The sequence below is a fragment of the Xenopus tropicalis genome, chromosome 3 (assembly GCF_000004195.4).
Source record: "Xenopus tropicalis strain Nigerian chromosome 3, UCB_Xtro_10.0, whole genome shotgun sequence".
Lineage (NCBI taxonomy): Eukaryota > Metazoa > Chordata > Amphibia > Anura > Pipidae > Xenopus > Xenopus tropicalis.
Window position 1 is genome coordinate 140,212,789 of NC_030679.2, and position 144,179 is coordinate 140,356,967.

General features: G+C 47.3%; 5 protein-coding genes across 12 annotated transcripts in view; 3 read left to right on the top strand and 2 right to left on the bottom strand.

Moving 5' to 3' along the window:
* Window positions 1–4,966, top strand: part of LOC100486093 — a 12,921-nt gene extending 7,955 nt beyond the window's left edge. For both annotated transcript variants that reach the window (XM_031899442.1, XM_012953190.3), the window contains exon 2: window positions 3,371–4,966. In XM_031899442.1, coding sequence (XP_031755302.1) covers window positions 3,712–4,752 — 1,041 coding nt within the window. In that variant the 5' untranslated portion in view covers window positions 3,371–3,711 and the 3' untranslated portion in view covers window positions 4,753–4,966. The remainder of the gene's footprint in view (window positions 1–3,370) is intronic.
* A 20,774-nt stretch (window positions 4,967–25,740) lies between these two features.
* Window positions 25,741–82,781, bottom strand: mast1 (microtubule associated serine/threonine kinase 1). 7 transcript variants are annotated; one of them, XM_031899447.1, is made up of 27 exons: window positions 82,677–82,781; window positions 70,786–70,814; window positions 59,923–60,014; window positions 59,768–59,843; window positions 53,451–53,529; window positions 53,192–53,352; window positions 52,829–52,904; window positions 52,483–52,692; window positions 51,731–51,835; window positions 50,850–50,979; window positions 50,699–50,766; window positions 50,514–50,602; window positions 49,742–49,950; window positions 48,470–48,608; window positions 47,021–47,153; window positions 36,444–36,609; window positions 36,077–36,178; window positions 35,218–35,340; window positions 34,748–34,857; window positions 33,867–34,027; window positions 32,044–32,231; window positions 31,748–31,930; window positions 31,429–31,658; window positions 30,536–30,658; window positions 30,293–30,429; window positions 29,878–30,062; window positions 25,741–29,097 (listed from the first exon to the last, which is right to left on the bottom strand). In XM_031899447.1, exons 1-27 carry the CDS (start codon window positions 82,713–82,715, stop codon window positions 26,759–26,761), a joined length of 5,682 nt encoding a protein of 1,893 aa, XP_031755307.1. In that variant the 5' UTR covers window positions 82,716–82,781; the 3' UTR covers window positions 25,741–26,758. The 7 variants fall into 7 exon arrangements, with proteins under 7 accessions (XP_031755307.1, XP_031755305.1, XP_031755306.1 ...); XM_031899445.1 differs by having other exon boundaries at window positions 53,451–53,532; XM_031899446.1 differs by having other exon boundaries at window positions 31,748–31,927; window positions 53,451–53,532; window positions 70,786–70,817; window positions 82,677–82,779.
* An 11,091-nt stretch (window positions 82,782–93,872) lies between these two features.
* Window positions 93,873–99,792, top strand: rtbdn (retbindin). Its single transcript, XM_004915462.1, has 6 exons — window positions 93,873–93,998; window positions 96,421–96,574; window positions 96,946–97,027; window positions 97,135–97,263; window positions 98,824–98,911; window positions 99,080–99,792. Exons 2-6 carry the CDS (start codon window positions 96,421–96,423, stop codon window positions 99,329–99,331), a joined length of 705 nt encoding a protein of 234 aa, XP_004915519.1. The 5' UTR covers window positions 93,873–93,998; the 3' UTR covers window positions 99,332–99,792.
* A 598-nt stretch (window positions 99,793–100,390) lies between these two features.
* On the bottom strand, window positions 100,391–115,228 carry rnaseh2a (ribonuclease H2 subunit A). The gene is given in 8 exon segments (NM_203815.1): window positions 100,391–100,838; window positions 103,408–103,531; window positions 110,875–110,962; window positions 111,171–111,308; window positions 112,223–112,310; window positions 113,910–114,036; window positions 114,850–114,921; window positions 115,098–115,228. Coding segments are annotated over 8 exon segments (906 nt in total). The 5' UTR covers window positions 115,225–115,228; the 3' UTR covers window positions 100,391–100,696.
* Window positions 115,229–122,402: 7,174 nt separating this feature from the next.
* prdx2 (peroxiredoxin 2) lies at window positions 122,403–129,672 on the top strand. The gene is given in 7 exon segments (NM_203670.1): window positions 122,403–122,411; window positions 124,912–124,980; window positions 126,070–126,165; window positions 126,359–126,512; window positions 128,709–128,831; window positions 128,911–129,041; window positions 129,437–129,672. Coding segments are annotated over 6 exon segments (621 nt in total). The 5' UTR covers window positions 122,403–122,411; window positions 124,912–124,949; the 3' UTR covers window positions 129,523–129,672.
* The last annotated feature ends 14,507 nt before the right edge of the window (window positions 129,673–144,179 follow it).

The window sequence follows — 144,179 nt, forward strand, 5'->3', positions numbered from 1 at the left end:
CTTCATAGTATGCCAGTATAATACCCCTGAACCCACAGCAGGATAAATACAGTGCCAATTCCATGTATAATACCCCTGAACCCACAGCAGGATAAATACAGTGCCAATTCCATGTATAATACCCCAGAACACACAGCAGGATAAATACAGTGCCAATTCCATGTATAATACCCCAGAACACACAGCAGGATAAATACAGTGCCAATTCCATGTATAATACCCCTGAACCCACAGCAAGATAAATACAGTGCCAATTCCATGTATAATACCCCCAGAACCCACAGCAGGATAAATACAGTGCCAATTCCATGTATAATACCCCAGAACACACAGCAGGATAAATACAGGGCCAATTCCATGTATAATACCCCAGAACACACAGCAGGATAAATACAGTGCCAATTCCATGTATAATACCCCTGAACCCACAGCAAGATAAATACAGTGCCAATTCCATGTATAATACCCCAGAACTCACAGCAGGATAAATACACTGCCAATTCCATGTATAATACCCCAGAACCCACAGCAGGATAAATACAGTGCCAATTCCATGTATAATACCCCTGAACCCACAGCAGGATAAATACAGTGCCAATTCCATGTATAATACCCCAGAACACACAGCAGGATAAATACAGTGCCAATTCCATGTATAATACCCCAGAACCCACAGCAGGATAAATACAGTGCCAATTCCATGTATAATACCCCAGAACCCACAGCAAGATAAATACAGTGCCATTTCCATGTATAATACCCCAGAACCCACAGCAGGATAAATACAGTGCCAATTCCATGTATAATACCCCTGAACCCACAGCAGGATAAATACAGTGCCAATTCCATGTATAATACCCCAGAACCCACAGCAAGATAAATACAGTGCCATTTCCATGTATAATACCCCAGAACCCACGGCAGGATAAATACAGTGTCAATTCCATGTATAATACCCCTGAACCCACAGCAGGATAAATACAGTGCCAATTCCATGTATAATACCCCAGAACACACAGCAGGATAAATACAGGGCCAATTCCATGTATAATACCCCTGAACCCACAGCTGGATAAATACAGTGCCAATTCCATGTATAATACCCCTGAACCCACAGCAGGATAAATACAGTGCCAATTCCATGTATAATACCCCAGAACCCACAGCAGGATAAATACAGTGCCAATTCCATGTATAATACCCCAGAACCCACAGCAAGATAAATACAGTGCCATTTCCATGTATAATACCCTAGAACCCACAGCAGGATAAATACAGTGCCATTTCCATGTATAATACCCCAGAACCCACGGCAGGATAAATACAGTGTCAATTCCATGTATAATACCCCAGAACCCACGGCAGGATAAATACAGTGTCAATTCCATGTATAATACCCCAGAACCCACGGCAGGATAAATACAGTGTCAATTCCATGTATAATACCCCAGAACCCACAGCAGGATAAATACAGTGCCATTTCCATGTATAATACCCCAGAACCCACGGCAGGATAAATACAGTGTCAATTCCATGTATAATACCCCTGAACCCACAGCAGGATAAATACAGTGCCAATTCCATGTATAATACCCCAGAACACACAGCAGGATAAATACAGGGCCAATTCCATGTATAATACCCCTGAACCCACAGCTGGATAAATACAGTGCCAATTCCATGTATAATACCCCTGAACCCACAGCAGGATAAATACAGTGCCAATTCCATGTATAATACCCCAGAACCCACAGCAAGATAAATACAGTGCCATTTCCATGTATAATACCCCAGAACCCACAGCAGGATAAATACAGTGCCAATTCCATGTATAATACCCCAGAACACACAGCAGGATAAATACAGGGCCAATTCCATGTATAATACCCCAGAACCCACAGCAGGATAAATACAGTGCCAATTCCATGTATAATACCCCAGAACACACAGCAGGATAAATACAGTGCCAATTCCATGTATAATACCCCTGAACCCACAGCTGGATAAATACAGTGCCACTTCCATGTATAATACCCCTGAACCCACAGCAGGATAAATACAGTGCCAATTCCATGTATAATACCCCAGAACACACAGCAGGATAAATACAGTGCCAATTCCATGTATAATACCCCAGAACCCACAGCAGGATAAATACAGTGCCAATTCCATGTATAATACCCCAGAACACACAGCAGGATAAATACAGTGCCAATTCCATGTATAACACCCCAGAACACACAGCAGGATAAATACAGGGCCAATTCCATGTATAATACCCCAGAACACACAGCAGGATAAATACAGTGCCAATTCCATGTGTAATACCCCAAGAACACACAACAGAATTATTACAGTGCCAAATTCACTGTCCCATATGCCATGTATCATTTAAACATATGTATGGAAGCTGGGAATTATTATATGTTCCCAGTGCATCAGGGTACTAGGACCCTGGCAGGGAATATGTGCCCAGTATATTAGGACACTTGGTCTCTGGCAGGTTATATGTGCCCAGTGCATTAGGGTGCTGGGTGTCAGGCAGGGAATATTTTTCCAGTGCATCAGGGCACTGGGTCTCTGGCAGGATGCCCGCAGGTCTGTTTACTAAACGCTGACCTAGTTTCTGAGCCGTGAGAGGGCTGCTCACATGTCTGGGAGAAGAGGCACGTGGATTCATGGAGAGGGAGGGAGGAGAGGGCAGGGTGTGTGCTCACATAGTAACACACTGACACATATATTTCTATACAGCTAGGGGCAGCTCTGTATCTGGGGGCAAGTAATATATGCCCCGGAAAGGGGGGGTTGGTAGTTACACAAACTCTGTTCTGAAGAGACAAAGCTGCTAATATGCCTGTGTAGGTGTCAGGGGAGGTTAGACTGGGCATCCTCCATAAAGATACTATAAAATAGATCATTCCATCTCTGATTGGCTGTTGTTCTTCTGTAGGGACCCCCAAAACACTTCAATATCAGAGCTATATATTATATTATAATGTCAACTGTGTCCAGCTAAACACCGACAACTGGGCCTCTAATGAGGCCGGATTAGGGGCCCAACCTTCAAAAAAAAGCAGCTTAGGTGTGAGCATTATAACTCAAAAACATTGTATGTTTATGGTTCTGTTTGGCGGTGGGGATCCAGGCCTAGACGTTGGGGGGGCCCAGCTCTGTTTGTACACGTGAGGGATTACACTCATGTAACAGTGCGAGAGATTACCAAACTAATTAGCGCAATTTGCCTCTAAAATAAACCAGGTCAAACGTGAGATGGCTGGGCGCCAGGGTGACATTATGTAAGAGGGCGGAGGAGCAGAACAGGACATATTTCCAGAGTCTAAATGTTTTTTGTTTCTCTCTCTCCCTGTAGGTGTGTCTAGGTGTGAGAGTAAAACTTGCTGGAGACGGAGCCAGGAGCTCAGTACCTGAAAGGAGAGAAAGAGAGAGACGGCACTTGGCTTAACATTGGGAGAGGCTTCCAGCAAGTGTGGCTATTCCTACAGACACATCTACTGCAGAGGGCTAAAGACTTATCTACCCAGAGAGCCCATATTGGTCCCACCTCTGTAGAGGCCTCAATACAATGCTCACACCACCTGGTGGGATTCAACAAGTGAGAAAATCTTCTAACTACTCTCTCAAGAGACTGTGCTGCACCTGAGTCTTCTTTTCCAAAAGGTTTCAAGTCTACCACTGAGGCTACAGGACACGATGGAGTCTCCACTTCTTGCTTATCCACAGGACGAGGAGGAGCAGAGGGAAAGGTTCTGCTCCAGCTCCGGCGGTGGTCGTCGGAAAAGGGAGTTTATCTCAGACGAAAAGAAAGACGCCTGTTACTGGGAGAAAAGAAGGAAAAACAACGAGGCAGCCAAAAGGTCCCGCGAGAAGAGACGCTTCCATGACCTAGTGCTGGAGGGAAGGGTACAGGCCCTGGATGAGGAGAACGGCAGGCTCCGGAGTGAGCTGCTTCAGCTCAAGTTACGCTTTGGACTTATATCTGCAACCTCCTTTTTGGAGACTGGGCAAGGTCTTGGGAGTCGTTCAAACTCTGATAGTGAGACATGTGGTGGTGGGAATGGATCCTTCTCCGCGTACCTAGGTATGAACTCTGACTCTTCTGAAGCAGACAGTGGAGGGGGTGCTGCACTTGATGGTTACTCTCCCCGCGGTTCCATCTCCGACCTTTCTGATCATTCCTCAAGGGACAGTCCAGGGCCGGTCACTTATGGTGACGAAAGGTCCACAGACACTGAGTTTGCCCACCTGTGCCCTTCCAAGAACCCCAGTGCAGAGATACTGGCGGCACAACGAAGTGGGGTGATCCTCTACAGGGTAGGAGGTCTCACTGTGGATCCGCAGCAAAGACAAAGGAAGGACTCTGAGCTTCCAAGCTTTGCCACGCTAACTTCCATGGAGGGTAAATGCAGCCCCTCACAAATACGACCCCCTATATTTGCACATACAGACCCCACACCTTCTCACCATCTGGTGAAGGCAGGAGAAGTTGGCATCACAGAGGGACTCCATTCTCCTAAGTCTGTTGCATCTGAATATCAGAGCGAGGAGAGTGGCAGCGAGGAGGGAGTGATTGCATATTGCCCCCCAGAATGCCCACCTCATCAGGATTCATCACCTGGAGTCAAATTGCCCCACAAGCTGAGGCTTAAGTGCAGACCCCATGGACAAGAGACTTGGGGGGTGGAGAGGGGTCATGCACTGGAGGGGATGGAAGCTCTGGCTGTAGATGCATAAGGACATCATAACAAGCATATAAGCCAAAGAGACAGTGAGAGCAGAGCACTCTGGCTTCTGTGCTGTCACATGAACTAAAGAGACATAACCCATCACTGTGACAATGTGGCATGCCAGTTGGTACCCTGTGCTGGGCAAGGGGCAGAGGAGGGTAGAGCAGAATTGTTACTGTAAATAACCGGTGTAAATAGTAAAATAAAATATCATGGAAATATCCTATGTTCTGTTATTGTGTTATAGAGCAGTTATAAGGGGGTGCTGTGTGTGGTACAATAGGAGCAGTTATAAGGGGGGCTGTGTGTGGTACAGTAGGAGCAGTTATAAATCTGGTGGTGTGTGTGTGTGTGTGGTACTATAGGAGCAATTATAAAGGGGTGCTGTTTGTGTGGTACTATAGGAGCAATTATAAAGGGGTGCTGTGTGTGTGTGGTACAATAAGAGCAGTTATAAGGGGGTGCTGTGTGTGTGTGTGTGTGTGTGTGTGGTACAGTTGGAGCAGTTAAAAGGGGGTGCTGTGTGTGTGTGTGGTACAGTTGGAGCAGTTATAAGGGGGGTGCTGTGTGTGTGTGGTACAGTTGGAGCAGTTAAAAGGGGGTGCTGTGTGTGTGTGTGGTACAGTTGGAGCAGTTATAAGGGGGGTGCTGTGTGTGTGTGGTACAGTTGGAGCAGTTATAAGGGGGGTGCTGTGTGTGTGTGGTACAGTTGGAGCAGTTATAAGGGGGGTGCTGTGTGTGTGTGGTACAGTTGGAGCAGTTATAAGGGGGGTGCTGTGTGTGTGTGTGTGTGTGTGGTACAGTTGGAGCAGTTATAAGGGGGGTGCTGTGTGTGTGTGGTACAATAGGAGCAGTTATAAAGGGGGTGCTGTGTGTGTGTGAGTGAGTGGTACAGTAGGAGCAGTTATAAAGGGGTGCTGTGTGTGTGTGTGGTACAATAAAAGCAGTTATAAAGGGGTGCTGTGTGTGTGTGTGGTACAGTAGGAGCAGTTATAAAGGGGTGCTGTGTGTGTGTGTGGTACAATAAAAGCAGTTATAAAGGGGTGCTGTGTGTGTGGTACAGTAGGAGCAGTTATAAAGGGGTGCTGTGTGTGTGTGTGGTACAATAAAAGCAGTTATAAAGGGGTGCTGTGTGTGTGGTACAATAAAAGCAGTTATAAAAGGGTGCTGTGTGTGTGTGTGGTACAATAAAAGCAGTTATAAAGGGGTGCTGTGTGTGTGGTACAATAAAAGCAGTTATAAAGGGGTGCTGTGTGTGTGGTACAATAAAAGCAGTTATAAAGGGGTGCTGTGTGTGTGGTACAATAAAAGCAGTTATAAAGGGGTGCTGTGTGTGTGGTACAGTAGGAGCAGTTATAAAGGGGGTGCTGTGTGTGTGTGTGGTACAATAAGGAGAGTAGTAGTCAGCACCAAGTCTTGTGATTAGTTAGAAGTAGTGCAGGTTCCCCAATGGCCACTTTCCATTGGCATATCCTGGTACAGAAGAACAGGAACAGCACCTCTTGTCTTTGTAGATTAAAATGCCTTTATTGCAAAGTTTTTTGGGGCAAACAACAGCAGCAACGTTTCAGGTCACATAAGACCTTTTATATGTGTGGTACAATAAGAGCAGTTATAAAGGGGGTGCTGTGTGTGTGGTACAATAAGAGCAGTTATAAAAGGGGTGCTGTGTGTGTGGTACAATAAGAGCAGTTATAAAGGGGGGTGCTGTGTGTGTGGTACAATAAGAGCAGTTATAAAGGGGGTGCTGTGTGTGTGGTACAATACATGGTAACATAGTAAGTTGGGTTGAAAAAAGACATACGTCCATCAAGTTCAACCATAATGCCTATATATAACCTGCCTAACTGCTAGTTGATCCAGAGGAAGGCAAAAACCCCCATCTGAAGCCTCTCTAATTTGCCACAGAGGGGAAAAAATTCCTTCCTGACTCCAAGATGGCAATCAGACCAGTCCCTGGATCAACTAGTACTAAGAGCTATCTCCCATAACCCCTGTATTCCCTCACTTGTACTGAGAGCTATCCCCCTACCCCTGTATTCCCTCACTTGTACTGAGAGCTATCTCCCCTACCCCTGTATTCCCTCACTTGTACTGAGAGCTATCCCCCCTACCCCTGTATTCCCTCACTTGTACTGAGAGCTATCTCCCCTACCCCTGTATTCCCTCACTTGTACTGAGAGCTATCTCCCCTACCCCTGTATTCCCTCACTTGTACTGAGAGCTATCTCCCCTACCCCTGTATTCCCTCACTTGTACTGAGAGCTATCTCCCCTACCCCTGTATTCCCTCACTTGTACTGAGAGCTATCTCCCATACCCCTGTATTCCCTCACTTGTACTGAGAGCTATCTCCCATAACCCTGTATTCCCTCACTTGTACTGAGAGCTATCTCCCCTACCCCTGTATTCCCTCACTTGTACTGATAGCTATCTCCCCGACCCCTGTATTCCCTCACTTGTACTGAGAGCTATCTCCCCTACCCCTGTATTCCCTCACTTGTACTGAGAGCTATCTCCCCTACCCCTGTATTCCCTCACTTGTACTGAGAGCTATCCCCCCTACCCCTGTATTCCCTCACTTGTACTGAGAGCTATCCCCCCTACCCCTGTATTCCCTCACTTGTACTGAGAGCTATCTCCCATAACCCTGTATTCCCTCACTTGTACTGAGAGCTATCCCCCCTACCCCTGTATTCCCTCACTTGTACTGAGAGCTATCTCCCCTACCCCTGTATTCCCTCACTTGTACTGAGAGCTATCTCCCATAACCCTGTATTCCCTCACTTGTACTGAGAGCTATCCCCCCTACCCCTGTATTCCCTCACTTGTACTGAGAGCTATCCCCCTACCCCAAATTTAAAGAAAGACTGCACAAAACTATAAAGAGTTAAACTAATAACCAAGTGGATACATAGTAAGTACTAAGTACTAAGTTTGATAAACATGTGTTATAGTGAGTGAGGATCAGAAAATCGTACCGAAGTACAGCTGAGACCCAGGTGTAGAAACCCCGGGTCAATCATACAATCCAAAAATTTACAGAAGTATCTGTGTGCATAAGACAAAGCTCACCGTAGTCCTGTGGTGGTCCGGGTGCTCAGGGCCCCGAACCCGCAGCCAAGGGGAGATTTCAAAATTCCAAAAGTAGCGCCAAACACTCCGGACGCCAGGATATACTTTAAAGTTCAATCTTTATTCATCCATTTAAAAGCAAAAAACGCCTGACGCGTTTCGTACTCGAATGTACTTAATCATAGGCCTATGATTAAGTACATTCATGTACGAAACGCGTCAGGCGTTTTTTGCTTTTAAATGGATGAATAAAGATTGAACTTTAAAGTATATCCTGGCGTCCGGAGTGTTTGGCGCTACTTTTGGAATTTTGAAATATCCCCCTACCCCTGTATTCCCTCACTTGTACTGAGAGCTATCTCCCCTACCCCAGTATTCCCTCACTTGTACTGAGAGCTATCCCCCCTACACCTGTATTCCCTCACTTGTACTGAGAGCTATCTCCCCTACCCCTGTATTCCCTCACTTGTACTGAGAGCTATCTCCCCTACCCCTGTATTCCCTCACTTGTACTGAGAGCTATCTCCCATACCCCTGTATTCCCTCACTTGTACTGAGAGCTATCTCCCCTACCCCTGTATTCCCTCACTTGTACTGAGAGCTATCTCCCATACCCCTGTATTCCCTCACTTGTACTGAGAGCTATCTCCCATATCCCTGTATTCACTCACTTGTACTGAGAGCTATCCCCCCTACCCCTGTATTCCCTCACTTGTACTGAGAGCTATCTCCCCTACCCCTGTATTCCCTCACTTGTACTGAGAGCTATCTCCCATATCCCTGTATTCACTCACTTGTACTGAGAGCTATCCCCCCTACCCCTGTATTCCCTCACTTGTACTGAGAGCTATCCCCCCTACCCCTGTATTCCCTCACTTGTACTGAGAGCTATCCCCCCTACCCCTGTATTCCCTCACTTGTACTGAGAGCTATCTCCCATATCCCTGTATTCCCTCACTTGTACTGAGAGCTATCCCCCCTACCCCTGTATTCCCTCACTTGTACTGAGAGCTATCTCCCCTACCCCTGTATTTCCGAATGTTTAAATGGAACCTCCCTTCTTCTAAACGGAGTGGGTGCCCTCGTGTCGGTTGGAAGGACCTACTGGTAAATAAAACATTAGAAAGGTTATTATATGATCCCTTTATATATTTGTAACCCTTTCTTGGCTGTAACAAGCCAACAGCACGGCTAGATAGGCCTTGAGCATGGGGTACACGTGACTCAATCCTTCAGGATGGGCCTTCGCTATGTGGAAGTAACCAAACGGAGCTATGGTGTAGTGCAACTACAACCCACTGTAGCTGTGTGCAGTGCAGAATAACAAATGGGCGCCAGAAGGTTCTTGCAGTTTAACAGTAGAACAGTAGCAACAAGCAACTTGCAGGGTTATGCAATATACTCACACATCAGTTAGCATAGCAGTCACTGAGGACAGCACAGAGAGGGGGCACACCCGCTCCTCCCAACTCCCCTTGAGCCCGGGCAGGATCAGTGCCACCGGTTCAGTTGCTCACTCTGTGGAACAGCTAGCTGGATACCACACTCCTCAGGCCCCACGGCAACTTTGGATCAGGGTTCAATCTACCTGCCTCCTAGGTCTAAACCGTGGCCCTACACTAAGGCAACAGTGCCTGTCTGGAAGGGTACTCCCACAGCTACTTTCCTCTGAGCCAAACTGCTCGTGCTCTCTTCCCTCACTATCTCACTTTACTAGAAAGTGCTCCACAAAACTTGCTATCTAACTGGTCCTCATTCACGGGGTCCCTGTCCCCGACTTCACCAGAGTGGCTGACACACTCTGGGGCACATGGCTTTACTGGAGGCCTAGTCTTCTCCCTCCAGGCTCAAGGCTCCTCTCTCTCAGGACACAGGCAGCCAAAGAGACAGACCCACCCCCTGCTAAGCACTATATCAGAGTGCCAAGGGAGTGGTCTCCCTGTGAACCAATAATCACACATCTGAACTCAAAACTGATACAGGGGGCTTTGCCCAGTAACAGCACAAAACCAGGAAGCTGCAGGGTTTAAAGCCATAGGGACTAGTTAATCCTATGGATCCCTACATATTTATACATAGTTATCATGTCACCCTTAAGCGCCTCTTCTCCAGTGTAAACAGACCCAACTTGGCCAGTCTTTCCCCATAACTGAGACTTTCCATACCCTTTACCAGCTTAGTTGCCCTTCTCTGGACCCTCTCTAACTCAGTAATGTCCCGTTTGAGCACTGGAGACCAAAACTGAACAGCATATTCTAGATGGGGCCTTACCAGCGCTCTGTAAAGGGGAAGAATAACCCCCTCCTCCCGTGAATCTATACCCCTTTTAATACAGCTCAAAACCTTGTTTGCCCTTGCAGCTGCTGCCTGGCATTGCTTGCTACAGCCAAGTTTATTATCTACAAGGACTCCAAGGTCCTTCTCCATTATGGATTTGCCCAGTGCAGTCCCATTAAGGGTATAAGTGGCTGCATATTTGTACATCCCAGGTGCATGACCTTACATTTATCCACATTAAATCTCATCTGCCACTTAGCTGCCCAGATTGCCAGTTGGTCAAGATCCTGCTGCAGGGATGTCACAATAGGAGCAGTTATAAGGGGGTTGCTGTGTGTGTGTGTGTGTGTGGTACAGTAGGAGAAGTTATAAAGGGGGTGCTGTGTGTGTGTGGTACAGTAGGAGCAGTTATAAGGGGGTTGCTGTGTGTGTGTGTGTGTGTGTGTGTGGTACAGTAGGAGCAGTTATAAAGGGGTGCTGTGTGTGTGGTACAGTAGGAGCAGTTATAAGGGGGTGCTGTGTGTGTGGTACAGTAGGAGCAGTTATAAGGGGGTGCTGTGTGTGTGTGGTACAGTAGGAGCAGTTATAAGGGGGGTGCTGTGTGTGTGGTACAATAGGAGCAGTTATAAGGGGGTGCTGTGTGTGTGTGTGTGGTACAGTAGGAGCAGTTATAAGGGGGGTGCTGTGTGTGTGTGGTACAAAAGGAGCAGTTATAAGGGGGTGCTGTGTGTGTGTGTGGTACAGTAGGAGCAGTTATAAGGGGGGTGCTGTGTGTGTGTGTGGTACAATAGGAGCAGTTATAAGGGGGTGCTGTGTGTGTGGTACAATATAAGCAGTTATAAGGGGGTGCTGTGTGTGTGGTACAATATAAGCAGTTATAACGGGGGTGCTGTGTGTGTGTGTGGTACAGTAGGAGCAGTTATAAAGGGGTGCTGTGTGTGTGTGTGTGTGGTACAGTAGGAGAAGTTATAAAGGGGGTGCTGTGTGTGTGTGGTACAGTAGGAGAAGTTATAAAGGGGGTGCTGTGTGTGTGGTACAGTAGGAACAGTTATAAGGGGGGTGCTGTGTGTGTGGTACAGTAGGAGCAGTTATAAGGGGGTGCTGTGTGTGTGTGTGGTACAGTAGGAGCAGTTATAAGGGGGGTGCTGTGTGTGTGGTACAATAGGAGCAGTTATAAGGGGGTGCTGTGTGTGTGGTACAATAGCAGTTATAAGGGGGTGCTGTGTGTGTGTGGTAACAGTAGGAGCAGTTATAAGGGGGGTGCTGTGTGTGTGGTACAATAGGAGCAGTTATAAGGGGGGTGCTGTGTGTGTGGTACAATGGGAGCAGTTATAAGGGGGTGCTGTGTGTGTGGTACAATAGGAGCAGTTATAAGGGGGTGCTGTGTGTGTGGTACAATAGGAGCAGTTATAAGGGGGGGCTGTGTGTGTGGTACAATAGGAGCAGTTATAAGGGGGTGCTGTGTGTGTGGTAAAATAGGAGCAGTTATAAGGGGGTGCTGTGTGTGTGGTAAAATAGGAGCGGTTATAAGGGGGGGCTGTGTATGTGGTACAATAGGAGCAGTTATAAGGGGGTGCTGTGTGTGTGGTACAATAGGAGCAGTTATAAGGGGGGTGCTGTGTGTGTGGTACAATAGGAGCAGTTATAAGGGGGTGCTGTGTGTGTGGTAAAATAGGAGCGGTTATAAGGGGGTGCTGTGTGTGTGTGGTACAATAGGAGCAGTTATAAGGGGGTGCTGTATGGTAGAATAGGACGAGTTATATTTAGAAGCAGTTAGAGTGGGGCACTGTATGTTGCAATAGGAGCAGTTATATAGGGGTGCTGTGTGTGGATATGTTATAAAGGGCTGCTATATGCTAAAATAGGAGCAGTTATAAGGGGCTGCTGTATGGTACAACAGGAGGAGTTATAACAAGGTACTATATGGTACAATAGGAGGTGTTATAGGAAGGAGGAGTTATATTGAGGGGTTATATGGAGCAATGGGAGGAGTTATGGATCAGTGAGATAACAGGGTGAGTTAAAGACTTATATAAAGTATTATATGGGTTCTGGGAGATGTTCCTGGAACAAGTACAGACTTAATGTTCTATACATGGAGTTCTCTCTCAATAATACTGTGTGTCTCACCCGTCTGCTTCCACCAACAGAATCAGGTCAGGTACAACTGGGTCAGATTCCTGCCAGCCTGGCGCCGTGCCCAGTACATACTCATGTGGCAACGCCCACAGGCTCCATTTGGGTTACAGGCGGGCAAATCCAACTGGGAGGGTTGTGGGATTCACACGGAGAGAGTGTCGTACTGATATTCCCTATAGGCTGTTCCATATGGGTATAGTGTGTGTCCTACAGGGGGATACAGATACTATACAGGGAGAAGGGAATCCTGCCCTGCAGAGCTTACACTCTAATATACAGAGGGACACAGATACAATACAGGGAGAGGGAACCATTGGGAGAAGGGAATCCTGCCCTGCAGAGCTTACACTCTAATATACAGAGGGACACAGATACAATACAGGGAGAGGGAACCATTGGGAGAAGGGAATCCTGCCCTGCAGAGCTTACACTCTAATATACAGAGGGACACAGATACAATACAGGGAGAGGGAACCATTGGGAGAAGGGAATCCTGCCCTGCAGAGCTTACACTCTAATATACAGAGGGGCACAGATACAATACAGGGAGAGGGAACCATTGGGGGAAGGGAACCCTGCCCTGCAGAGCTTACACTCTAATATACAGAGGGACACAGATAGAATGCATTGTCAGTACCCGGTATAATTACACACGTGCAGTAGATATGGAAGGGGAAGCTCTGGGCACTGGGAATGTGGGAAAAGGAAACAAAAGCTGTTGGTTCAGTCCGGCCCAGAATGAATGGTTTGGTTATTCACTCAGATCATTAACAGGATATTAATAAACTCCTCTCTCTCTCTCTCTCGCTCGCTCGCTGCCAGGGGAGGATAAACTGAGACACAGGCACGTGAATCCGTCTCCCGTGAGCCGAGGCACCTTGACGCCTACTTACTGTCTGACCTGCTTCTTATATTGTGTGGGGGGGGGAGAGAGGGGCTGGGGGGGAAGCAGGTATAGTAGGGAGAGATGGTGCCTATAGTAGCAGTGGGGGGATAATAGCCTCTGGGAAGGGACTGGGGCTGTGGGATAGCAGGTATAGTAGGGAGAGATGGTGCCTATAGTAGCAGTGGGGGGATAATAGCCTCTGGGAAGGGACTGGGGCTGTGGGATAGCAGGTATAGTAGGGAGAGATGGTGCCTATAGTAGCAGTGGGGGGATAATAGCCTCTGGGAAGGGACTGGGGCTGTGGGATAGCAGGTATAGTAGGGAGAAATGGTGCCTATAGTAGCAGTGGGGGGGATAATAGCCTCTGGGAAGGGACTGGGGCTGTGGGATAGCAGGTATAGTAGGGAGAGATGGTGCCTATAGTAGCAGTGGGGGGATAATATCCTCTGGGAAGGGACTGGGGCTGTGGGATAGCAGGTATAGTAGGGAGAAATGGTGCCTATAGTAGCAGTGGGGGGATAATAGCCTCTGGGAAGGGACTGGGGCTGTGGGATAGCAGGTATAGTAGGGAGAAATGGTGCCTATAGTAGCAGTGGGGGGGATAATAGCCTCTGGGAAGGGACTGGGGCTGTGGGATAGCAGGTATAGTTGGGAGAGATGGTGCCTATAGTAGCAGTGGGGGGATAATAGCCTCTGGGAAGGGACTGGGGCTGTGGGATAGCAGGTATAGTAGGGAGAGATGGTGCCTATAGTAGCAGTGGGGGGATAATAGCCTCTGGGAAGGGACTGGGGCTGTGGGATAGCAGGTATAGTAGGGAGAGATGGTGCCTATAGTAGCAGTGGGGGGATAATAGCCTCTGGGAAGGGACTGGGGCTTTGGGATAGCAGGTATAGTAGGGAGAGATGGTGCCTATAGTAGCAGTGGGGGATAATAGCCTCTGGGAAGGGACTGGGGCTGTGGGATAGCAGGTATAGTAGGGAGAGATGGTGCCTATAGTAGCAGTGGGGGGATAATAGCCTCTGGGAAGGGACTGGGGCTTTGGGATAGCAGGTATAGTAGGGAGAGATGGTGCCTATAGTAGCAGTGGGGGGATAATAGCCTCTGGGAAGGGACTGGGGCTGTGGGATAGCAGGTATAGTAGGGAGAGATGGTGCCTATAGTAGCAGTGGGGGGATAATAGCCTCTGGGAAGGGACTGGGGCTGTGGGATAGCAGGTATAGTAGGGAGAGATGGTGCCTATAGTAGCAGTGGGGGGATAATAGCCTCTGGGAAGGGACTGGGGCTGTGGGATAGCAGGTATAGTAGGGAGAGATGGTGCCTATAGTAGCAGTGGGGGGATAATAGCCTCTGGGAAGGGACTGTGGCTGTGGGATAGCAGGTATAGTAGGGAGAGATGGTGCCTATAGTAGCAGTGGGGGGATAATAGCCTCTGGGAAGGGACTGTGGCTGTGGGATAGCAGGTATAGTAGGGAGAGATGGTGCCTATAGTAGCAGTGGGAATTTTCCCCAAACTTATCCCTTATCTTTACAGTCTGCATGTGGAATTGTAGATACAATGTAGGTTTTAGTGAAGGGATTCTAATAAAAAGAGCAAATAAGCAGGGTGTGCAGGGAATCGTGCCAGAGGGAGGGGAAGGATATATACCCATGCCCTACTTCTTTTTAATAAGCTCCGCCAGTGACTATTATAATTCCATAGGAAGACAGAGGCACGGCCCAGTCACACTATGAAATTTGTTCCAAGTATAAACTGTTATGCAACAGACCTGCATTCGCCGGAGACTTGAAATAACTCCCTCCGTGAGATAACAAACTGGTTCCTGCTCCTGATTCCAAAATGGCAGCGAGTAAAACAAAATGGCTTGGCAGAACCAATCACTGACTCATTTGTGACCTGTAGCTGCTCGACATTTTCTGGCGGCATTTCGTCTGTTCCTTGACAGTAAATACACACTCCAAACACCAAATTATTTGCTAAAAAAACAAAAAGCACTGACAGACTGGAATCTCTTCACATTGGTTGTGGCTGAATTAGGCCCCACCATTTTGTGTAAATACAGGGAAGGACAGCATGGGATATCCCAGAATGCAATTCAAGTTATAGAGGAGGCAACCATTTTATACAAATCCCATTACCTCATCAATATAGGCCGCAAAAGTGAATTTAAGCATTGAGGCCCAGAATGTACTGCGCACAGAGGGAAATCCATTTTAGAGATACAGTCCCAGAATGCAATGCACACAGACTCAAAAGTGACAGGTTTGCCAAATAAACCCCACTCTGGTAACCCATAGCAACAAATTAGCAGTATGTGTGGATGGCTTTGTCCAGTTAGAATCATAAATGGAAATATCATGTGTTAGCGAACTGGGGGCAACTGTTGTCTGTCATAGAGCAATAAATATTTTCCATTTTGTGTCCTTTGAATTGGATTCTATCACATGGGACCAGGACAAAACATATACTATATCAAGTGCGGCCTTGTACAGAGTTGGACTGGGGTACTGGGGCCCACGGGGTACCCAATTCAAGGGCCCACCACTGCTCCCCACTCCATCCCCAGCCACTGCCATTCCTGCACGGCTTACTTACTGTGAAAAAATAAAGATGGCCGAGCACTCCACTTTGTAATGAGTGGGAGTGGCTGAGGGCAGAGCAATGTGCAGGCAGGGGGGAAAATGCCAACAGAGTCAGGGCTCACTGGGTTATCTCCTGGTAGCCCCGTGGGTCAGTCCGACCCTGGCCCTTAGGAAATTTGTTTGGATACAATTACGCTCAGTTGCATATTATTATTAATATTATTTATATAGCACCATCAATTTACACAGCGCTTATATATGATTTACCACATACCATACACGGGCCAATTGTAGCTGCCGATATCGGCCCTAAAGGTCCCCATACACGGTAAGATCCGCTCGCTTGGCAAGATCGCCTGGGGCCCTGGGGCCAAACGATCAGATTATGTAGGCGGCAATGGGGCAGTCGGTTCGGGGACTGCATCAACGAGCCGATGCGGTCCCCGATCCGACTGGATTTTCTAACCTGGCCGACCGATAGCTGGCCAATTTCAGGACAGATATCGGTCGGCCAGCCCGCTTGTTTCTGCCCATACACGGGCAGATAAGCTGCTGAATTGGTCCAAGGGACCCATATCGGCAGCTACAATCGGCCCGTGTAGGGGCACAAACGACGGGCCCTACCAACATCTGGCCTGATATTGGCCAGATCGGGCAGGTTAAAAAATGTAGTGGGATCGGGGACCACATAGGCTCGTTGATGCGGTCCCCGAACCGACTGTGCCTATTACAGGGCCAAATGACCGAATTAGCCTGAATTCACCCGTAGGTGGGGGATATCGGGAGAAGATCCACTCGCTTGGCCGCCTGAAGAAAGCATGGCTTTGCCTCCTCACCTCAGAGTCAGTGAATGTTTGTGGTGTGGGAAGCCATTTTGTTGTGCCCACTCTGGCTAATAAATCATGGCCATTACAAAGTCAGCCTAATGAGACACATGCGACTTTTCCACAGCGGATTAAGTACTAATTAGGGAAAGAAACAGGCTGGAAGTTCAGCAAGAACAAATGTAAATAAATGAGTAGAAATATTCCACAGAAAGCGGCACTCCAGTAAGCACGGCTGGACTCTGAGGTAAATAGGATTATGAAACCTAATCATGTCATTAGAGTCTCACTTTAATACCCGGCGTGTTTGTCAGACTGACTGATATTATGAGTTGTTACTGCAGGTTTCTCTCAGGCACACGTGAGGGAGCATCTCGTGCGCGGCTGTGACACCTAGTAACACCCTGACCTGCTTATTACAGAGGAACAAGTGGTAGGGCCCGCGGGCAGGGAACAGGGTGGGTGGAACAGGGGGAGGGAGGGGGCAGGAAGAATGGGAAAGGGAGGGAAAGGACAGGATGAGTAAGAGGAGAGACATAAAAGAATGGCAGGAAAGTGAGGCAAAAAGGTGTCAGGGAAATGGGGAGCAGACCTGAACATTATAAAAATGATGAGATTCAAGGAAAAGCAAGGACGCTTCTAGAGAAGAGTACAGCTGCCCCCCCGAGCCTGATATCTATAAACATGTTTATATATTACGTATATTGCGTAATGATTGCTAGATTTTTTTTTCTGGGTCAGTATGAAAGTAGGTTAAACATGGAAGTAATAGCATCTGATGAATGAACTACAACTCCCACTGCCACTCCCTCTCCTCTGGATCAGTAACAGCCGGGGGGGGCTGCAGGCTATGCACCCCTGAATTATATAATCACCAAAATAATTTTGTCTCCCAGCAGAATTTTTTTTCCGGATCCCAAGCGAAATTGCAGGGCATCCATCATGTGCAAAGAAAGAGGTCGGATGGGGGGGGGGAAGTGAATTTTTGAATGATGCACCTTTTAAACATGGAAGTAGCCATTTTTATTTATTGTTTACAACATCTTTGTTTTGGTAAAAGGTGTAAGCGATCATGGTACAATTGCTCTTTTATCCTTCCATAATGTCTCTAGCCTTTTGTTTGGTCTTTCCTGGCCGTTTTGTCTTATAAATCTCTTCAGCTTCACCTCACTACACCGACATAAACATTGCATTGTGTGCGCATTGATGTGCTTGTTGTTGGAGGGTAGCAGCCACCAGTAAATATAGGTTATTAAATGAGAAACTGAGAAATAATCATGGCTGTCTTTAGATGTGGGGGGGGGGGGGGCTTTTTGTATACAGAGAGGTATATTAGCTCAAGATGGTGACAGTATGGAGACAGTAGGACATGATGGTGAAAGTAATAGAAGGTGAAAACAGTAGGACAAGATGGGGACAGTGTGGCAATATGGTGATCTTAGCATAGGATGGGGACACTAGGGCTAGATTGAGACACTAGTACATGATTGTAACAGTAGGGCAAGATGGAGACAGTAGGACAAGATGGGGACAGTGTGGCAATATGGTGATCTTAGCATAGGATGGTGACAGTAGGGCTAGATTGAGACACTAGTACATGATGGTAACAGTATGGCAAGATGGAGACACTAGTACACGATGCTAACAGTATGGCAAGATGGAGACACTAGTACACGATGGTAACAGTAGGGCAAGATGGAGACAGTAGGGCAAGATGGAGACAGTAGGACAAGATGGAGACAGTAGGACAAGATGGAGACAGTAGGACAAGATGGAGACAGTAGGGCAAGATGGAGACAGTAGGGCAAGATGGAGACACTAGTACACGATGGTAACAGTAGGGCAAGATGGAGACAGTAGGGCAAGATGGAGACAGTAGGGCAAGATGAGGACAGTATGGTGAGAGTAGCACAATATGGGGACAGTAGGGTGTAAGGTTAGATGGAGACACTAGTACATGATGGTAACAGTAGGGCAAGATGGTGACGGCAAGAGGGAGAGAATAACTTGAGACGGTGAAAGCAGGGCAAGTTGGTGACAGTTGGGCAGAATGGGGACAGTAGGACATAATGGTGACAGTAATACAAGGTGAAAACAGTAGAGCGAGATGGTGACAGCAGGGTAATATAGGGACAGTAGGTAAAGATGGAGATAGTAGGACAAGATTGGGACAGTAGGGACAGAAGGAGACAATATGTAACAATTGTGACAGTAGAGCAAGATGATGAGCAAGGGTGAGGTGCAAACGCTAAAATATCCAAGTAAAAATAAACCCTGCTGAATATTTCCCTCCATGTGAAAGACAGGACAGTGTGGCTCTGCCAGTTGTGATTTTAGAACTACATTATCTGCTACGATCTGTGGGGATTCAGAGAGCTGTAGTTCAGAAATTCTTGTGACCACCCCCCCCCCCCCCCCCCACACACACACACTGTTTGCATAACATACACGCTGTGCTTGCCAGTGGGGTAAGAAAAATGAATGAAACAAATGAGGAAGGAAATTGCTGCCCTCTCCTGGACAGTTTTAGGGACTGACAGATTTATTGCACATAGGAGCAAATGTCCCTAGCTACAGGAGCGCAGCTGAACCATCCAAAATCTGCTACAAACACTTATAGTGGATTCCTGCCCCCAGAGCCTGAAATTGCATGAAACTCCTAGTCTGATCTATACAGCTGTGCTATCTTTGTCATCTGTCTCACAGCCGAGCTGTGTTTATCCCAGTGACTCGTTTGACTGTACACAGTGTAACTAAAATGTAAGATTTTGTAGGGCAATGTCATCCCTATTCAGGCCCGGACTGGCAATCTGTGGGTTCAGGCAAATGCCAGAGGGGCTGCTGTAAGGTGCCATAGACACTCACTATTTATTGGGCCTATGGGGGGCTGTTTGGGCCTCTGGGTACTGAAAATCAGGCCCGGACTGGCAATCTGTGGGTTCAGGCAAATGCCAGAGGGGCTGCTGTAAGGTGCCATAGACACTCACTATGGCACCTTACAGCAGCCCCTCTGGCATTTGCCTGAACCCACAGATTGCCAGTCCGGGCCTGATTTTCAGTACACAGAGGCCCAAACAGCCCCCCCCCCATAGGCCCAATAAATAGTGAGTGTCTATGGCACCTTACAGCAGCCCCTCTGGCATTTGCCTGAACCCACAGATTGCCAGTCCGGGTCTGTTTTGCATTAAATAACATGGCAATGCATTTATTGTTTTATTTTTCCCAGGCATTTGCAATGTCGGACTGGGTGCCAAGGGCCCACCAGAAAACCTTAGACATTAGGCCCACTCTCCCCTTCTCTGTTCACTCGCTTTCTTTAATGTATGTATGTATATTTTTTAATCTCTTAATTACTTCTTTTTATATACTATTATCTATCCTTTCCTCCATTCCTTCTGTTTCTTGCCCAATAGGCATACAGACAAATGCTTGGTTGAGCAGGAGAGCCCACCGGGAGATTTCCTGGTATCCTGGTGGGCCAGTCCGACACTGGGTATTTGTACTGTAATTCCCCCAAGCAGCAAATGCCCTTATAAAGTGACTGGTGTGTACTATATTTAGGAACAGTTCCCACTTACCCTTCATTGCATGAGCCTGGAGCTCTGCTTTGTGAGGATTCTGCATGGAAACTCCATAATGGGCATCTAACCAGCTTCATTCTTTAAGCATTACTTATTCCAGTAACCCCGCCCCTGAGTGCCTTATTGTCCCTGTAACTCCTTATTCCGGTAACCCCGCCCCTGAGTGCCTTATTGTCCCTGTAACTCCTTATTCCAATAACCCCGCCCCTGAGTGCCTTATTGTCCCTGTAACTCCTTATTCCGGTAACCCCGCCCCTGAGTGCCTTATTGTCCCTGTAACTTCTTATTCCGGTAACCCCGCCCCTGAGTGCCTTATTGTCCCTGTAACTCCTTATTCCGGTAACCCCGCCCCTGAGTGCCTTATTGTCCCTGTAACTCCTTATTCCAGTAACCCCGCCCCTGAGTGCCTTATTGTCCCTGTAACTCCTTATTCCAGTAACCCCGCCCCTGAGTGCCTTATTGCCCCTGTAACTCCTTATTCCAGTAACCCCGCCCCTGAGTGCCTTATTGCCCCTGTAACTCCTTATTCCGGTAACCCCGCCCCTGAGTGCCTTATTGTCCCTGTAACTCCTTATTCCGGTAACCCCGCCCCTGAGTGCCTTATTGTCCCTGTAACTTCTTATTCCGGTAACCCCGCCCCTGAGTGCCTTATTGTCCCTGTAACTCCTTATTCCGGTAACCCCGCCCCTGAGTGCCTTATTGTCCCTGTAACTTCTTATTCCGGTAACCCCGCCCCTGAGTGCCTTATTGTCCCTGTAACTCCTTATTCCGGTAACCCCGCCCCTGAGTGCCTTATTGTCCCTGTAACTCCTTATTCCGGTAACCCCGCCCCTGAGTGCCTTATTGTCCCTGTAACTCCTTATTCCGGTAACCCCGCCCCTGAGTGCCTTATTGTCCCTGTAACTCCTTATTCCGGTAACCCCGCCCCTGAGTGCCTTATTGTCCCTGTAACTCCTTATTCCGGTAACCCCGCCCCTGAGTGCCTTATTGTCCCTGTAACTCCTTATTCCGGTAACCCCGCCCCTGAGTGCCTTATTGTCCCTGTAACTCTTTATTCCAGTAACCCCGCCCCTGAGTGCCTTATTGTCCCTGTAACTCCTTATTCCGGTAACCCCGCCCCTGAGTGCCTTATTGTCCCTGTAACTCCTTATTCCGGTAACCCCGCCCCTGAGTGCCTTATTGTCCCTGTAACTCCTTATTCCAGTAACCCCGCCCCTGAGCGCCTTATTGTCCCTGTAACTCCTTATTCCAGTAACCCTGCCCCTGAGCGCCTTATTGTCCCTGTAACTCCTTATTCCAGTAACCCCGCCCCTGAGCGCCTTATTGTCCCTGTAACTCCTTATTCCAGTAACCCCGCCCCTGAGCGCCTTATTGTCCCTGTAACTCCTTATTCCAGTAACCCCGCCCCTGAGTGCCTTATTGTCCCTGTAACTCCTTATTCCAGTAACCCCGCCCCTGAGCGCCTTATTGTCCCTGTAACTCCTTATTCCAGTAACCCTGCCCCTGAGCGCCTTATTGTCCCTGTAACTCCTTATTCCAGTAACCCCGCCCCTGAGCGCCTTATTGTCCCTGTAACTCCTTATTCCAGTAACCCCGCCCCTGAGCGCCTTATTGTCCCTGTAACTCCTTATTCCAGTAACCCCGCCCCTGAGTGCCTTATTGTCCCTGTAACTCCTTATTCCAGTAACCCCACCCCTGAGTGCCTTATTGCCCCTGTAACTCCTTATTCCAGTAACCCCGCCCCTGAGCGCCTTATTGTCCCTGTAACTCCTTATTCCAGTAACCCCGCCCCTGAGCGCCTTATTGTCCTTGAAACTCCTTATTCCAGTAACCCCGCCCCTGAGCGCCTTATTGTCCCTGTAACTCCTTATTCCAGTAACCCCGCCCCTGAGTGCCTTATTGCCCCTGTAACTCCTTATTCCAGTAACTCCGCCCCTGAGTGCCTTATTGTCCCTGTAACTCCTTATTCCAGTAACCCCGCCCCTGAGTGCCTTATTGTCCCTGTAACTCCTTATTCCAGTAACCCCGCCCATTAGACACACAGGCACAAGCATTTTTGGGAAAGGAAAACAAGTCAAGCAGTGCTGCAACTATTATAAAAAGCACAACCATCTTTTTATTGTACATGTGTGCAACAGAATTTTCACAGAGACTCATTTATCACTCAGTTACATCAACAAAAGTCAGAACAGGCAGTTAATTTGCACCTAATGCGAGACGGGGAAGAACAACGGATTGATAAAGCGCACGGATCCCTACTAGTGATAGTGTTCCATTTGTGCAAGACCTGCCCACCACTATCTGCTGCTCCTCCCCCTTCCGACTCATTCCACTGCTGGGGAGGAAGCAGCCTATTGGCTTCTACTTGCACATGTGATTAGCCAATTGCGGTTTAATTTACAAACAGCCAATGGCAATCGGTATCTCAGAATAGGATTTCAGCAGATGGATCTTTGGCTCATCTGCATCCCTGCTCCTTGTGTTGAGGACAAGCAGTGGTACTTTGCTATTATTATTATACACGGTGCTACCAAAAATCAGCCATAGCAACCAGCACAGAGAATCTGGGGCAAAAAACTCACCACGTATTCCAACCCACCCAACCAGTTTTATTAAGAATTTACGTATCAACCGGGTGTTAAAGAGAAAGTATATTCAAGGAAATAAGTCAAGCTCAATAAATGAATGGGATGAAGAGGAGGAATATGTTCTTGGATAGCTCTCAGAGGCCATCTTGCCCTACCTTCTTAAACCCTGGGACAACGTCCTTCAACCTTGGCCTTCACATTATCATTCAGTTAGAACTGTGGGACCCCATAGCCACATAAAGCAATATCCAACCCTGAGCTACAGCGAGTGCCACGTTCCCTGGCGTGTAGGGATCGGCCATACAACAACCCTCCCCAATAAAACACAAACTACACAGTGCAATATAAATAAGGCCATCATCATCATCATCTGAATAATATATATGTTGTATTCTACACCGATATAATACTATTTTACTTTGTGGAAATATGAAAATATTACGGATACAGTTTTTATATTTCACTTAGATATTTTGTATGTCGATTAGAAAAATAAATAGGGTTGTTTCATCTCTATGCACTAAGGAATAAATATTAATATTATATATCCTCTAGTGGGGTTGGCTAATTGCTGTCCTCCCAGCCCCGGGCCCATGGCAAGGGGCGGAAGATTAACACTAATTGACTGTATGAAATGGCTGCTTAAGAATAAAGACATTATATAAGAACAGTGTCAAACTGGGGGTGCAGGGCCCATGGGGGCTGCTGGCCCAGGGGCCCCACACCCCCCAAGGTGCCCCCACCAGCAGCTTCACCCACCCGACATCCTACCCTGAGCGTGCGTAAAGGTGGCCCTACACGTTAGGATCTTCTCCCGATATCCCCTCCTACAGGTGGGCGTTATCGGGTGAATTCGGGATAATTCGGTCGTTTGGCCCTGGGGCCAAATGATCGAATTAAAATGACGGAAATGGGGCAGTCAGTTCGGAGACCTCATCAACGAGCCAATATGGTCCCCGATCCGACTAAATTTTCTAACCTGCCCGATTTCAGGCCAGATATCGGTCGGCCAGGCCCGTCAGTAGTGCCCATACAGGGGCCAATAAGCTGCTGAATCGGTCTAAGGGACCCATATCGGCAGCTACTATTGGCCCGTGTATGGGCAACTTTAGTGAAACGCGTCAGGGGAGGACATTGGCGGCAGGGAAGCGGCAACAGGGATCGGGTCTGGGCCGCCGGGGCCCATTCCGACCCTGTATAAGAATATGGAAATCTGCGGTGACATTACTGGGATTAATAAGACCACAAAATAAGGCATTTAGCTGGAATTGTTGGCAAGGGGAGGTAAAGAGAGAACAAAAATAAAATGAAAATGGACGCACAACTGTATTATTAAGGGCAAAAGCCAACGGTAAAAACAACACTATAATAAATGGCACTTCTACTTTTTAAAGAAAAAGTTTTCCTTATTTTGGTGAATATACTTTCCCTTTAATGTTAGAATAATATAAAATCTAATAAAAAAAATATAAAACCCCCCAAAACAGCTTACTGCTTACAGCCCAGCAGTTAGAATTCTCTAAGGGGAAATAAAAAGGATTTTCCAAAAATCATCCAACAAAAAGATTTCCGCAACTGTTCATTTTTTTTTTTTTTAAATTAAATTCCATTTTCTTAATACTAAATGTACCTTTCAGTCCTTACTTGAATACAGAATTATTTAAAGATTTAAAAAAAAGAGAAAAGAGAGAGAGAAAAAAAAATAAAATATTAAGTCCAGGAGGTACGAAATCTTTTGAAAAAGCAAACTGGTAGCATTAAAAGGGTTGTTCACCTTGGAGTTAACGGTTAGTTTGATGTAGAGAGTAATATTCTGAGATAAATTGCAATTGGTCTTCATTGTTTATTATTTGTAGTTTTTTAATTTTGTTCAGCATCTCTTCAGTGTGAAGTTTCAGCAGCTATCTGGTTGCTAGGGTTCAAATTACCTTAGCAACTAGGGAGTGGCTTGGATGAGAGACAGGTATATAAATCGGGGAGGGGCTGAATAGAAAAATAAGTTCTAAAAAGTAACAATAACAATAAAATTGTAGCCTCACAGAGCAATAGGATTTGGCTGCTGGGGTCAGTGACCCCCATTTTAAAACTGCAAAGAGTCAGAAGAAAGAGGCAAAAACTATTACAAATAAATAATAAAGACCAAATGAAAAGTTGCTTAGAACTGGCCATTCTATAACCTCTATAACTAACTCCAGAGGTAACAAAATCTCTTGCAAAACGCAAACCAGTTATTTTCTAGGGAGGGGGAGGGAGTTACACAGGGTCGGACTTGGGGGTGCAGGGTCCACCGGGCCTCCACCAGCAGTGTCACCCGCAGGGGCCCCCGCCCCCAACCCCGTCACCCATCCTCTCCTGAGTGAGCGTAAGTGAAACGCGTCAGGGGAGGACATTGGCGGCCAGGGGAAGCGGCAACAGAGAATGGGTCTGGGCCGCCGGGGCCCGCCGGGTTTTTTCCCAGTCCGACCCTGGAGTTACAGTTATTATCATTTTCATCTTATCTTAATCATTTTCATTTTTAGAAAATTCACACTAAAAACTACAAAGTTAAATCCAGAGTATACGGAATCTCTTGAAACCCGCAAAATCGCAACTGTCAGTATTTCCTGGGGGGGAAATTGGAGTTTATCAACAGTTACTTTTTCATTATTATTCTCATAAAGAAAAAAAACTAAAATCTACCAATTGGAATGCGGAGGGGGTATGGGATCGACTGAAAACCGCCAGTTGCCATAAATGCCAGCAATTAGCATTTTCCAGAACGGAAAAAAACAAAAAACGTCCCTTTTTTAAAAAAAACACACATTCCAAAAAGGTGCATTTTACCAACCGTGACTCTTTCATTAAAAAAATCAAAATCATTTTCATTTTCAAAAAGGAAAAATCGACAAACTGCATGGACGCAAACAGCATATTCTTAAAAATAACTAAAAAAACGAGTTTGGATTTTCACGAATTTTGCATTTTTTTCCCCGTGACATTTCCATTCTAATCCCGTATTTCCCAATACATTTTCCCTTCCGCCCGACGGATCGTGTACAAGTTGCATGGAGCTTATAAAAACCATTTTATTACGTGACAGATTTCTCAGGTTCAATCAGAAATTTTCAGAATCGGGTCGGAACATTTTTCTTTCTGTTTTTCACCAAATTTCACCCAAATTTTCATGAAAAAAGTTTCTTTTCCCAGTGAAATAGCCCCAAAAACAATCAATTGGAAGTTTAGTAGGGCGGTGCTAATTCTTTGGGGTGCTAGGGGGGCGTGGGGTGTAAGGAGAAAAAGGAGGGGGGGCACAGCATTAATATAAAAAAAAATACACAAGTAAATAAATAAAAAAATGCCAATAATTCACGAAATCCCCACTGCAGTGCCCATAGTGAGCCAGGACGAACCCAGAGGCACTGGCGGGGCCGACACTACCGTAAATCTTGCATAGAAATAGTGGAGCCCCATAGACGATATTTATACTATATATTTATATATATATATCTATATATATAGTGTGTCCAGATAAATATATTTCATATTTATGTATAGACGTATGCTTCTATATGAAGGTAAGACAGGCGTGGCATAACCGGGCGTGGCACAGGCTGATGGCATCATATCCCAGGGGATGACACAATAAGTCGGCCGATGATGTCATACGCTGGGAGGTTCTAGAGCACAGAGTCAGGAGAGGGCGGTGATGTCATGCAGAGGGCGTGTCCCGCAGAGCCTCCCCTCGTTTCCTCTGTTCCTTGCGACGGTCGTTCCAATCAGCTCTTTAGTATCTAGCGTGTGTGCGGTTAATTTTTCTCCATACTAATTAACAATTAAGGCACAGCACAAACACACGGACACACGGATACACACAGACACACACAAACACCCCTGTGCAACCCCCGCTACTATAAGAATCTGCTGGAGGGGGGGCAATAAGGCTCAAGTCAAGTATCCCAAAGGGGGGGGGGGGGGGCAACGGCGCTTTCTATATCCCTTTTCCACCCTCCGGATATGGAGGAATAACCGAACGGGATCGTTAGAATCTATTTGCATCCTGACAGCGTCATGTGACCCTTTCTGATTAAGAAGGGGGTTGGCTGGTAGTGGTGGGCGCTCTTTGGGGGCTGGAAGGTTTCTCAGGACACAGCCCGCCCTGGGCATCACATGGAACCCCACTAACTCGGATAATTATAGGGGGTCCTTGGCCATTTGTGGGTGTTGGGGAAGGAACCGTTGTTTGAGCGGTCTGGTTAATAACGGGAATATTGCCCGTTGCCCTTATCTGGTCACTTTCTGATTCTCTCGCGCCCTTGTTATTCTGTGACGAGAACCTTATTTGATTGGAGTCGGCTACTTTATTATCGGGGAACAGGCTTGGTGGTTCATTAACAGCTTTGTTAGCGCTACTCATTGAGGCAACGGCGGTCACCTTGGCAGAGGCACTTTCTGGGCCACTGACTTTATCAATAGTTGGGGTAACAGTGGTCACTTTTGCTTGGTCACTCTCTCCTGCGGCAGGTCTATTAACAGTCAGGGGAGCAGATACTACCCTTGTTGTGTCAGCCTTTACATCACTGGGTCTAGTTACAATCGGGACTACAATGGCCACCCGCTTCTGTTCTAATTCTGCTCCACTTGGTTTCTTTATATTCTGGGCTGAACTGAACTCTTCCTTCTTCTCCATCTCCCTAAGTACCATATTGCTAGCAAGACCAGTGGCAGCTGCAGGTCTCTGATTAGTTTGTGTTTCGCTCAGCCTATTAATAGTTGGGTCAGTAGTGGTCACCCTTGTCTGTTCAGATCCTTCTCTGCCGATTTTAATATTTACAGGTGAAATTGCTGGTCCTTTTGCAGGAGCAGGTCCTTGCACCCCAGTAGTATGATCAGCGGCCTTTACTGGATCATCCTGGGGGCTTTTTGCTAAACTGGCCTTCTCCCCTTTAATACTAATAGACAGAGAATCTGTTGGTTTAATCAGACCATACTTTGTACCCTCTGTACAGAGTAAATGCCTACTTACATTATCAGCCTCCAGCTTTCTACCAGTGGTTGGGTGAAGCTGAGTAGGTAGGAAAGTGCTAGTGCTTTTCATTTGTTGGCCAGAAGATGATGGACCTTTTAGATGGTCGATACTTTGCTCCTTGGCCACGTGGGAAAGTTCAGGAGGGTGAGTAGAACCATTTTGAATTGGTTCAACATTTAGGCCCTCCCTTACGGGAAGAAGAGGAGTAATCTGGCAGTTTTTAGGATCTTGCCCCTTTTTAGAGTCGGCATCAGATCTAATCCCTTTCAAAGAAAGAGACTGCTCCAGAGTTGTACCTGTAGGGTGAGAGGGTGTGCTCTTCATAGAGTCAACCACAGCGACTTTACTCTTATTTGAGTGGGAATGGTAGATACTAGAGTCGGCTGTGAGGTTAGAGGGAGTCGCTTTACTCCCAGCATGCATGCTGCTTTTCCCTACTGTAGTCAACTCTTCTACCACCTCTAAGTACCATTGTTCTCTTGTTCTTCCTTGTTCCTCCTCATAATCTCCCTTTCTTCCCTCTCCCTCTGCTCCCCCGTCCTCTCCTTCCCCCCTTCTACCTTCATGTTCTTGTACAGGACTTAGGGTTTTCACTTGGCACCTTCCTACCATAGCAAGGGAAGGGTCACTTTGGGGGGGAAGGACTGCAGTTGATGCGGCTGGAGGTTCTTGGGGAGAAAATGGGGGAGTAGTCCTTGATCCTACTCCAACCTTAACGGCTGCTTGGACTTTACCCTCACTACATTTCAGACTGTCTCCTAGCGGCGATAGTCCTATCGCTCCTTCTCCTTCCAGCCTCTCAAAGTTCTCTCCTATCATATTTTCCCCTCCACAAAGACTGCGAGGAGACTCCTGCCTACCCACTCTCCTTACTGGCTGGCTCCTCACACCAATGGCTTCTGCTAAATCTCCCTCTATTGTTCCTCCCCCTCCCGGCTCCTGTTTTCTGGGTGACCCACCACCTCCTCCCCCACCCAGTTTCTCTGCAGACTGCACTCTCTTAAGAAGTGGGGACCGTGGAGGCTCTGCGCTCTTTGGGCGAGGGCGTGACACTGGTGGAGATGGATGCAGTTTTGGGGGAAAGCTCTGAGTGGTCAGGCTGCTGCCAATGCTGTGACTTGGTAGGAGAGGGGGTGAGGCAGCTGCAGTAGGGGAAGGGGTGTGTGCAAGGGGAGAGAGGGGCATATTACCCGCAGATTTACATCGCGCTGAGCGATACTGGCGGTGCAGTTTGGGAGATAAGCCATGCAGGGTGCTGGGTCGGATGTGTGGGGAGGGGGGAGCAGGAGTGGTGGAGGAGGAGGAGGCTGACGCACAGGAAGAGGCTGAGGCAGGAGGTGGTGGTGCAGGGGAATTAGGGGTACTGGAAGAGGGGGAACTGCCCTGCGAAGAAGCACCTAAAAGAAGGGATCAGAGAAAAACGAGAATTACAATACAGAATCACCCCATTATTAACATCTTCCCAAACACAGACCTTCAAAGACGAAACCCTTTATGTGCCTAAGCTCTCACTTACTTCAGTAACAGTAAAGATCCCCATACACGGGCCGATTCTAGCTGCCGATATAGGATATAGGACAGATTCGGCAGCTAATCGGCCCGTGTATGGGCACTACCGACGGGCCCGTCCGACCGATATCCGGCCTGAAATTGGACAGATCTCGATCGGGCAGGTTAGAAAATCTAGTCGCATCGGGGACTGCAGAGGCTCATGATGCAGTCCCCGAACCGACTTTGCCTATATCCATCGTTATAATTCGATCATTTGGCCAAACGATCAAATTAGCCTGGGTTCTCCCTATAACGCCCACCCGCAGGTGGGAGATATCGGGAGAAGATCCGCTCGCTTGGCGACATCGCCAAGCGTGCGGATCTGAAGGTGTATGGCCACCTTAAGAATTAAACTCATATGGGGTAAGGACTTTTACCCCTTCCTACAGCTCTACCTCCCCCTTTGATATCTCGAGTCCACAAGGGGTTGAATGTATGTGCTACTGATCCCAGTGCCTTGGTATCCCCAGCTTTTCAGAGCCTAGCAGCACCCACTGGAAGAGGCCTGACCCCACTCAGACCATTTTCACTTGCCTAAACCCATTCAGACCTTGACTGACCCTCTATAGACCACTATGACTCCACCACTGCACTCGCAACAAGAAACTAGGAGACATCGTTCTTACCAAGGTAAGCAGAGTCCATGGAGCGGTAGCTATGGGTCGGGGAACGGGCCGAGAGGCTGTGAGTGGGTGATCCTGGAAGACTGTCACTTGAGGAGAGGGAGCGGCTCAGAGAGGAGAGGGAACGGCTGGTGTGCAGAAGATTGGATTGCTTGGTGATCTTACGGAATAGAGAGCTCCGCTTCTTACTGTTGGATGGAAGGGGGAAGAGAAGGTGTAAAGGGCAATGGATGGGAGTGATGAAGAATCAAGATGAATGCCAAGCCATAAGAATAAGAATGAGGTCAAACCAAGGGAGATTACAGTGATAAAAGGGAGATACCACCAGATTCTTAGCCACACCACCCACATTTCTGCTTTGGACACATTCCCAGAACCTGGGGTTCTGTATTCCAGGTCTCTTTCTACACCCTCTCACCTCTCCTGCCCCTCTCTCCCAGCGATCCGCTTGTTCCTCCGCGCCATTTTGGATCGATAACTGCTTCTCCTGGCTGGGCCGGTTCGGATCGAGGTGTTCTCAAAGGGGGTGGTGGTTACTAACACCTTGTTACCGCTCTACAGGAATACAACGGGGGAACGTTTAGATTGGAGCACAAAATTATTCATAGACAACAGAATGCACGCAAGCTTTGCTTTCCAAAAGGATTCTGGGAAACCTTACCTTTAAAATCAGCTCCACAACTTCAGTGTGCACCAGGCCGTGCACCGGCTCCCCGTTAATGTGTGTAATGAGGTCCCCGGCACAGAGACCCGCTTCATGGGCAGGCCCTCCTTCCTCCACGTGCTAGCGTCAGAGAGGGGGGAGAAAAAACAAGTCTATAAGATGGAGTAGGAAGGAAAATGTCTTCATGGTTAAACAGGGGGCAGAGCTTTTCTCCAGCTTATTCTTTTAATTACGGTGCAAAAGAAAATCCATCTTTTTTATTATAAAGCATTAAGAGATCCCTAACATCTGTCAGGAGGATGTATATAAACAGAAATAATGAGCTCTGTTTAAACAAGTCCCTCCCTTGCCTCAGCTATATCCTGTGTCTCAGGTTTACAGATAAGGAGGAGTTTACAGGAAAGCAGTAAGGAAGCTTCTAAAGCAGGGGTGGGCAAACTTTTAGGCTCAGGGGCCACAAGTCCCTCCCTTGCCTCAGCTGTATCCTGTGTCTCAAGTTTACAGATAAGGAGGAGTTTACAGGAAAGCAGTAAGGAAGCTGCTAAAGCAGGGGTGGGCAAACTTTTAGGCTCAGGGGCGACATTGACTTTTAAAATCTGACAGACGGGCCGGGCCAACGCCAACTCCGCTCGTCAGTCCCCTAGGTTCTGCGTCACTGCGCTTACACGCAGTCTAGACGACAAGTCTCGCGTGATGAGACTTGCGGAGTCGGGATTTTCTGAAAGACAGAGGATTGCGGACTGCGGTCTCTGTTAGGAAAGGCGAGATACACCAATCCTCCGCGGGCCGGATTAAAAAGACCAACGGGCCCCGCGGGCCGTAGTTTGCCCACCCCTGTGCTAAAGGCAAGCAGAAAAAGACACACATTTGTCCCTTTCACTCCTACTTACCCAGACAATGTGCTGCACGCTGTACACATCACTTTCCCCCATGTACACCCGGATGGCCCGCAAGGTGAAACCGTATTTTTTCCCGGAGCGTTGGATGCAAATGGGGGATCGGAGGCTGCTCACTGCCGGCGTGTAGTCGCGGCTCGGAGAGGAATCCCGGGAGGAGGGATTGGACGACAGAGAGCGGGGGGACATGGGGCTGACCAGGGGAGAGCTGCTGTGCTGTTCAACTGTGAAGGAGAGAGTGGGCCATGTTGGATTATGTGCTGCACAGACCATTAGACTCATCATTGAAAGAGAATTCCCTTTAGAGCCATACCTGTAGGGATCATGACAGACAGGGCGGTGGTCGATGCCGACTTGATGACTTTCCCGCCGGTTCTCCTCCTCTCGGTGTCCCCGGACAGGTGTTGGTGCCTGGCTCTGCGCAGGACAATCTCGTTTGTGGCGCGAGGAGAGGAATCCGCCTCCTGGTGGGGCTGAGAGTCGACAGACTTGTCTACTAGATAGGGGGATATTGAGAGGATTATGAGCAATATGGGGCACGGTCACCTTAATGCTGCTAATGGCATTTTGCCTTCTCAAGCCCCATCCTGCCGAGCAGCAGCCTCTCACCTGGCTCCAGCTCTCCCAGAGGGATCTTGCTTTGGGCGGGCAGCGGCCCGCTGCTTCCCCTCACTCTGTACTCCACCTCATACTCCAGGGGAGACGTATAGCGGGTCGGGTCCACTAAGGCAGAAAAGCGCCGCCGGGCAGCCAAGGGGGGGCTGGATTCTGCGTCTGCCGCATCGGAGAATTGTTTCCTGCAACAGATGCGCCGTACATGAACGACTTACGGATAAATCTCATTCTCAGAGTGTATAAAATATATACATGGGCGAGAGGGAGGAGAAAGCAGTAAGGCAAGGATCTCCCCACCTGTTTCATAGCCCTGGGGGCAACTTACCAGAGCTCCCAAAGGAGAAGGGGGCACATAACTCTAAAGGGGACATATTGTGTGCTCATCTATATATAGAAGGAATGAGCTTGAAAAAGTAGTGTTTGGGGCGGATTTATTGTAAAATTTCTCCAGAAACCCCACTAGCCCCGCCCATCTGTTTTACTTCCTGCTGCTCCTTTCCCAGACTGTGGAGGGGGGCCGGCAGCACTCAGCACACTGCGCTGTTGGATAGGAACCAATCAGCAGCTAGGCTGACCTGATAGGGAACTGAAGCCTGTCTGTGCTTGTGTGACTGCAGGGCTGTGATTGGCTACTCCCCTCCTACTGTGCTTCTGGCAGGGACCATTAGGACACGCCCACCCCTCATTTGACACAGACAGGGACCTGAGAGGATCTATAGGGAGCGCCAATAAAGGGGCCATTGTTACAGATAGGATTAATTTTTAGCCCAAAGTTAAATCAACACCGTATATTATTCATAATTGCCTACAGGGTTAGAATTGTTATTTGTTCATCCTATATGTCTCCTTTAAAGGAAAACTACACCCCCAGAATGAATACTTGACCAACTAATAGTTTATATCATGTTAAGTGACCTATTAAAGAATCTCACCAAACTGGAATATATATATCAGTAAATATTGCCCTTTTACATCCTTTCCCTTGAGCCGCCATTTAGTGATGGGCTGTGTGCTCCCTCAGAGATCAGCTGACAGGAAGTGATGCAGCTCTAACTGTAACAGGAAGTAGTATGGGAGCAAAAGGCAGTACTCTGCCCATTCATTGGCTGATGGGGCCTAGCATGTATGTGTGCCTTGGCTTGTTTGTGTGCACTGTGAATCCTATGATCCCTTAGTAAAATGGCTCATCATCAGAACAGGTCCTTGTCTCTGTCTGTGTCTGCCGCTAACTCGCTCAGACAAGGGGTAATGATTCGGTAAGGGGGCGCAAGAAGGAGGTGCAGAAGAGCAAAAGTGCGGCAAATTAGAGAGGCTTCAGATGGGGTTTTTGCCTTCCTCGGGATCAACTGGCAGTTAGGCAGATTATATATAGGCATTATGGTTGAACCTGATGGACATACGTCTTTTTTCAACCTAACTTACTATGTTACTATGTAATAGTGCTCTCTACACTAAAAACTAAAGATGAAGTACACCGGGACAGATACGCTCTGCAGTATGGGCCAAAGTGCCCTTGTAGGCATCAAAAAGTGGGAAGTAGAAGTGGCCATGTTTCAGTGGGTACAGATATTTTTGGTTCAAGTTCCCATTTGTAGTTGGGTTACAGCACCCCTTAACCCATTAGGTTCCAAAAAATTAGTGTCACCCTAGTTATCCTTCACGTGGAAATGTATTGTGGCCCCCGATCTGTGGGAACCTCGGGGAGCTCTGCACAAAGTGAAACAATTGTTCCCCCCCGCAGGATCCCTTGCCCCAGTACTCTGTGAAAATGACTGGACACAGTGGGGCGGTCCGCGGCAGTCACATTCGTTACTCACATTTCAGGAGACACGGTCCTCCAGCAGCGGTCTCGAAGGGTGACGCCCCCCAACGTCTCTCTCTTGGTCGTCTTCTCAGACCTTTCTTGTTTGTTGGTGTCTCTAGGAGGAGTGGGGGGTTTCTGCTCCAGCTGGGAGAGCTGCTCCATACTACTATACACCTGCCATAAGCAAGATACCGACACTTACAGGGTAGGCATAGATGTTGTAGGCGGGGCTGTATTTATATATAGGCACCTCAAGGCCTGTGCTTAGGGATGGGTGGACCTCAGGCGCCATTTTGTCGACACTGCTATCACAGCAAGCTTTGTATCACCCCAAAATCTTGTGTATGTGGCAGAATGAGCCAATGCCCATCCCCATGTACAGGTTACACAATTAGATGGTGGGGAGGGAGGGGAGAGTAAGGAGGGCTGAAGTTCTGAATAGAAAGTGAAAGTAACTGTCTGCCCCGCCTCTATGGCATAGAGGCGGAGCAGGTAATATATGATTGACAGCTGGGATTTTTAAATGCTTTTATAATGGGTATGGATGTCTTAATAAAATAATGAACTTAGGTTTCATGTTTAATTTGAAAATATATACAGCTTTATATATAAAAAAACTTCCCAAGTTGCTGCCAGAAACTCCTGTGTAAATCTGGCAGTGGACCTGGGGGGGGGAGAGGTTGGAGGACCGTATCCAGCCTGAAGGCCTCCAGCTGGACAGCCCTGATCTACATTTCTATAATGCAGGTTGTAGGGGAGAGTCAGCCAATAGGAGTAGCTGGACAGCTGGACAGGGAGGAGCCACAGAGCTCTGGTGGGAGATTTTTCCCAGGGATATATGGTAGGCAGAGGGCTACTCACGGTGCTTACCTATGGGGGGGGGGTGTACTATACCTTACTAAATCTTGGGGTGCAGGATGAGAACTGCCTGATCTCCACCGAGTCTTCATCATTGGTATCATCCTCATCGTAGGAATTAATGTGCTGGTACCGATCCGATCGAGCTGAATACAGAAAGGTAATGTATCAGTGTTTGCTCAGGCTACGGCACATGGGGTGTTTGTTTGGGTCAAAAGGCCCCCATCCGCCTGTGGCCACTGCTAGTGGTAGTAACTCAGAAGCGCCACGGCGAGGCATATAGAGTGCAGTGTGGGGGGAACACGTGGCCATAACACTGTTCTGTAGGGTCTCCCTGTGGGCACCGGGTGGTTGGAATGCCATAGGTCCAGTCGTCCTTCAGATTTGTTCATTTCCCCCCTCCGCCCACTCTTGCAGGCTTGGGTTCCCCAGGGTCAACAGTTTGGGGGTGGGGGGCACAAATCTAACATATAATGAACATTAAAGTGATGTTTTGCTGCACTTACTGTCAAAGTAACTGGTATCATCTTCTGCCTCCAAGTGAGGGATGAATTCAGCTTTCTGCCTGAGCAATCCATTCCAGTCCAAATCAGTGAAAAATCTGTGAATTTTCACCTCAATGGCTCCCCCTGGATCAGTGACATAAAGAAAGGGTGGGATTAATATGACAGATTAGAAAGGGTGGCATTTATAAATGTAAAGGATAAAGTCCCTCTTAGTAACCAGACTCTAATAAGCCTTCACTATAGCTTCTATATAGAATGTGGGGCAGATTTCAGAGTAAATGTGGTGCCTGAGGCAAAGGGTTAAGGGTCTAGACAGCAACCAATCAGATGTTTGCTTTCAAACAACAGAGCAGTAGAGGTGACCTGTTGATTGGTTGCTATAATTACAATTAGGGTGGCCATACACGTAAAGATCCGCTCACTTAGCGAGGTCGCCAAACGAGCGGATCTTCTCCCGATATCCCCACCTACGGGTGGGCGATATGGGGCAAATGATCGAATTCTAACGGCGGCAATGGCACAGTCGGTGCGGTCCCCGATCTGACTGAATCTTTTAACCTGCCTGATCGATATCTGGCCAATTTCAGGCCAGATATCGGTTGGGTATGGCAGTCGTTTCTGCCCCTACACGGGCCAATAAGCTGCCGAATCGGTTCAAGGGACTGATATCGGCAGCTACAATCAGTTTGTGTATGGGGACCTTTAGTCATGACGAATGTGGCCAGAAATGCTCAAATGCTTGATTTCTGGGCAAATCTGAGAGACTACACCACAAATTTATTAGGTTTTAAGATCACGGGTGTCAGACTTACTGGCCTGTGCTCATATGGTTGCATTCAGTTTCATGTTACTGACTGACCTGTTCCAAGCCTTTGTAAGGGATCTGTCTGCAGGAGGCAGGAGATGAGATTTTGGGCATCGGCGGGTAGAGCTTCCTCTGCTTCTGGCCACACAATGTCATCTATAGGATGGGAGTAAATGGAAATGCATAGCTTTAAGCACACGTCACTGCAACATCTGGTACAATCTGAAAAATATATTCTTTACAAAGGGTAATTCCAGAGGAGAGCAATATGCAATTAAAAAGAAGAAAGATGAAGTTCCCCTTTAGACAACATATCCTCAGAATATGCACCCTGGCTACTTATATTCATGAGCCCATCAGGGCAAAATAGGGGCTCGGGGACAGGGAAGGGGTAGATATAATAAAGAGTGGGCATTCTTACCACTGATCACCTGACCAAACAGCTCCTCTGGGGTGTCTCCAAAAAATGGCACGCAACCAACCAGGAACTCATACAGAATTATGCCCATCGCCCACCAGTCCACTGGCTTCCCGTAACCTTGTCTAAGGATAACCTCCGGTGCGATGTATTCAGGGGTTCCACAGACCTGCAAAGAATATGGGGGCTGTAACTATGTGGGACATGGAGTCTGCCCCTCCCACTGCAGGGTGATACAGTGACACAGACAGGAGGGAGCTATGGGACATGGAGTCTGCCCCTCCCACTGCAGGGTGATACCGTGACACAGACAGGAAGGGGCTATGGGACATGGCGTCTGCCCCTCCCACTGCAGGGTGATACAGTGACACAGACAGGAGGGGGCTATGAAACACGGAGTCTGCCCCTCCCACTGCAGGGTGATACAGTGACACAGACAGGAGGGGGCTATGGGACACGGAGTCTGCCCCTCCCACTGCAGGGTGACACAGTGACACAGACACGAGGGAGCTATGGGACACGGAGTCTGCCCCTCCCACTGCAGGATGATACAGTGATACAGACAGGAGGGGGCTATGGGACACGGAGTCTGTCCCTCCCACTGCAGGGTGATACAGTGACACAGACAGGAGGGAGCTATGGGACATGGAGTCTGTCCCTCCCACTGCAGGGTGATACAGTGACACAGACAGGAGGGGGCTATGGGACATGGAGTCTGTCCCTCCCACTGCAGGGTGATACAGTGACACAGACAGGAGGGGGCTATGGGACACAGAGTCTGCCCCTCCCACTGCAGGGTGATACAGTGACACAGACAGGAGGGAGCTATGGGACATGGAGTATGTCCCTCCCACTGCAGGGTGATACAGTGACACAGACAGGAGGGGGCTATGGGACACGGAGTCTGTCCCTCCCACTGCAGGGTGATACAGTGACACAGACAGGAGGGGGCTATGGGACACGGAGTCTGTCCCTCCCACTGCAGGGTGATACAGTGACACAGACAGGAGGGAGCTATGGGACATGGAGTCTGCCCCTCCCACTGCAGGGTGATACAGTGACACAGACAGGAGGGGGCTATGGGACATGGAGTCTGTCCCTCCCACTGCAGGGTGATACAGTGACACAGACAGGAGGGGGCTATGGGACACGGAGTCTGCCCCTCCCACTGCAGGGTGATACAGTGACACAGACAGGAGGGGGCTATGGGACACGGAGTCTGTCCCTCCCACTGCAGGGTGATACAGTGACACAGACAGGAGGGGGCTATGGGACACGGAGTCTGCCCCTCCCACTGCAGGGTGATACAGTGACACAGACAGGAGGGGGCTATGGGACACGGAGTCTGCCCCTCCCACTGCAGGGTGATACAGTGACACAGACAGGAGGGGGCTATAGGACATGGAGTCTGCCCCTCCCACTGCAGGGTGATACAGTGACACAGACAGTAGGGGGCTATGGGACACGGAGTCTGTCCCTCCCACTGCAGGGTGATACAGTGACACAGACAGGAGGGGGCTATGGGACACGGAGTCTGTCCCTCCCACTGCAGGGTGATACAGTGACACAGACAGGAGGGGGCTATGTGACATGGAGTCCGTCCCTCCCATTGCAGGGTGATACAGTGACACAGACAGTAGGGGGCTATGGGACACGGAGTCTGTCCCTCCCACTGCAGGGTGATACAGTTGTAACACCCCTAACTAAAGCAAGAAACATGAACAATTGCATAGACAGTTTACAGGACTACATATCCCAGCATGCCGCAGACCTGAGGACCTTGCTGGGGCTTTGAATCCACCAATGATAAGGAAAGGCGCAAAATGTTTTGAGGACCACCCTCCTGGATTATAAAAAAGTGGAGAGAAGTGGGTGCCAGGGATAAAACTGCTGCCTGTTGCCTACCTGCTGTGCCTGCTCTGAGTGTGAGAGCTGCCAGAGGGGAGAGAGACACCTGCAGGGATCCTGGCCCAGGAGAAGCTGCTACAGGGAGAAGCTGACCCTGCTATCCCAGCTCTGGACTTGCACCTGTAAAAGAGCTATCAGTGCTAGCCAGAAAGGGAGCAGGGGGGAGCTGCCTACTGTTGGTAGGAGAGTCCCAGGCTGACAGGCTGCAGAGAGGCCCAGGGGATTACAGATGCTGGAGGGCAGAGCTGCCTGTGTCCAATCTGTTACTAAAGGGGATACAGTGATTTGGAGCACAGACTGTGAGTAACCTGCAACACCACACACTATTGGGGAACTGTGTATTATTAACCAATAGGAGCTAATCCATCTGTTGCTGAACTATACACTCTGCCAAGTCATTTCTCACCTGGAAGGAAAGTGTTTCTTCGCTAAGTTTATAGAGTTATACTGCTAACCGGCAAATGAAAGGAACAGTGCTATTGGCCAATAAGCTAAACTCAATAAGGGCCCCAACGTGCACAAATCATCTGGGACTGTGACAGGGGAATTAAGTTACAACATTTAGCATATATATTTTCTGCATACTTTATATTGGCAATTTAAATTGTGTTATTGTTCTTTGGTATATTGTTATACATATATATCTTGCTTTAATATTTTAAATCATAGTCAGATCCCTGCTGATTGTTTGTTACGCTTAATAAAGAAAAGGGATCTTATTGTTTACCATTATTGTGGTCAGTCATTGGGGTGTCACTGAGTGTGCTGGAGTTACCCATATATATTAGTCTCACCCAAGGGTGTGCTACATTTGGGGGCTCGTCCGGGATTACTTCACCCACATCACTGACTCCGCCCCTTTTCACCAGTTGTATAGCATCCTGCCATAAGAAGCGAAGATGGAGCCACAAGCCGTGCTAGACTGGTGTCATGACCGTCAGGCAAACCCCACGTATTGCCTAGCTCTGATAATAGCAGAGACAAACCTAAATTCAAGGCAGATTTACCAGCTAATGGATGAAATGTCACCTTTTGGCCGCTGCCTGATAGTTGATAGGAAAACAGATAACAAGGATGTAAAGACATGTATTTTGCTGCAAATGGAGGATCCTATCAATCCTGATGATGTGCCATTCATGATGACATTCGGCAGTGAGAAATATCAGTGTAACTTGATTGTACCTGCTTCACCAGTTTCAGTTATCACACCAGAAGGAGATGTTGAACATCCAGCAGCCAGAAACAAAGAAGTTAGTAACCCATCCCTCTCAGCAAATCCATGTGGGCCCCCTGCTGCCATTGGGGCAGATATCCTTACTGCACTAGGAAACTTAGTAGAGAAGTGTGTTCGGCCTGTACAGCCTCACAGCGGGTTTGGATACAGAAAACTACACATTTTCTCAGGAAAACAACCCACGCCAGAAGGGGAAGATGACTTTGAAGCCTGGATGGATCAAGCCACCCAAGCCCTTGAAGAATGGGATGTTCCAGAGTCACAGAAGAAACAGAGAATCACTGAGAGTTTGAGGGGTCCAGCTGCGGATGTAATTCGGGCCCTGAAGCAGAGCAAAAGGGATTGTTGTGCCTCTGATTACTTGCAAGCTTTACATGATGTGTATGGCCGAACTGAGAATGTGGCTGATCTCATGTATCAGTTTGAACACACCTACCAAGAGAAAGATGAAAGGATGTCCAATTATATCCCACGGCTAGAGAAGATACTGCACCATATAATATTAAAGAAAGGAATGGATCCCTATATGGCTGACCAGCTTAGAGTAAAGCAAATCCTGAAAGGTGCTCAACCGAATGATCCCATCATGTGGAAGCTAAGGATGCCAAAGGAAGACCGTGCAGTCCCCACTTACCCCCAACTAATCAAACAAGTACGGGAGGAAGAGGCCCTTATGGAAGCCAAGTTACTGCCTACCAGTAAAAGCATGACTTCAAATAACTTGGAACCAGGAAGGGAAGCCACCCGAAGTGTTCAAGCAAGTACTGGAGCTATAGCCCCAGAGCAAAGTGAGATACACATCCGGCTGGATGCTCTGAGCGAGATGGTTGAAAGGATAGCCAAAATTCAACTGGCTGCATTAGAAAAAGACACTAAGTGCAGGTCAGATATTGTATGCTGTGAGAAGCCTATCTCGAGCCAGGCTCAAGATTGTCAACCCACATATGAGAATACCCCAGCACCTGGGCCCCCTCACCTAAATAGGACAAAAGGAGTACTGGGATTCTGTCATCGGTGTGGTGAAGATGGCCATTACAAGAGGCAGTGCCGAAATGCTGAAAATGCCCAGAAGGTAATAGCAAAACTTCTGGCTAAAGAGAAAGGGAAGGCTCAGGGAAACTTCAGAGGGCCCCAGTGAAGGAGCAAACTGGAAGCCCGCCTAAAAGAAGCTCCAATAGATTTAAACAATGGGTAGACAATGGCGAGGAGGCCTCCAAAACCCAAGTAAGAAAGATGCCAACAGAAGGTGCATTATACCATACCAGTATGGAAAAGCTCAAAGGACAATTTCCTCCCCGTACCCAGAAAGGGGTTAGAGAAGCTTGCACATGGCGGGGACCTGAATTACCTAAAGGGCTGGCAGGTCCATCTCCAGTTGTTCCAGTCCAGATTGAAGGAATCTACGGAGATGCTCTATTAGACAGTGGGGCTCAAGTGACTATACTATTCCAAGATTTCTACAAGAAATACCTGAGCTACATCCCTTTGGAAAAAATAGAAAACCTTGAATTATGGGGCCTAGGTGATACAAAGTTCCCTTATGATGGCTATATTAATATCAAGTTGGAATTTCCACCTTCAGTGACCGGATCTAAAGAGACTTTTGAAGCATTGGCTCTAGTGTGCCCTAGACCAGGAGGATCTAAGACTTCCATAGTGGTAGGCACCAACACTGATCTGATTAAGCGAATGCTTGCTGGCCTGTTAGACTCAAGACAAAGACTGGATTTTAAGAAAGTCAACATTCACCCCATGCTGCAGTCCATACTGGTCTCCAGGCACAAACAGAAGCGGGAACCAAAAGAATGTGTGGGAAATGTATGGTTTATACAGAGAAGAGAACAAGTAATACCTCCTGGGCAAATAAAATGCTTGAATGCTCGGGTAAAGATGTGCTGGGAGGACTCAGTCCCTGACCTCATGATTGAAGGTGAACAAGGTGTTGACTTGCCTCTTGGAGTTGAACTTATTCCAGAAGCTTTGCCAGCGGAATGCTTAAAACGCAAAAAGGGAAACATAAGAGTAGGACTCAAGAATACGACCAGTGTACCAGCTATACTACGTCCCCATGCCCTGCTGGGTAGAGTCCATTCAGTTTGCCCTATCCCTGACACTAACCTAACTTCAGATGTCTGGGAGTTAAAGCCAGAAGATTTCAAATTTGGCGACTCACCTATCCCAGAAGATTGGAGAAACCGATTGCAGATTCAGCTGCTTGAAAAAAGTCAAGTGTTCTCCAGAAGTGACCTGGATATGGGCTGCTCTAATAGCACTCAACACAGGATTCGTCTCAAGGAAGATAGGCCCTTCAGAGAGAGGTCTCGGCGCATAGCTCCAGGTGACCTGGAAGATTTAAGGAAACACCTAGAAGAGCTGAAGGCAGCAGGGATCATCAAGGCATCAAGAAGCCCATATGCTTCCCCAATCGTGGTGGTGCGTAAAAAGAATGGGTCCATCCGAATGTGTGTGGATTACCGAACTCTGAATCGGCGCACCATACCAGACCAATACACTACCCCTCGGATAGAGGAGGTCCTGAATTGTCTTGTAGGAAGCAAGTGGTTTAGTGTATTGGACCTTAGAAGTGGATATTACCAAATACCAATGCATCCAGATGATAAAGAGAAAACTGCTTTTATATGCCCTCTTGGATTCTATGAATTTGAACGGATGCCGCAAGGTATTTGTGGAGCACCAGCAACCTTCCAAAGGCTTATGGAGCGTACTGTGGGAGACATGCACCTACTAGAAGTGTTGGTGTACCTGGATGATTTAATTGTATTTGGAAGAACTTTGGAAGAACATGAAGAAAGGTTGATGAAAGTTCTTGATCGGCTCCAGAAGGAAGGCCTGAAGCTATCACTGGACAAATGTCAATTTTGTCAGCCTTCCGTGACCTACATAGGACATGTGGTGTCTGCAGCTGGAATTTCTACTGATCCCAGTAAAATAGAGGCTGTGTCCACCTGGCCAAAACCCAGAACCTCTACTGAGTTACGTTCTTTCCTTGGATTCTGCGGATATTACAGACGATTTGTAGAAGGGTTCTCCAAAGTGGCTAAACCTCTCAATCAGCTTCTGCAGATCGACCCAGACCAAGAGAGTGAAGACAAAACCAGGGCGATAAGAAAATCAACAACTCCAGGGTGGACAAAGGAATCCATAGAGGAGAAGTGGACAGAAGAATGTGACAGAGCATTTAATCAGTTAAAGTATTGCCTCACTCATGCCCCAGTCCTGGCCTATGCTGATCCCAGTAAGCCATATACTCTTCACATTGATGCCAGTAGAGATGGCTTAGGAGGTGTGCTATACCAAGAGCATGAAACATTGTTGAGGCCAGTTGCATTTATCAGCAGAAGCTTATCCCCTGCAGAAAAGAATTATCCTGCGCATAAGCTAGAGTTCCTTGCTTTAAAATGGGCAGTGGTTGATAAACTCCATGACTACTTGTATGGCACTGAATTTGAGGTCCAGACAGACAACAACCCTCTAACGTATATCTTAACAACAGCTAAACTGGATGCAACAGGGCACAGATGGCTAGCTGCCTTAGCTAATTATACATTTAGCCTACGCTACCGTCCTGGTCGCAGTAACGGAGATGCTGACGGGTTGTCCAGACGGCCTCATGAGGCCCTACACCCTGATGATGAATGGGTTGAAATCCCTGCTCCAGGTGTAAAGACTGTGTGTTCAGCAGTGTCCTATGAATGTCGAACAGGTAGCATGGCTGAGAACATAGGCGTCAAGTTGGAGGGAGTTCCGTTACTCTACTGCAATATTACCTCTATTCAGGCTACCTCACTACCACCTCTCTCTAAAGAAGATATAATAAGGGATCAAAGAGATGACCTTCTCTGTTAAGTAGCCGTGGAAGCTCTTAAAAAGAGACAAGTAGAAGTACTCAAAACTGACTCTCATCCCCTTGCTAAACTTTTGATAAAGGAATGGGAAAGACTAACATTGAGAGATGGGATGGTCTATAGAAGGGCCCCCAATAAACAAAACCAAGAGAAATGGCAGTTACTGCTCCCAGAAAAACACAGAGAAAGTGTCCTTGTGTCATTACATGATGAACATGGTCATTTGGGTTATGAAAAGACTTTAGGACTAGTAAGAGACCGCTTCTACTGGCCTTGCATGAAGCAAGATGTGGAAGATTACTGCAGGTCCTGTTTACGGTGTATACAGAGAAAGACTTTACCAACCCGGAATGCCCCTATGGGTCACATTGAAAGTCAAGGGCCCATGGACCTTGTGTGTATTGACTTTTTATCACTTGAGCCAGATAAAGGTGGCATCAGCAACATCCTAGTAATCACAGATCATTTCACTAGGTATGCTCAAGCATTTCCAACCAAAGATCAACGGGCTATCACAGTAGCTAAAGTGCTTTTTGAAAAATTCTTTGTTCATTATGGGCTACCACATAGAATACATTCGGATCAAGGCAGAGACTTTGAAAGTAAACTTGTCCATGAACTGTTACTGCTACTGGGAGTGCAGAAATCCAGAACAACTCCGTACCACCCACAGGGGGACCCACAGCCTGAAAGGTTTAACAGAACTTTGTTAGATATGCTGGGTACCCTAACATCAGAACAGAAAACACATTGGAGCCATCATGTGGCAACCCTAGTGCATGCATACAATAGCACTAAGCATGATGCCACTGGCTACTCACCTTACTTCTTAATGTTTGGGCGTGAAGCTAGACTTCCTGTGGATATGGCCTTTGGAGTTACTGCGGATGATACCCCTGTTAAATCACACCAAAGTTATGTGGAGAGACTAAAAAGAAACCTGCAACAGGCCTTTGAGAAGGCTCAAGTAGCATCAGGGAATAGAAATCAGCAAAATAAAGCCCGGTATGACCAGAAAGTGAAATTCCATGACTTACAGCCTGGAGACAGAGTTATCCTAAGAAATCTGGGGATACCAGGAAAACACAAACTAGCTGACAGATGGGGATCGCAACCTTATATAATTTGTTCTCAACTTCCAAACATTCCAGTATATCAGATCAGGCCTGAAGGAAAGAATCATCCTATTAAAACATGGCATAGGAACCATCTACTTCCTATTGGCCCAACCGTAAGAGAGCCCAGATCCGTAGATGATAAACCTTCCAAAAACACCAGACCCAGAAGGTCAAAGAGAATTCAGAGTCAAACCCCTACTGTACCCAGGGCTGACTGTCACATCTATTCAAGTGAAGATGAATCTGAAGAGGAGGAATGGGGCTTAAACTATTTCTTCGGTGAAACAGACTCAGAGAGACCTGCTTTTAATAGTGAGGAAGCCACTACAGAATTAAATGTAAATGCTCCAGAGTTTATTCCAGAAAATCTGGATGATGTGCCTTTCCAGGTTTCAGAGGTTGCTCCTGACACATCTATCACAAATGGAAATGAATCTGTACATGAACTTTCAGACAACCTATCGCCTACACTAGAGACTGATACAGATGTTGGCTCCAGAGTTGACTGTGATGAAGAACATATAGAGTCAAGAGTGTTTAACACTAGAGAACCCAGAGTAATCAGACCACCTCAAAGACTTACTTATGATTCTCTGGGCAATAGTACAGAAAAGACTGTGATTGCGGCCCATAGAAGTGCCCACGCCCATGTTCCCTCTAGTGCACACTCTTCAGGTGACACCCCACCCCAGTGTAGATCTGTGGTGTATTTTCAATGTCCTTACTTTGTAGATATACAAATTTGAGTTATGTTACCTACACATGTATGTATCTGTCATATATTATGCATTGCCAATTATATTCTATAAGGTTGCTCTTGAGAGGACTCAAGATTTGTGGTGGGGGGAGAGTGTAACACCCCTAACTAAAGCAAGAAACATGAACAATTGCATAGACAGTTTACAGGACTACATATCCCAGCATGCCGCAGACCTGAGGACCTTGCTGGGGCTTTGAATCCACCAATGATAAGGAAAGGCGCAAAATGTTTTGAGGACCACCCTCCTGGATTATAAAAAAGTGGAGAGAAGTGGGTGCCAGGGATAAAACTGCTGCCTGTTGCCTACCTGCTGTGCCTGCTCTGAGTGTGAGAGCTGCCAGAGGGGAGAGAGACACCTGCAGGGATCCTGGCCCAGGAGAAGCTGCTACAGGGAGAAGCTGACCCTGCTATCCCAGCTCTGGACTTGCACCTGTAAAAGAGCTATCAGTGCTAGCCAGAAAGGGAGCAGGGGGGAGCTGCCTACTGTTGGTAGGAGAGTCCCAGGCTGACAGGCTGCAGAGAGGCCCAGGGGATTACAGATGCTGGAGGGCAGAGCTGCCTGTGTCCAATCTGTTACTAAAGGGGATACAGTGATTTGGAGCACAGACTGTGAGTAACCTGCAACACCACACACTATTGGGGAACTGTGTATTATTAACCAATAGGAGCTAATCCATCTGTTGCTGAACTATACACTCTGCCAAGTCATTTCTCACCTGGAAGGAAAGTGTTTCTTCGCTAAGTTTATAGAGTTATACTGCTAACCGGCAAATGAAAGGAACAGTGCTATTGGCCAATAAGCTAAACTCAATAAGGGCCCCAACGTGCACAAATCATCTGGGACTGTGACAGGGGAATTAAGTTACAACATTTAGCATATATATTTTCTGCATACTTTATATTGGCAATTTAAATTGTGTTATTGTTCTTTGGTATATTGTTATACATATATATCTTGCTTTAATATTTTAAATCATAGTCAGATCCCTGCTGATTGTTTGTTACGCTTAATAAAGAAAAGGGATCTTATTGTTTACCATTATTGTGGTCAGTCATTGGGGTGTCACTGAGTGTGCTGGAGTTACCCATATATATTAGTCTCACCCAAGGGTGTGCTACACAGTGACACAGACAGGAGGGAGCTATGGGACACGGAGTCTGTCCCTCCCACTGCAGGGTGATACAGTGACACAGACAGGAGGGAGCTATGGGACACGGAGTCTGTCCCTCCCACTGCAGGGTGATACAGTGACACAGGCAGGAGGGGGCTATGGGACATGGAGTCTGTCCCTCCCACTGCAGGGTGATACAGTGACACAGACAGGAGGGAGCTATGGGACACGGAGTCTGTCCCTCCCACTGCAGGGTGATACAGTGACACAGACAGGAGGGGGCTATGGGACACGGAGTCTGCCCCTCCCACTGCAGGGTGATACAGTGACACAGGCAGGAGGGGGCTATGGGACATGGAGTCTGTCCCTCCCACTGCAGGGTGATACAGTGACACAGACAGGAGGGAGCTATGGGACACGGAGTCTGTCCCTCCCACTGCAGGGTGATACAGTGACACAGACAGGAGGGGGCTATGGGACATGGAGTCTGTCCCTCCCACTGCAGGGTGATACAGTGACACAGACAGGCAGTGAATATGATACAGTGACACAGAGGATGAGGTGGAGGAATGAAGCCCATACCTGCTTGTCCAGGAATTCCCTTGCTTCGCTCTCGATGTGTCCTTCATAGAGATTAGTGGTGAGGTTCATAAGCCCCATCTTGGACAGGCCGAAATCTGTAAGCTTTATGTGACCCATCGAAGTGATTAGGAGACTAAGGGAAGAGAGTAAATAACAACAAGACAGAAAGTGAGGAGGAAACGTGAAGAGAGAAAAGGAAAACATGCAGTGAATGAGTTTCTGAATGAAGAGTGAAAGTCTGAGTACTGAATTATGTAAGGGAATTAATGAACATAAATAGGGAGTGAACATGTGAATGAGACAATGAATACAGTCAGTGGGTGTGTCAGGCTGTGGGTGTGTCAAGCCATGGGCGTGGCAGTCAGTGGGCATGGCAGTCAGTGGGCGTGCCAGGCAGTGGGTGTGTCAAGCCATGGGCATGTCAGCCAGTGGGTGTGCCAGGCTGTAGGTGTGTCAGGCAGTGGGTGTGTCAAGCCATGGGCATGTCAGGCAGTGGGTGTGCCAGGCTGTGGGTGGGGCAGGCAGTGGGTAAGTTAGACAGTGGGTGTGTTAGACAGTGGGTGTGCGGGGCAGTGGGTGTGTCAGGAAATGGGTGTGTCCAGCAGAAGGAGTGTTGGGCAGTGAGTGTGTCAGGCAGACGGAGTGTTGGGCAGTGGGTGTGTCAGGCAGAAGGAGTGTTTGGCAGTGGGTGTGTCAGGGGGAAGGAGTGTTGGGCAGTGGGTGTGTCAGGCAGAAGGAGTGTTGGGCAGTGGGTGTGTCAGGGGGAAGGAGTGTTGGGCAGTGGGTGTGTCAGGCAGAAGGAGTGTTGGGCAGTGGGTGTGTCAGGCAGAAGGAGTGTTGGGCAGTGGGTGTGTCAGGCAGAAGGAGTGTTGGGCAGTGGGTGTGTCAGGCAGAAGGAGTGTTGGGCAGTGGGTGTGTCAGGGGGAAGGAGTGTTGGGCAGTGGGTGTGTCAGGCAGAAGGAGTGTTGGGCAGTGGGTGTGTCAGGCAGAAGGAGTGTTGGGCAGTGGGTGTGTCAGGCAGAAGGAGTGTTGGGCAGTGGGTGTGTCAGGCAGAAGGAGTGTTGGGCAGTGGGTGTGTCAGGCAGAAGGAGTGTTGGGCAGTGGGTGTGTCAGGCAGAAGGAGTGTTGGGCAGTAGGTAAGTGAGTGAGCATGGGAAGAAGTAAAGGTGAAGCAGAGAAGTGATGGGCAGAGGCAAAGAGTGAAGATTAAGTGTAGAAGAATGGGCGATAAAGAGCCGTGCATAGGGGGGGAGGCAGGCAGGGTGGGAGGGAGGGACGAGGGGGTGAATAACAAGACACAATAATAGTGAGAATAATGTGGGGGGGGGCAGCACAGGGATAAACAGCAGAACTGAATATAAAGTCAGATAGACAGAGATCTAATACAATACTGGGCACTGCAAACACATTCAGCTACACACTGCATTATGTACAGAGAGGGCTGCTTACTTGTCCGGTTTCAGATCTCGGTGCACAATCCCATAATTATGTAGGTATTCCAGAGCTAGAACCGTCTCTGCGAAATATAACCGCGCCATTTCCAATGGGAGAGCACCAATGTGCTTCAGTAGGGTGGCACAGTCACCCCCTGTTAGTGACAGGGAGGGGGTCGGTGGGACAGCGGAGCGGAAAAGAGGAGGAGGGAGAGCAAAGGAGGAAGGGGCACCAGAGAATTAGTTAGTGACATGGAATGAATCGGTTGGATAACAGAGCGGGAGAGAGAAGGGAGGGCAATAGGGTGGTGGCATGGAGGAAACATGGGAAAATGAGAAAAGGGAGAATAAGGGGGGAAGGAGGGAGAATGTGCATGGCACAACGAGGGAGAGTAAAGCAGGAATCAGGTAACAAATGTGATGGAAGGGATTGGTGTGAAAAGAAAGTAGGAGAGACGGGGGGAGTTTGTGAGATGGAGTTGGTAGTAGAGACAAGAAAGTGGAAGAAAAGGAGAAGTTTTATGAGTAAGGGGCATCAGAGAATATGTTAGTGACAATAAAGAAACGAGAAATAGAAATGAGAAATATAGGGGGAGTACAAAAAAAAAAAAGTATGAGCAAAGAAAAGAAAATAAAGAAGGAAGGGTACATGGCATGGGTAGGTGAGAAGAGAGAATAAAGAAGGGACACCCCAGTATGAGGAGCAGGAAGAGCACAGACAGAAAGGGCATCCCAAGTGGTATCAAATGAATGTTGAATGTGCAGTATAGGAGTAGAGAGAAGCAGAGAAAGTAGTAGTAGTAAGATGAAAGAAGGGGCATCAGATAATAGTTGGCATGGGAGGAATGAGTAAGTCAGGAGTAGAATGAAGGAGGTAGAGAAGAAGGACAGCAGAGAAGGACATGGGAGGAATAAAGTGCATGAAAGGGGGAGTGCGAAGGAGCAAGAGGGATTAGGGGATACGTTAGTGACATGGAAGGTTTTGGTGGGAAGAGAGACCAAGAGAGAAGAAAGGAGAGTAAAGAAGAAGGGACATCAGAGAAATAAAGTATAAACAGTTTGAAATAAAGAAATCACCATTATCTGAGTTAGGGATGCTCAGCCTGCAACCCTCAAGTTATTGCTAAGCAACCACTTCCACCATCTTCCGACTGTCAAGCATTCCAACCCAACAACAGCTGGAGGGCTGCAAGCTGGACCCCTGAGTGGAGCCGACCAAGCTACACAGGGTGCATACAAACAGTAGTGAAACAAGGAAGGAAGTACAACGCGGCACGATCATACCTACCTTCCACATACTCCATCACCATACAGAGGTGCCTACGGGTCTGGAAGGAGCAGAACATGCTGACCACAAAGGGGTTCTGAGCAAAGGTCAGAATGTCCCGTTCTACAAAGGCCTGGTGGACTTGTTTCCTCAGACGCAAGTTCTGCTTGTTGATCTTCTTCATGGCAAAGCGTTGCCGCGTCTCCCGGTGACGCACCAAATACACCGCTCTAGAGCGAGAGAGATCATCTCATTGGGTCAGGTCATCACCAATGGGGACATCTCCTGCATAGTTTGGCCTGACAACTGCCTGAAACTGTGGCTTTGGTTCAGTTATCTTGACTGATGGTCTCACTGCCCAATATCTTTTGGCTGAGAACAGCACCAGGAGGTGCATGAGGTCCTCTCCTGCCGGGTCATGTGATTTGGGTGCCCATGGGAAATGAGTATTGGCCTGAGATTGTAATAACTTGATCAGCCTGAGTTGGTCCTCACCCTTGGAGGCCAGATAAGGCAATGTTCTCATGTATGGCCAATATAGGGCTCGTATCCATTGGGCGAGCAGAATCATCTGATCATTTGCGTATAGGACCAAGACTGTTGGACCAGACCAGATTATTCAGACATGGTTATTTCAGATTTGAATTGAGCTACTGGCCTCAAGGTCATTGGACTAGCAGCTGACTGATGGGACAGTTGTAGGGTAGGGCATTAAGGATTAACCTTTCCATATATATCCCTGGGACCCCATTTTGGAGAGACAGCGCACCGCCAAATATACTGTACATATTACCCATAGGCTCCGTTACTGATGAGCTTTATATTTTCAAAGTCACTTTCCTCGGGTGGTCTGATGGGTTTATGGGCCGCCCCACTCTTTGCCTATAAAATAAAAAAGACGGGGAAAGGTGAAATGAGAGATGGGTACAAGATGGAGGCAATAAGGCTGAGCATGGTGGGTTCCTATTGCTTTCTTACCTCTACGTTGTCCTCTGCTTCTGAGGTTTGTGCTTCCAGGGTCACTGGTTCCTCGGGAGCGGCTACCTCTGTAAGGTGGGTAAACACATGGCCATGTTAGCGCCTTCTCCTTATGTTATGAACTGGTAGTTTAGGGGGTTCTGTAGGTTACCTGGGAAGGAATCCCTGGTTAATCCCAACTGTCTCAGGATGTATTGGGGTATGTCTTTTTTCAAGTTTCCTTCTTTCACCTGGTCCTCGGCTACCTCCAGCATGTGATAGAACTCTTCAGGGTTAAATTCCTGCCCACAACATACACAAGTAGTGAGTACAGTACTGTATTCCATGTACATGCACCCTGTATGGGACTTGCTTTATAATGATCGGTGCCATAGGACATCCTACCCCAATGGCAAACTACAAGGATAACATATGTCACTGTGCAGTACTGTGACCATAGGGATAAGGCACAAGGCTGCAGTTATACAGGGAACTCTGAGTATCACTCATGTATTATAAGGGATACTGTACCCCCTACTGTAAATGATAAGGATATTAGCAGTCACTGAGGGGTTCTGTGCCCATATAAAGGCACAAGGCTGCAGGCTGAGTTATACAGGGAACTCTGAGTATCACTCATGTATTATAAGGGATAATGTACCCCCTACTGTAAATGATAAGGATATTAGCAGTCACTGAGGGGTTCTGTGCCCATATAAAGGCACAAGGCTGCAGGCTGAGTTATACAGGGAACTCTGAGTATCACTCATGTATTATAAGGGATAATGTACCCCCTACTGTAAATGATAAGGATATTAGCAGTCACTGAGGGGTTCTGTGCCCATATAAAGGCACAAGGCTGCAGTTATACAGGGAACTCTGAGTATCACTCATGTATTATAAGGGATAATGTACCCCCTACTGTAAATGATAAGGATATTAGCAGTCACTGAGGGGTTCTGTGCCCATATAAAGGCACAAGGCTACAGGCTATAGGTAGAAGATTAAGAGGCTACATTGTACTTTGCGCATTTGCAGTTCACTGTTTCTCACCAGACACTCCAGCAGACGAGCAGGTCGAGAGATGATGATTAAAAGATTTTTCATCAGTTGAGCAATGAAGGCAACTTCTGATCCCTCTGAAGAACGTTCCACTGCCTGCAAGGGAAATATAGAGTCTTACTCTTCAATATTCAACTGCTCTTCACCTTAATCCATGCAACCCCGTAAGCCTTAACAGTCGGATTGCCATTTTGCCTTGAACTACCTCTCTATGTTATACTTCATGCTCTCCAAAGGCAGAGGAAGCAATTGAGCTTCTAGGGGTTAAACTATAGCTAATGATTTCTTGCTGGGAACCCCAAAACATTTAGCAAGATGAACTGATGGACTACTCAACAACCCAACTAAACTTTCATTTGACCCATAGTTTGCAGTCACTGGCTGCCTGATAGGACCTATTTGAGTCCAACCTTGAGTCCACCAAGCTCTTCCATCTTTGGAAGAGAAAGGCTTAAACCCATTTAGGACTGGATCAGAGCTGCATAGGTTGACTTCAAAGTCAGTCTTGACCTTTCATAAAGGACCTATTTGGTGCTCCCAAAGAAACGTGATTATGTAGAACTCAATAGGAGTAACAGGTAAATACAAGGACCATCTTTGGAACTAGGCACTTCCATGTTACTGCTGAAGGCACAACTTTAGTGTTAGACACTGCCCTAAATATCCTTTCTACTCACCCATCACCCTTTCCCAAAATTCAGAATTTCCCCCCACCCCGTATACCATTTCCCTCTCTCCCTTACATCATTCAGCAGCTTCTCCAGATTCTCCTGTAGTTGGTAAAAGTGGGCGGTTGTGATCATGCCCTCGGTGCTCCTGTTCAGGCAGTCCCTCGCCAGCTCCACGATCTGATGGTGGATAAAGTTGAGGAGTCCGTCCGCCAGTGGTAGGACATTCTCGGGGGAGAAGGAGGAGATGAACATCCGTAGCCTATCCTCCATCTGCGCTGTGGCCTGGAAGACAAAACCAATAGTAATGAATGAAAACGTCCTACTGTTTCACATCTGCGGATACAGATACAATACTCTGCAGAAGAAAAGTGTCTGTCATATGTCATATCAGCGGCCATGACAGGAACGGACATCTTACCTTGGGAAACCTCTCTTTATAAACATGGTTCATCATCACAATTTCATTGTCATAAGAGGAGGGAGATCGGCCAGGACTGCAAGGAAAGAAAAAGGTCAGTCAAAAACAGAGGGAGAAATTCTATTGTACTATTATTATTTCATTTATTTATAAAGCACCAACATATCCCGCAGCGCTGTACAATAAGTGGGTTACATACATTGGACATACAGAGTAACATATAAAGCAATCAATAACCGATACAAGAGGTGAAGAGAGCCCTGCCCAAAAGAGCTTACAATCCACAAGATGACCAACCATCTCCTGCGTGACACGGGCAGACTGGAGCAACTGTCCCTTTGGGACTTTTTGCAATAAACTGACCTTAAGCTGCGGGATCGTGGTCTGACCGCAGGTGACCTGCGCCCCCCATCATCATCGGGGATACTTTCTGTGCTGCCAAAGTGTTTGGAAAGGAAGTGGAGCTCATCCAGTGTGGGCTGGAAGGGGAGCTGGTGTAGGCGTTCCTGAGAGGAGGAGGAGGACTAATGAAAGACAAAGGGGAATATAAAAAGCACAGTTAATATTACTATCACATACTTATGGGGGTTCCTTCTGTCGCTTCCCATGTAATGGTACTCACCGACACCGTGGAACTCGGGGTATTTGTCCCATAGCCGGACGACGGGAGGGAGGCCAAGGACCAGCGACGGCCATCGGTTCTGCTGGAAAAGATGGCTTCCATTTAACCCCACACAGGCATTGGTACCAAGAGCCAGTTTCATAGTATAGAGGCATCTCATAGGTGAAAATACAACTCATTTGGAAGATCCCATGCGTCCCGAAGGCAAAGGTATGAGATATGAAGGGGATTATGGAGATTTATGACTTAAACAGGTCAAACACTCCCAGTAGCGCACTACCAAATATTTAAAGCACCGCTAGATTTCTACTTTTGAAAACAGTAGGGTCACCCCCAGGAAACCATTCATTTTTGGAAATAACATATTCTGGGGCAAAATGGGTAAATATGCCTTTCTATGTGTATGGGTAAGGTTTTGCCAACCTTATTTCAGGTAGTCATGCATGGGAAGATTTTGGAAAGTAGTGACGTGCAGGTCAGGAAAAATGTAACCCTCATGTGGCCTTAACCCACACCCAAACCAACACCTAAACCCACACCCAAACTCACACCCAAACTCACACCCAAACCAACACCTAAACCCACACCCAAACCCACACCCAAACTCACACCCAAACCCACACCCAAACCCACACCCAAACCCACACCCAAACTCACACCCAAACTCACACCCAAACCAACACCCAAACCTACACCTAAACTCACACCCAAACTCACACCCAAACCAACACCTAAACCCACAACCAAACTCACACCCAAACCCACACCCAAACTCACACCCAAACCAACACCTAAACTCACACCCAAACCTACACCCAAACTCACACCCAAACCAACACCTAAACCCACAACCAAACTCACACCCAAACCAACACCTAAACCCACACCCAAACCAACATCTAAACCCACACCCAAACTCACACCCAAACCAACACCTAAACTCACACCCAAATGTACACCTAAACCCACACCCAAACCAACACCCAAACCCACAACCAAAACTAAACACACACCCAAACCTACAACTAAACCCACAACCAAACCAACACCCAAACCAACACCTAAACCCACACCCAAACCAACACCTAAACTCACACCCAAATGTACATCTAAACCCACAACCAAACCCACACCCAAACCAACACCCAAACCCACAACCAAACCAACACCCAAACCCACACCCAAACCTACACCTAAACTCACACCCAAATGTACACCTAAACCCACAACCAAACCAACACCCAAACCCACGCCCAAACCTAACATACAAATATTGCCACTGTAGGACCCGCACCGACCCTAACCTGCATCTTTTCTACTTTCTTCTGTATGCTTCTTCTGGCGCTCCTTAGGTTCCAAGATGGAAACTTTGGGAGCAGTGGAAGAGTGCACTTCCCCAGTCTGACCCACACCCAACCTGAACCTGCAATGGTCGCCCAAATTTCAACCCAAACCTGCCTGACCTAAGGGTAAATCACTAATGACCAACTAAGAGCTAGGCCTAATTTAAAGTTTGGAGGAGGGGTGTTTCTCATTTCTACACCTCTCTAATAATGTATCTAACCCTGCACCATGTTTCTTATTTCAAGTGCTTTATGTAAAATTACCATTTAAAAAGTTCTTGTTCTCAAAAAAAGGTATGGTATTTATTCATACTGTTTGAAGGAACATATTACAGTGATAGGTATATTAGGGGTTTCTGTATTGTGTGGGGCTCGTTAATATATTTTGGTTCGGCAGCCGGAGTTCCCCTTTAAAGTATTTTCCTGGCAGTTCAGTAACTGGCCAGAGGGTGTCAGGATACCCTGAGTCTATAAAAGGGGAAGGCAACATGCGCTTTATCTCTTTTGTTATCCCCACTTACTGAGGAAGTGGTGTTCTGGCAGCCTAGAATGGACATAGGTTCCAGTAGAAGTAGTAAATGCCAGGAAGGATTTGTAATCATTGGGTTTTGTGAACCCTACTGCTGTAATTATGAAAATAACAACTGATATGCGGGAGTAAATAAAGCATTTAGAGATTTGTGAGGTTGTGCCATCTGAGATAGCACCAATAAGGGAGATTGTGAAGATATGTTAACCATAAAGAGTTAATTTGTTTTTAAAGAACCACTTTGTGAGAACAAGATCAGTGTGGGGTAACCCTTTCTCCAGTACAACAAGGGCTTACTTGAGAGGGAAGGGCCAATGTAAGTTACCAGGAGTTGCAGGGAGTTGCTGCTGCCTAAAGCCAGCCTGGGTAAGATCTCTTACTGTATAGTACAAGGTACTGGATTCCTAAAACTTGTTTTAAAGATTTCCGAAAATTATGAAAAATCAGCTTACAGTTTGCAACTGACAGCATCTCCTACAGGTCATTATGGACCAACATAAAATACCCTAAATATGAACGCCAGGGGTCCACTGAACAGTTTGATGCCCAATATGTATAGGTTTCCCTAAATATGTGGCATGTAGGGGCCCCAATGTGAACATATGTACTGTCATTACTGTCACTTCAGTTACTACAAAATCAACACATTTACAGCATTTCACATGGGGTAAAGCCACAAAAAAGTAAGTTCTCCCCCAGAAAGCCTAATATTTTTAAAAAGCCCACATTCTCCAGAATCCAAAATGGGTAACTTTGTCTTTCTACTACAAACTATCACACAACAAAGCTTTCCTAAAGTTAGTGTTTTTGATGATATTTCTGAAAATTGCCTCAAAGCTTCCATCTTACCTCCCACATATCATTAGGTAACAACATAATAAGTTCTTTTTTATAGGTTTACGTGTGTGTGCATGTATGGACTCCATAATGAAAATAGTACATTTCCATTTTTATGGTTGACACTGTGGCTGCTGCAGAATAAGGACCCTGTATGCGCATTATGTGTCATAAGCCCCCAGGAACCCCAGAAAACCATATATGTTCATAAAGGTCACTTTCTGACAAATCCAAAATGGGTAAATATGTTATTCTGCTCCAAACTACCAAATTGAAAGCTGCCACTGAAGAGCAATACATAAACTGACACAAAACATATAAGATATGTTCATTGTAGGTAATAGTTACATGCACCTCAGTTATCTGGAATTATGGGGAAAAGTCTGCACTGGGGGCACAAAACATGGCGATTTGCATCTGAAATTGAACCTAGGATTGTAAATGACCCCTACATTTTTCTCATTGAAATAAATAATAATAATAGCTATCATTGTATCCTGTAATAGTCCAGCAGTGGGACAGGCGCCAGTTACTAGGTAGGTACCTGCGGATGTAGGTAGGTTGGACTGCCTTTGTATCTAAGCCCCAGTAGAAGTGCACAGATCCAGGTTGCCAGAGCCATCAGTTCAGTGGATAGATTATTAGAGAATCTAGATTACTAGTACAGAGTGCAGCTGTATAAAGCAGTACCTACACCCGCTCATTCCCATAACAGTGGGATCACATAGCCTGGGCCAGTAGTTCTAAAAAGCAATGCTAAATGGGGACTAGAAAGCTACTCTAACAAAAAGCCTGCAGGAGTTAATGAAATGTCAACAGAACTGGTTCTAGCCGCACAAAATGCGCTTCTTGCATCGCGTCAGCAGCTTTGGGAAACACGGCCCTGGCCAATGAAATGGAACTGATCGATCTGTATTCCAATGGCAAGCGGAGCCAGCACTCACGTTACCAAACAGTTGCTCTTGTTGCCTCGTACTACAACACTACAAGGAGTGGGGGCTGCCAGGAGTGCAAGGTGAAAACAGGAGAGATAGAGACATAATAACAGTTGTTCAAAGGGAAACTTGTGCTTATGGTAAGTATATAGTGACCACTGTTACCCAGACCTGATAGCCAACATCACTGCCCAACCTCACTTATGTGGCTGAATGGAAGCAAATCCCACCGACAATGCTCCAACACCTAATGGACAGCCTTGATATAAAGAACGTGACTGCACAGAGCCCTGACTGAATGCCTGTGGGATGAACTGATATCCCTACTAGCCAGACATGACTATCCATAACCATGCCTGATCCCCAATATCAGTGCCCCACCTTCTAAGAATGGAAGCAAATCCCACAGACAATGTTCTAACACCTAATGGAAAGCCTTGATATAAAGAACGTGACTGTGCAGAGCCCTGATTGTAACCCAACTGAATGCCTGTGGGATAAACTGATATCCCTACTAGCCAGACATGACTATCCCTAGCCATGCCTGATCCCCCAATATCAGTGCCCCACCAACAATGTTCTTAGTTAAGCAAAACCACTAACCTTTTGTGCACTTCTGCTATAAAAAAATGGACTGGCCTGGGCTACACACCCTCAGGGATGGCATATACACCCCCACTATGACACATAATTGGAGCAGCACTTGGCTACTAATACACTGATACCAATTAGCTTTCTTCATGGGGGGGCTGTTCTGCAATACTCTACACAAGGTCACATCATTAGCTGTGCTAGTCCAATGCTCTGCTATGGTGAAAAAGCTGAAGTACCTGATTTTTTATTTTTGAGCTCAAAAATCCCCATGGATAAATTGATATATATTGATGGATATATTGCCTTCCAAAAAAGAGATGGGGCTTCTAGACCAAGAGTTATCATGATATCAACATTGGTCTTTTTAGTCTAGAACAGCGGTTCTCAACCTGTGGGACGGGATCCCTTTGGGGGTCGAACAACCCAATCACAGGGGCCGCCTAAGACCATCGGAAAACATATATTTCCGATGGTCTTAGGAATAATTTTAGGGTTGGGGGTCACCACAACATGAGGAACTGTATTAAAGGGTCGCAGCATTAGGAAGGTTGAGAACCACTGGTCTAGAAGAACCGCTTTAGATCTGCCTCTCTGCAGGAAGCTATTGAGTATACATTGGGCTTCCACAAGAACTAATGAGTCAGTACTCGATGGAACGAATGCAGGCTGCTCACTAGAAGGAATAAAAGTGCAACTACCTTGACCACATAAAGTCACGGCACAATTCACCAGAGAAAAACAAAAGGTTTAATTCCAGGAAAGATTCAATGTCAACTGAGAAGAGTCTAAAAACATTAAAGGGGCTATGTAATAAAAGGCGCTAAGTTTGCCCAGAAGCAGGAACCGCTAGCAACCCATCAGCAGGTAGCATTTACTGGTCATCTGTATGGGTTACTGCTCCTGGGCAAACTTAGTGCCTTTTATTACATATGGGGAGGTCTAGATTCTGATCATTGAGGTAGGTTTGTGACAGACTGACCGCAGAGTGCTAGTAACCATATGGCCATAAAGCATCGGAGCATGGACTGTAGGAACCCCAGCTCAGGAAGCCAAAGGGTGTTGGAAAGTATGGATGGACTGCAGAATCGAATCCTCCCCAAAAGGTTCTGAATTTCCCAGTGGTGAATCCAGGGTCAGACTGGGGGGTGCAGGGTCCGCCGGGGCTTCTGCCTCAGGGGTCCCAACACCCTCTGACTCCCTCCTAAAAGAAACCTACCTGCGGCGCGTCGAGGGGGAGGGAGACGGCGGATCGCGGCTACGCCCTAGGGGGGATCGGATCTGGGCCCAGTTCCACGCTGGGTGAATCATATATACCTCAATGCCTTGCTCGGTTCTAGAAACTATTCCTAACGGCCAGAAGATACCCATGCAAATCTGGTGGCGGAGCTGGGGGTGGTGATTTGCTGAGGGTAATTGCGGGTGGAGGAGTGACACATAAATACATAATAGATATAAACACATACATACATACAAACATAAATACATACATACATATAAAGATAAATACACACATATGTGCTGAAAAAGTCACCCTCGGCTTATACTCGAGTCGGGTGCCATGGGTCCCTCCAGACTAGCACCCTCTGTCCTTTGTGTGCAAATTAGGCCACCCGCAACCAGACCCTCCAGTGCCCTGGCCCACACCCAAATTCATCTTTATCTACCATCCTCACCTGTCCCATTCTGCACTAGGCATGGCACTTTATATTCTATATAATCTATATACAGTTTTGAAGGACTGAGCTAAGGGGTGTAGTACTCTTCAGTTATCATTGTTGATACCATATTGTTTTTGTTGACCCTCTTCTCCACTTCTCCACAGAGCTAACTTACTGTTTTTCTTTGAAATAAATATTTAAAAACTTATACCCCACTGATGCCTCATTTAATATAATTTTATTGGTATTTATTTTGATTATTGAAACTTAGCAGTAGCGGCTGCATTTCCCCCCCTAGGCTTATACTCGAGTCAATACGTTTTTCCATTTTTCTTAGGTAAAATTAGGTACCTCGGCTTATATTCGAGTATATACGGTACATAGAAAGATAAATACACACATACGTAACATACATACGTACCTGCGAGATGATGCAAAGGAGAAGTGAGCAGCGGCGCTGGGGGAGAAGTTCCTGGGACTGTCCATAGGGCTCCCACCTAGAGAGGAAACAGCGAGCGTTATAGTTGCACCGATGGTAGGAACCGGCCGCAGTGCAGCGACATATCACTCACTTACCTATATGCCCCGGCAGGGGGGAGTGGGGCCGGGGGAGAGTGGGGGAACTGCTGCTTGTGAGGATTAAACTCTTTCTGTTGCTGCTTCTGCAACTGTGAAGGAAAAGGAACACGTATAACTGATAGGAACAAACCCGCCCTGTCGCCTACTGTGCCATCAGCAGGGACACAGGCCTGGCAGTATGTGAGAGGGCGCAGCTATACATAGGGCAGGCTGAGGCCTCTAGGGAAAAGCTACTCCCCTGGGAGACAGCAAGAGCCTGACACCTCCAGAGATTTACTTGGTGTGCACACATAGTAATGCAGTATATCATGCACTCTGCACCCTGAAATATACAGAAAGCTGTCAGTGCTCAATATTAGTACAGTGCAGTCAGACCCACCCATACAGTACAGTCAGACCCACCCATACTGTACAGTCAGACCCACCCATACTGTACAGTCAGACCCACCCATACTGTACAGTCAGACCCACCCATACAGTACAGTCAGACCCACCCATACAGTACAGTCAGACCCACCCATACAGTACAGTCAGACCCACCCATACAGCACAGTCAGACCCACCCATACAGCACAGTCAGGCCCACCCATACAGCACAGTCAGACCCACCCATACATTACAGTCAGACCTACCCATACATTACAGTCAGACCCACCCATACAGTACAGTCAGACCTACACATACAGTACAGACCTACCCATACAGTACAGTCAGACCCACCCATACAGCACAGTCAGGCCCACCCATACAGTACAGTCAGACCCACCCATACAGTACAGTCAGACCCACCCATACAGTACAGACCTACCCATACAGCACAGTCAGACCCACCCATACAGTACAGTCAGACCTACCCATACAGTACAGTCAGACCCACCCATACAGTACAGTCAGACCCACCCATACAGTACAGTCAGTCCCACCCATACAGCACAGTCAGGCCCACCCATACAGTACAGTCAGACCCACCCATACAGTACAGTCAGACCCACCCATACAGTACAGACCTACCCATACAGCACAGTCAGACCCACCCATACAGTACAGTCAGACCTACCCATACAGTACAGTCAGACCCACCCATACAGTACAGTCAGTCCCACCCATACAGTACAGTCAGACCCACCAATACAGTACAGTCAGACCCACCCATACAGTTAGACCCACCCATACAGTACAGTCAGACCCACCCATACAGTACAGTCAGACCCACCCATACAGTACAGTCAGACCCACCCATACAGTTAGACCCACCCATACAGTACAGTCAGACCCACCCATACAGTACAGTCAGACCTACCCATACAGTACAGTCAGACCCACCAATACAGTACAGTCAGACCCACCAATACAGTACAGTCAGACCGACCCATACCGTACAGTCAGACTTACCCATACAGTACAGGCAGACCCACCCATACAGTACAGTCAGACCCACCCATACAGTACAGTCAGACCTACTCATACAGTACAGTCAGACCTACCCATACAGTACAGTCAGACCCACCAATACAGTACAGTCAGTCCGACCCATACAGTGCAGTCAGACCTACCCATACAGTGCAGTCAGACCCACCAATACAGTACAGTCAGACCGACCCATACAGTGCAGTCAGACCTACCCATACAGTGCAGTCAGACCTACCCATACAGTACAGTCAGACCTACCCATACAGTACAGTCAGACCCACCCATACAGTACAGTCAGACCCACCCATACAGTACAGTCAGACCCACCCATACAGTACAGTCAGACCCACCCATACAGTACAGTCAGACCCACCCATACAGTACAGTCAGACCCACCAATACAGTACAGTCAGACCCACCGGTACAGTTAGACCCACCCATACAGTACAGTCAGACCCACCCATACAGTATAGTCAGACCCACCCATACAGTACAGTCAGACCCACCCATACAGTACAGTCAGACCCACCCATACAGTACAGTCAGACCCACCCATACAGTACAGTCAGACCCACCCATACAGTACAGTCAGACCCACCCATACAGTACAGACATACCCATACAGTACAGTCAGACCTACCCATACAGTACAGTCAGACCTACCCATACAGTACAGTCAGACCCACCCATACAGTACAGTCAGACCCACCAATACAGTACAGTCAGACCGACCCATACAGTACAGTCAGACCTACCCATACAGTGCAGCCAGACCTACCCATACAGTGCAGCCAGACCTACCCATACAGTACAGTCAGACCCACCCATACAGTACAGTCAGACCCACCCATACAGTACAGACATACCCATACAGTACAGTCAGACCTACCCATACAGTACAGTCAGACCTACCCATACAGTACAGTCAGACCCACCCATACAGTACAGTCAGACCCACCAATACAGTACAGTCAGACCGACCCATACAGTACAGTCAGACCTACCCATACAGTGCAGCCAGACCTACCCATACAGTGCAGCCAGACCTACCCATACAGTGCAGCCAGACCTACCCATACAGTACAGTCAGACCCACCCATACAGTACAGACATACCCATACAGTACAGTCAGACCTACCCATACAGTACAGTCAGACCTACCCATACAGTACAGTCAGACCCACCCATACAGTACAGTCAGACCCACCAATACAGTACAGTCAGACCGACCCATACAGTACAGTCAGACCTACCCATACAGTGCAGCCAGACCTACCCATACAGTGCAGCCAGACCTACCCATACAGTACAGTCAGACCCACCCATACAGTACAGTCAGACCCACCCATACAGTACAGTCAGACATACCCATACAGTACAGTCAGACCCACCCATACAGTACAGTCAGACCCACCCATACAGTACAGTCAGACCCACCCATACAGTACAGTCAGACCTACCTATACAGTACAGGCAGACCCACCCATACAGTACAGTCAGACCCACCCGTACAGTCAGACCCACCCATACAGTACAGTCAGACCCACCCATACAGTACAGTCAGACATACCCATACAGTACAGTCAGACCCACCCATACAGTACAGTCAGACCTACCCATACAGTACAGTCAGACCCACCCGTACAGTCAGACCCACCCATACAGTACAGTCAGACATACCCATACAGTACAGACATACCCATACAGTACAGTCAGACATACCCATACAGTACAGACATACCCACCCATACAGTACAGTCAGACATACCCATACAGTACAGTCAGACATACCCATACAGTACAGTCAGACCCACCCATACAGTACAGTCAGACCCACCCATACAGTACAGTCAGACCCACCCATACAGTACAGTCAGACCCACCCATACAGTACAGTCAGACCCACCCATACAGTACAGTCAGACCCACCCATACAGTACAGTCAGACCCACCCATACATTACAGTCAGACCCACCCATACAGTACAGTCAGACCCACCCATACAGTACAGTCAGACCCACCCATACATTACAGTCAAACCCACCCATACATTACAGTCAGACCCACCCATACAGTATAGTCAGACATACCCATACAGTACAGTCAGACCCACCCATACAGTACAGTCAGACCCACCCATACAGTACAGTCAGACCCACCCATACAGCACAGTCAGACCCACCCATACAGTATAGTCAGACCCACCCATACAGCACAGTCACCAGTGTCGGACTGGGAACCCAGGGGCCCACCAGATAACTATTGACCCTAGGCCCACTTTCCTAACTATTTTTCCTCCTTTCCTCAACCAACATTTTTATTCTCCTAGTCTCTTTTATTTACATGCTAGCATCTATTCTTCCATCTATTTCTCCTCTTTGTTCCCATTCAGAGATAGGGAATGACCATGAAACAGGCCAAATGGTGAGGAGCAGGAGGGCCCACTGACACCTGGGCCCACCGGGAGTTTTCCTGGTACCCTGGTGGGCCAGTCCGACACTGACAGTCACACCCACCCATACATTACAGTCAGAACCACCCATACATTACAGTCAGACCCACCCATACATTACAGTCAGAACCACCCATACATTACAGTCAGACCCACCCATACAGTACAGTCAGACCCACCCATACATTACAGTCAGACCCACCCATACAGTACAGTCAGACCCACCCATACAGTATAGTCAGACATACCCATACAGTACAGTCAGACCCACCCATACAGCACAGTCAGACCCACCCATACAGCACAGTCAGACCCACCCATACAGTATAGTCAGACATACCCATACAGCACAGTCAGACCCACCCATACAGCACAGTCAGACCCACCCATACAGTACAGTCAGACCCACCCATACAGCACAGTCAGACCCACCCATACAGTATAGTCAGACCGACCCATACAGTACAGTCAGACCCACCCATACATTACAGTCAGACCCACCCATACAGTACAGTCAGACCCACCCATACAGTACAGTCAGACCCACCCATACAGTACAGTCACCAGTGTCGGACTGGGAACCCAGGAGCCCACCAGATAACTATTGACCCTAGGCCCACTTTCCTAACTATTTTTCCTCCTTTCCTCAACCAACATTTTTATTCTCCTAGTCTCTTCTATTTACATGCTAGCATCTATTCTTCCATCTATTTCTCCTCTTTGTTCCCATTCAGAGATAGGGAATGGCCATGAAACCAAATGGTGAGGAGCAGGAGGGCCCACTGACCCCTGGGCCCCCCGGGAGTTTTCCTGGTACCCTGGTGGGCCAGTCCAACACTGACAGTCACACCCACCCATACATTACAGTCAGAACAACCCATACATTACAGTCAGACCCACCCATACAGTACAGTCAGAACAACCCATACATTAGGTCTGACTGCACTGTATAGGTAGGTGAAAAAGCCAGTTCAGAACCCAATGGTTGTAAGCATAACAAGATCAGAACCAGTTCAGTAAGAAGCAGGCAGGACCCCAGGTCTAGAATTGCCCTCTTAATATCTCTTCCATTGCTTCTGTCCTCACAAGCACAATGTGCATGCAAAATGGAGGTGTATCCAGGTGGTTCCGGCAGATTCTAACCTGCACCTGTCACTAAATATAATGGCAGAACTGTATCTGTGAGCAGAACCTGGATCCACATCCACACACAGCAGATTAGAGGCTTCTAAGGCCCCTGTCATTAGGAGGGAGACTCCTTGCAATGATACCAGGAGATCCTACTGAATAATTCATCATAGACAATACATAATGAATGGCTGCCAATGCCTAACTAATCAAGGGCCCAGCGTTGCCCAATGAGAGACAAGGCTTTACATATATGTTATAATTATGGTTATTTTTTGTTATACAGATAAAAGCCATCATTACTGACAAACACCGTCCAATTAAATCAATGTTAATCCTGCAAGATAATATTTTTATATGTATTTTACAGAAATGCCTGGGGAGTCGGTTTAGATGAATCCACTCAATTAAATGGTGTCACTGCCTATGAGGCGCAGCAAAGTGGATCCGGCCAATGCAGCTGATGGGAGATAATAAAATCTCAATAAAGGGTTTGATACTGTTCCAAATAATGGATTTGTCCATAAAAACGAGGCCACTAGGACTGCGGGAGAAAAGGGGAGGAGAATTTCTAACATATTCCACATGATTAGTAAACCAACTACCAACGAGATCGGTACAGGAGTGAGCCCTTCCCAGCCTCTTAATTAGCAAAACTGTAAATGGCTTGATCTCTGGGGTGTAATACTAATACCTACATATAGCTCTAAGGCATGGGCTTGGGTCCAACTTTAGCCCATAACAAGGTTACAGATATATAGAAACATTGGGGTAACAGTCACCCTGCTATAGTTCCAGGGGTACCCAGGGCACAAATAAGCACTCACCCCAAATCCCCCCCTAACTGGCCTTCAGGCTGGGCCCCTTAGCCCATAACAAGGTTACAGATATATAGAAACATTGGGGTAACAGTCACCCTGCTATAGTTCCAGGGGTACCCAGGGCACAAATAAGCACTCACCCCAAATCCCCCCCTAACTGGCCTTCAGGCTGGGCCCCTTAGCCCATAACAAGGTTACAGATATATAGAAACATTGGGGTAACAGTCACCCCGCTATAGTTCCAGGGGTACCCAGGGCACAAATAAGCACTCACCCCAAATCCCCCCCTAACTGGCCTTCAGGCTGGTCCCCCTTAGCCCAGAACAAGGTTACAGATATATAGAAACATTGGGGTAACAGTCACCCTGCTATAGTTCCAGGGGTACCCAGGGCACAAATAAGCACTCACCCCAAATCTCCCCCTAACTGGCCTTCAGGCTGGGCCCCCTTAGCCCATAACAAGGTTACAGATATATAGAAACATTGGGGTAACAGTCACCCCGCTATAGTTCCAGGGGTACCCAGGGCACAAATAAGCACTCACCCCAAATCTCCCCCTAACTGGCCTTCAGGCTGGGCCCCCTTAGCCCATAACAAGGTTACAGATATATAGAAACATTGGGGTAACAGTCACCCCGCTATAGTTCCAGGGGTACCCAGGGCACAAATAAGCACTCACCCCAAATCCCCCCCTAACTGGCCTTCAGGCTGGGCCCCCTTAGCCCATAACAAGGTTACAGATATATAGAAACATTGGGGTAACAGTCACCCTGCTATAGTTCCAGGGGTACCCAGGGCACAAATAAGCACTCACCCCAAATCCCCCCCTAACTGGCCTTCAGGCTGGGCCCCCTTAGCCCATAACAAGGTTACAGATATATATAAAACATTGGGGTAACAGTCACCCTGCTATAGTTCCAGGGGTACCCAGGGCACAAATAAGCACTCACCCCAAGATGTTACACATATACAGAGGAACAGTGGGGTGCGGTCACATGACACAAGCTCATTACAGATTAATGGGTTCATGGCAGTAATGGAAAAGGATTTAGGAGTTGGGAGGGGGGTCAGTTGAGCCCAGTTAGGGTTTGGGAAAGGGTTAAAGGGAGGGATATATAATGTATGAAGCTACAGGCAGCTCTGAGTATGAATGTATGAGGCGGGACTGGTTGCTAATGGCACATACAGGAGCCGGCTGGGCTGTGGGCAAGCAGACAATAAATGGAACTCGGCCCCTGGTGGCATTTAATTACTGTTTATAAACAGGAATGCGCCAGGCTCGGCTATAGGAGATGGCCTGCGGGATTATTGTGTTTCGTTGCCTTTCTCTGGCAAATCCGAGCCTGACCTTTCTATTGCTTGGGAGCCCAGCACTGACCCTTCTCATTATCGGCCATTAGCACAGCGAGCCAATTACACGCCCAACTGGCCCTTAACCTTCCTGCAGCAACACATTCCCTCTGCCACTGGCTCGGGGCTTTACTGCTATATGGTTGCCAGGGTTTGTTCCTAGCAACCTCCCTGACATTGAAGCCTTTGTGCTGTTTTAATCCAATCATTTAAAAACAAACAAACATCGTTTTAGCTTATTTAGATTCTCTTCAACCTACTGAAACACTTTTTTTTCTGGTTAACTTTCCCTTTAACCCTACCCACCAGCCAGAATGAATATTTCTTTTTTTTACCCGCACAAACGTCGTAGGCCCAAATTGCTATCCAGCATGCTGAGCCCAATGTCACGCAGTAATTATACAGAGAAATCCACGTTTGCTGCTCGCGGGAGAGGAATCATGAGTCATTTACTGCGCCCGCATTGTGACATGGGGAGGTCACGCTCGTGTAATGAGACTGTCACGGTGAGGCCAGGGAGACACAGCAAAGTCATAGAGAACATACATACATACATACATATACACATACATACATACATACAGATAGACATACATACATACATATATATATATATAAGTCTTAGCAGCTACAGCAAGTTTGGCATCCCAATTCCATTTGACCCAACCACACTGCAGCCATGTTGTTTAACCCTTTGCACTAAAAGCTCCCCCACCCCATGGTAAATCAGCAGTTACCTCTTGGTGCGGCGGAACATGGCTGGTTATCTTCGGGAGTCGAGGGCAGAAGTGAGGGGGGCTCGCTCATAGGCGAAAGAGCAAAGAGGGGGATAGAAGGGAAGGATGGAGACTTGGCACAGAATTGAAGGGGAAGAGGAAAGGAGAAGAGATGGGGGGGGAGTATAGAGATGGGGGGTAATGCTTGGATGGAAGGGAGAGGAATAAGGGGAATTAGGGAGAGTTTGGGAAGGGACAGAAAGGACGGGATCCAAGGTGGGTTATTGAAAGGCAGGAAAGGAAAGAGAGGAAGGGCAGAGGGAGAGAAGGTGATGGGAGTAGTGGTGCATTGCTAGCACTGGGGCAGGGGGAGAGAGCAGGGGCTGGGGGAAAGGACGGCACAGGTAGGAGCAAGATATAGGAGCAAAGGGGAGAAAAGAGAGAGCCAAATGGATGGAGAGAGACAGAGGAGGGAGTGAGAGAGGCAAACAAAGGCAGCGACAAGGAGGGAGAGGGCAGGCAATGAGAGGCAGGAGGGAGAGGCAGACAAGGAGGGAAGGCTCAGGGGGTTTGGAAGGAAGGGCACAGAGACAGGGAGGCAGCTGGGATAATGGGAAAGTGGATGGCAGCGGAGGAGCAGGAGCGGTATCTGCAGACAGGAGGGGCGAGCAGACTGGAGACAGAGAGAAAGAAGTGTGTGTCTGCGGCTGTGCGTCTATCCCCAAGTGTGCGACTGTGTGTGTCTATGTGTGTGTCAGTGTGTGTGTCTGCGGCTGTGCGACTGTGTGTGTCTATGTGTGTGTCAGTGTGTGTGTCTGCGGCTGTGCGTCTATCCCCAAGTGTGTGACTGTGTGTGTCAGTGTGTGTGTCAGTGTGTGTGTCTGCGGCTGTGTGTCTATCCCCAAGTGTGCGACTGTGTGTGTCTATGTGTGTGTCAGTGTGTGTGTCTGCGGCTGTGCGACTGTGTGTGTCAGTGTGTGTGTGTCAGGGTGTGTGTCTGCGGCTGTGCGTCTATCCCCAAGTGTGCGACTGTGTGTGTCAGTGTGTGTGTGTCAGGGTGTGTGTCAGTGTGTGTCTGCGGCTGTGCGTCTATCCCCAAGTGTGCGACTGTGTGTGTCTATGTGTGTGTCAGTGTGTGTGTCTGCGGCTGTGCGACTGTGTGTGTCTATGTGTGTGTCAGTGTGTGTGTCTGCGGCTGTGCGTCTATCCCCAAGTGTGTGACTGTGTGTGTCAGTGTGTGTGTCTGCGGCTGTGTGTCTATCCCCAAGTGTGCGACTGTGTGTGTCTATGTGTGTGTCAGTGTGTGTGTCTGCGGCTGTGCGACTGTGTGTGTCAGTGTGTGTGTGTCAGGGTGTGTGTCTGCGGCTGTGCGTCTATCCCCAAGTGTGCGACTGTGTGTGTCAGTGTGTGTGTGTCAGGGTGTGTGTCAGTGTGTGTGTCTGCGGCTGTGCGTCTATCCCCAAGTGTGCGACTGTGTGTGACAGTGTGTGTGTCAGTGTGTGTGTCTGCGGCTGTGCGTCTATCCCCAAGTGTGCGACTGTGTGTGTCAGTGTGTGTGTCTGCGGCTGTGCGTCTATCCCCAAGTGTGTGACTGTGTGTGTCAGTGTGTGTGTGTGTCAGGGTGTGTGTCAGTGTGTGTGTCTGCGGCTGTGCGTCTATCCCCAAGTGTGCGACTGTGTGTGTCAGTGTGTGTGTGTGACAGTGTGTGTGTCAGTGTGTGTGTCTGCGGCTGTGCGTCTATCCCCAAGTGTGCGACTGTGTCAGTGTGTGTGTCTGCGGCTGTGCGTCTATCCCCAAGTGTGCGACTGTGTGTGTCAGTGTGTGTGTCTGCGGCTGTGCGTCTCACTATCCCCAAGTGTGCAACTGTGTGTGTCAATGTCTATGTGTGTGCGCCTGTGTGTGTCAGTGTGTGTCAGTGCCTGTGTGTGTCTCTCTGCCATATAAAGCAGGGCACTCACAGGACTTAAAAGTATGGTGAAAAAGAAATAAAGTTTATTTGTTATTCCAACATTTCAGTCTTCCCTGAGACCTTTGCTGTACATATATCATAGTATGGAAGTCTATGTGCTGCTGTACAGGGGCACGAGACCAGCAGTGACACTCGGGTGTAGCTGCACAAACACTGCCTTTGCTCTAATTCCATAGGGTCCATCTTCCTTTTATTCAACAGCCCAAAGTCTGTGAGCCGTAGCGCCCCTGTACCAACACAGCTTTGCTCTATATATATATATATATATATATATATATATATACCGTATATACTGTATAAGATCTACATTTTATCAAAGTGCTCCGACCTGTCTGAGGATGCTGGGAATTGCAGTTCAGCCACAGCCAGGGGACCACAACTCGTTTATGACAGTAGCAGCAGGGTGACAGCTAAGCCGCCCGCTGTTCTGCCATTCATGACCCAATATAATTCCTCGGCTCTGTAATGGCTGCTGGGATTCCATATCGGTGCCGAATAGTGGAGAAATCCCACTGCTTATATTTCAAGTGACACCAGCACTTCTCTACTTGTGATACTGAGTCTGATTCTATGGATGTGGGCACAGAGGGCTCCCATAGCGGTGCCCCCTCCCCATATAAATACAGTAAATCAGTGGTATTTTGGCAGTAGGACTGTACCTACCCCTTCTCATACCTCTAACATACACACACACACACACACACACACACATTACATGATACAAAGAACAGGCCAACTGACTGCACAGATTTCAGCACCCTCTTGTGGCTGGAGCTAGTATTGCAACAGACGTGAACCCCTTTGCTGCTCTAACAGCCTCTTTTCTTGGGGGGGTGCAGGTCTAGCACCCTGATATCTCCATAGACCCACCCTGATATCTCCATAGACCCACCTTGATACACTATTGGTATTCCCAGGTGTGTCCCTAAATCCATTTAGTGGGGGTTCAAGCACTTGCATCAGCACCCCCCCCCCCACCCCCACCCCCCCACTCCATAGCCTTCAGGTACTTACCCGCTGCTCTTCCTCGGCAGGGGCAGATCCTTCTGAAACAAATGCAAGAGATCAAGAGAAAAGCCACAGAGCAGAAATCAAGAAGATTAACACCTCCCATGTGGCCTGTACACTGTGTCTGAACTACAGCTCCCAGCATTCTCTGGAATGGCAATTGATTCTGGGAGTTGTAATTCAGCAACAGCTACAAGTCCACATTTCAGATGTCAACAATATAGGCTAAGGGGTATATTTATCATGCTGTGTATAAAGTGGAGTGAAACATTACTGGTATTATTGCCCAGGGCAACCAATCAGCAATTACATTCAACAGTTAGAAAACCAAAGCAAAGCATCTGATTGGCTGCTTTCAGCAACATCACCGGTAATGTTTTACTCCACATTTTACACAGCATGATAAATATACCCCTTAGTATCAACAATGACAAATTGAATCTCGACATTCATTGGTGGTATTTGATTCAAAACATCAATTATTTACTCAATGAAACATTTTAGGGAAAGTTGTTTGGATTATAACAATAGCCCAGACTATACAATAGGTACATTGTCATTGCTGTGAGGCACGGGGGAGCTATGGGTATCGTTTTCTGACCCCTAGGGGCGCTCTTTGCCCAGCCAATTGGTACGTGTGCAAATACACACTGATAGGAAACGCAAGGGTTTTGCCTTCGCTGATTCAGTTATACCATGTGACACATACATGGAGAATGATGGGTAAGTGGGAGGGGACTGTATCAAGCAGTTATGGCGTATTGTGCCTTCCCTAAGTTTGTAAAGCTGTGTGAAACCTGCAAATAGAATGATGGGTAAATGTGTCTGGTCCAGGGCTGGAACTAGGGGTAGTAAGAAGAGACACATGCCTAGGGCACAAAGGTGGAATAAAAGATTCCTCAGTGACTTCTAATATCCTTATCATTTACAGTAGGGGGTACATTATCCCTTATAATACATGAGTGATACTCAGAGTTCCCTGTATAACTCAGCCTGCAGCCTTGTGCCTTTATATGGGCACAGAACTCCTCAGTGACTGCTAATATCCTTATCATTTACAGTAGGGGGTACATTATCCCTTATAATACATGAGTGATACTCAGAGTTCCCTGTATAACTCAGCCTGCAGCCTTGTGCCTTTATATGGGCACAGAACCCCTCAGTGACTGCTAATATCCTTATCATTTACAGTAGGGGGTACATTATCCCTTATAATACATGAGTGATACTCAGAGTTCCCTGTATAACTCAGCCTGCAGCCTTGTGCCTTTATATGGGCACAGAACCCCTCAGTGACTGCTAATATCCTTATCATTTACAGTAGGGGGTACATTACCCCTTATAATACATGAGTGATACTCAGAGTTCCCTGTATAACTCAGCCTGCAGCCTTGTGCCTTTATATGGGCACAGAACCCCTCAGTGACTGCTAATATCCTTATCATTTACAGTAGGGGGTACATTATCCCTTATAATACATGAGTGATACTCACAGTTCCCTGTATAACTCAGCCTGCAGCCTTGTGCCTTTATATGGGCACAGAACCCCTCAGTGACTGCTAATATCCTTATCATTTACACTAGGGGGTACATTATCCCTTATAATACATGAGTGATACTCAGAGTTCCCTGTATAACTCAGCCTGCAGCCTTGTGCCTTTATATGGGCACAGAACCCCTCAGTGACTGCTAATATCCTTATCATTTACAGTAGGGGGTACATTATCCCTTATAATACATGAGTGATACTCAGAGTTCCCTGTATAACTCAGCCTGCAGCCTTGTGCCTTAATATGGGCACAGAGCCCCTCAGTGACTGCTAATATCCTTATCATTTACAGTAGGGGGTACATTATCCCTTATAATACATGAGTGATACTCAGAGTTCCCTGTATAACTCAGCCTGCAGCCTTGTGCCTTTATATGGGCACAGAACCCCTCAGTGACTGCTAATATCCTTATCATTTACAGTAGGGGGTACATTATCCCTTATAATACATGAGTGATACTCAGAGTTCCCTGTATAACTCAGCCTGCAGCCTTGTGCCTTAATATGGGCACAGAACCCCTCAGTGACTGCTAATATCCTTATCATTTACAGTAGGGGGCACATTGTCCCTGTAAGGGAGGGGATAAATTAGAGTACAGAGCTTTCTATCATTACTTGCACTGGGAGAGCAATTAGAAGTAAATTATTTATCCCAGCTCCTCCCCTGGTGCCTGCACAGATTTCAGGGGGGTAAGAGTGCACAATGGAACAATCCCCCCACTGGTGCTGTTTAATAAAAATACACAGGGGTTGTTGGAACGCACGTGGGAGGGTAAACAAGGCCTCAGCTATGAGTACTAATATAGCGCCGGAGTAAAGGGGAAACAAACACAACACGGAGTGGGCTGGATACAGGTTTATACTGTTATATGCCAAATATAACCCCAATGAAAAGGGACAATGGAAAGGGCAAGTAGCAGAGAATATAGTTCATATCCAGCCTGAGGCTCTACTAGTGAATAACATGGCTGTCAGGGAATGCTGGGAAATGTAGTTCAGCAAGACATGGCTATAGCCGCAGACTGGATAGTCCCTCATACATACGAGTTGTACAGAGAGGAAGATGAAGAGGTGGGGACTGGGAAAGAAGCACAGGGAAATATTCTAATATTCCCCAATTCCCAAATCTCAGCGCTCGGTTACTACGGAGACCACAAAGAAGGATGGAAAATGGATGAATACGTAAAAGCTACGGTGAGGTCAGGCCCCCAGCATGCTTTGCAGCCGCGAGACTGGTGACATCATCTGGCTCCCAGAATGCACTGCACATACAGTATCAGAGACAGTGGGGGGTCATTTAAAAACAACGGGCAAAATTGCACCAGGGCTGTAACTCGTGGCAACCAATCAGATGATTGCTTTCATTGTTCAGCCTTCAGCTGGTTGGAAAAATCTCAACACTGATTGGTTGCTATGTGTTACTGCCCGGTGTTTATAAATGAGCCCCAGAGAGAGGGAAACTGGGAGTTGGAGCCCAGGCATGTAAAGGCACGTAAAGGGTTAAAGATATAAAAAAAAAAAAAACATGGCGGCTTGTGGAATGCAGAAGGTCTGGTTTCATTGGTGCTTATGCTCTCCCTTTGCCTCTATAATCACTGATGGTTATCTGCCCCACTGATTGCCATCGCTCTGCCTGTTTGCTCCGGGTATTTGCCCTCGTTTAGCTGCCTTCTCCCTAACTGCATCTCTTTAGCTGCATGGATATATGCTGGTATGCTGGCCAACTTGGGCCCACCGATCCCCGCCGGAGCTCCCCCGGGCTGAGTGGGGGTTTGGGCATGGGGCCCATGCAGGGGTTGTGGGGGGCTGCGAGGCCCCAGGGGAGGTAGCCCTGGTATGCCCTGCACCCCCCAGCCCGACATTGCCTCCCCAGCCTGTACATGAGAACACAGTGATTGTTATGGAAAGCAGTCTGTGCACTGCTGGTTGTGACTCCCAAGTCCTGAAACAATAGAACAGACCCCAGGAAGAATTGACTTAGCATCACATAATCATAGTGCCATAAATCCCAACCTCACCACATGCCCTGGATCTGTTCCCTGAGGCACATCCATAGGGACCCCCCCCCCAGCTCCAATGAGCACACTATAGGGGCCCTGGATCTGTTCCCTGAGGCACATCCATAGGGACCCCCCCCCCCAGCTCCAATGAGCACACTATAGGGGCCCTGGATCTGTTCCCTGAGGCACATCCATAGGGACCCCCCCCCCCCCAGCTCCAATGAGCACACTATAGGGGCCCTGGATCTGTTCCCTGAGGCACATCCATAGGGACCCCCCCCCCCAGCTCCAATGAGCACACTATAGGGGCCCTGGATCTGTTCCCTGAGGCACATCCATAGGGACCCCCCCCCCCCAGCTCCAATGAGCACACTATAGGGGCCCTGGATCTGTTCCCTGAGGCACATCCATAGGGACCCCCCCCCCCCCCCAGCTCCAATGAGCACACTATAGGGCCCTGGATCTGTTCCCTGAGGCACATCCATAGGGACCCCCCCCCCCCCCCCAGCTCCAATGAGCACACTATAGGGGCCCTGGATCTGTTCCCTGAGGCACATCCATAGGGACCCCCCCCCCCCCAGCTCCAATGAGCACACTATAGGGGCCCTGGATCTGTTCCCTGAGGCACATCCATAGGGACCCCCCCCCCCCCAGCTCCAATGAGCACACTATAGGGGCCCTGGATCTGTTCCCTGAGGCACATCCATAGGGACCCCCCCCCCCCAGCTCCAATGAGCACACTATAGGGGCCCTGGATCTGTTCCCTGAGGCACATCCATAGGGACCCCCCCAGCTCCAATGAGCACACTAAAGGGGCCCTGGATCTGTTCCCTGAGGCACATCCATAGGGACCCCCCCCCCCAGCTCCAATGAGCACACTATAGGGGCCCTGGATCTGTTCCCTGAGGCACATCCATAGGGACCCCCCCAGCTCCAATGAGCACACTAAAGGGGCCCTGGATCTGTTCCCTGAGGCACATCCATAGGGACCCCCCCCCCAGCTCCAATGAGCGCACTATAGGGGCCCTGGATCTGTTCCCTGAGGCACATCCATAGGGACCCCCCCAGCTCCAATGAGCACACTAAAGGGGCCCTGGATCTGTTCCCTGAGGCACATCCATAGGGACCCCCCCCCCCCCAGCTCCAATGAGCGCACTATAGGGGCCCTGGATCTGTTCCCTGAGGCACATCCATAGGGACCCCCCCCCAGCTCCAATGAGCACACTATAGGGGCCCTGGATCTGTTCCCTGAGGCACATCCATAGGGACCCCCCCCCCCAGCTCCAATGAGCACACTAAAGGGGCAACATGGTCCCCATGGAAGTGCCATGGGATAGAAATCCAAACAGCCAATGGTTAAGCAGCGCCTCTGCGTTTTCTCTTACTAAAAATAAAGGCGTTCCCTTCACTGCCATCAGCTATAAAGTGACACCCAAGGCTGCTAATCCCTAGTCCCTTCTGTACCAAGTCGCACCTGCTGTAACAGAAGCCAACGTGACGTTACACCCCCAGGTGCCACCTGTCTCACTGCCAGCCCTGCCTTCCCTACCCTCTATGGCTTCTCTGCAGCTAATATCAAACAACAGTTGAAGGGTTGCAGCCAGGTTGGACTGCCCACCTCTGTGTAATTACCCAATTCTGATGGAGGCCCGCCCTCCTGCCCCCCTGCCCTCCTGCCCCCCTGCCCTCCTACATTGCCCACTCTATCTACAATTCACTTTATCTTACATTTATTGGCCCTGATTGTTATCTCTATAGCCTTCAGCTGCACGGCATTCCTACATGTTATTACCCAGAGCAGGCTCCAGCTACCCTGTACTGATGGTCTGGCCCATGCAACTGACTCATTATATGCCCAGAGCATTCCCTGTCTGCATATATATTTATAGCATATAGGGTAAAAACATATATATCACTTGGGGACTAAAGCATCACCTACTGTATAGTTACACAGGATAGGTATAGGAGTTGTACAGGGAACTCCGAGTATCTCTCATGTATTATAAGGGATAATGTACCCCCTACTGTAAATGATAAGGATATTAGCAGTCACTGAGGGGTTCTGTGCCCATATAAAGGCACAAGGCTGCAGGCTGAGTTATACAGGGAACTCTGAGTATCACTCATGTATTATAAGGGATAATGTACCCCCTACTGTAAATGATAAGGATATTACAGTCACTGAGGGGTTCTGTGCCCATATAAAGGCACAAGGCTGCAGGCTGAGTTATACAGGGAACTCTGAGTATCACTCATGTATTATAAGGGATAATGTACCCCCTACTGTAAATGATAAGGATATTACAGTCACTGAGGGGTTCTGTGCCCATATAAAGGCACAAGGCTGCAGGCTGAGTTATACAGGGAACTCTGAGTATCACTCATGTATTATAAGGGGTAATGTACCCCCTACTGTAAATGATAAGGATATTAGCAGTCACTGAGGGGTTCTGTGCCCATATAAAGGCACAAGGCTGCAGGCTGAGTTATACAGGGAACTCTGAGTATCACTCATGTATTATAAGGGATAATGTACCCCCTACTGTAAATGATAAGGATATTAGCAGTCACTGAGGGGTTCTGTGCCCATATAAAGGCACAAGGCTGCAGGCTGAGTTATACAGGGAACTCTGAGTATCACTCATGTATTATAAGGGATAATGTACCCCCTACTGTAAATGATAAGGATATTAGCAGTCACTGAGGGGTTCTGTGCCCATATAAAGGCACAAGGCTGCAGGCTGAGTTATACAGGGAACTCTGAGTATCACTCAAGTATTATAAGGGGTAATGTACCCCCTACTGTAAATGATAAGGATATTAGCAGTCACTGAGGGGTTCTGTGCCCATATAAAGGCACAAGGCTGCAGGCTGAGTTATACAGGGAACTGTGAGTATCACTCATGTATTATAAGGGATAATGTACCCCCAACTGTAAATGATAAGGATATTAGCAGTCACTGAGGGGTTCTGTGCCCCCCATATAAAGGCACAAGGCTGCAGGCTGAGTTATACAGGGAACTCTGAGTATCACTCATGTATTATAAGGGATAATGTACCCCCTACTGTAAATGATAAGGATATTAGCAGTCACTGAGGGGTTCTGTGCCCATATAAAGGCACAAGGCTGCAGGCTGAGTTATACAGGGAACTCTGAGTATCACTCATGTATTATAAGGGATAATGTACCCCCTACTGTAAATGATAAGGATATTAGCAGTCACTGAGGGGTTCTGTGCCCATATAAAGGCACAAGGCTGCAGGCTGAGTTATACAGGGAACTCTGAGTATCACTCATGTATTATAAGGGATAATGTACCCCTACTGTAAATGATAAGGATATTAGCAGTCACTGAGGGGTTCTGTGCCCATATAAAGGCACAAGGCTGCAGGCTGAGTTATACAGGGAACTCTGAGTATCACTCATGTATTATAAGGGATAATGTACCCCCTACTGTAAATGATAAGGATATTAGCAGTCACTGAGGGGTTCTGTGCCCATATAAAGGCACAAGGCTGCAGGCTGAGTTATACAGGGAACTCTGAGTATCACTCATGTATTATAAGGGGTAATGTACCCCCTACTGTAAATGATAAGGATATTAGCAGTCACTGAGGGGTTCTGTGCCCATATAAAGGCACAAGGCTGCAGGCTTACAGGTCAAGGATGTTGTCTAGCAATTTCCCTTTACATGAAATATATCATTCCTGGCCTAGTTCTAGGCTCCTACCGGCAGTGGGAATATTTTATCTCAGCAGATTTCCATCTCGTGGGCAGACCCTATAAAGCTGTTCATGGCCAACACTGACTGCATTTCGGCCCCTTTCGGCAGCTTACTTTTAATAACTCTTCCAATTAAAGGGGGCCTGTCTCGCTATTGTGCCAATCAGGCAAAATAAATATAGCTTTCAAATGGGGGTCACTGACCCCGGCAGCCAAATAACTATCGCTCTGTAAGGCTACAGTTTTATTGTTATTGTTACTTTTTATAACTTATTATTTCTATTCAGTCCCTCCCTTATGCATAAATCAATATCTTATTCAAACTGTTCCCTGGTTGCTAAGGTAATCTGGATCCTAGCAACCAGATAGCTATCATAACACCAAACTGGAGAGTTTCTGATCGATTATTAAAAAAAATATAAAAAAAAACAAACTACAAATAATAAAAAATGAAGACCAATTGCAAATTTTCCTGCCAGGGAGCCACACACAGTGGGAAGGATGGCCAAGCTGCCTGCTGCCCACATGTACATCTGCTGCGCGCCACTCAGTCTGGGTATATGGGAATATGTATAGGCTGTGTGGGAGGTATTGCAGTCTGCAGAATCAACAGTATAGCGTGATACATGTCATAATATTCAGCTGTAAGAACCCCACGGGGGCTGCCTGTTCCGCAGCTGCTATTCTCCCTGACTGCATGGTAAGTGTCTCTGGGAGAGTCATACTCTATCTGCTTGTATACAGATCCGGCCCATTGTAACACAGCAGGAGGCTAGTGGGACATGGCAGTTAGCCGGCCCGGAGCACCCTCATGGAACCTTGGGTAATTGGCATCAAATGGAAATTGTTCGGTACCGATGGCGTTTTACCATTTAGGGTAGTTCATGGAACAATTTGGGGGGGCCCTTTCCTGTTTCAGCCCAATAATGCCCCCTTGCACAGAGCCAGGTCCATACAGAATGACTGAGCCCTGACCTCAACCCAACTGGCCATGACTGGGAGCCAGGCCTCATTCCCAATATCATTGCCCAACCACTTACTTGCTCTTTTACAATCATGGGGTTCCTCAACTTCATCTTCCACAGGCTCCCCCATACCCCTAACTGTGGGACCAGGGTCGGACTGGGGGGTGCAGGGTCCATCAGGGCTACCGCCCCTGGGGCCCCGCACCCCCAAGGTGCCTCCTCCGATCACATCCCCCCCTGCCGTGCACCCCTTACCCCCCCTTCCCCCCGCAGGGGCCCCTGTCCGACGTCCTCCCCGGAACGAGTGTATGTGAAACGTGTCAGGGGAGGACATCGGAGGCCAGATGAAGCATCAATAGGGTCGGGTCTGGGCCACTGGGGCCTACCGGGTATTTTCCCGGTGTCCCGGTGGCCCAGTCCGACCCTGTGTGGGACACAACTGCCCCCCCTCCATAAGTCCCATCCAACTAAAAGATCTAGAACCCTATCCTAGAGGAAGATCAAGAGTCTATACCTAGACCCTCCCCACATAATGGTTGGACCCATTATCCTATCCGAGGCATATGAGCCAACACTCTTTTAAAGGGCATAAACCCCCAAATAAGAGTTTGTCTGATGGGAGAATGTAACAGGGGCCTGTTTGCCCCTTTCTGCTCTCTGCCCTGCTGGTTCTGACTTTTGAAACAATGTAGCAGAAGAAGCAGAGGGCAGGAAAGGATGGACAGACACTGCTCTCAGTAGCAATGACATTTACACATACATTTATAACCAGAGGAAATGTGGAATGAAATGTATATTGGGAAGTCGCTTCAAATTATTTTTTTTTACATTAAGAAAAACTTCCCCTTTTATAGACTTAAGTTATTTAGTTCAGTATGAAGGATATACCAACAACAAACATGTTCTATATAGCCAGTATCTGTATAGCAGCCATACACATCCCAGCATGCACTGCACCAAGCAGCACTCCATAGCCACCAACATGTTATAGAAACACTGAGATCCAGAACCACTATATCCTAGCAACAGATCCACACAGCACTTACACTGGGATACAGTAAGTAGGGACATGCTCATACCAACCAATGGGATCTATGGGGCAATAGGGGGAGTTATAGGGAGGGGTTATATGGAGCAATAGGAGGAGTTAGAGGGAGGGGTTATATGGGGCAATAGGAGGAGTTAGAGGGAGGGGTTATATGGAACAATAGGAGGAGTTATAGGGAGGGGTTATATGGAGCAATAGGAGGAGTTAGAGGGAGGGGTTATATGGAGCAATAGGAGGAGTTAGAGGGAGGGGTTATATGGGGCAATAGGAGGAGTTATAGGGAGAGGTTATATGGAGCAATAGGAGGAGTTAGAGGGAGGGGTTATATGGGGCAATAGGAGGAGTTATAGGGAGGGGTTATATGGAACAATAGGAGGAGTTATAGGGAGGGGTTATATGGAGCAATAGGAGGAGTTAGAGGGAGGGGTTATATGGGGCAATAGGAGGAGTTATAGGGAGAGGTTATATGGAGCAATAGGAGGAGTTATAGGGAGGGGTTATATGGAGCAATAGGAGGAGTTATAGGGAGGGGTTATATGGAGCATTGGGTTATAGGGAGGGGTTATATAAAGCAGTAGGAGGAAGCATATTTATTAAAATGTGAACCCTCAACCAATAATATATTTGTCCATAAAAACGAATACAGGGCATCAGAATTTCAGTGAACTGTGGCAAGTTCTAATTTTATGAAGGAGTTTTATGGAGAAACAGGGGTTTTATGGAATGGGCTCACAGGGAGCTATAATATATAAAAGTAAGGTACTAAATAGATATGGTAACACACTGTCTGGAAAGCTCTGGTAAACAACATTGTCATCTCCCAGGGAGACCTAGTTACACAAGCAATTCTTTTTATTTATGGGTTTGTTTGTAATAATTAGTACCTTGTATTTGATTAAACCCCTGTATCCCCAGCATCCCTGATAATAAATCCCATACCAATATTATTTCATATATATATATATATATACACACCCAATGGGAATGGGGAAATGACTTGGCCACTAAATGCCAGTACAGGTATGGGACCCCATATCCGGAAACCCGTTATCCAGAAAGCTCCGAATTACGGAAAGCCCGTCTCCCATAGACTCCATTTTAATCAAATAATACAGAATTTCAAAACTGATTTTCCCTTTTCTCTGTAATAATAAAACGGGACCTGTACTTGATCCCAACTAAGATATAATTACCCCTTATTGGGGGCAGAACAGCCCTATTGGGTTTATTTAATGGTTAAATGATTCCCTTTTCTCTGTAATAATAAAACAGTACCTGTACTTGATCCCAACTAAGATATAATTACCCCTTATTGGGGCAGAACAGCCCTATTGGGTTTATTTAATGGTTAAATGATTCCCTTTTCTCTGTAATAATAAAACAGTACCTGTAATTGATCCCAACTAAGATATAATTACCCCTTATTGGGGCAGAACAGCCCTATTGGGTTTATTTCATGGTTAAATGATTCCCTTTTCTCTGTAATAATAAAACAGTACCTGTACTTGATCCCAACTAAGATATAATTACCCCTTATTGGGGGCAGAACAGCCCTATTGGGTTTATTTCATGGTTAAATGATTCCTTTTTCTCTGTAATAATAAAACAGTACCTGTACTTGATCCCAACTAAGATATAATTACCCCTTATTGGGGCAGAACAGCCCTATTGGGTTTATTTAATGGTTAAATGATTCCCTTTTCTCTGTAATAATAAAACAGTACCTGTACTTGATCCCAACTAAGATATAATTACCCCTTATTGGGGGCAGAACAGTCCTATTGGGTTTATTTAATGGTTAAATGATTCCCTTTTCTCTGTAATAATAAAACAGTATCTGTACTTGATCCCAACTAAGATATAATTACCCCTTATTGGGGCAGAACAGCCCTATTGGGTTTATTTAATGGTTAAATGATTCCCTTTTCTCTGTAATAATAAAACAGTACCTGTACTTGATCCCAACTAATAACTAAATAATCATTATTGGATGCAAAACAATACTATTGGGGTTATTAATGTTTTATTGATTTTTTAGCAGACTTAAGGTATGGAGATCCAAATTATGGAATAACCCCCTAACCTGGTCGCGAGCATTCTGGATAACGGGTCCTATACCTGTATAAGGAGTTGTTAGTGTTTGGGCTGAAGGTACTGGGCCCAGTGATGCAGGCAGGGCGAGTCCCATAGAGCGCTATCAGGTGTTATAGGGAAGGGTTACGGGGAGCAAGAGGAGGGACCTCACCCAGACCAATCGCAATTAAAGCGAGCGAGAGGTGCTACCTGTAGGGATTGCATGCAGCAGTGGGTGGAGCTACAGGGAGGGGTTACACAGGGTGACAGCATTGATACACTGAATTCTCATACATTAATATACAGAGGCATAAATACCCCTAGGCACCCTATATGCAAACAGGAGCAATATTGCTAGGTGAGAGCAGGAGGTGCCAGATGGACAAAGAGAGCGGGGGAGCCATGTAGCACAGCCCAGAACATGCCAGTCACAGCAATGAGGCAGCCATCCGGCTATACACACACACGGGGGGCAGCATGGGGGGCAGTAAAGGGGAAATAATCACAATATAATAAAATAAAGGGCCAAGCCCCTTACCTGCAGCCTCCTGCGTCTGATAATGCCAGAATCATCCATGTCCTATAGAGAGCGCAGAGCAGAGAGAATGAGTGAGGGGGGGAGAGACAAACAGGAGGGCACGGGGGTAGGAGGAGACTACAGGCATGGGGAGGGCTGGGGGCAGTCACTTACACTGAGATGCATCAAGGGCCCGGCTACCTATTACTGGCACTGGGGGGGGGGAGGGAGAGAGCAGCCATAGGGGCTGAGCACAATGACAAGGGGATTAATGAGAGAGACATTGATCTGCTAGCAAGGCTGGAGAGTGGAACATAGACAGCCAGTGAGAGGGGCCCAGACATTCGAGTAGAGAGAAGGTCACAGGTGGAGACCCTGGGGGGGGGGGGGGGGGCAGGGGCGGATACAGGGGGGTGATTAAGGTGTGTCAGTAATTATAGAGAGAAGTAACTGTCTCCTGGCATTTACCATAGAGTGCAGCTCTCTGCCCGGTGTGGATAGAGATTGGTGAGTCTGTGTCTGACATCTATGGCTCTCTCTTCCCCCCACGCCCTGCAGTCTCTTACTGTCTCACTGACATCTGCTAAGTGCCTCCCGGAGTATGGATTGTAGCGAGAGCAACGTATATATCTATTAGCTGCATAGGGAGAGCCACCGGGTCACATGATGGGCTCAAAGGGATCCTGCACTCCATTGGGAGAGGGGAATCCTGCCCTGCAGAGCTTACACTCTAATATACAGAGGGGCACAGATACAATACAGGGAGAGGGAACCATTGGGAGAAGGGAATCCTGCCCTGCAGAGCTTACACTCTAATATACAGAGGGACACAGATACAATACAGGGAGAGGGAACCATTGGGAGAAGGGAATCCTGCCCTGCAGAGCTTACACTCTAATATACAGAGGGACACAGATACAATACAGGGAGAGGAACCATTGGGAGAAGGGAATCCTGCCCTGCAGAGCTTACACTCTAATATACAGAGGGACACAGATACAATACAGGGAGAGGAACCATTGGGAGAGGGGAATCCTGCCCTGCAGAGCTTACACTCTAATATACAGAGGGACACAGATACAATACAGGAGAGGAACCATTGGAGAAGGGAATCCTGCCTGCAGAGCTTACACTCTAATATACAGAGGGACACAGATACAATACAGGGAAGAGGGAACCATTGGGAGAAGGGAATCCTGCCCTGCAGAGCTTACACTCTAATATACAGAGGGACACAGATACAATACAGGGAGAGGGAACCATTGGGAGAAGGGAATCCTGCCCTGCAGAGCTTACACTCTAATATACAGAGGGCACAGATACAATACAGGGAGAGGGAACCATTGGGAGAAGGGAATCCTGCCCTGCAGAGCTTACACTCTAATATACAGAGGGACACAGATACAATACAGGGAGAGGGAACCATTGGGAGAAGGGAATCCTACCCTGCAGAGCTTACACTCTAATATACAGAGGGACACAGATACAATACAGGGAGAGGGAACCATTGGGAGAAGGGAATCCTCCCCTGCAGAGCTTACACTCTATATACAGAGGGACACAGATACAATACAGGGAGAGGGAACCATGGGAGAGGGAATCCTGCCCTGCAGAGCTTACACTCTAATATACAGAGGGGACACAGATACAATACAGGGAGAGGCGGAACCATTGGGAAAGGAATCCTGCCCTGCAGAGCCTTTACACTCTAATATTACAGAGGTACACCAGATACAATACAGGAGAGGGAACCATTGGAGAAGGGGAATCCTAGCCCTGCAGAGCTTACACTCTAAATACAGAGGGGACACAGATACAAACAGCGGAGAGGGAACCCATTGGGGAGAAGGGAATCCTGCCCTGCCAGAGCTTACACTCTAATATAACAAGAGGGGCACAGATACAATACAGGTAGAGGGAACCCATTGCGGAGGAAGGGAATCCTGCCCTGCCAGAGTTTACACTCTAATATACAGAGGGACACAGATACAAGGGGGAATACAGGGAGAGGGAACCATTGGGAGAAGGGAATCCTACCCTGCAGAGCCTTACACTCTAATATACAGAGGGACACAGATACAATACAGGGAGAGGGAACCATTGGAGAAGGGAATCCTGCCCTGCAGAGCTTACACTCTAATATACAGAGGGACACAGATACAATACAGGGGAGGGAACCATTGGGAGAAGGGAATCCTGCCCTGCAGAGCTTACACTCTAATATACAGAGGGACACAGATACAATACAGGGAGAGGGAACCAATTGGGAGAAGGGAATCCTGCCCATGCAGAGCTTACACTCTAATATACAGAGGGGCACAGATACAATACAGGGAGAGGGAACCATTGGGAGAAGGGAATCCTGCCCTGCAGAGCTTACACTCTAATATACAGAGGGGCACAGATACAATACAGGGAGAGGGAACCATTGGGAGAAGGGAATCCTGCCCTGCAGAGCTTACACTCTAATATACAGAGGGACACAGATATAAGTGTCTCAGAGTTTTCATTCCAGTTTAAAAGCCACGGATGTATAAAAGATAAGAGATGATAAGGATAGTTGCCCTTAGAATAGTCACATGATCCCCAAGGTCACCCAATCCCCTTCCCTTAGTGTAAATACAATATATCTCTCCTATAAGAATTATCTGGCTGAGTGCTTTTTATATTGGAGCTGCTGCTGCTGAGTTGGGATTTTATTGGTACAAACCCCGGTGCCGGCCAATAAGCTGACGTCTCTATTAGCCATCCTGTGAGTGCTGGGCACACTCTCCCCCAATAGGGCCTATAGAATATACACTTCCCTGGCTGTCTCTTCACCTGCAGAGGATTGGAAGGGGCATATTTATCAAAGGAGCAAAATAAACATGCCCCAAAAATCCAATACAAGTAAATAGAAATCTTGGGATTGTATCACTTGGAGCTGCCATACTACTTTCCTAGTTTATAGGATAATGTCTCCTTACTTTTCCCAGCATAATTTTTATGGTATCTCTCTGTACAGGCTATGAGCAAACTTAGGGGGCTGTTCCTGCTGAATTGTGCTTAGTACAGGGGAATCCCTATGTGCCATAGTTTTATGGTATCTCTCTGTACAGGCTATGAGCAAACTTAGGGGGCTGTTCCTGCTGAATTGTGCTTAGTACAGGGGAATCCCTATGTGCCATAGTTTTATGGTATCTCTCTGTACAGGCTATGAGCAAACTTAGGGGGCTGTTCCTGCTGAATTGTGCTTAGTACAGGGGAATCCCTATGTGCCATAGTTTTATGGTATCTCTCTGTACAGGCTATGAGCAAACTTAGGGGGCTGTTCCTGCTGAATTGTGCTTAGTACAAGGGAATCCCTATGTGCCATAGTTTTATGGTATCTCTCTGTACAGGCTATGAGCAAACTTAGGGGGCTGTTCCTGCTGAATTGTGCTTAGTACAGGGGAATCCCCTTACAGGTTTGTATGAGCAAACATCTAAGATCCTTTCTGCTTGTTACTATTTCACTGATTAAGACAAATATGGCCCCCGCCCCCAGGTCACTAAGTCATGGCTGGGTGAGTTTATTGTAAGGGGATTATAACACAAAAGAAGGTGATAAGAAGGGGGGGGCTGAGACAATGGCAGCTTTGCTTGCAGAACCCGTATCACCTTCACCGAAATAAAAGCAAATTAGTCTCCAAATTTCCATTAGAAAAAAAAAATGTAAATGAAGGTATACTTACCCTTTAAAGGAAGCATTTTGCAGAGAAAGTATTAAGATAAGAAGGGAATGCTGCAAGGGCAGCAGGTTGCACATTGGCCCTTCTGCCTGCAGTATATTCTGTAATAGTAGCATCTCAGTAAAGTGCCTAAAGTATATACTGTATTAGCCCTGCACCCAGGTACAGTCAGTACTGCTGTATATATTGTATTAGCTGGGCGCCCGGGTACAGTCAGTACTGCCATATATATTGTATTAGCCCTGCACCCAGGTACAGTCAGTGCTGCCATATATATTGTATTAGCCCTGCACCCAGGTACAGTCAGTACTGCCATAAATATTGTATTAGCCCTGCACCCAGGTACAGTCAGTACTGCCATATATATTGTATTAGCCCAGCGCCCAGGTACAGTCAGTGCTGCCGTATATACTGTATTAGCCCAGTGCCTGGGTACAGTCAGTACTGCCGTATATACTGTATTAGCCCAGTGCCCGGGTACAGTCAGTGCTGCCATATATACTGTATTAGCCCAGTGCCCGGGTACAGTCAGTACTGCCGTATATACTGTATTAGCCCAGTGCCCGGGTACAGTCAGTACTGCCGTATATACTGTATTAGCCCGGTGCCTGGGTACAGTCAGTACTGCCGTATATACTGTATTAGCCCAGTGCCCGCGTACAGTCAGTACTGCCGTATATACTGTATTAGCCCGGTGCCCGGGTACAGTCAGTACTGCCGTATATACTGTATAAGCCCGGTTCTTGGGTACAGTCAGTGATGCTGTATATACTGTATTAGCCCAGTGCCCAGGTACAGTCAGTGCTGCTGTATATACTGTATAAGCCCGGTGCTTGGGTACAGTCAGTGATGCTGTATATAATGTATTAGCCCAGTGCCCGGGTACAGTCAGTGCTACAGTATATACTGTATTAGCCGGTGCCCGGGTACAGTCAGTACTGCCGTATATACTGTATAAGCCCGGTTCTTGGGTACAGTCAGTGATGCTGTATATACTGTATTAGCCCAGTGCCCAGGTACAGTCAGTGCTGCTGTATATACTGTATTAGCCCAGTGCCCGGGTATTGTCAGTGCTGCCGTATATACTGTATTAGCCCAGTGCCTGGGTACAGTCAGTACTGCCGTATATACTGTATTAGCCCTGCACCCAGCTACAGTCAGTACAGTTTTGCTCTGAGGGAACTGTCCATGGTTCTGGATCTGACTGTACCATGGAGAGCAGTTTGGGGGGGGGAGGAGTGGCCACTGCATACTGCATTCCCATCAGTCCCCCTACAGACTCACACATCACACTTGCCCACAGTTACCATAAGGGGTATTTTACCTGGTCCCCCAGATGTAATGGGGGGGGCAGTGATACACAAAATAACACTGAAGAGAAGTATAAATTTCTGCCCTTCTGACTGTTTCTATTAGGGGATCGAAAAGGTAGGGCCCTTTGGTGCAGCTGAACTACAACACTCAGCACCCTCCCAACACCACACCAGAATATCCATATGGTTAGAGCAGCCTGTAGCCCAGCAGCACAATACAGTGTTTAGAATGAAATAGCTACCATAGCCTCCGGCAACTGCAAAGGGTCACACAAACTGTGCGTGAAATGCTGATTCTGTGCCCAGACAACAGCCCCAGGTGTCGCTGCTCCTAGGGGGCTGCCAGGGAGCTGTCCCCAGTGCTGAACCTCACACATTGCCCCTAGTGGGCAGACAAGGAACTGCTCCTGGTGCTGAACCTCACACATTGCCCCTAGTGGGCCGACAAGGAACTGTCCCCAGTGCAGAGCCTCACACATTGCCCCTAGTGGGCCGACAAGGAACTGTCCCCAGTGCTGAGCCTCACACACTGCTCCTAGTGGGCAGAAAAGGAACCGTCCCTGGTGCTGAGCCTCACACACTGCTCCTAGTGGGCAGAAAAGGAACCGTCCCTGGTGCTGAGCCTCACACACTGCTCCTAGTGGGCAGAAAAGGAACCGTCCCTGGTGCTGAGCCTCACACACTGCTCCTAGTGGGCAGAAAAGGAACTGTCCCTGGTGCTGAATGTCAGCATTGCTGTTAGGGGGCTGCCAGGGAACTGTCCCTGGTGCTGAATGTCATGCACTGCTCCTAGGGGGCTGAGACAGAACTACCCCCTATAACAAAGAGCAATGCAGTTGATATTTGTTTTCCTTTCACCAGTGCAGTTACCCTTTGCAAACAGTCAATTTGTACCATCATTTTCTAACATGTAGTAGATTATGACCACTGTTACAATTAAGTGCCTATGTGACTAAGCTATATGCCCTGGAACCCACCCATAAGATCGGAGAGGTCACAGATCATAATAGATATCTGCTGTCACCCTGTTCCCACAGACAGACCTAAAATCCTTGGCAAAGCGGGGGTGGGAAATAGCAGGAAAGGGGTTGGATTAGGGGGATACAGGACTGGTCTGGGCAGACTGGGGAGGGTGTAAAAAGCCCTGAATTTTGGTTTTGCAGTACAGGCAGCTTACAATGCCTATGTATTTTCTTTTCTACCCCTATGCTAATAGAATGATTGGGGAATGATTGGGACTGGTGGGTTCCAGGGAGCGGAAAGGTTGCAGGTTGGATGCACATTACCTACTTATTTCCCCTTACAATGTGTCCCAATCTTTCCAGCCCTGGTATTATCCCTCCTTTGTAGATATAGCGTTGCTAGTTACCCTTTAATTGATACAAACCCCTTAAACTCCTTCTGAATAACTTTGTACCTAACAGCAGGCAGGGAATGCTGTGTTTTATAGAGACATTAGTGGTTCCCCGCAGTACGCTGCCTTGCTACCCACGGGGCACAAGTTGATGCACAGATGGTACATACGCCATTACCATAAATGATCACTGATGGTCGGATCATGGTTAGCACTGGTGGTGGGAAACAAGATGGTGCCTAAGGCAATGCAGGGAGGCTGCCCCAGAAATTAATACTATAATTATTTAGCCTAAGGCATTGTACAACTACAACTGCCAGAAGCTCCGGAAACCTATTATACCCCCAGCTAGGTGTCTCGATGCTCCTTAAAGGGATACTCACACATGCCAGGGTGTGGGAAGGGGTTGTTTTATATTAGATCCCCACTAGGCATCCAAAGCACAAGCAAAACCCCCAGGTCTGCAGGTTTCTTGAGCCCCAAAACAAGGTAAAAAAAAATTTATGATTCATGCCCATACATAGATAGATATATTGCGTATATCTTTAACACAATTCCTTGTGCATGTGTAAATATCTGTGCAAATGGAACACTTGCAGTACTTGACATGAGCAGTAGGTGGCAGGAGAGTTACACAGGAGAGAGGCTAGAGAGGGCGCAGGGGTTGTATAACCAATCAGAGAAGCTTATAAGCCAGCACATCTCTGTGCCACTAGAACAGCTACTTGCTCTGTGGCCCAACGCTGCCAATGGAGGGCGACCTATAGTAACACCAATCAAAATGATAAACGCGCCCAGTAACTCCCCAGTAACCGCACAAGTCTTGGTACAACAGCATCACATGCTGACCCTTCATTTCTCTAATCAGCTCGGTGTTTACTCGCTGTACCATTTTCATCCCCTTGGAGCCCATTAACCCTATTAGTGCTGTGACCAACTTTTTTTTTTTTTCTTCAGTCTATGCTGCTTCATATGGTTATTGGGAATTTGCCAATTTGCCAATTAAAGGGGATTTTACCCCTTTGTTTGTCCCTTTCTCCACTGCTGGTTCTGACTCTTGAAACCGTTTGGCCCCTTATTAGCCTTTCTGTATAACATCTCTCCTCCTTCTCTCTTTTATGTTCTGCCTTTCAGCTGCTTTCTATTCCACTCCTTTATTTTATTGTGTATTGCATTGAACCCATTCCCTCCCCATTTTTCTATCCCCTGGCACCTTGTCTCCCACTACTGGTTTCGGGGTGGGGGCGCCGCTATAAAACAAACATTTGGATTGAAGGAAGAATAAAGCTTTCTTAAAGCTCAGATAAGCTCTGGTGTAGAAAACCATTCTATATAATGTCACTGGGGCTGCAGGTTTTTCCAGTTTGGCATTTAGTTGGTAATGGGAACCCCTGTAATGCACAGTAAGGCAGCAGGGAGCCCCCAGGCAAGTCATTGAGTTTACTATTCCATCCATCAACTTTCCCGTCCAACAGGTACAGTACCGGTATGAGGAGCCAGAAGTTTATTCCAGCAACGGACCTATTAGTATTTATGCAGTCTGAACAATGATGGCATTGTGTCTGGTTGCCATGGGTTACTGCACTGGTGCAAACTGATTCCAGTGTTAGTAAATGAAGGCAGAGAGCCCTGGAGTCCTTCTCCCTGTAAGAGCTCATACTGTTAGGAAGTCTCAGCCTGGAGCAGATGGTATGAAAACCTCACACAGAACCACAGTGTGAATGAAACCCAGACTGAAAGAGACAGTAGTGGATTTAAACAGTGTTGGGGCCCACCACTCCGGCCCCACCACTCCAGCCTCACCCCACCCCAGCTAAGGGCCCACCGCTCCAGCCTCACCCCACCCCGGCTAAGGGCCCACCGCTCCAGCCTCACCCCACCCCAGCTAAGGGCCCACCACTCCAGCCTCACCCCACCCCGGCTAAGGGCCCACCGCTCCGGCCTCACCCCACCCCGGCTAAGGGCCCACCGCTCCGGCCTCACCCCACCCCGGCTAGGGGCCAAACGCTCCGGCCTCACCCCACCCCGGCTAGGGGCCAAACGCTCCGGCCTCACCCCACCCCGGCTAGGGGCCAAACGCTCCGGCCTCACCCCACCCCGGCTAGGGGCCAAACGCTCCGGCCTCACCCCACCCCGGCTAGGGGCCAAACGCTCCGGCCTCACCCCACCCCAGCTAGGGGCCAAACGCTCCGGCCTCACCCCACCCCGTTAGGGGCCAAACGCTCCGGCCTCACCCCACCCCGGCTAAGGGCCCACCGCTCCGGCCTCACCCCACCCCGGCTAAGGGCCCACCGCTCCGGCCTCACCTCACCCCGGCTAAGGGCCCACCGCTCCGGCCTCACCTCACCCCGGCTAAGGGCCCACCGCTCCGGCCTCACCCCACCCCGGCTAAGGGCCCACCGCTCCGGCCTCACCTCACCCCGGCTAAGGGCCCACCGCTCCGGCCTCACCCCACCCCGGCTAAGGGCCCACCGCTCCGGCCTCACCTCACCCCGGCTAAGGGCCCACCGCTCCGGCCTCACCCCACCCCGGCTAAGGGCCCACCGCTCCGGCCTCACCCCACCCCGGCTAGGGGCCAAACGCTACGGCCTCACCCCACCCCGGCTAAAGGCCCACCGCTCCGGCCTCACCCCACCCCGCTAAGGGCCCACCGCTCCGGCCTCACCCCCACCCCGGCTAAGGGCCCACCGCTCCGGCCTCTCCCCACCCCGGCTAGGGGCCAAACGCTCCGGCCTCACCCCACCCCGGCTAAAGGCCCACCGCTCCGGCCTCACCCCACCCCGGCTAAGGGCCCACCGCTCCGGCCTCTCCCCACCCCGGCTAGGGGCCAAACGCTCTGGCCTCACCCCACCCCGGCTAAAGGCCCACCGCTCCGGCCTCACCCCACCCCGGCTAAGGGCCCACCGCTCCGGCCTCACCCCACCCCGGCTAAGGGCCCAGCGCTCCGGCCTCTCCCCACCCCGGCTAAGGGCCCAGCGCTCCGGCCTCTCCCCACCCCGGCTAAGGGCCCAGCGCTCCGGCCTCACCCCACCCCGGCTAAGGGCCCACCGCTCCGGCCTCACCCCACCCCGGCTAAGGGCCCACCGCTCCGGCCTCTCCCCACCCCGGCTAAGGGCCCACCGCTCCGGCCTCACCCCACATAAATAGAGACACCAGTGGTCACACAATTTCCAGCCCCCTAACGCTCCCCCATACAACCTGCCGGTGGGCTCAGCAGGTTTTCTCTTGTTACACCGGTGGGCCAGTCCGACCCCAGATTCAGACTACCTGGGCCCACAAGCAGCACAGCACACAATATTTAAACCTCACTGGGCTACTGCTGCCTCCCAGCCCCAACCTCAACAGATGGGTGATACCAATGTTAGGCCATATGTGGAGACCCTAACACAGATCATTCAGTAGGGGAGTGGGAAGGGTACAGCTGGCCACCCAAGGTGGGCAAAAAATGGGGAATAGGGAGGCAATAATAGCAGCGCCTATCTGTCTCTTTCTGTTCTGACTCATGAAACAATGTAGCAGAAAAGGGACAGACAGAGGCTGCTCTCAACAGCAATGACAATGCTGAGGTGGCTTAGATTGACATTATCTTTTGATCAACTTAATTGGTACAAGATGTTAGCCTGCTAATTTGAGCCCTTAGGACGGGGAGGTTTCCTTGGAAGCTTTGGGGCCCCGCCTTACACATATCAGTGTATCATTGTTTTTGGGCTTATGTACCAGCCCAAGGCATCCCCAGCCCCCAAAGATGCCCTCAGTAGCCCCCCATCTTCTTTCCTGCTGATTCCCTGCACATTCTCTGTGCTGCTGGCACTTACCTGAGCTTAGGGACCCACTCACAATCATCGGCGTGATTATTTCTTACAATCCCTAAGCTCAGCTTCTCAGCAGCTGCCCAGAACCCACTGAGCACGTGCAGTGCCACTGGCACACAGAATATGGCTGAACAAGATCCAAGCTGGGGACTGCTGGGGGCAATGTTAAAGGCCTGGATAAGTACCATTAATGACAATGAGCTAGGAAGCAATGTGCAGAGTGCTAGGGGGGGTAGATGAGGGGCCACATGGATAAACAGATATATCCGTAAGAGGTACTGTCTGTTAATAGGGACTCACTCTAATTCTAGCTCAGATTTCTTGAGACCAACCCCTCCCATGATCCCTATCTGTTGGACAACATTCAAATTAGTGGAAATTCCAGTTTTAAACTGGAGGTTCAAGCTAAACCAGGAGTCCTGAGCAGAGTTGGGCCAAGTAGAATGGTTGCCTACAGCGATACTATTTGGCCCTGCGCCCAGCCTGCGTGCTCTGGGGCTTCTCTGCCCCATCCTCTGACCATATGCCCCCTACTGGGCATCTGCCTACCCCGACTTTCTGATATCCCAGGTAAAGCAGGTACAGTAGGTAGGCACCTCTATAAATATCACGCTTATTAGAAATGCTGCTGACACTTGGAACAACATAGCCAATTCTGCTATTTTGTTTCACTAGTCTGAACCAGCAGTGCAGGGAACAGATACAGCAAGGCAGGCACTGCTTGCAATAGAAATTACATTTCTTTTTTTATCTTTTGATATCTGTCTGCCCCCTCCAGCTATTATTCTTAGGTGCACATGTATGTATTTACCTTTAAAGAAAAAAAAAAAATATTTTATATATATATATATATGTGTGTGTGAATATATCATAAAAAATGGTTGTGTAGTTCTGCACCCATACACCACCCAATCACCCACAGAGCAGCCACTACAGGATCTACCATGGTGACATATGTCCCACCGGCTGGGAGTGACTGGTCGGGAGTGGGAGGTGGGGGAGTGGGAGGGATTAAAGTGAGGGGGGGGGGTTGCAGAGAATCTTTATCCATGCCCTGCATCACTGCGTTGTGAGCAGAGAGGACACAGCAGAGTGACCCAGCGAGGTGACAAGCAGAGCCCAGAGGAGAGGCACAGAGATCCCACTGACTGGAGGTGAGCGAATGGGAGCAGAGCTGTACTGCAGTATGGAGACTGGGATTATACTGGGGGGGAAGGAGGAGATGCACTGGGAGATACACAGACAGGGACATCGGGGAGCTAAGGAGCAAGAATATAATTGTAGGTCATAAATTTCCAAATTATTTGTGTCTGTCAAATCAATGACTCGGGAACAGCACAATGCTTGCAGGGGGTGCTGGGAGTTGTAGTAAAACAGTACATGGAGGAGGACAGGTTGGACAACCTGGTCACCACCTCCAACAGAATCAGGCAAAGGTAATAATATGAAAAATAACACACAACCAGCCCAGCTCCAGTAGTACTCAACTACAATTCCCAGCATCCTCTAAAAGCTGCAACAGGGTATGGGGATCAGTAACAGCCACAGAGAAGCTGGGGGGGGGGGGCATACAGACTGTGCAGAAAAGGGGGCAACAGGTGCGAGGGGCCAAGAAGCACAGAAACAGGGCGAGAGGGTGCACAGGGCGGGTGGGTGCACACCTGGAGGCACGGTCTCAGTGAGTCGGATTGGCGGCAGGGAGAGGCCAATCGTAATAGGGCAGTAACAGCTTGAAGACCTCTGTGGGGAGAGATTGTGTAAATTGTGTTATGGCAAACTGAGCAGAATGAATGGGGCACAGGATAGACAGGGGCAGTAAGGCACTCAGGCAGGGGCAATTATCTGTATAGGTGTCAGAGGGCCTTGTCTTGGGCAGTAGCTTCAGAAGGGAGATATACTTATATATACAGATATAATAACATCCCCCTTTTTTGGACACCCACAGCCAACTGCCCACTTGCTGCAAAATCTTATGGCAGTGTCGCACTATAAGTACAGCCCAGGGGCAGGGAGCTCAGGCACACGTGTGTGTACTCTATTGTATTTGGGCCAGTCAGGTACTATAGGGGGGGTATGGGTGTGTCTAGTGTAGCATAAGGTGCAATAAGGCACTCAGGGGCGGGGTTACCGGAATAAGGAGTTACAGGGACAATAAGGCACTCAGGGGCGGGGTTACTGGAATAAGGAGTTACAGGGACAATAAGGCACTCAGGGGCGGGGTTATTGGAATAAGGAGTTACAGGGACAATAAGGCACTCAGGGGCGGGGTTACTGGAATAAGGAGTTACAGGGACAATAAGGCACTCAGGGGCGGGGTTAATGGAATAAGGAGTTACAGGGACAATAAGGCACTCAGGGGCGGGGTTACTGGAATAAGGAGTTACAGGGACAATAAGGCACTCAGGGGCGGGGTTACAGGAATAAGGAGTTACAGGGACAATAAGGCACTCAGGGGCGGGGTTACAGGAATAAGGAGTTACAGGGACAATAAGGCACTCAGGGGCGGGGTTACTGGAATAAGGAGTTACAGGGACAATAAGGCGCTCAGGGGCGGGGTTACTGGAATAAGGAGTTACAGGGGCAATAAGGCACTCAGGGGCGGGGTTACAGGAATAAGGAGTTACAGGGACAATAAGGCACTCAGGGGCGGGGTTACTGGAATAAGGAGTTACAGGGACAATAAGGCACTCAGGGGCGGGGTTACTGGAATAAGGAGTTACAGGGACAATAAGGCGCTCAGGGGCGGGGTTACAGGAATAAGGAGTTACAGGGACAATAAGGCACTCAGGGGCGGGGTTACAGGAATAAGGAGTTACAGGGACAATAAGGCACTCAGGGGCGGGGTTACTGGAATAAGGAGTTACAGGGACAATAAGGCACTCAGGGGCGGGGTTACTGGAATAAGGAGTTACAGGGACAATAAGGCGCTCTGGGGCGGGGTTACCGGAATAAGGCGTTACAGGGGCAATAAGGCACTCAGGGGCGGGGTTACCGGAATAAGGAGTTACAGGGACAATAAGGCACTCAGGGGCGGGGTTACTGGAATAAGGAGTTACAGGGACAATAAGGCACTCAGGGGCAGGGTTACTGGAATAAGGAGTTACAGGGACAATAAGGCACTCAGGGGCGGGGTTATTGGAATAAGGAGTTACAGGGACAATAAGGCACTCAGGGGCGGGGTTACTGGAATAAGGAGTTACAGGGACAATAAGGCACTCAGGGGCGGGGTTATTGGAATAAGGAGTTACAGGGACAATAAGGCACTCAGGGGCGGGGTTACTGGAATAAGGAGTTACAGGGACAATAAGGCACTCAGGGGCGGGGTTACTGGAATAAGGAGTTACAGGGACAATAAGGCACTCAGGGGTGGGGTTACTGGAATAAGGAGTTACAGGGACAAGGAACTCAGGGGCGGGGTTACTGGAATAAGGAGTTACAGGGACAAGGAACTCAGGGGTGGGGTTACTGGAATAAGGAGGGGACAAGGAAACTCAGGGGTGGGGTTATAGTAACAATATGTTAAAGGGGCAGTAGTCTGTTTGAGCTGTAAATTGAATGTTTGTTTTCTCCCCCCAGATGAGCATGTCGTCTCTCTTCTTCTCCCTTTCCGTCTCCTTACTCCTTTTCTCACTCACAAGTGGGTCCCGAGACAGATGCCTACCGGGCAGGACACCTAATCTGCTCCCCAGGGCAGAGGCAAAATTGCTAGAGTGCCAGCAGTACTCAGAAAGTAAGTGTGAGTGCCAATGAGGTGGTTAGAGAAAATCAGGCTCAATCTTGGGCTTTGTGTAACTGTAGAACATCCGTCATACACCTCCCCCCCCCCCCTCAGTCTCCTGTCCAATGGCACCACGTGCATCACTGGACCCCTGCAGCACTGGGCTGACCCCTGCTGTTCCCGCGGGCTGCACACAGAACCAGAACTGCCTTATTGCTGGGAAGGAACTCATGCACAGAAACCAGCTGCTCCTTCCTACCACTCCCCCAGCTTAACCCTGCGCTCTCCCCCACGCACCGCTCAGCACCGACACCCAGCCTAATGAGCCGTAACGCTGCCCTATAAACCCCTCTCCACCTACCTTCTTTTTCTCTCACCCGCAGAAGCCTGTTGCACCCAAGAGCAGATAAGTGCCCACCCAATCACAAACTTCCCATGGGGTCTCTGTGGGTCACTCAGTCCCAGGTAAGCAATTTACTAGAACAGTACTACCTTTACTGAATCTATCAATGATCCATCCGTGTATCGGCAGAAAGCCTATTCACGCCCTTTATATGCCCATGTCTCCCCAGCTGCCAGAAGTACGTGAGCCAGGTCCAGTGCCTGTATCTGTGCTCCCCCCACATCTCTGCCTATTGGAATCCGGACTCAGACACTGGCATCTATAACCTGCCTTTGTGCAGTGGTTTCTGCGACCAATGGTGAGTGCCCCTCGCCCTCGCTATGTATGGGTTTATCAATGGGAGGTGATTAGCTGGGCAGTAGTTGTCTTGGCCTTGCTAAGTCTTCTTATAGCAATCACTCTGCTAGTCAATCCCATTAAGGGCTCAAAATACTGAAGTGATAGTCTATGATAGATTCATAGATTTTTTTAATTCAAAGAGGTTTTACGATTGTACACTAGCAATGTCTTCAGGAACAAACAAGGGTTGCAGAGAGGTCAACTACCCCCATGTCATTAGGGGGTTAATGATCTATTTAGGCACTGAGACGTCATCTAGCCCCCATGTCATTAGTGAGATATTGATCCACTTGAGGCATAGAGAAACCAACTAGCCCCCATGTCAATAGGGGTATAATAATCCAAATGGAGCACCAAGAAGCCAAATAGCCCCCATGTCATAGGGGGATATTGATCCACTTGGGGTATAGAGAAGCCAACTAGCCCCCATGTCATTAGGGGTATAATAATCCAAATGTGGCACCAAGAAGCCAAACAGCCCCTATGTCATTAGGGGGGTATTCATCCACTTGGGGCATAGAGAAGCCAACTAGCCCCCATGTCATTAGGGGGGTATTCATCCACTTGGGGCATAGAGAAGTCAACTAGCCCCCATGTCACTAGGGGTATAATAATCCAAATGGGGCACCAAATGGCCCCTATGTCATTAGGGGGATATTGATCCACTTGGGGCATAGAGAAGCCAACTAGCCCCCATGTCATTAGGGGTATAATAATCCAAATGGGGCACCAAGAAGCCAACTAGCCCCCATGTCATTAGGGGTATAATAATCAAAATGGGGCACCAAATGGCCCCTATGTCATTAGGGGGATATTGATCCACTTGGGGCACAGAGAAGCCAACTAGTCCCCATGTCATTAGGGGAATAATGATCCCATTGGGGAATAGAGAAGCCAACTAGCCCCCATGTCATTAGGGGTATAATAATCCAAATGGGGCACCAAGAAGCCAACTAGTCCCCATGTCATTAGGGGTATAATAATCCAAATGGGGCACCAAGACCCCTATGTCATTAAGGGGATATTGATCCACTTGGGGCATAAAGAAGCCAACTAGCCCCCATGTCATTAGGGGAATAATGATCCACTTGGGGCATAAAGAAGCCAACTAGCCCCCATGTCATTAGGGGAATAATGATCCTCTTGGGGCATAGGGAAGCCAACTAGCCCCCATGTCATTAGGGGGATATTGATCCACTTGGGGCACAGAGAAGCCAAATAGCCCCCATGTCATTAGGGGAATAATGATCCCCTTGGGGCACAAACAAGCCAAATAACCCCCAATCCTAATAATTTGGTACTGGATAATAATCCAGTACCCAATTCCTTTTCACACTAAACAGGAACATGAAAAATGGTCTAGAAACTCACTATCCCCTAATGACATGGATATAATTAACATTTTCAGCAGCCAGCCTGCAGCCCTTATACCCCCCTTCCAATAAACCAAAAATGTGGCTGTGGTTGTTATGGTTGGGGTTCAGTTTCGACAGATAATATCTCCAATCTCTTGCTACAGGTTCGAGGCTTGTAAGGATGATTTAATATGCACGCTGACTAACGAGACCATCCCAAGATGCGCAGATGCATGTGTTCCCTACAAACAGGTAGGTGCCATAATAATATACTTTTTTAGTAGTATGTGCCATTGGGTAATCCTAAATACAAAGGGTAATCAACTATCGACTTACAGACTCAGCGATTGGCTAGCTGGCATAACAGAGAAACTCCAATTGGCCATTTTCTCAGATATATTTCCCCTGTTTTTCTGTTAGATGTTTAAGGCTGGAGGCAAAGACCTGTGCAATGGCATCTGGGGCGACTCTCTGGTAGCATCGCCACAGGACTGCAGCTGCGTCAGTCCCGCAGGAGAGGGAGAGAAGCACGGGAACTCCCACGAAAGAACTCCCGGCCTCCCCTGCCCCAAAAAGCCACGCGGAACCCTGATCAAGAGGCGCGCCAGGAGGGACACTAGCGGCGATGCTCTGGCACTGCAGGACGCACAGGGAAGCGGCAGTGGATTCTAAGGGAGAGGAAAGCTGGGAAGGCTCCGTTTTGCAATGTCCCTTTGGTTATACCCAGTACATTCATGGTTCCCAGTGCACCTCTAATGCTTAGGCACCACTAGTTTATGCTCTTCCAACTAGAATCTCATTGGGATTTCCCAGCAAGCACAAGCTATCCCAGCACATAAACACAAGCCAATCTTAAGCAATGGCCGCCTTAAAGAGAGCCTGCAAAAATTATTGGTCCCCCCTTCTAAACACTGATTTCTATTCATTTCAAACCCCCTGCTTCATTAGAACTATTCTTTTATGGGTTTTTTTTTTTCTTTTTTTAATATGCTCTTTAAAAGCCCTGGCCGCCCAACCTTTGATTCATAACTTACTCCGTGTGGATGATGAGCCCACGCTAAGTGGGATGCACAATGGTTAAAGACTCGCTGTACCAGGCAGTGACAATAAAAATGTTTGTTAAACAACTCCAAGGAAGGCTATTCTTTCAGCTCTCGGCAGCTTAACTTAAGGGTGAACCACCCCTGTAACTATCTTGATATAGAATAGCCAATATTAAGCAACTTTTCAATTGGTCTTCATTATATACTTTTTCTTTTTATATAGTTTTTGAACTATCCGCACAATTGCTGTGTGAGGCTGTTTTTTTTTTATGGCTATTTTTATTTCTTATTTTTCTATTCCCTGTTCATATACCAGTCTCTCCTCCCTGGTTTCTAAGGTAATTTACAGCCTAGCAACCAGAGAGGGTGCTGAAACTCCAAACTGGAGAGCTGCTGAACAAAAAGTGGAAGAAAAAAAAAATAAAATGAAGACCAATTGCAAACTGTATCACAATGTAACACTCTACATCATACTAAAAAGGTAACTCAAAGACTGACCACGGGAGTTACAGAAGGTATCTCTATCTGCTACTGGGGGGGGGGGAATAGTATACGAAGCATCGTTCTTGGCTTCTGCAACTGGGAATAGATATAATGCTTATCTGGGTTAAACAAAGAAAGTACCTTGGGTGGTACTTATGGTATTTGTGGGTTTGTTAGGGGGACACAAGACTCAGCGGCCTCCAGCTCTGCTCAGTTAACTTTAATGGCTCACTATAGTGTCAATGCAATTCCCAATTGCCATGACATTGCCAATAGACATACATTGGGGCCACAGAACACAAGTGTGCAGCTCTATGGCTTCACATATAAAGCACTGGAAAAGCTACTCTGTGAATCAACCCGGCCCGACTGAACCTTAGAGTAGGGACATCCAATCTAGATGACTGTGAGAGAGTTCTAGTTCAACTGCAGGAGTTCCATAGCTTCTGGTATTACCCCAGTAAGAGAGGTCGAAGGTAACTGCAGCACGTGGCCCTTACTGCCGATGCTCCTAAAACTCCAACAGAGGCTTAAGGTTCCGTTCCTGGAAAAATCGGTGGCTCTGGGGCTGGGAGGCATCCTTTGGGGCGGAGAAGAACGACAGGACAGAAGGAGTAGAGGATTTGCCACCCGAGTCGTCATCCTCGTCACCCCTAAAAAAAGTGCAAAGATGTTTCAAATGCGTTAAAAATGAAAAACCCGACGCAATAACACACAAACAGGAAGGGGGGGGGGTCACAATGGCAGCTAGAGAGCACCACCATCAGGAATACAACATTAGGGTAAGTAAAGTGGAGTTGGATAAATATAGTATGAATTGGGAAAGTCCACTCAGAAAGCATCACTTAGTAAACCTGGGCCAAAGGGATAAAAGGACATCGGAAGAGATTAGGAGCAAGGAGCACTCATCCCTTGGGAGGGTTTGTGTGGGTGGGGTGGGGGCAGGGAGCAGGATGTACATTCAAATCCTCCCTTAATACAACACAAGGTCTGTCTGACCTCTCCTCCCTGCATAATCTGACACGGCTAATCTCTGCCCATTCTGCAACTGTTGCTACATAGCAAGGCCACTGTGTGCTAGGGCTGGAACTGCTCACCCCTCCTGTAACCACTACATTTATACATGGGAAACCCCGAACATTCCTACAGTAACCCACAGGCACCCAGCACCGACCCAACTATTCCCTCAGTAACCCACAGGCACCCAGCACCGACCCAACTATTCCCTCAGTAACCCACAGGCACCCAGCACCAACCCAACTATTCCCTCAGTAACCCACAGGCACCCAGCACCGACCCAACTATTCCTACAGTAACCCACAGGCACCCAGCACCGACCCAACTATTCCCTCAGTAACCCACAGGCACCTAGCACCGACCCAACTATTCCTACAGTAACCCATAGGCACCCAGCACCGACCCAACTATTCCCTCAGTAACCCACAGGCACCTAGCACCGACCCAACTATTCCCTCAGTAACCCACAGGCACCCAGCACCGACCCAACTATTCCTACAGTAACCCACAGGCACCTAGCACCGACCCAACTATTCCCTCAGTAACCCACAGGCACCCAGCACCAACCCAACTATTCCTACAGTAACCCATAGGCACCCAGCACCAACCCAACTATTCCCTCAGTAACCCACAGGCACCCAGCACCGACCCAACTATTCCTACAGTAACCCACAGGCACCTAGCACCGACCCAACTATTCCCTCAGTAACCCACAGGCACCCAGCACCGACCCAACTATTCCCTCAGTAACCCACAGGCACCCAGCACCGACCCAACTATTCCTACAGTAACCCATAGGCACCCAGCACCGACCCAACTATTCCTACAGTAACCCATAGGCACCCAGCACCAACCCAACTATTCCTACAGTAACCCATAGGCACCCAGCACCGACCCAACTATTCCTACAGTAACCCACAGGCACCCAGCACCGACCCAACTATTCCCTCAGTAACCCATAGGCACCCAGCACCAACCCAACTATTCCCTCAGTAACCCACAGGCACCCAGCACCAACCCAACTATTCCCTCAGTAACCCACAGGCACCCAGCACCGACCCAACTATTCCCTCAGTAACCCACAGGCACCTAGCACCGACCCAACTATTCCCTCAGTAACCCACAGGCACCCAGCACCGACCCAACTATTCCTACAGTAACCCACAGGCACCTAGCACCGACCCAACTATTCCCTCAGTAACCCACAGGCACCCAGCACCAACCCAACTATTCCTACAGTAACCCATAGGCACCCAGCACCAACCCAACTATTCCCTCAGTAACCCACAGGCACCCAGCACCGACCCAACTATTCCTACAGTAACCCACAGGCACCTAGCACCGACCCAACTATTCCCTCAGTAACCCACAGGCACCCAGCACCGACCCAACTATTCCTACAGTAACCCATAGGCACCCAGCACCGACCCAACTATTCCTACAGTAACCCATAGGCACCCAGCACCAACCCAACTATTCCTACAGTAACCCATAGGCACCCAGCACCAACCCAACTATTCCTACAGTAACCCACAGGCACCCAGCACCGACCCAACTATTCCCTCAGTAACCCACAGGCACCCAGCACCGACCCAACTATTCCCTCAGTAACCCACAGGCACCCAGCACCGACCCAACTATTCCTACAGTAACCCATAGGCACCCAGCACCAACCCAACTATTCCCTCAGTAACCCACAGGCACCCAGCACCAACCCAACTATTCCCTCAGTAACCCACAGGCACCCAGCACCAACCCAACTATTCCCTCAGTAACCCACAGGCACCCAGCACCGACCCAACTATTCCCTCAGTACCCCACAGGCACCCAGGTCTTACTATACCTACCAAGCACTTACCCTACTAGTGAGTAACCTACACACAACTAGTTCTCACTGTACCTACCCTATTATTACTTCAGCAATTAACATGCACCCAGCCCCCACTGTATCTATCCAGCACACACACACTAACGCATATTTACAACGCACTCAGCGTTGCTTCCCATTACCTACCTACGTACGTACGTACCTACCTACCATGGCTTCTCCTACAGTAGCACAAACACACACCAAGCTGTAAGGGTACCTACACTACCATACTCTCACTATACTCTCACTATACCATACTCAGCCACTTTCTGCACCTGCCTTGGCAGCACCCCGTCTGGCCCTGGCACATTCAGCACCACCTATTTAATCCTCACCAAGAAACCGGGGCAGCCTTGTTACCCAGGATAGTCTGTGTTGTGCTCCAGCTGAACCTTACAAACTGCGGGTATCCAAAAACGGGATCGAGATGCCGAGAGAGCCAGTCTTTTGTCTTGGGGTCTGTGTGAGAATAGAAATGGTGAGCATTAGGCAGAGAGAAGCAAAAAGGGGGTACAAGCAAAATGCACTAGTTATATAACTGCCCATTGGAGGGGTAATCATCAGAGCATGGAGCTGATCAGTGGGGTTGTGACAGCGGGTAAGGAGCCGACGCTGCAGGTACCATTCATCATGCCGCTGACAGTAGCAGTACAGCCAATGCTTACTCAGTCACCGGATTCCTTTGGGAGCGCAGCAGCATCAATAAATCTTGCCGGATAAGTAACAAATGCACACACAGTGAGGCCAGATACAGGCTGGGGGGCTGATATAGGCGTGTGTGCCAGTGTAGGGGGATGAGCTGGGTATCAGCTGTGGGTTTAGGGCAAAGACACATGGGGCAATTAGTCGCTGCAACTAATCGTTGCATGTGTCTTCGCCCTTAGTCATAGCATCCGTGTATATAACGGTGTGTTTGTGAGTCCGGCTGGGCAGGACTGTGTCTGTCTGTGTGCCGAGCTGGGCCCAGTGTGAGAAGTAAAATGTTCCACTTACCTCCCACCCCAGAGGCAGAATTCTATAAAGGTATTGCTGGTTCAGCTGCAGTCTACAGAGATGCTGAATGGACGTCACCAGCGCTCTTATTAGAGAGCCCTCAGGGCTGCTTTGTGGATTTACCAGTCTAATAAGGCAATAAATATCTCCCCAAGGTCTTCTCCTGCCTCGGGCAAGGCCAACAACAAGATTCCTTTCCTACAGGCCTCCTATGTAAGTAGTGGGTATATGGTACGCTGATGTTGGCGGCAAGGTCAGTCTGGCAGGGAAGCCAATGAGACACTGTGTAGCAGTGTACATTATTCCCCTGTACTAAGCACAATTCAGCAGGAACAGCCCCCTAAGTTTGCTCATAGCCTGTACAGAGAGATACCATAAAACTATGGCACATAGGGATTCCCCTGTACTAAGCACAATTCAGCAGGAACAACCCCCTAAGTTTGCTCATAGCCTGTACAGAGAGATACCATAAAACTATGGCAGCATAGGGATTCCCCTGTACTAAGCACAATTCAGCAGGAACAGCCCCCTAAGTTTGCTCATAGCCTGTACAAAGAGATACCATAAGACTATGGCACATAGGGATTCCCCAGTACTAAGCACAATTCAGCAGGAACAGCCCCCTAAGTTTGCTCATAGCCCGTACAGAGAGGTAAAATTATTTGCTTTTTATGTTTGTTTGTCCCTCTGATCAGGAATATAAAATCTGGCTGCTATGGAGAAGCTGCTGCTCATTATTACTACTTGGCTTTCTTTCCGTCGATGCTGCTATTCATCCCTATCGTTAGCAGCCCGAGCAATCAGATCTCTATAGAAAGCAGAGAGCGGCAGCACAGAATACAGCGGCAATTTGCAGGCAATGTGTCCTACTACAGCTACAACGACTGGGTTAAAATCCAAGACAATCTTTGGGTACAATGTTGCACAGACTTTGTATCTCTGGGCTGTTATAGTAACTCCCTGCTACACTGTAGCTCTGGGTATATGGGAACGATCACACAGAAAACAAGAAAAAGTGGTTTATGTAGCAGATTCATTAGTGTTTACAACCTGCTATTGTCCCTTCCTATTGCTCCTTGTTTCATCCATCTGATTTATAGGCACAATTGCTTGTCTATTTAACATAAGAAAAGGAAGCCTGACTGAGAAGCATTCAGCACAGACATCAGTCTAATGGGAAATTATTGTTCTATTATACGGTTTAGAGCAGTCCTCTCCCATTTATTACATGAATAAGTACTCACCCCAAATCCCCCCTAACTGGCCTTCAGGATGGGCCCCCTTAGCCCATAACAAGGTTACAGATATATAGAAACATTGGGGTAACAGTCACCCTGCTATAGTTCCAGGGGTACCCAGGGCACAAATAAGCACTCACCCCAAATCCCCCCTAACTGGCCTTCAGGCTGGGCCCCCTTAGCCCATAACAAGGTTACAGATATATAGAAACATTGGGGTAACAGTCACCCTGCTATAGTTCCAGGGGTACCCAGGGCACAAATAAGCACTCACCCCAAATCCCCCCCTAACTGGCCTTCAGGATGGGCCCCCTTAGCCCATAACAAGGTTACAGATATATAGAAACATTGGGGTAACAGTCACCCTGCTATAGTTCCAGGGGTACCCAGGGCACAAATAAGCACTCACCCCAAATCCCCCCCTAACTGGCCTTCAGGATGGGCCCCCTTAGCCCATAACAAGGTTACAGATATATAGAAACATTGGGGTAACAGTCACCCTGCTATAGTTCCAGGGGTACCCAGGGCACAAATAAGCACTCACCCCAAATCCCCCCTAACTGGCCTTCAGGCTGGGCCCCCTTAGCCCATAACAAGGTTACAGATATATAGAAACATTGGGGTAACAGTCACCCTGCTATAGTTCCAGGGGTACCCAGGGCACAAATAAGCACTCACCCCAACCCCCCCCTAACTGGCCTTCAGGCTGGGCCCCCTTAGCCCATAACAAGGTTACAGATATATAGAAACATTGGGGTAACAGTCACCCTGCTATAGTTCCAGGGGTACCCAGGGCACAAATAAGCACTCACCCCAATTCCCCCCCTAACTGGCCTTCAGGCTGGGCCCCCTTAGCCCATAACAAGGTTACAGATATATAGAAACATTGGGGTAACAGTCACCCTGCTATAGTTCCAGGGGTACCCAGGGCACAAATAAGCACTCACCCCAACCCCCCCTAACTGGCCTTCAGGCTGGGCCCCCTTAGCCCATAACAAGGTTACAGATATATAGAAACATTGGGGTAACAGTCACCCTGCTATAGTTCCAGGGGTACCCAGGGCACAAATAAGCACTCACCCCAAATCCCCCCCTAACTGGCCTTCAGGCTGGGCCCCCTTAGCCCATAACAAGGTTACAGATATATAGAAACATTGGGGTAACAGTCACCCTGCTATAGTTCCAGGGGTACCCAGGGCACAAATAAGGCCACCTTGTATTCAATTCTGTCTGGGTCCCCCATTCTTTTCTTTGGGCCAAACCTAATGGGGGCACCCAAAGTTTAGCTATTTTTTAGGCTGTGTATTTTGGAATATGTGAATATGAAGATGGATGTATCCCTATCAGTTTCCTTTTGGTCATTAATCTTTTTTTATGATTTATTTACATATAAAAATTCTAATTTCTTGCAAAACATGCAGCTTTTATTAATTTTACCAAAGTGAATTTCCCCTTTAAAAGATTAAAATAAGCAGTCTGTTCCTTCTTGCTGTGCTGTTTATTATGTGCCTTTGGGCAGACATATGTTCTACAGCAGCTGATAATTAACACTCGTGGGGCTGAGGCTTCATTTTTGTCTGATCTGGTTGAAGTTAAAGAGGATTCTGGATAAGTGGATTTTCTTCTTTGAAAATCCAACCATTTATTTTTGGGTTATGGTTCCGGGGCCCATCCCTGCTTAACTCCAGCAGCCACAACACTAATACAGGAAAGATCTTGCTAATTGGCTTGGGCCACTGGTAGGAACTATTTATTCTGGATACGCAATAAGTTCAGAGGGGGATCCCCATGCACTCAGCCCCTGGCCTAAAACATGACTTACCCTGGGCCAAAGCTCACACAGATACTCCTTCTGGGTACCCCTGGAACTATAGCGGGGTGACTGTTACCCCAATGTTTCTATATATCTGTAACCTTGTTATGGGCTAAGGGGGCCCAGCCTGAAGGCCAGTTAAGGGGGGATTTGGGGTGAGTGCTTATTTGTGCCCTGGGTACCCCTGGAACTATAGCGGGGTGACTGTTACCCCAATGTTTCTATATATCTGTAACCTTGTTATGGGCTAAGGGGGCCCAGCCTGAAGGCCAGTTAAGGGGGGATTTGGGGTGAGTGCTTATTTGTGCCCTGGGTACCCCTGGAACTATAGCAGGGTGACTGTTACCCCAATGTTTCTATATATCTGTAACCTTGTTATGGGCTAAGGGGCCCAGCCTGAAGGCCAGTTAGGGGGGGATTTGGGGTGAGTGCTTATTTGTGCCCTGGGTACCCCTGGAACTATAGCAGGGTGACTGTTATCCCAATGTTTCTATATATCTGTAACCTTGTTATAAGCTAAAGGCTGCCACCTTGAAAGCCAGTTAGAGGGAGATCTTGGGTGGGTGCTAATCTGTGCCCTTGGTCTATGGCAGGATGACCCCAAAATTACTATATATCTGTACCCTATGGGCTAAAGCCCAGTTATAGTAAAATGTGAGGCCACAGATCCAAGTCCATCCTACAACATCCACTAGTTACTTCCAGATATTTGTAACATCTTAGGGTGAAGACACACAGAGCTACTAGTGGCAGCTACAGAAACAGACAATGCTGCTCATTTACTGATAATTGTCCATACATGCGTTTTAGCAGAGGCAATTCTCAGTATTGTCTATGACAGGGTAAGTTCTGGCATTAAATAGCCGCGAAATGTAGCTGCTACTTGTAGCTCCGTGTCTTTTCACCCTAAAGCATTACAATGCACACCAACCTACAGGTGCAAAGGATAAAGAACAGCTAAAAACATGTTGATAGTGGATTAGATCAAATTTAATTAGATTTAAGCTACATTTGTTCCAGTCAAGTCATTTCTCTTGGGAGCTTTTCCCTTATTACAGTGGTGTTAGAGCTCTAAATCTAATCTCTTTAACATTATTAGTACAATCATACAAACCTTTTAGAAGTCTGGGTCTGGGTTTAGGCATAGCCCTTCTATTAAACACACAGGCAATTATTTGTGTATATGTCTTCCCATTATTTCTACTGAATAGTAATATTAAATACAAAACCCATCAGTTAATTGCGCTGCTCCGGCAGAATCCTGTGCTGAAATCTATTTTTCAAAAACAGCAAAGATTTTCTTTATATTTAATTTTGAAATTTGACGTGGGGCTAGATATTTTCTTAAGGTGCATGAAGAATACACATTTCTCTCCCTAGCGACCAATTTCAGTGCAACAAATCCATCAAATCGTAAGGTTAGTGGGCACCGAATACATATCTGCTTATTTTTTTTATACGGCATCGGTCAGAGAACTGATTGGGCAGGTTGGACAATTTTTATAATTATCAATGAAATTTGCCCATTTTCCAGTTGTTTACAGGACCAAGCAGGTAGGTTTCCTAGTTTCAACTAGATGATATTGCTTGAAATGGTAATTTTCCATTTTAGTTTTCAGCTGCCATGGACATGTGCTCTGATAAACCCCATTCTCTCTTTACTGCAAAGCTGCAAGTTGGAGTGATGACTTCCCCTTCCTCCCCATCCCAAGCAGCCTATCCATTAAAGAATGGGAAGGTGGGAAGGTAGCAGCTCCCCGACACCTACATTGCTAAAATTGCCCCCAAGCCCCACCTTGTGGTAGATATAAGAACTGCACTCAATAGTAAAAACACCCACGTCCAGTTATGACTTTCCCAATTACACCGAGTAGGAGAAACAATAACTTATATGAAAGCAGTTGCATTGTTTAGTGCAGGCCGCTTCTGAAAGCAAAGGATCAGGCACAATGACCTAAAGTGGCTGCATAAACACCAATATTAAAACTAAAATAAAATACATGTGTCCAAGAATAACATTTTGAATGGCAGGATGAATTATTTGCAATATACAGAAGCCAGCCAATGTTGCACAATAATAGAGACATAACAGCTGCACTGGGTGCGGATATCTTGCACAGTTACAGATACCTGTTTTTTAATCTTGGGTCCATAGATGTTGCTGGACTACAGCCTTGATTATTACCTTAAAGAATTTGAGAGTTGCAGTCCAGCAACATCTTGGGACTCAGAATATAATACAGGTTTATAAATGACATAGATCTAGATAAAGCAAGGCAAGAAAAGATATAAAAGAATCCCCAAACCTCAGGGGCCTCCAGACAGTGTCTATAAATGTGCAGAAATTGTGGCCAGACCTGACAGACCAGTAAGTTATGTAATATTGTGAGACACCAAGCCCCGGGGAGGTCTGGGAACACAACATATGTGAGAATGTGGTGTTGAGTTGTCTATCAGGTACTCGCTGTCTATCAGGTACTCGCTGTCTATCAGGTACTCGCTGTCTATCAGGTACTCGCTGTCTATCAGGTACTCGCTGTCTATCAGGTACTCGCTGTCTATCAGGTACTCGCTGTCTATCAGGTACTCGCTGTCTATCAGGTACTCGCTGTCTATCAGGTACTCGCTTTGATGCAGTATGGCGTCTGTGTGATGAAAAATTAACTACTTTGCATTTTTAACGATTGGTATGGGGAGCAGGGATATTCTTGCATGGCATCAGTGTTGAATGAATCATTAATGTACCTTTTTTTTTTTTAATACAGAAATGGGTTGCCAAAATACTGGGCAGCAATACTCCCCTACAGGGATTCACTAGGACTGCCAACTATCTGGGCACCTGTATTTTGCCTGTTGGGACATACAGAGAGGCCTCACCCTGCCCTCCAATGACACTGTGCCTTCTACAGCTTCTACATAAAGCCAAAAAAAAAAATCCATAATCTTCCAGAAATGGAAGCCCCCTGAACCTCCCACCCTTGGCTTCAAGTCCTCTCCTTTTCTTCCATTTTTTTTCAACCTCTCACCTTGTCTATCTTTAGTTTAAAATCAAGAGAATCTTCCAAAAAAAAAGAAATGAATTGCAGAGTTCAGTCTCAGCTATAAGTAAAGGGGATCAAGTGACAGAGAGCATTATTAGAGACACACAGTGTACATGAATGATATCAAATCCCAGCAGATTGCCCTCCAAATAACATTGCTTTATAGAAATTCAAGCCTTAGTGACAAGTTCCAGATTCTAAATGGTTCCAATATGATCTTCTAAAATCAACACCCTACCTCAGCGCAGCTATGTTACCTCCGTCAGGCCTAACTGTGCCCCTGACCTGATTAGAGACAGACATCCAACTTGGGGAAGGGGTAGATAAGCTGAAGGACCAGGCTGCGCACCATTTACATCTGTCCTCTATCATTGGTTTTTGCTTCCAAATAGTCTTGGCATATCAACGGCCACAGCACAGTAATAGTTCTTTTAAGGAAAGCCACTTGCAGGCAGGTTAATCGGCTCCTGATAAACTTAACCCTACTGTGTTTGAAAGTGATAGTGACCTTAGATTGTAAGCTCCACCGGTGCAGGCACTGATGGGAATTAAGTATAATCTCTGTAAAGTGCTATGTGAATTTGGATGCTATATAAAATTACAGATATTAAATATAAAGTAATACTGACCTGAAGCTCAGCCAAGCTTCCTAATCAAGCAGCACAGACCATGTAGGAAGTCCAAAACAGCAGGGTCTGGTTCATCAGAAAAACTCACCATTTGGATATCCAGAGCCATATTCTGCATCAGGATCGCCTAGATCTTCTACAAACTTCCAGTCTTTCACCACCCGGTCCCTTGCCACCTAAAAAAAAAAATAACAGAAGCTTCAATGGTTAATAATGGGCCAAAAGGTTACAAGCTCCGACGGTAGTATGAAGCTGGAGGGAATACTGCCCCAGGATGAGGGGATGTTTCCAGGAGTAGAACCAGGAAAAGCACTTTCCTTTGAGTGAATTTTGCAATTGCTTTAGTTGTCATTTGAAATTTGCACATGTACTTTTGCACCTCACCTTTGCACAGATACTCGCAGCACTGACTACAGGGAACAATGAATCAGCTTTGGGCCTAACAGTAACGTCCAGCTCTGGGAATATCTTCTTCAGCTTGTCTTGGTACTTCTCTGCAGGGCCCACAGTGTCCAGAAAAACCTGCAAAGGATATAGAGCAGTACAATTAAAGGACATTCATAACCCAGATTAGTGCTGGGCGGTATACCGGTAAAAACCGATCACCGGTTTTTTTTTTTTAAACCGATATGAATTTTCTACATACCCCCATACCGGTGTGCTGAATACTTCCGGGTGCGCACGTGACGTCAGCGCGCACGTGACGTCAGCGCGCACGTGACGTCAGCGCGCACGTGACGTCAGCGCGCACGTGACGTCAGCGCGCACGTGACGTCAGCGCGCACGTGACGTCAGCGCGCACGTGACGTCAGCGCGCACGTGACGTCAGCGCGCACGTGACGTCAGCGCGCACGTGACGTCAGCGCGCACACTCTACAAAAGCGCCATCGCTAGGACGCATTCAGAGTCGGATACCAATGTGAGCTGTCGGGGGGTGCCTGGCCAGTAATTATATTTTATGTGAAGGGGATGGGGTTGTGTTTGGGGGGGTGGGGTGGGGGGTTATATTTATGTGAAGGGGATGGGGGGGTGTTTGGGGTGGGGGTGGGTTATACTTATGTGAAGGGGATGGGGTTGTGTTTGGGGGGGGGTGGGATGGGGTGGGGGTTATATTTATGTGAAGGGGATGGGGGGGTGTTTGGGGTGGGGTGGGGTGGGGGGGGTGTTTGGGGTGGGGGGTGCGTGCGGATGGGGGGGTGCGTGCGGATGGGGGGGTGGGGGGGCTGCGTGCGGATGGGGGGGTGTTTGGGGTGGCGGGGGGGTGCGGGTGGCAGGTGTTTGGGGTGGTCACCTAATCATGCATGGGGAAAAAAAAATACCGTCAAATACCGTGATACCGATATAATTTTGAAAAATACCGTGATATAAATTTTTGGTCATACCGCCCAGCACTAACCCAGATACCGCCCCACTTCTGAAAGAATAGCCCAACCAACCTCTTTCAGCTGCACTCCTGCATCCAGGGCAAACTGAATTAGGCCGATAGCCGTGTCGTGGGATAAAGCATTCAGGTTGTATTTTGCCCTGGAACAACAAATGAGGCAAAAACATTAATGCAGTGATCAGTGATAGAGCACCTTGTAATATTATTCAGAACCAGAAGCACTGGGTAAGTTCCACAAATCACACTTACTGATAAAACACTTGAGAACAGAGGGCAATGGGGCCTTTTTTAGTGGAGTGCAGTGATACATTTCTGGGGAAGGGGGGGGGCAGGAAAGTGGAAATGCCTTGGGTCATAAATTAAGTACATGGGTTGTTTCTTTTTTTTTTTTTTACATATACAGTACATTTTAATTTAAAAGAAAGCAGTCATGCTATACTATGATTTCAAGATATTAGCAGATCTTATATTAACAACAGGAGATCCTGAGCGCCCTCTGCTGTTTGGCTCAGGCAGAAGAGCAAAATCTTCCATCCCAGTCACGCAACTCCTCTAATCACTTGCATCTGATCTGGTCTAGTGAGCTTCACTGTCTCATGGAGCGCTAGACCCCATCAGATACGAGTTAAACAGATGCTTCCTGCAACAAGGAAATCAGAAAAAGCTATATATTCAGCTCAAAAGCTGCCCAGAATATGCCAAAATGTTCAGGGAGCGTTAACTCCTGAATCTACTGCCTACCAAAAGAGGCCTACAGGCATTTGTTAGATCAGTAGAAGATCAGACTAGAATTCTATTTAAAGGGAAATAAAGCAGAATATCCAATCTAGTCTAGAATAGCCCCTCTAACTAAGAGCTGTCATTTCCAAATGGATTGATCCAGGGGTTGATCAGGGTTTTTTAAACATCGTTCACCCAGTCATCCATCTGGGACAATGTTAATTAATTTATCAGTTTGTCTAGGAATATTTATTCTCCCATCCTTCTTGACAGGCAGTGCCTATACTTATATGGTTCCTATATCATCATTATAGGTATATTTTGACATATATTTTTGTATCATCAGTAAGGATGCACAAAATCCAGGATTTCTTCAAATCACTTGACTTTTTGTCACATAAACATGGAAGCTGAAAATTTTCCACAGCGTGCAAAGCAAATGGTTCTCTTTAACCCTTCCACAACCATATCTGCATTTGCAAATTAGGATTCAGTTCGGCCAAATCTTTCATAAAGAGTTCAGCCAAATCCTAAAATAGTGGATTCAGTGCATACCAAATTATCTGTGCCGTTATCACCAAGACCCAGGATTCTACATGCCGTATTAACCCATTGTAAGGTTTTATTTTTATTTGGGTATATATTTTACCATGTGTCACAGTCACACCAATCTTACAATCAATAACCATAAATCATAGGGCTTTTTCATTTCCATGTTTATTATGGGTTACTGCTGATATGTGCTAATGCAGACTGATATTTTTTTCCCAATAAGTCTCTAGTATGGTTGGCGTGTTCATAGTTCATAGTTACCTGCCCTATAAATAGTTTATTTCTTTCTTTTTCTAAATCCAGTGTCTATTAATTACTTAACTACTGCAACTATTAAACCATTAGGGGGGGAAAATAGATTATCGAACGATCCTATATGCAATATTCTCAGCAAGAATGAAGGTTGAGCAATTCCTAGACAGCCAGGGAGTTTGAATTTTATAGGCCCACGGTAGCTATTTATTTACCTCTGCTGCATGCTGGTTGAAATGATGTTAGGTGAGAGTATATGCAAGGCCCAGCCGATGTAATCAGAAGTACTGTTTAATTTCTCAAACAGCCGTTCCCTCTCAGCTTCACTCAGTGTCTTGGAGTCTGCAAGAGAGAGGAGTTAGGTACAGATAGGTACAGAATGGGATTGTTGCTGTAACAAAGCTACATATATATACCACATTGGATAAGATTAAGGTATACAAATAGACATATATACATATTGTAGTAGCATGAAGAATTCAAAGCTAAAGAATGAACTGGCTGCATCTAAAAAATTAAAAAAAGCATCTGCTGCCTGACAATTTACATTCCACCTTCCTTAATCTATTGCAGCAACTACACTGGGTTACTCCATACATCAAACAGGAACACGCATCTTAAAGGAGAACTGTGGCTTCCGAACCAAAATTTGTTAAAGAGCCTCACACAACACAGAAACCCCTAATATACCTGTCACTGTAAATTTGTTCCTTAAAAAGTATGAATAAATACTATTTTTATGTGCGGCAAACAATTTCTCCATTATTTTGAAATCCTGGCAGGGGAGGAGGGACTAAAACATTGATGTTACAATTTGTAACAACTTCCCCACAGCTTACAGACCCACAATGCATTTCGCTGACATGTTCCTTTCCTTACCGACAGGCGACTACTGTTACATTTTATTTGAGTCACTAAGAAGTCAGCCAGATCCGCAGGGGAACAGGGGGCGGGGCTTAGGGAACTGTTCCAAACTGTATTATTACATAAAACGTAATGAAAATGCTGCATATAGATTGCAAAGTTGTTTGAAATTATGTTTACATTTTAAAAAAGGTTAAGTCATATTTAGGTGGAGTTCCCCTTTAAGTGTATATATGTTTAAAATCAAAAGCAGCTATTCTGTTATGTCATTTAGATATTGTAATTTCTCACCTGCCACCTTCAAATCCTGAAGATCCTTCTTCCGGGCCACAGGGCAGTAACAGATTCCATAAACCATAGGACCTATGATAGATAGAAGACATAAGAAAGGAGATGAAGCAATAACGAGTAAACCGGTATTATAGCATTTTGTTATGTCAGAATCGCTTACTGTAATAAAGAATAAGTAAAATCGTGAGTATGGCCTATTGGAGAAGCTACAACTGCGTCTGCAGCAAATGCGAAGCTGAATATCTTACCCAGTACGGGTCCCCGGCCGGCCTCATCTATCCCAAGGCAGCAGTCCTCCGTCCGACATATCTCCGGTACCGGAGAGCTCAGCAGGCGATTCTGGGAATTATCGCGCTCGAATTCTTCAAGCTCCATGCTGCAGCCACTTCCGGCAACAACTCTGGCTTCCCGCGCAAATCCGTAAACGTCACCGAGCGAAGCAGCCAATCGTGTGCGTTTCCTTATGTTTTTTTTGTTTTTTTTTAACAAAGCTTTATTGTAACCTTTATTATCTACTCAGTTTAGACTTACAATGATAATGATGCTGTTTGTGGGAAAACTCTCTGAGACATGGTTCTATTTTCCATCTATTGATTCCTATTGTACCCCCTTCCACCGTTTAAAAACCTCAGTTGGAGCTTCTTGGGGTTGGTTGTTTAATGGCAGATGGTGGGCACAAAGTTAGTGTTCCCCAATGATGGATAAACCTGTGACAAAAATAAAGATTTGGTGATGTAAAAGCAGTGGGAGGGCAATGTACATGAGTGGGCAAATCTAGACCAGAATAAGGAGAAAATATTTAAGCATTTCCACTGCAATTCACTGCAGGACTTCAAGGGATTTGCTTAAAATCGAGAGAATGCTATTGGGGATGGGGGAGCCGCCAAGCTGAAATCTGCCTGTGTATGGCCACCTTTAGATTCCAAATAGGCCCTGGCATTTCAAAGTCACAGAGGCCAAAACAACCCCCCCCCCCATAGGCCTGATTATAGAGATATCAGGTGATTTCCAGATGAATTCTGCCCATGTACATGGGACATACTGGCCAGGCCCCATTAGAATTGACAGAACTCCATCCATGCCCCACAACGAATCCAGGAGACTCACAGAAAATCTAAGTGGGTTGACATAGCGGTTTAGCCCTGCTAGCTGGATTTTGTCCCTGAATTTTCAAGTAATCTGGCCACACTAGGTTGACAGGCCAAATGTTGCTTTCTATTATTTAGCATGTCCCTATAGACCACGTATTGCTCTCCCAAACTGCACAGGATTGGAGACTTTAAACAGCCATTTCACATTATGCTTGGGGAGACTCTGTAGGCCTTTGAATGTTGAGATGCCAGGTTCAAAGTCATAAACGGTAGAATGGTTTAATCATTAAAGGCATTATATTGACCAGTTTTGGATATTTATTGTATTTTTTGTAACATTTATTATGTATTTTCTGACATTTATGGCTATGTGCCTGCCCTTGAATAGTTCCCAAAGTGACCCAGAGAGCCATGCCTCTGCAGTTGTACTATGTCCAATTGACAGGCAGATAAGGTTCACATTGGGAATGGGCAAAAAAGGGCACTAATTGGTACCAACATTGTTGCACTAAATTATATGTTATTGCTGGGCATTTCTTTAATAGGGCATTTGATGGACCTATGTCTATGTATGTAGAGTAAAGTGTCTATAAGGGACAGTAGGACTGAAGCAGATTATACAGACAGCCTTATGCCGCCATCACTGAATGCAATAAGATTCTGCTATGTCTCCTAAGACTCTAATTTATACGGGAGGTGCTACCACCATTTCAGCCTGCTCACAGTACATTTATACTGATTTTTAATGGGAAAAGAGCAGAACCATAAAGCTTATGTGGGTCATGATGCACAGGCAAGATATTCCCATGGGATCTGTAACTATTTTTACACAAGGGAAGAACTGAAGGGCGGGGGTCTTAATTCCTGGCTCTGTAGCTAGAACTAGGTTAAATAATGAAATAGAGAACATTTTTTAAAAAGGAGTTGTATCATATGTTATCAAATGATTTGGAATTAATGGTGAAAAAATAGTTTAACAGAACAGTAGTTGCAGTACCAGTGTCACCACCTCTGTGGCAACTAGTCATTTCCCCCATTGGGCTACAAAAGAACAGCACCGCTATAAAAGGCACATTTACGATTTTTGCTGAAATTGGTATTTTTTTGGGACTTTCCCTCAGAATCTGGGTTTTGCTAATTTATTTGAGGTTATAGTTGTATTCATTTTCATTCCTTATCCTCCTTTCCAGACTCTCCCCTATGAATCCTGTCCGCCTTTCAAACCAATGCCTGGTTGCTAAGCTAAGTGGAATCCTAGCAACCAGATAGTGGTTTAAATTCTAAACTGGAGAGCTGCAGAACAAAAAGCTAAATATATCAAAATGACTAATAATAATGGGAGCAGAGGTTTATAATATGGAATATATTACGGTATGTGGTGCATAGAATTACAGATACACTACATGGCCAAAGGCATTAGGGCTCTCTCACTAAAATTACATGTCCTTAGTTAGAAAACTGTCTCAGGAAGCAACATTAGCACAAGAACTATTGTTACGGTCAGAACCAAAGTGCAGCCATTTTAGTTGCAGCATGTTACACATTAACCATTTTATGCTTTGGCCTTTAATGTGTGTTTTCTATAATTCTCTTATATTTCTGAAACTGTAATGCAAGTGCTAGTACCACTGAAGTGTCAATGAGGAACAAAGAAAATAAAGGCTTATGTGGGACCACCAAATGGAAAAGATGGGCTCAATGATTGGTGGACTTTTTCATAAAAGTAAATAATAACTTGCTTGCTGCTTCTACTTTTTGGTACAATGGTATATGTTTGTACAAAGGTATAAAAAGGGTACTGCATTGCCCAACCTCTTTGCAGGGAACTATCTCAGTGCTTTGCCCAACTATATATCACTGTCTGCAATAACCCATGAGAAAGAATTACAGCTGCCTGGTTATTTGTCTACTAGAAATAGCAGCCGTATCACTATTCATAGGGAGCATGGGGTTTTTATGGGTGGTCATAGACAAAGAAATCTAACGTCACTATGTGTAATGCAAAGTGTTGGCTGGAGTGGAGTAAAGATCACCACATTGGACTCTGGAGTGGTAGAAATGAGTCCTATGGAGAAGTATTAAAAGTCTGGGTTTGGCAATGCCAGGGGAACAGTAAAGCCTGTAGAGAATAAATAATAGCCTGGGGGGGGAGAGAACTAGGGGTACGACGGAGTGGGGGTACTAGGCACTTACTTCAGTTACCTGCCTACCCCTAGCTCGCCTTCTATATTTCCTCCCTAAAGTGAAGGAGTGGCCTCAGCTGAGGGAAATTTCTCAGGCTGCTAGCTATGGAGAGTGTCACAGCAGCCCTATCCTATCAATGTAATGAAGTATTGGCATTTCCAATACTACAGTAATGGTCCAGGTTTTCTGAGATGAAACAGCACATTGCAGTGCTTCATGCAGCCAGTATTAAATAAGGAAACATGCATGTTCACCTTTAGTCCTACAGCGCCCCCTGCTGACACCTTACACCTTCAGCAAAAAGGAAGGTAAGGGATAAAGTCATGGGCAGTGTTTGTATTTGCTCATTTGTGAGGACCCCCGCAGCGTGCAAAAAAATAAGAAACCAATCAGCATTGTGGGTGGGGCATTGTGCAAATAGCTGCCTGCACTAGTGTTTGATTCAAATGAAACGGGCTGAGGCAGGCACGTATCCCCTCTCCCGCCTGTACCTTGCCCATCATTCAGACACACAAGGTATGGAAAGGATCTGGTTATCTGTCCTTATTGCCAGCTCTAAGGGCAAGGAAGTGCCTAGGGTTATCACCTGGCTGGTATTTTACCAGCTTGGCCAGTAAAAATGATATGTTATAAAAAAAATACATGCCCATCAAGTTCAACCTTTATATGAAACTTGTGATGATCAAGAGGAAGGCAGAATCCCCCTTCTAAAACCTCTCAAAAAAATTCCTTCCTGGCCCCAAGATAGCAATCGGACCAGTCCCTGGATCAACTTGTACTTGGAGTCATTTTCAAGAACCCTGCATTTCCTCACTTGCTTAAAAAGCCATCCAACCCCTTCTTGAAGCTATCTAATATATCAGCCAGTACGACTGCTTCAGGGAGAGAATTCCACATCTCCACTATCATTATGGGACTGGGAATCTCAGTGGCAGCAGCAGGATGAACAAACCAAGTTTCCCTTTATCTCTGCTCGTCTTTCTGTCAGATCAGAATGTGTTTCTGGGTCTTCTGAGGGGTCTGCACGGCTCTCCTGGGTTGATTATTATCTTCACTTTGAGGGTGAAAGGAGAAAACAGGCCCTGAGATATAATCAGGAATGGGATCCATTCTGCTCAGGAGAAAGGTAGTTCCACCCATGGTGCGATACAGCCATTTGTGATTGACCAAGAGGAAACTCCTGACCATGGGGGATTCCTTTGCCTTTAGCCTCCCCTCAAAGTTTCATCTGGTGACTGCAACTTCCCAAACTGTCCTCCCATTAGCAGAACTGATTAGGAACCCATAGTAGGGCTGATCTGCTGCAAAATGAGTCAGGGAAGGGAGGGGCTATATGTAGTAAAAGGCACTAAGTAAAGGTCCCCATACATGGGCCGACTATAGCTGCCAATATCGCTCCCTTGGACCGATTCGGCAGCTAATCGGCCCGTGTATGGGCAGAACAGAGCTGCCTGGCCGACCGATATCTGGCCTGAAATTGGCCAGATCTTGATCGGCCAGGTTAGAAAATCCGGTCGGATCGGGGACCGCATCGGCTCGTTGATGCGGTCCCCGAACCGACTGCCCCATAAGCTCAAATGTAATCCGATCGTAAGTCCCTTGCTACCCGATATCGCCCACCCGTAGGTGGGGATATCGGGTGAAGATCCGCTCGCTTGGTGACAACACCAAGCGACCGGATCTTATAGTGTATGGGCACCTTTAGTTCAGGAGCAGTAACCCATAGCAACCAATGAGATGTTTGCTTTTAATCAGGTGACTAGTAAATGCTACGTAATGGTTGGTTGCTATGGGTTACTGCACCTGGGCAAACTTAGTGTGTTTTTTTGGTCTTACTTTTCCTTTAAGTTTACCTTCAAGTTAGCTTTTTAACATGTTTCACGCCAGGGTTCTGTGGAGGTAAAACACTGACACATCATGGTGATATCCATACACTACCTGGTTGGTATAGTCAGGGCCAAATGTGCCTGTTACATCCCTCATTCTAGTGCCGTAAGTGTTTTTGTACAACAGCAGGTACATTGGAATCATCAGCCTATAGATAACGTATGCATGGGAAGTGGCCAGTGCTAGCCGCCCAGCATAGCGATATTCAGCACAGAAGGTAAATGGGGTGCAGTCCCACTAACACAAGCAGGGTGGGAATCACAAAACAGATGTAAATTGTTCTATAGAGCAAGGATGCATAGCAACCAATCAGAATTGTGCTTTCTTTAGTTTTACTGTAGGTGACCAATCAGAAGTCATTGCTGTTTGGATGCTGTGAGTTACAGTAAGTAAAATGTCTTAAGGGAGGGGAAAGGAGGGCAGTAGGCTGAGCTGCAAGGATTTGTCTTACTGACCATATAGTGTTTGGGGGGGGGGGCAGGATGCCGGGTCAAGTTAGTATTGCCTTGGTGTAAATACCACTTGGCCCAGCACTGGGACTAGGGTTGCCACCTTTTTCCCCCTAGTTTGCCGGCCTGTGTTGAGGGATGTGGGTGATGGTGCTGTTATGGGGGGCGTGGAGTGGGAGTTACAGGGCAGGGAGTTGGTGTGTCAGGCATGTTGGGGGTGGTAAATTTGCACTTTGGGTCTGTGGGGAGGTCCTGGTCATAAAGAACAGCTAACAGTGTCACAGGGGGAGAAACTGGTTGGTAAATTTGTAATACCGGCCCCAGCCTTAGCAGGTGAACTACCGGCCCGGTGGCAACCCTTACTGGGACCACTGTGCCCTTTATAGTTGCCAGCTGCCCAATGATATCATTCACCCATCGTAATTCCCTTTCTATTTGGGTCCCCTTCTTTGTCACCCCGCGCTCCTTGCAGTTCCATATAGCTGTGCTACTGTGCCTATTGACAGTGGATCCAGGATTGAACTGATGCCAACTTATTTGTATTATGGGAGGAAAAAATATTATAGAAAAAAATGTTATAGAAAAAATATATGGTGATTGCACTTCAAATTGAACGTTTGCCCTAAAGTGTTTTGTCTTCCTCCAGTAATGGTTTGTCCTGAGGGACCCCTTCTGGTAATAGGACAAGAAACACTGAAAACCCTTGCAGCACCCCTTGACAGTCAGGGGCATATAGAGCAAGGACACCCTGTCTTTTGGGGGGCCCCTTAGGGTACTGACCAATAAGCAGCTTCAGTACAAATTTACAGAACTTTTGCCTTGAAATAAGGCAGAAGACACACTGGGCTACAAGTAGCAGCTACTTTTTCAAGGCTACTAAACTCCAGAACATCCCCTGCCATAGACAATACTGAAAATTGCCTCTGCTAAAACACACGTAGAAACAATTATCAGTAAATTATCAGCAGTCTTTTTTTAGTAGCCACTACAAGTAGCTGCTACTAGTAGCTCTGTATGTCTTCACCCTAAAGGTCGCCATACACGGGCCAATTGTAGGGGCACAAACGACCGACATCTGGCCTGAAATCTGGCAGATATCGATCGGGCAGGTTAATAAATTTAGTAGGATTAGGGACCGCATCGGCTCCCTGAACCAATTGTTCTAATTTGACTGTTTGGCCCCAGGGCCAAGCAACCAAATTAGCCTTAATTCACCCGATATCGGGTAGATCGGGAGAAAATCCGCTCCCTTAACGACCACGCCAGTGATCGGATCTTAACATATGGGCACCTTAAGGTTGATGACACACGGAGCTACTAGTAGCAGCTACTTGTCGTGGCTAAAGAAGTAGACAATGTTGATCATTTACTGATAACTGTCTCTACGTGTGTCTTAGCAGAGGCAATTCTCAGTATTGTCTATGGCAGGGGATTTTCTGGCGTTTAGTAGCTGTGACAAGTAGCTGCTACTAAGTAGCACTGTGCGTCTTCAACCTAAGGCTTTTATAAAGGAGTCACAAAAACATACAAACTATTTTTTATGAGCTTTACTTGATCTTTAAAAGTGTAAAGCGTTTAAGCAATATTGAAAACCAGAAGCAAAACCATTTAGCGGGCAGACACCCCAGCCCCGGACAGTTCCAACACTTTTCAAGGAGACGCAGGCGGCAGGTGCAGACGATTCCATTTGAAAGTAAATATCATAGAGCGACACCAAAGCCATTTGGCTTTCGGTACAATACCATAATACATGTAGAATAATGTAGACGACTATCTCACTCTCGCACTCAGCCGAGATGCTTGTGAAACATTTCATTCTGGTCCTTCGCTGCGTGTCACGTGGTTTGGCCCAGCTCCCACCCCCGCCGCCGCTGCAGAATGGTACAGCCTGCAGTATAAAATCCCGTGTCTGTGGTGGTCGCGCCACATTGAGAGAAGGACAGACCGGGAGGTGAGAGTGGGCAAAGCCTGGTGTGAGGGGGCGCGGCTATTGTTTCTTTTAATTGGCTACAGGGCATTTCTCGGGGTGATTCAATGCTTAATGGGCTGTTGTATGCCTTCTTTATTAGCTTGTATACTGTACTGCAGTAACTATGAGTGGGCTAAGGGTTTGCTATAGGATTGCTTTGGTATATCCCCCTCACTGTATGACATTTTTAATAATTTCAACATGGTCACAACTAACCAGGAACCTTATTAACCCCAAAGGGGTTGTTTACCTTTATATTAACTTTTAGTATGAAATATAAAGTAGTAATCTAAAACAAGTTGCTATTGGTCTTTGTATTTTAGTTTTTTTTCTACAATTCTGAATTTCAGCATCTATCTGGTTGCTAGGGCCCAAATTTCCCTAGCAACCAAACAGTGGTGTGAATAAGAGGCTGGAATAGGAAGCCCGAATATAAAAATAAAATTGCAGCCTTACAGGGCTATAGGTTTTTTTGGCTTCTGGGGTCGGTGAACCCTCATTAGAAAGCTGGAAAGAGTCCGAACTACAAAGTAAAAGTTAAGATCTGCTAATTCTACTCCATACTAAATGTTAACGTAATGTTAAACAACCACTTGATTAGATGTATGTATGGATTCTTAACACAAACCTATACAGGTACGGGATCCCTTATCTGGAAACCTGTTATCCGGAAAGTTCTGAATTACAGAAAGGCCATCTCCCATAGACTCCATTATAAGCAAATAATTCTATTTTTTAAAAATGATTCCCTTTTCTCTGTAATAATAAAACAGTACCTGTACTTTATCCCAACTAAGATATAATTACCCCTTATTGGGGGCAGAACAGCCCTATTGGGTTTATTTAATGGTTAAATGATTCCCTTTTCTTTGTAATAATAAAACAGTACCTGTACTTGATCCCAACTAAGATATAATTACCCCTTATTGGGGGCAGAACAGCCCTATTGGGTTTATTTAATGGTTAAATGATTCCCTTTTCTCTGTAATAATAAAACAGTACCTGTACTTGATCCCAACTAAGATATAATTACCCCTTATTGGGGCAGAACAGCCCTATTGGGTTTATTTCATGGTTAAATGATTCCCTTTTCTCTGTAATAATAAAACAGTACCTGTACTTGATCCCAACTAAGATATAATTACCCCTTATTGGGGGCAGAACAGCCCTATTGGGTTTATTTCATGGTTAAATGATTCCCTTTTCTCTGTAATAATAAAACAGTACCTGTACTTGATCCCAACTAAGATATAATTACCCCTTATTGGGGGCAGAACAGCCCTATTGGGTTTATTTAATGGTTAAATGATTCCCTTTTCTCTGTAATAATAAAACAGTACCTGTACTTGATCCCAACTAAGATATAATTAATCATTAATGGAGGCAAAACAAGCCTATTGGCTTATCCAGAGCATTCTGGATAACAGGTCCCATACCTGTACTGTATTTCCCTTTGTTTTGCACCATCCCATTTTCCTTCAGTTTTAGCAAGATGCCCCATCCCTGCTCCTTACTGATTAAAGTTATGGCATAAAGACCCCTGTACTTTAATGTAGTTATGGGGTATTTGGGATGTTGGCATTTCTACACTTTGGCTAAAAAAACTGTTGGCCTCATCTCATCACAGAACTTGGGCAACTGGATCTCTCTTGCTTCTTGGCAAATGCCATGTGTACAGTCATATGGTTCTTGTTCCTCCATTTATGTGCCAGGCAAGCATGACAGAGCAGTTGTCCTTACTAGTCACTGCCCCCCCACCTCCATCGTTATTATTGAAGGGCCCCACCCAAACGTTGGCTAGAAGTCAGTGTCCCATCGGCCTCCCAACATTCAGTCTTTGCTTTCTCAGTGGTTCCCCTGTTGGCCCATAGCTACACTAAAGTATAGGGGTGGAATCATTGCTATAGGGCTAGGGCTGCTTTTTATTAGTAGGGAAGAATGGCCGGTGCAGGTTATAGAGGAATCTGGCAGTTAAACTCAAATTTGGGAGGATAATTCCAGACACAAAGGCATGAGTTAACCAACCCCAATAATGACAGTACCCACAGCAATGAACAACCAGCCAATGGCAGGGGTTTGTTTTACTGAATAATAGTTGTGGGAAGCCTAGGCATGTGTGGGTTACACAAACTATAACCAACCCATAGGGAGCCAAGCCTGAGGAACCTTACTTGGAACGGACATGGAACCTGCCAGTGATGTTATGGATAGGGGGGGGTACCTAGTCTGCGGCTGGGGAGGGTGGATTTATTTGCCACTGGAGGAGACTGACCCCCGTGGTTCAGGTCCCTTACAATATCATCACCAACAGGGAGGACTTACTGGAATGTAATGTGCAGGGGCTCAAGGTGGCAAGTCTGGCAAAAAGTAAAGCTGGACTCGCCTAGTCCCACCCAAACCTGCCCAACCCACATATCTCTGCCCTGTATTGGTGCAGTGTGCGTTGTTCTTTCTTTTTATATCTGTTTTTTTTTCTTAACAGGTTTTCACCGTTTTCATTTGGTGTCTGTAATTCACATCATGTCGTGTCCCGTGGGTCCAGGTGTGCGCGGTAAGGCATTGCAGCTTATTTGTTTCTTAAAACTAGATTTGTTATGGCAGTGTTCCTATACAGGTATAGGACCCATTATCCAAAATGCTCGGGACCAAGGGTATTCCGGATAAGGGGTCTTTCTGTAATTTGGATCTCCATACCTTAAGTCTACTAAAAAAATCGATAAACCATTAATCAAACCCAATAGAATTGTTTGCCTCCTAATAAGGATTTAATTATATCGAAGTTGGGATCAAGTACAGGTACGGTTTTATTATTACAGAGAAAAGGGAATCATTTAACCATGAAATAAACCCAATAGGGCTGTTCTGCCCCCAATAAGGGGTAATTATATCTTAGTTGGGATCAAGTACAGGTACTGTTTTATTATTACAGAGAAAAGGGAATCATTTAACCATTAAATAAACCCAATAGGGCTGTTCTGCCCCCAATAAGGGGTAATTATATCTTAGTTGGGATCAAGTACAGGTACTGTTTTATTATTACAGAGAAAAGGGAATCATTTAACCATTAAATAAACCCAATAGGGCTGTTCTGCCCCCAATAAGGGGTAATTATATCTTAGTTGGGATCAAGTACAGGTACTGTTTTATTATTACAGAGAAAAAATAAATTAATTTTAAAAATCTGAATAATTTGATGAAAATGGAGTCTATGGGAGACAGGCTTTCTGGATAACTGGTTTCCGGATAAGGGATCCCATACCTGTATCTGCTTCCCAGGCTAATGCCTTTCCTCTTTCTGCCCTATTAGCCACATAGGCAGGTTATTTGCCAGCTATAAGATACATTTGAGTCTCTTCTGCTCAAGGCTATTGGCAATAACACTGCCCATTGTATGTATCAGATGGTGGGTCAGGGGCTGTGTTGCTGCTGTTGTTGCCATGTGCCACATCTTTTTAATTAGAGATGCTTCTGATTTTTGGACATTGCACAATGCTGTAACGTATCCCCTATTAGGGTGTATGAGGTTAACACGGCTTCCCAGGGTTTTAAAGGGGAACTTCACCTAAATAATGGAGAAAATGAAATGTTGCCCAGCAATGTTTGGCTGTGGTTGAACTTTTTTTTTTTTTTTTTCTTACAGCAGTGAAGACTCACATTGGCCAGCCGGCCCCAGCTTTTAAGGCCACTGCTGTGGTCAATGGGGAGTTTAAAGACATCCAGTTGTCAGACTATTTAGGTAAGGTGCATGGAGCACTGCTGCACCCCCAATGTGTTTATTGCTGGAAAGTGATTAATAGGTGTGCGCTGTACTACTGCATGTGTTCAAAGCCTATTTAAAGTTGCACAGATCTGCTCCCAGTCACAAGCAGGCTGTTGGAGGTGGCAGTGTGTAGCCCAATCATTATTGGCAACTTTTTTCCCCTTGGCAGGTAAATACGTGGTTTTGTTTTTTTACCCATTGGACTTTACCTTTGTCTGCCCCACGGAGATCATTGCCTTCAGTGACCATGCTGGAGACTTCAGTAAGATCAACTGCCAGCTGATTGCCGTCTCCGTCGATTCCCAGTTCACCCACCTCGCGTGGTAAGTGCTGCCACTCCCGGCTTATCTCCTGGGTGGAGGGTGCAGTGTTCCGTTGCTTCTCTCATTTTACTGACTTATCAGTGACAGACCTTTAGCTGCACTATTCAGCCATATTCATGCTTCCCCCAGCATCCAAGTTAGGCTAATGGCCTTAAAGGGGAACTCTGACTTCTGAACCAAAATTTGTTAGAGCCCCACACAATACAGAAACCCCTAATATACCTATTGCTGTAATCTGTTCCTTCAGAAAGTATGAATCAATACCATTTTTATATGCTGAAATCCAGCTGCAAAATGGTTCTTTCTACATCATTTGAAATCCTGGCAGGGGAGGAGGGACTAAAACATTAATGTTACAAATTGTAATAACTTCTCAGCAGCTTACAGCATGCAGGAACTACATAACCCACAATGCACTGCACTGTGATCTTTCCTTATTGACATCACATGCAGGGGATTGTGGGATTGGAAGGAATACTGGCTGCAGACAGGCGACTTTTACATTTAATTTGAGTCTCAAAGCAGTCAGTCAGATCAACAGGGGGCGGGGCTTAGGGAACTGTTCCAAACCCTATTACATTACAAATCATGAAGGCTGCATATTTTTAATTGATGTATATTGCAGAGTTACTTAGAATGGCTTAAGTTTCGAAAAGCTCAAGTTGTGTTTGGGTGGAGTTCCCCTTTAACTGTAATTAGGCAGGAAACCACAGTGGTTGCATCTTGTAAGTGGTACCCATAAGGAGAGGTCTTCCTGAGACCCCCCCCCCCCCCCGCCAGGGCTGCTTCAGGCATGTTTCCCATAGATTACTATGAAGTTGCAATTTGATATTAGTCTTTCTAATCACTTAAATATTACCCCCCTTCCCCCAGGCCTGCATCTGGACTTCAAAATAGGCCCTGGCATTCCAAGTACACAGAGGCCCAAACAGCCCCCCCAAAGGCCCAATAAATAGTGAGTGTCTATGGCTCCTTACAGCAGCCCCTCTGGCATTTGCCTGAACCCACAGATTGCCAGTCCGGGCCTGATTTTCAGTACACAGAGGCCCAAACAGCCCCCCCCCCCATAGGCCCAATAAATAGTGAGTGTCTATGGCACCTTACAGCAGCCCCTCTGGCATTTGCCTGAACCCACAGATTGCCAGTCCGGGCCTGATTTTCAGTACACAGAGGCCCAAACAGCCCCCCCCATAGGCCCAATAAATGGTGAGTGACTATGGCACCTTACAGCAGCCCCTCTGGCATTTGCCTGAACCCACAGATTGCCAGTCCGGGCCTGAATAAATCGCACTATAATGCCCTCATACTGCACATAGCATTGTATTTAGCTCATAACAATTAACCCTAACACAGTAAAAAAACAGCAAAAAGTCGGCAAAAACCCTTGAGGAATAGAGGCCTCTAATCTGCATGGAGCATAACATCTTATCTTCCCAGCACTGGGTCACACTCCCCACCCAAAAAACTGCAATAGTGCAGATGTTTTAGAACCATAACGAGTGGCTTAAAATGGGAGTGGGCTTTGTGTCTACTGTACACAACGCTACACATTAGAACTGCTTTCAGGTAACCTATTTCTTCTGCTCAATGTACTTTCAATATGACCAAAGTCATACTAGCAAAACGGTTTCTCCTGCTGGGTGCCATTCTCATGTGCACCATTAGGTGGGGCTAGTGAGCAATGTGAACTTCTACAATGCTGAAATCCTTTCTAGCCTTCAGGAATACTGCTTTTCACTGTATTTCATTTATTTTGGGTGCCCCTGTCTCTCTCTGAATGTAATGCATTCCAGAACCCCATTTCTTCTGCCCCCACTGCATAATGTATTTAGGATCTGGAATTGTAAATAATGGTACAGTGACTTATAAACAAGTGCCTACTGTGTATATACTATTAATATAATGTATATAATATACCCTTTACTGTACAAGCTAATTAAGGTTAAAGGTGAAGAGACTACTAGTAGCAGCTACTTGCCATGGCTACTAAAAGACAATGCTGATTTACTGGGATGGGGGGGTGACATACTCCAACTTGCAGCGCAGCAGTAAAGAATGAATGAGGTTTATCGAAGCTGGGTGTGGTTTAGAGTGGGTGCAGTTATCTGAAACATTTAGGTGTTATATTAGGAAAGAGGGGATTGAAAGAGGTTAAGGTGGACCTATAACAGATATGAATGCACTATTATATTCCAGGACCAATGTACCCCGTAAAGAAGGCGGTTTGGGGCCCATTAACATACCCCTGGTGTCTGATCTGACTCATTCTATTGCAAAGGACTATGGTGTCCTGAAGGAAGAGGATGGAGTTGCCTACAGGTGGGTGAGGCTCGTTTTACCCCTTTTCCCTATAACCAGAGGTGCCACGTGCATTACTGAATGAAGGCTTGTGTTTCAGAGGGCTCTTCATTATTGATGGAAAAGGAAACCTTCGCCAGATAACCATTAATGACCTTCCTGTTGGCCGCTCTGTGGAGGAGACCTTGCGCCTGGTGCAGGCATTCCAGTACACGGATCAACATGGCGAGGGTAAGGAATGGGCAAGTCTGAGCTTACTTTTTTTTTTTTTTTTTTGCAAATTTTGGAGTATTTTCTTTTGATCTGTGGCTCTACAGTTAAGAAATTCAGCATCTATCTGGTTGCTAGGGTCCAAAGTAACCTAGCAACCAGTGGTTGAAATGAGAGACCAATAGGAATAGTGGTGGGACTAAATAGAAAGATAAGGAATAAAAAGGAACAATAACTAAATTGTAGCCTGACAAAGGTTAAAAAGTTACGAATAGGACATTCTACAACATACTAAAAGGTTAACTTCCCCTTGAATAGGTAGTTTCCTATGGTGGGGCATAGGTGGCAGTACAAGGACATTGGCATATGGTGTGCCCATGTAAAATCAGATTAAATGCAATCCCTTCTGTTTCCAGTATGTCCTGCAGGATGGAAGCCCGGCAGCAGCACCATCAAGCCCAATGTAAAGGACAGCAAGGAGTTCTTCTCTAAAGAATACTGACCGGCTGAAGCCTACTCACAAGGTGGCTCATGGATCCAATGCACTGACCTCTTCACTGGCCAAACAGATGCCACTCCCAGTGCTTCCTTCTGTAGGGAAGAGACAGCACTTACTCCTGATCTTAATTAAAAGTCTTCTTAAAAAAAAAAACTGTTTCATTCAAAGCTGACCAATTGGAAAGAAGCTGTCTGTGGTATCAGTGGGTAAGGAATTCCTATTGGAATCTGTGTGCTCTGCACTAGTGGATCTGGTTGTAATACCCGTTGCCTCCAGCAGAGGGTGATCTGATAATACATATTGTAGTTCTGCAGAATAGCCTGGCTGCCAGCCTTCATCTACCGAGTCACTAAAGCTCAGTTTGTCACGTGGCCGTGGGGGGGGGGGGGGGGGAATAGGTTTATGTGTGAGTAGTTAAATAGTCTCTAACCAGCTGGTGAATATACTTGTAGCAAAAAAGGGGGAAGTTCTCACCACTAAACCCAAAACTATTAGGGTAAAGGCACATGGGGCTACTAGTCACGACTGCTAAAGTAGACCATGTTGATCATTTACTGATAATTGTCTTTACCTGTGGTTTTGGGGGTTTTATTTATCCTCAGTAATGCCTGTGACAGGGTATTTTCTAGCATTTAGTAGCTGCTACTAAGTAGCTCTGTGTGTCTTCACCATTAAAGGAACAGTAACATCAAAAAATTAAAGTGTTTCAAAGTAATTAAAATATAATGCACTGTTGCTCTGCAAAAAACTGGTGTTTTTGCTACAGAAAAGCTACTATATAAATAAGCTGCTGTGTAGCTATGGGGGCAGCCATTCAAGCTGGAAAAAAGGAGAAAAGCCACAGGTTACATAGCCGATAAATAGTAGATAAGCCCCATATAATGGGGGTTTGTTTGTTATCTGCTAAGTAACCTGTGCCTTTTCTCCTTTGAATGGCTGCCCCCATGGCTACACAGCAGCTTATTTATATAAATTATAGTAGTCTTTCTGAGGCAAACACACCAGTTGTAGCAATGCAGGGCAACAGTACATTATATTGTAATTACTTTTAAACACTTTCATTTCTTGGTGTTACTGTTCCTTTAAGTGGTGGTGCAATGAGGCTGTGGCCACAAAACTCGTATGCAACAACAAAAGGTCCTCTGCACTCACCCATTACCTATAAATATTATATATATTGTTTATGTAATGGGTGAGTGCAGGGGACCTCTTGTCTAGGTGTGTATACTTGTACTGCCTTGGGACAGGTCTATTGGAGCAGGCCCATTGTATATGTATAGTTGTTGCTCTCATTGTATGTATAACTTTATTTATAAAGCGCCACAAGGGTACGCAGCACTGTACAATCTTACAATATACACAATTACACACAGGGAGGACAAGTGTTATAATTAATAAATAAATATAAATACATGGGGAGTAAGTGCAATGTGGTATGAGACACAGTAGGAAGGAGGTCCCTGCCCCGTAGAGCTTACAATCTAAGGGGTTTGGTAACATACAGGCACAAACTGGGAGGTAAGAGTGCACTAAGTATAATGTTTTAGTGCTCCAGAACGTAGCATCAGAGTGGGTGAGTGTTCCCTACGGAGGGATGCAGGGATAGAGTTCCAGAGGGAAGGAGCAGCGAGATAGAAAGGGTTAAGATGAGAGAGCGCAGTGGGTGTGGATGGGGTAAAAAGACGGAGGCTCTGAGAGGAGCAGAGGAGTTGACCAGGAACATGCAGTGAGACCAGTGAGGGAATGTAGTGAGGAGCAGGGAGACCAGTGGTCTTGGCAGTGGGTTCCTCAGCCTTATGAAGAAACTGTATAACATTGGCGATTTGGCAAACCATTAATTCCAATCAGTTTTGCCAGCCAGTTCATTGCCAGTGATGTCAAGATGACGAATTTTCCTAGTTAAGCCTCTGCTGTCCCTGGGTTTTTCAGCAGTTACTGAGCATAATTGCCTGCTTGCAGTCTCTGCTGTTATTGGGCTACTGTTCTTGGGATCTACTCGCAGAGCTGATATGCTTGGGCCCTTGGCTTTCTCTGGTAAAGCTTCTGGGCTTGTATGCTTGACCTTTAGAGATGTACTTAGAAATTCCTTCCCTGGCATAGCTGCTGGGTTGGTCCTTTGGCCTAGGAGAACGTTTGTGGTGCTTTGGCTGGGAGAACATCTTTGCTTAGACCTTCAGTGAGGAGAGCTCTTGTGCTTGGAGCATTGGCCTTCAATGGGAGAGCAACTGTGCCTGAAGCCCTATGTCTTCACTGGGAGAGATTGTATGCCTTATGCCTCAGGAATTCATAGGGGGGAGAGCAACTGTGCTTGGTCCCTCAGCCTTCATAGCCAGAGCTTCTGTGCTTGGTCCCTCAGCCTTCATAGCCAGAGCTTCTGTGCTTGGTCCCTCAGCCTTCATAGCCAGAGCTTCTGTGCTTGGTCCCTCAGCCTTCATAGCCAGAGCTTCTGTGCTTGGTCCCTCAGCCTTCATAGCCAGAGCTTCTGTGCTGAGAGCCTCGGTCTAAACTAGGTGAGCTGCTGTGGTTGGTCTGCCGGCCATTACTGGGGGAGCTGCTGTGGTTGGTCTGCCGGCCATTACTGGGGGAGCTGCTGTGGTTGGTCTGCCGGCCATTACTGGGGGAGCTGCTGTGGTTGGTCTGCCGGCCATTACTGGGGGAGCTGCTGTGGTTGGTCTGCCGGCCATTACTGGGGGAGCTGCTGTGGTTGGTCTGCCGGCCATTACTGGGGGAGCTGCTGTGGTCGGTCTGCCGGCCATTACTGGGGGAGCTGCTGTGGTCGGTCTGCCGGCCATTACTGGGGGAGCTGCTGTGGTCGGTCTGCCGGCCATTACTGGGGGAGCTGCTGTGGTCGGTCTGCCGGCCATTACTGGGGGAGCTGCTGTGGTCGGTCTGCCGGCCATTACTGGGGGAGCTGCTGTGGTCGGTCTGCCGGCCATTACTGGGGGAGCTGCTATGCTTTATAGAATAAATACAACCATGAGTGAGCACTTAGCTGTGAGTACTCAGTCACACTGTTAGGGAAGCATGGGGTTCTAGACTATCATCCAAGAACAGGTGCCACTGGGGGTGAATGTATAGCTCCGGGCAACACAAGGAGATGGAACATGAGGCTGTTGGGGCACAGACACTAACCGGTCAGCTTCAGTTTGGAACAGAGCAGAAATAAGGAACATGGGGAAGGGGAAGTAAACCCAATAAACCGCAATAAAATGAGGTCTGGTTGGCGCTGCCATTGCTCTAATAGGTTAAATATCTGAACCCCGTGCCCTGGGCGGCCCCCGGTGCTTGGTGTTTCCTGCTCTGCGTGTGTGTGTGTGGGTACGTTTGTGCCATCAGCCTGTTTGTTTCAACACAAAGGAGTGATGTTTCACAATCGGAGTGCAGCGGGGTCAGGGAGTGCGGGGAGTGACGTACTTATAGGCAATGGGTTTGCCCTTGTTAAACACCCAGGCCTACACACACACACACACACAAAATGGGACTTGCCTGGGTGTTTTAGCTTCATGCACTTATTCTATGTACAGAATATGGGGTGCTACTACAGGGGGTGCAGCTTTGGCTCCCTGATTTCTTCAGAAACATTGGGAAATCCCTTATCCTTTACCAATCAGCTGCGGGGGTGAGGGTGTGCCCCTGTCACGAGTACGTGCGTAGCATATGCTTCTAATTGCCCAGAGGCTCCCTAACTCTGCTGCCCCCACCCTTACGGTCTCAGGGAACCGGCTGCCTTACCTTTAGATCTGGAACTGACACCTTAAAGCGACAGTGTCCTCAAAATGATTGCAATGGATCAGGGGTGTCGAACTCAATCAGAGAAGGGGCCAAAATCTAAAATCCAGCCTAAATCGCGGGCCGAGTGGTTTACTGAACAGTCATAAACTGACAATGTTAACCAGAAATGTGAATTTAAAATGAGTGGAACAATCTTTTCCTTAACAGTGCTGTTAGACCCCACACACAGTGCCCCCATAAACAGTGCCCCCAATTGCCCCCATAGACAGCAGCCCCCACACACAGTGCCCCCAATTGCCCCCATAGAAAGTACCCCCAATTGCCCCCATAAACAGTGCCCCCAATTGCCCCCATAGACAGTAGCCCCCACACACAGTGCCCCCAATTGCCCCCATAGAAAGTACCCCCAATTGCCCCCATAAACAGTGCCCCCAATTGCCCCCATAGACAGTAGCCCCCACACAAAGTGCCCCCAATTGCCTCATACACAGTACCCCCCATAGACAGTAGCCCCCACACACAGTGCCCCCATAGAAAGTACCCCCAATTGCCCCCATAAACAGTACCCTCCATAGACAGTAGCCCCCACACAAAGTGCCCCCAATTGCCTCATACACAGTACCCCCCATAGACAGTAGACCCCACACACAGTGCCCCCATACAAAGTACCCCCAATTTCCCCCATAAACAGTGCCCCCAAAAATAAGTACCCCCAATTGCCTCATCATACACAGTACCCCCCATAGACAGTAGCCAGCCCCCACACACAGAGCCCCAACAGACCAGTGATGTCGGCGGCTCCTTCTCTCTTATGCCGCGGCAACAGGCACTACTATAAGGTTGCGCCTCGTCGCTGACGTGTGACGTCATACGCACGGGCGCAACCTTATAAAAGGGCCTGTTGCCGCGGCATAAGAGAGAAGGAGCCGCTGGCGCTGACGAAGACTTAGGGAGCGGCGGTACTGCGCATGCGTAATAAATTGGCCGGCGAGATCACAAGCCTCCTATGACAGCGCGGTGCGGGCCACATTGCAAGGCCTGGCGGGCCGGATTTGGCCCGCGGGCCTTGTGTTTGACATGAGTGCAATAGATGGAGGCATGTCTTTGTGTGCTGGGGCTGCTGTACACAGCACTGGATACAGCAGCCCTCTGAATTATTAGTAATGAAGTGACATTAGAGCTACCTTTAGGGGGGCCCACATATAGATGGGTGCCCAAGCCCCATTGAGATGTAGGTAGGATGAGTATAGTCGGGCAAATTGGGGGTCAGAACCACTTTCTATTAGAAAGCTGGGGATTGGGGGGTTGGAACTGTTCTATTTTGCTACTTATTAGCAATGTCTTGATAAAATGATGAAAAGAAACCACAAATAGTCCCATTTTTCAGCCGCTGGGGGCAGTTATTTGGCATGGAGCAGGGTGGCAGCGAGTCAGAACACAGTGATCCAATGCTATGAATCAGCCAGTAATACCCGCGGCTAATTGGGGCCATTGGCATGGAACAGTGACACACGTACAGTTCCGCATACTCACGCCTCTGGGAAACTGGATCCATCAATACTTTGCTGCACTGATGTTGTTTAACTACAACTCCCAGAAACTCCCTGCAGTGCAACAGCATCTCCAGACCCCTAGGCTGACCAAGCATTGAGTTCCACGCCCCTGGTACCAGCACATACCTCCCAATGGGCCCGTTTGGGCTGGATAGCCCTGAATCGTGGAGGCTCTAAAAATAGGAGGGGTTTCGGGTGGAATGTTGCTGAACTACCTGGGACATCAGCCAGGGGAAATGTCTAGTAACCCGTAGCAACCAGTCAACAGGTGACATTTACCAGATAGCAGTTTACAGAACAAACATGATTGGTTGCTATGGGTAACTAGAGCTGTGCCTTTTATTGAATTATCTTGTCTGTACCCTTTAAAGGAGAACTAAACCTCCTTTTTATGGTCTAGCCAATAGACAGTGGGGTTGGTGCCTCTGTTTGGGCACTTCACCTCTGCTCCTTGATTCTCTGGCGGAACTAGACAACTATGGGCCCAGGGGCAGTGAATTAATGCCCCTGGGCCCCCAAGGAGACAAGTCTGGGGGCAGTCACACTGCACCCCCAGTAGCTACACCAGTATCTGGCATTAATAGCCCGTACCAGTGCCCCCCAACCCTACCACCCATCTTTGCTTTAGGAGGAGATGTATGGAGAAGTAGGGGGTGTTAATTTAAAGGGAAGGAATTAATGTTCATTATCGCCCCCTAGAGTTAGATTTAATATGTTACATAATGCAGGTAGCCAGGGTATTGGGGCAGGGACAGGTATGTGGGCCAATCAGTTGGCCGCCCACACAGCACCTCGCCCTTCACACACACCCTGGCCGTGACTGGATCTGCCTGGGATTTCCAAGATCATTTACAGAGATCTGCAGCTCTCCTCTCTGAACTTGAAAAACCCAGGTGCTGTGACTGAGTGTCACTGTCACTGCTTTAACTCTCTCAGCGCCATACAGTTCCAGGGTCCCCTTTTTAACCTGTACAAGAGCAGCGGGGCTCTGGCGCTGAAAGGGTTAAGAAAAAGAAAAAAAAAAAGGTAGAAGGAATTCCCTCAGCTGGGATGTGTATAAAATCCACAGGCTGAATTACTGCTGGGAAATTAAAGGGGAAGTTCACCTTTCAAAAAAAAAAAAAAAATGAAATGTGGTATTTATAGAAGGACTTATTCAACCTGTGTGTCTGTCCATCCCTTTCTGCTCTCTGGTTATGACTACTGAAGCACTACTCTCTATCTTCTACTACCCAGATCCATGTACATATGTAACTGAGCATGATGGGAGTAAATGAAGGACTGGGGTGTCTCTGAGGCACTTGTATCTGCTGAAACTACGCAGCAGGGTCCATTCTCCCCCACATCTGCCCCACAGCTGGCTTCTGCTACATAGTTTCGTGAGTCAGAACCTGCAGTGGAAACAGAAAGGCGCTGCTTTCAATATAATTTACACATAACAGTAAAAATATGCAATTATATTAACTATATTCTATGTTAAAGCGTTTTTGTGTGAAGTTCCCTTTAATATACCAACTGGGGTTCGTACCCCGCTTTACACACGGCCGCCTATCTATAGGCTCAGTTACCATTCACAAGTATCGCTCCTAAACTGGGAAATCCCCTCTCCCCAACCACGTGACCGCCAGACTCGCTGCCCGGAAGTCTTGGGCGGGGATTCCCGGAAAGGGCCCTGACGTCACCGGCGCCTTTCTGCCCATATATGGCCTCTTTCCTTCGGAGCGGATTCCTGACAGGCCCCGCCCACTCGCTCACGTCACGGCCGGGAAGGGTTGGGTGCGGGGGCGGTGTCGGCAAACAGTTATTGGAAAGTGAGAGAGATTGAGCGCAAACAAAGGCTCGACCTTTCGCTAGCGATAGTGCTGGGTCAGTGTGTGTGGTGGGGAAAATGCAGTAGGGGTGTTTGTCGCAAGTTCACGTTGCCCCGCCCACCAACGGGCTTATTTTTGGACTCCCAGGTTCCCTACTCATGAAGAAAGTTACTTTCCTTTCCCATACCCCTGAAAACCAAATCAGTGGCCCAGATATTCAATATTTGGATAATAGAGTGGGTAGAATGGAGGGCCATGCAGCTGGTTGCCAGGGTCAGTGACCTTAACAACCAGATAGCATTTTGAAAACAAGTTGAATAAAGGCAGAACAGGAATTCAGGTAATAAAAGGCCTGACTGTAACAAACTATAAATTACATCTCAACTGCCTCTTTAATGCGACAAGACACTATTTAGGGCCAAACAGATAATATACATGTTGTCGGCAGTCAGAATCGGGTGTTTGTACAAAATCTGCAAAGTGTGTGCGGCCCCTCATGTCGACCTGCTTAGGGCCATTGTATCCAGTGTCGGACTGGCCAGCAGGATACCAGGAAAACTCCCGGGGGGCCCAGGGGTCAGTGGGCCCTCCTGCTCCTCACCATTTGGCCTGTTTCATGGTCATTCCCTATTTCTGAATGGGGACAAAGAGGGGAAATAGATGGAAGGATAGATTCTAGCATGTAAATAAAAGAGACTAGGAGAATTAAGAGGTTGGGTGGGGAAAGGAGGAAAAATAGATTGGAGAGTGGGCCTAGGGTCTAAGGTTTTCTGGTGGGCCCCTGGGGTCCCAGTCCAACACTGTATGCAATAATTGGATAATATTCAGGGTGGGTAAAAGGGAGGGGCAATTGCTTAGGGCCATTGTATCCAGTGTCGGACTGGCCAACAGGGTACCAGGAAAACTCCCGGTGGGCCCAGGGGTCAGTGGGCCCTCCTGCTCCTCACCATTTGGCCTGTTTCATGGTCATTTCCTGTTTCTGAATGGGGACAAAGAGGAGAAATAGATGGAAGAATAGATGCTAGCATGTAAATAAAAGAGACTAGGAGAATTAAGAGGTTGAGTGGGGAAAGGAGGAAAAATAGATTGGAGAGTGGGCCTAGGGTCTAAGGTTTTCTGGTGGCCCCTGGTCCCAGTCCGACACTGTATTCAATAATTGGATAATATTCAGGGTGGGTAAAAGGGAGGGGCAATTGCTTAGGGCCATTGTATCCAGTGTCGGACTGGCCCACCAGAGTACCAAGAAAACTCCCGGTGGGCCCAGGTGTCAGGGGGCCCTCCTGCTCCTCACCATTTGGCCTGTTTCATGGTCATTTCCTATTTCTGAATGGGAAGAAAGAGAAGAAATAGATGGAAGAATAGATGCTATCATGTAAATAAAAGAGACTGGGTGAGGAAAGGAGGAAAAATAGATTGGAGAGTGGGCCTAGGGTCTAAGGTTTTCTGGTGGGCCCCTGGGGTCCCAGTCTGACTGATTGTATCCTGTCAGAAACTACAGGACTGTGGCTGTGGCCCTATGCGAGTGTAATGTTTGGGGTCCAATGATCAATGATTCGGCCTAATACCGAACCAAAGCCGTACCATACATGGATAGAATTATTCGGCTTCAGGGGCGATTTTGTGCATGAGTGTGACGTCGCTTGAGGGTATCGGGGGGACATTTTGCTGACGCACGCTGCATTCCCCCCCCCCCCCCCGAGCACACCAGCTGACAGCTCTGCGAATCCCAAACCGGATCCTGGATTCGCTGCCTCCCAAATACCAATTGCTTCCCATGGCACAGCTTCTACCCTTTTCCAGTGCTTAGTCACTCGTATACTTGCCTATGTATGGGGAGCACAGCCTTGGGGTGCAACCTGTACTGCCCTTTATGGGGCCCGCAACAAAATCTATGGGCCCTTAAATTTTGAGAAGTAGATGATCCACTGTGCCCACGTGTACTAAATAGGGTTGCCACCTTACCCCTTTCATACTGGCCACATATTGAATCCACACCCTGTAGGGCTAGTTAGCCATTCATTTACATGCATGCTGCAGACTGAACTGATTTATGTGCAGCCATGCAGCATACTTCTAAATGAATTGCTAATTACCCCTGCGGGATGTGGATTCAATATGTGGCCGGCATTAGCTCAGGGTAGGGCAGAGAAGGAATTTGCCCTTGGCCCCTGGCCTCAGAAGGCACCCTTGGTAGGGTTGACTGGAGTACAAAGGCCATATTATATTGTGTAACAACTGCAACTCCCAGCATCACACCCACAGCCCCCTCCTTCTATTTTCCTCTGATTCACCCCTGCATGCAGAGCATTCAGCAAATCAGTCTGGCAGTAAGGAATTATCCTCTGTGGGACGCCCATCGGATGCCAATTTTGGAGTTTAACAGTGACTATACAGTATGAAGCCTGCCAGCTTATTGTGCAGTCTGCAGAATTTTAGGTGCTTTCTGCCCTAAACCACAATAAACACAAGTGATATAGCCCCTGTCACAGGGTTAACTTGGCCTTTAACTTCATTAGCCATTTCCAGTTAGTCAGATAAAATGGACAGTGTTTACCTCCAGTAAGCTCTCTGCTGTGGTTCCATTTATTCTCACTCAAGAGATGCCGCTGAGATTTCCCTTCAGTTAGTCATTTCCAGATTTTAGTACAGCACATTCATGCCCAGGAATGCTCTCAGTGACCCGCCAAGCCTGCGGCGGCACACTGCCACTCTATGGTGCCACCCTCCAGCAGGGATTGTGGGAGTTGTAGTGCAACCACATGAGGGGGGGGGGGAAATGGAAGGAGCAATAATGACACTGAAAGTGTGGAGTATAAGTGCCATGGGGAGAACAGAAGTGAAAGTGGAAGGTGGACAGAAATAGAGACTTATACAGGTATGGGATCCCTTATCCGGAAACTCTTTATTCAGAAAATTCTGAATTAAGGGAAGGTCATCTCCTATAGACTCCAGCATAAGCAAATAATGATAGATAGATAGATGATAGATAGATAGATAGATAGATAGATGGATAGATGATAGATAGATAGATAGATAGATGATAGATAGATAGATAGATGATAGATAGATAGATAGATAGATAGATAGATAGATAGATAGATGATAGATAGATAGATGATAGATAGATAGATAGATAGATAGATAGATAGATGATAGGTAGATAGATAGATAGATAGATAGATGATAGATAGATAGATAGATAGATAGATAGATAGATAGATAGATAGATAGATAGATGATAGATAGATAGATGATAGATATTTAGATGATGATGATGATGATGATGATGATGATGATAGATAGATAGATAGATAGATAGATAGATAGATAGATAGATGATAGATAGATAGATATATAGATAGATGATAGATAGATAGATAGATAGATAGATAGATAGATAGATGATAGATAGATAGATAGATAGATGATAGATAGATAGATAGATAGATAGATAGATAGATAGATAGATAGATAGATGGTAGATAGATGATATCTGCGGCAAATTAGAGAGTCTTCAGATGGGGTTTTTTGCCTTCCTCTGGATCAACTAGCAGTTAGGCAGGTTATATATAGGCATTATGGTTGAACGTGATGGACGTATGTCTTTTTTCAACCCAACTTACTATGTTACTATGTTACTATGATAGATAGATAGATAGATAGATGATAGATAGATAGATAGATAGATGATAGATAGATAGATAGATAGATAGATGATAGATAGATAGATAGATAGATAGATAGATAGATAGATGATAGATAGATAGATAGATAGATAGATAGATAGATGATAGATAGATAGATAGATAATTGATAGATAGATAGATAGATAGATAGATAGATAGATGATAGATAGATGATAGATAGATAGATAGATAGATAGATGATAGATGATAGATAGATAGATAGATGATAGTTAGATAGATAGATAGATGATAGATAGATAGATAGATAGATAGATAGATGGATAGATAGATAGATGATGATAGATGATTGATAGATGATAGATGATAGATAGATGATGATAGATGATTGATAGATGATAGATAGATGATAGATAGATAGATAGATGATAGGGAACTTAGGGTTGGGAAAGAGAAGTGGGAGTGACGGGGAAAGCTAAAGTGGAGGGGTGCAGGAGCGAGAGGGACAATACAAAGTCACGAGTCGTCCCCCATATGAATGACATCAGAGTTTGATACATGGCAATAAAATCAGGGAATTTCCCCCCATAGATGATATTTTTATTCTCTCCCCTGCCCTTACTCTTTTATTTCCTTATTTCCTTCTCTCTCAGAAGCCACAAGTGCACTGACTCCGCCCTTCCTTTCATGCTGTGGGCTGGGGGGGGGGGATGCTGAGCATGAAAAGGGGGGGCTTGAGGGAAAAGCACTTTATTCTCACATTCAGGCCCCCCTTTCAGCCTCATCTCACAGGAATGTACACAGCTTCTCTCCCCTGGCTTTCATCTATTCCCACAAGATGACTTTCTCTAGAAAAATCCCAGCGCTGCAGCCCAAGGGACCCCCCAGTGCATGCTGGGGCGAAGTCTGTGGTTGGCCCGAATTTAACTCCTTCTCGGCCGCGCTCTCAGATCAGACACAACGCGTGTGATTGCTGCAGGCCAATATCCTAAGGTCCAACCAACACATTCTATACATTCGCTTAATAACAAAGCCTTAGTTTTAAAGGGTAAGTGCACCCAACAAGTAACTGTTAGTTTCCTCGTAATACAATTGCAGCACCATTAAACTGCTTTCTGCCCTCTTTGCCTATTTGAATTAAGGGGAATTCCACTCGACCTCGGTTTATGTGCACTCATAAAGTTCTTTGGACTGATACTCTGGGGCCCCAGCTATTCTTAGGGCCCCAAGTATATTATACCCATATGCACATTATATGGAAACATTTACCGTTAGCATTATTGCAGTAAATGGTTCTGACTTTTCTGCCATTTTTGAGGGCACATTTCCCATAATTGTCTTGCTGCCCATCATTTAAACCACCGCCTGACTGCAACTGTCAGTAACCATAGCAACTAGATAGCTGTGTCATTTCCAAACTGCAGAGCATACTAACTGCACTGGCAAAAAGAGGGTAGGGAACCACAGAGCTGAATGTAGAGTGTACCAACCTATGTATCTGACTGCACAGTTTAACCACCCAATTAGCTGCTTGCAGAAAATAATATACAACAGCAAAGTATAAAGAACTGACGCTTATTGTACCGAAAAAACTGACAGCAAAATATTCCAGCATAAAGAACCGACTGGGCAGTTTAACCTCCCGAATGAACTGACTGCCACCTATGATAGTTTAAAAAAAATGGCTGCAGAAAATCTCAGGCCGAAGGTAGTGACGGCAGACTGTAGAATATACCAACCTGAAGATGCGACTGTAGTGTATGGCAGCCTGAAGAAGCGACTGTAGTGTATGGCAGCCTGAAGAACCGACTGTAGTGTATGGCAGCCTGAAGAAGCGACTGTAGTGTATGGCAGCCTGAAGAAGCGACTGTAGTGTATGGCAGCCTGAAGAACCGACTGTAGTGTATGGCAGCCTGAAGAAGCGACTGTAGTGTATGGCAGCCTGAAGAAGCGACTGTAGTGTATGGCAGCCTGAAGAACCGACTGTAGTGTATGGCAGCCTGAAGAAGCGACTGTAGTGTATGGCAGCCTGAAGAAGCGACTGTAGTGTATGGCAGCCTGAAGAACCGACTGTAGTGTATGGCAGCCTGAAGAACCGACTGTAGTGTATGGCAGCCTGAAGAAGCGACTGTAGTGTATGGCAGCCTGAAGAAGCGACTGTAGTGTATGGCAGCCTGAAGAAGCGACTGTAGTGTATGGCAGCCTGAAGAACCGACTGTAGTGTATGGCAGCCTGAAGAAGCGACTGTAGTGTATGGCAGCCTGAAGAAGCGACTGTAGTGTATGGCAGCCTGAAGAACCGACTGTAGTGTATGGCAGCCTGAAGAAGCAACTGTAGTGTATGGCAGCCTGAAGAAGCGACTGTAGTGTATGGCAGCCTGAAGAACCGACTGTAGTGTATGGCAGCCTGAAGAAGCGACTGTAGTGTATGGCAGCCTGAAGAAGCGACTGTAGTGTATGGCACCCTGAAGAAGCGACTGTAGTGTATGGCAGCCTGAAGAAGCGACTGTAGTGTATGGCAGCCTGAAGAAGCGACTGTAGTGTACGCAGCCTGAAGAAGCGACTGTAGTGTATGGCAGCCTGAAGAAGCGACTGTAGTGTATGGCAGCCTGAAGAAGCGACTGTAGTGTACGCAGCCTGAAGAAGCGACTGTAGTGTACTCTGTTTCCCTGCCTGACGTCACTGTTTGCGTGGAAAATAATAATATAACCCCAGTTCCACAAGTTTGCTGTCTAGGAGTCAAAAAACCTCTCTCGTATTTGACCCTTCCTCACATGTGAGACTGCCAAAATTCTCATCCACGCTCTTGTCATATCTTGTTTAGACTACTGTAACTCACTGCTTCCCCTGACTAAACTGACCCCACTCCAATCCATCAGGAACAGTGCCGCCAGGCTCATAACTTCTCAAACTCCAAAAGTGCCGCCCCTCTCTGCCAGTTCCTGCACTGACTGCCTGTCATATACAGGATTCAATTTAAGGGTCTTGTACTTACCTACAAAGCACTCACCAGTGCCGCACCACTCTATATAACCACCCTAATCCTCAAGTGCACCCCCAGTCATACAACCTGCTCTTCTCCTCCTCACTCATTATTTCCTCTCACTCTCGCATCCAGGACTTCTCACGTGCTGCACCCATCCTCTGGAACGCTCTGCCCCGTCCCATTAGGCACTCTCAGAGGCTCCAGCCTATAACCTAAGCCCTCAGCAACTTAATTACCCACTGAACAACCCTACTCTTTGCTCACACACTCACTAACCACTGGTTTTCTCTTACTCTGCAATTACCATCACTTTACAAACCAACAAGAACTCTACTGCCACTCTGGTTACCCAGACCTAACGTCTCACCTGCTCTCCCTCTTAGAATGTAAGCTCTTGTGAGCAGGGCCCTCCCCTGTTGTACGTTACATGTTAATTGTTTGTTCTTGTTGTATCCCTCTACTCTGTAATGAGGTGCGCGAAATGATGGCACTATATAAATAATAATAATACGGAGGAACCGACTGAGGACTATACCAACTTATTGAACCGACTGTAGTGTACTGCAGCCTAAAAAACTGTCTGCAGAGTCTGACAACCCGTAGACTATACCAACCCATATAACTATATTGTACCGATTGAGGAATATACCAACTTACTGAACCGACTGTAGGTACTGCAGCCTGAGGAACCGACTGAGGAATATACCAACTTACTGAACCGACTGTAGGTACTGCAGCCTGAGGAACCGACTGAGGAATAAACCAATTTACTGAACCGACTGTAGGTACTGCAGCCTGAGGAACCAACTGAGGAATATACCAACTTACTGAACCGACTGTAGGTACTGCAGCCTGAGGAACCGACTGAGGAATATACCAACTTACTGAACCGACTGTAGGTACTGCAGCCTGAGGAACCGACTGAGGAATAAACC

What these genes read in the sequence shown, in the direction of transcription:
- mast1 (XM_031899443.1), bottom strand. Translation starts at nt 82,715, where the DNA reads ATGGATGATTCTGGCATTATCAGACGCAGGAGGCTGCAG. An exon ending in CTCGTCTGCTGGAGTGTCTG is followed by an intron (nt 50,980 to 51,730) that starts GTGAGAAACAGT and finishes TGTTGTGGGCAG; the next exon opens with GAATTTAACCCTGAAGAGTT. An exon ending in GGTGATGGAGTATGTGGAAG is followed by an intron (nt 48,609 to 49,741) that starts GTAGGTATGATC and finishes TGTCACTAACAG; the next exon opens with GGGGTGACTGTGCCACCCTA.
- rtbdn (XM_004915462.1), top strand. Translation starts at nt 96,421, where the DNA reads ATGAGCATGTCGTCTCTCTTCTTCTCCCTTTCCGTCTCCTTACTCCTT. An exon ending in GTGCCAGCAGTACTCAGAAA is followed by an intron (nt 96,575 to 96,945) that starts GTAAGTGTGAGT and finishes TCTCACCCGCAG; the next exon opens with AAGCCTGTTGCACCCAAGAG. An exon ending in AGTGGTTTCTGCGACCAATG is followed by an intron (nt 97,264 to 98,823) that starts GTGAGTGCCCCT and finishes CTCTTGCTACAG; the next exon opens with GTTCGAGGCTTGTAAGGATG.